Raw genomic sequence first — 144,179 nt, 5'->3', positions numbered from 1 at the left:
AGCATGTGAAGGAGGGTCTGGATATTCCACATAGCATTCGGGGATGGGAGGAAAACGTGCTCTGGTTTAATGGCATTTCTTTAAACCAATCAGAATTGTCATGGGTGGAGCTAAACTCCGCACAGATCCGCTGCAAAATAGTCGTGCGACAGAAAACTCTGATTGGACAGATAGTCTAGCTAGCTGTCTGGATTTACCCTGCAGAGATCTGAGGAGCAGTTAACCATAGTCCTCACAAATCTACCAGATTTAAAATTCCAACACAAAAAAAATGGTAGGAAACGGAAAATGCATGCATCCGGCGGAATTTCCTGCAGCGCCAGAGCAATCCCGGAAGTGGAACGCGAAGGATATAGGCTACATGCACACTGAATATGACAACATTCCAAATGATTGATTGATACAGGTCATGTAAACAGCATATTCCGATGGATATTCCGAATAAGGCCTTTTTACAAATATAGCATTTTCAGATTAAGACATGTGGGATATGCCGGTATTATTCGGGTTTTAGGAGTATTCTTTGGACAGCGAATTCCGTTTGCGACAGTTAACGGCCAGTCTATTGCCACTTTTACATCTGTTTACGGCTTACGGTCAGCTTTGTGCATTGCTATGGTTGCTGTAAACAAACCAACTAGCCAACAGTTTGCCAGAATGCGGTAGAGATGCATGCCCAAAAGAAAAGCTGTCTTCTCTGGTTGAAGGAGAAACACGCCTACTTTTAAACATTATCAAATCGTTGGATATCACCAGGTTTTTGGATATGAGAACATTGCAACCTTTTCAAGACGGTGGTTGACCTATTACCGAACTTTCGCCCCTGGTTTTCCACTCGCCGTTTGTTACACAGAACCATCTGAGAAGCTGTCATTGGAAACTGTGGAGAAGGGCAGGCATTTAAAAAAAAAAACATACCTGGCAGGTGATTGGATGAACCATCTGTCAGCCAACAGTTGGGGCTGTCACGCAAATTTGCGTTTCCTTGGATGGTGAAGAAATGTCCTGCCCTACTCTGCCTCGGATTGGTTAGATTGGTGAGGTTTAGGCATGAGCAGTGAGATTGGTTAGCGTTGGGCTAAGAATACCAGGCTAAGCTAATCAGAGGCAGAGTAAGGCAGAGTAGGGCTGGACTTTTCTTCGCCATCATAGGGAGCCTAAATCTGCGGCCGTCACACAACTAAAGGACGTTGATTGGTTCGGTAAGCTGGTAGTTCAGATGCATTAGGTTGGACCCTGACATGTGATACATGATCCCGCGATTCTCGCGTGACATTGCAATAATCCAGCTCGCCAATAACTTTGTGCCAGCTAGAAATAATTTGTGTCTGTTAAATAGCTTTTTATGCACTTGAGCGACTCACATTTAACCTCACCACGCCTTTAGGCTATGAGAAAAATAAATAAACATAAGATTAATGAATTTATAAGAAGAAAAACCTCATCACAAACTAGTTTAGAGTTTAAAGTGGGAAACATATAAAAGTAGTTTTAACGGTAGATATTCCTTTTTCTTAAAGCATTGATACATCTAATGATAAACCCATATTTAATCACATGCTGTTCTTACGTTATAACGCTGAAACACGAGTCTCTCGCCAGCAGAGGTATAAGTGGCTTAACCTCAGGACAGGCCAAGTTTAATTTGAGTTGAGAGGTTAAGTGGCTGAAATTAGAGCTCAGCAGATAATCTGTTCAAAACGTATTCCTGTGAAGGGAAATGTAAGGCGGTGTTCTGTGACCTTTAAAGATCTGAGGGGCCGTACTCTTTCTGCTGAAATACCACCACAAGATGAGTAGAAAGCAAAAGCACACCACTTGCTTTGTCTCCTTTTATTTCATTTTTCATTCCATTTCCAAAAAAAGAAATTTGCCGCACTTGTCACCTCTGCATTGGTTTATTTGGCTGGTCGACATTTCGGTCACGGAACACGTAGTAGTAAAGTGAGATCACGGTTACATGATGATCCACAGCATGTCCATTATCAAAACTCAAAATACCAAATAAAATCAACCATAGCATGTTTTTTAAATGCCACCACAAGGGATTTCAAATCTGATGAGAGAACTGAAAAAAACATGACTCGTTAAGAAACTCTAGTGAGTTCATATAAATCTGGATAATAGAATGTAGCTGGAGGCAGAGTCTGATTTAAAATAGTGTTGCCATTCCATCATTTTTAATGGCATCTTCTTGTCCTTGGAACACAGACACAAGGAGACGAAGGAAACAAGATAAAATAAACCTCTTCAGTTATGAGACAAATAAAAAGATGGAGGATAATTTCACAAAGTGAGACTTCTCCACACGTGTCAGCGAACAATGACAACACACCGTCACCAGGGAATTTCAACTAATCTAAAATTCCTCCTTAAATGCCTCTATTAGGCCCCAAGGTATTGGAGCTGTAATCCAGGCTTTATTGTGATTCCTTTATTGTGAAAGGTCAACCGCCAGAGGCCAACAGTCCCGCTGCAAGCGTCACTTTCAAAAGCATGTTTCAGACGAGACGTGCACTTCAGAGTGACAGCAGCGGCACGCCCCGAGCATTCACCCGCGTAGTTCATTAGCTTAATATCAGTGGACATCTGTTTAACGGGCGGGCTGTTACTACATCTTACCTAATCAGAGTGTTCCTCTGGGAAATCATCCTGATGAGTTAGAGACGCCATCAAACAGCAGCAAACCTGCCATCCACAGCGGCGCTCCATCATCGGCGTAATTAGGATCTCAGTGAAAAAGAGCCACGTGCTGACATCTTCCTTATTATTTTATTTTTATGAGTGGGAGGAAGATACACAGCTAATATAATGCTCCTGTTCATTTCATTTGAGGCTTTCAGTTGATGCTCTTAGGCAGCGTTCAGACAGCCCGCGTCGGCCGTCAGACAAAAACACGGGTCTCCGATTACCGGCCCTGGACGATTATCAGGCCTGCTAGTGATTGAATTGGACCAGCTTTCATACACAAGGAGTGTTTCTACTTGGTTTACTTTGCAAACTCAATTTGGCAGTTCTTCAAACAAAGCAAAAATAAGTTATGTCTCTGCAACCTTGAACACTATGAGCAGAATATTGATATCCTGGCCACATCAGGACAGCGATACCCAAAGCACAGCTATATTGTTGCCTCCTGTTTGAACACTCTGCACTGGCGTGTGACAGTTTACTGCTGTCAAACTACACACCAAAGCGTTTAATAAAATTCAGTCAAAGGAAAGGAGCCGAGACAGTCTGAGAGTCTTTGGTGGACTGTAAAAGGAGGAATTATGATGAAAACCCACTTCATGGCAATTCCAGGTGCCTTTAAATCTCCATAGACATACTGCAAGTGTTAAATCCATTAGCAGCCCACGAAGAGTGGGACGAAAAACCCCCAAAAGATATGTTTGCATCCAGGTTTGTTTTGGCTGTTGGCAGTGAGACAGTACAGTCCAACGTGTAAAACACGTCAGCCATGAATTAGGAATGTGTGACCGAAGACGCTGCACTGCACAAACTTATTTGCTTTTCCCTCATGTTCAAGTCAACTTCTAATAAATAAAAACTGCAATATCAGTCTGGTGTTTTTCAAACATGAAGATGATTGAATAAAATGTTAAGTGGCTCCAACTCTGTTCCCTACATATGCTGGGATGGTTCCATCATGTTATCCCACAGTACTCTGGAGCTCTGGAGAGGCTTTCACAAGCCTCGCACAGATTATAAATCCTACAGAGCTTCTCAGGGCCGCCGTCCAAGGAAAACACTCCAAGCACACATGGCGTGAAAACTGATCTGCTCCAGTTCATGTGAACACATTGTACAGCTTGCACGGTAAGAATCGTGAACTAGACTGGCATGTTCAAAAAAGTAAATATTCTTAAATAAAGTGTACACTTCCTGTCCTTGTGAGAAGTCAAAACACTAGAGCAGTGATATGAAGCACCAAAATGAGAATCTCACCGATTACACTTTGGATTTCTAATTGGCTGTACTTCAGTGAAAGCTCATTCAGGAAGACTTCTATGCTTCCCATTTATCTTTCTCTCCCAACCTTATCATCTGCATTGTCATGCAAAGCCTTCATGCTTCTTGCGTTCAGCGCGGATGGCGCGGTGCGGAAGGCAAAATGACGCAAACGTTGCCTGTGCGACTGTGCGCGGAGGGTCTGATTGCCGAGCCGCGCACCTCCAAGATTTTGTAATAGTGTTGCAATAGAAGAAGAGGTGAATAGAGAAGCCTGAAACAGCTTTTACTCTTCCAGTTACACCTACCAGATTTTGCCTCAATCTTTTTTCCTCAGAAAAGTTGTTTAGCCCGGTGGCAAGTGTTGTTTTTGGACAACGGTCCGGCTTGGGCCAGTCACAGACTGATGGCAGCATTAAAAGAGCCCAAAAGTTTCTGTGATGGCATAATCATCGAAGGAATCGCGCAATTGACAATTTAAAAAAGCTTTAAGACAGACTCCATAGGGCCCTACATTAAGTCAGGGCTAAAAGCTAACTGGTGATTTGAAAATATGACTACGTCTAAGTTTCCAACCAAGCCGCCCCACTGTAACTGTAGTTAAAAATACATTTAAAAAAATTATTCCCAGTGGCTTTGGCCTGGTGGGGGGCAACTTAGGCCCGGTGGGCTACCAGGCTTGCAATGCACTAGGGAAACCCTGATCTATGTAAGCTATCGCTGTCGTTTCAGGCAAAATCGATGCAACCCTCCTCCACCCCATTCATCTCCAGACCACCACCAGTGTCCAGACTCCATCGGGGGGATATTCTTATACATCCATGGTCTCTCTATCCCTTATAATTTAACATTGCGATGGAGTCTAATCACCGAAGACTCTTAACATATCAACCTATCATGGACCATGTTCATTAAACTTATTTCACTTTTAAATGAATGAAATAGTAGGTGGGTTGAAGACATGAGTTGGTACTCTCTATGAAACACTGGCATGGGCATGTACTGCAGTTGTACTCTGGATGCTTACAGCTGAACTCATTAGACTAGATTAGTGTAGTGCAAGACAGGAGGCTGGTAGTTTCATGTCAGCTTTAAAATTCCGGGCCCTATTTTAACGATCTGAAACGCAAATATCAAACGTGAAACACAAGTAGCTTTGTGGGCGGATCTCGGGCGCTGTTGCTATTATAACGGCGGGATAAATGAGCCGACGCAAATCTAAAATGAGTCTGAAGTACCTAGGTGTGGTTTGGGCGTAACGTGCAATAAACCAATCAGAGCGTCATCTCACATTCCCTTTAAGAGCAGGCATGCTTGTTCCATGGCGGACTGCTATTATAACAGCGGATTTGCTTGGCGCACGGCAGTGGGAGCTGTCCGGGATGCGGCAAAGTAATAAATGCCCGTCTCGGCTGGGTCGGGCGCATCTCCTCAAGTCTGGAGAGGATTGCTGCAGCCATGGAGCGTGGGCCTCCAAACGCACCACCTGCTCCTGTTGTGCCCCTTCCTCCTCCCCCCACTCCATCTCCGTCCACCCGCTCCATCAGGAGCACATCGCGCATTGCCACTCCCGGATCAGATTCCGCCGGAGTGTCCAATCCCGCCGTAGTTCAACATCACGTCTCCTTAAGTCCTCTAATATTTCCTCATTTATGTCATCGACACATCCATGATTCATGGAAATGTTGTGTAAAACACAACAAGCCACAAAGAATGCTGCGACTTTTTGAGGACTGTACTGTAAAGTGCCTCCTGATCTATCCAAACACCTGAAGCGCATTTTCAGTAATATTTTTCTCTTCCACGCTACATTATGGCCAAGCGTGCGCCCTTAATAGCATCAGAATAACGCGTCACTGACTTTAGACCAGGATTTTCCTGGTCAGTGGCAGAATTGTTTTCTGAAACTGTACAATAGCACCAGGGAACGTTTGCGCCTGAACACGCCTCCTCTTTTCGCTGAACCGCCCCCGGTGGGCGCAAATACATTCCCTATATTACCGACGTGCGTCTGTGGACGGAAAAGTCCGCTGTGTGTCGGGTGCAAAATAGGAATGATACATACGTCGGTTTACAAAGATTATTGCGCAGAGTGCAAGATAGGGCCCTCCGATCCAACATCTGCTCAAGACGTTTTATCTTGCACTGACGAAGTTTAATGCTGCTCGAAAAAGAACGGTCAAACATCTAGCCAATTCATCAATTTTCAATCTAACGAAATGTATCGACAAACATTTAAGGGGAGACACAAAACAACACATAATTTTTCAATTCTGAGGTTTTGGGCTATTTTGCTTCCATAACATGTCTCCTTTCAGACTGGTGGGAAAAAACAACAACATCCATAATACATATTTAAGTGTTTATTGTACTACACTGTATCTGTGATTGTAGATTTCTCCTAAATTTACCAAAAGTTAGCATTAGATGATGCCTCGTTTGCATATTTAAACATAAAAATTGTATTGTCTTGTATAAAAAAATAATTGTCTTAATGTAAGTAATCAATTGGGAAAGGTTAATGGTGATATATGTTAGTGACAATGTTTTACCCCATACAAACTGTATGAACTTTTACAATCCATATCTCTAAAGGTTTTGTTCTCAGACTCTGAGCCAGAAATCCCCACTACAGTAGCACATATGCCAAGCTTTGTAGTTTAATTCCTATCTATATTCTGAAGGTTTTTACAGAATGGTTTGTTCATATATTATTCATATATATTAAACATATACATCATTCATGATTTATTCTACATTTTATACCTAAAACGTAGAGGAAATGGATTTTGTCATGGCTGTTGACATACTTTTCTGATTTATGGAGTGATACAAAGAGATAACCCAAACTCTCTCTGTAAAAACATTTGACTCTAATATGTCAATAAAATGAAACATGAATTTAGAACCTGGCTTTATCCAATGTTCACATTTCTGTTCTGGAAATGTATTCCAATTAGTGCATATTTAGCAAGATAATGTCCCATTTGCATTTTTAAACATAACATTTTGGATATATATGAAAAAAATGTCTTGATGTAGGTAATCAACTAGGTAAGTTTAATGCTGATATCTAATTGGTTAAAATAGTTTCCCTATTTACCTGGAGTGTCTCCCATTAAGTCCTCTATTAAAGGGGCCTTGTTGAGTTATCTTGTGTTTCTATTTACTTACTGTTTCAAGTCATATTCACCAAACTTGTCATGAAGTTTAGCCTGATGAATGTCAGCAGCTGTTCATATGCAGTACATGTAAGTACTCTGACAACACAGCTATTATTGACACCACTAACTCCAACAACTGCATCAGTAAGGAAATTCACAGTTTCGCAGGTTGGTGTGAGAACTACTACCTGAACTTAAATCTAAGCCAAACCATAGAAATGCTGGTGGATATCCAGAGGGACCCACCCACTGCCCTGACTCTGGGGGTAAATGACCAGACAATGGAGCACATTGAGGAGTTTCAACACATTCTCACTCCCAGAGCGTCAAATAGCAACACTTGGTCAGGTGCTTTTGGCGTTTGATACTGACGCAAAAAGTCTCCTTTAGCATCAAGCCCCATCATTTTTCGACGTGCTTGGCCGAGACTCCTGGCGTCACTTTTTGGCGCTTTTGATCGGTACGTACGGTTAACAGACATGTGGCACAAGAACGGGACAGTTCGGTTTAGAAAAAGATGGTGGGTGGGGTTACAAATTGTACATTTCAGTGACACGTAGGACAAGAACGGACATGAACCCCGGTCTCCTGGGTGAGAGTCCTGTGTCGTTTGACCCGTCAAACCCCAGCCTGCCTCTTTATGCAGATTTTCGGTCTTTCCTACTACTCTCTACCGTTGTCTCCCTTAACACTACGTCATCTTACAGCGCCGCGGTCGAGCTGCTGCTCTGCCCGGGTGCGTTCCATACAGACGCTGAGGGGTGATTTTTGCGTCGTATATCTGACGCTGAGAGACACTGACCAAGCGTCAGTATATTTTGAGTTGGGATCTAGAATGGGTTGGGAGTTTACTTACCATGGAACTACCCTCAACACAACCTCATGCCCTCCGGATGCTGATATAGATCCCTGATCCTCAGAACATACCATCTGTCTACTGAACTCTTAACTTCCCCCATCCCCGCCCCATATTTTGGACCCCAGGGAGACTGTGGTCGTCTAGGCATCAGCTAATTGGGATCCTTATAATAAACTAAACTATATACCTGTCCTCTTCTGATATTATGTCCAAGTCATTTATATCAAGGAAGGTAGAGTAAATAATAGAGACACCTCCATGTATAATGTGATATAATGTTCAACAGCTGCACAAAGTGCAGCCTCCAAAAACTGAACATTAGCAACTTCATGAAGGATTTATTGTAGCACTGTTAGTTTTAACTAGGTGCACCTGATAAACTAGCATCTGAGTGTATATTTCATATGTTTATTATGAAATATAAAACTACATATGTAAGTCTTTAATTCAGAGATCTATCAAATGTAACAATAATAACCTAAATGACCATTCTACAACCAAAACCATTTGGAAAGCCATACATAACATGGGTGAAAATGTGCTGATCAATATTCATATTTCATTGATATTTGATTGCCTTTGAGATCTCACATATAAAAATGACAGCAAAAGCACCGAACATATGATCTGCAGTAAAAACAAGCAGAATAGACTCATCGTTTTATAAATGAGTCTCCTGGCTCTGAGCACTTTTCACAGTGACACTTTGCAGTTTGGGGGAGATCCAAAGCAATCCCCAGAGGAAATGAGTGTTTTTGCAGGCGTTTTATTAGAATGTCAAAAGTAAGTGGATGGTGGGAGTGAAATTGGAAAGTGCCATGCAACTGCTGTCCAATTAAAGCTTCTTGATGGTCCAGTCATCATTCATCAATTTCAACAGTGTATATCTTCCACTGGTGCTAAAGAGGAGGCAATGGGTTTTTAGAGATTTCTCTTGTGAGTCTTTGCTTTTTTTTTTTTTTTGGGGCTCACCACCGCAATACGGGAAGTGAGTGTTTTCTGTGGGGATACATGGAATGCCAGAAGAAAAGAACAAACCCCGACTTGAAAAGCCCTCACACCAAGACAACCCATGGAAGAATTCAGAGCTCTACTTTTCCAAGGAGGAGGGTGAGAAGAGGGCTAATCTTTCAGGCAACACCACCCCCTGCTCAGCTGGAAAGGAATGCACCCTTTCACAAGCTGAATTGAGGGCATGCCTGGCATGGAAATAATAGGGGAAGAAGTCACAATTTCCCAGATTCTGGGGCTGGGGTGTGGGTAAGGGGGAGCTTAAACTGGAGCAGCTCAAGTCTTTTTTAACACCTTTCCAATAAGAAGATGTGGTACACTTCCATGGCATGTTAGAGATGTTGGTTACTCCAGCCTGGTTCTTTGGAGAGGACACAATTTGGGACTTGGTTTTTGTAGCACATGTACACACAGTGAGGTTGTTCTTCTTGTAAGGGCTGTGCATTTTTTTAGGTGAACTTGTAAACCATAAAGTAAAAGAAATTAGGGACACAGACAATTGTATTAAATCAATCTCTGTTTAAACATTAACCTTAAAGTATACACAAGACGCAGATTCAGACGCAGGGCCTAGGGGCCAGGCCATATTTTTAACCAAGGTCCACCTGCGGCTGTGCGAAGTTTATTATGGGGAATTCCTAAAAATATATTGAATATATCTATACATATTCTTTGTAAATCTAAACAATCATTCCCTGAAAGAATCAAGCAGGCCTGCCTTATTGTATGATCCAAATTTACATTAAAAACTTGCCATTTCAGTGTGCTTGCTAGCTCGAAGGTTGTTGTTGTTTATCGTAGAAGAGATTTGAGAATTCAACAAACAAAAAGCCTGACATCCGGCGCGTTTTTGACCTTGGTATTATAAAACCCAGTGTACGACCCTTTAGCGTCTGTATGGAACGCACCGGGCAGAGCAGTCGCTGTAAGATGACGTAGTATTAAGAGTGGCAACGGTAGTGAGTAGTATGAACTATCTAAACAGGTTGGGGTGGTGCATCGAAAAAATTATGCCAATAGGCTACCCAGAGCGAGATGCTAAAGGAGACTTATTGCGTCAGTAACTAACGCCAAAGGCACCTGAACAAGCGTTGGTTTTTTGACGCGCTGGGAGTGACAATACATGTATATATTGTTTGATTTCATGTGTATTTCGTTGAGTCAATATGAAACTATCATTTACACTTTTAGACATGTCCTGTTAGGTTCTGTGTATTCTGTCTTTGCCAGAGTGCATGTGTAGCCTGGGAAATGAAACCCACATCTGCATTTCTGTGGTTTTGTAAGAAGTGAGCTCTGCCAGTCTGACTGTGCCACACATGGCCCTGTCCCTTCTGGAAACACTGCTGGTGCTCAGCATTCTTTGTGGCTGATTCCACACTAAATTTGCTTGGTTTTCCAACACAGACAAAATGTGTAGAACACATACAGTGATAACAGAGCCATATATTTACTCTGTATGAAAAAACCCTGTATTCAGTGACATGGAGCTTTACCAATAAGTTCATGTTGCCTATTCAAATTATGAGCTCATCCAGTTCTATTCTCGTGCTTTCTTCAATCATAAGGCAACACGCGGTAGGAAACTTGAATCTTACCTCTGTAATTACCCAGGAAGTTTTTACTCTGCAAATAGACAAAAAAGAAGGCATAATCATAGTATTATTATACTATATGTAGAGAGCTATCCTCTTTTCCAACCAGTGTTTGGCTTCTTTTTGTGCCACATTGACAGTTGCCACATATTTTCCATTTGCAAGTCAGCAAACAATTGCATCTTAGTTGAAAAGCTATTTCAGGTTTAAAAAGGATATGAAGTAAAGAAAGTGTATTAGCAGAACATCAAAAGCTGCATATTCTAGTTGTTGTAGGGTTGTTGTAGCAACTTCACTCACACACTTTAGAATCTGAAGTAAAGCAATTGCAGAATAAGTACAAACATTTCTACTTGTTCCACTTGATTTGTCCCTTCTTTCTGGTGGCAGAGAGAGTGTACCATATCTGTCTTAAAACTTAGCCAACATGAGGGTGATGGCAGTAGTGCACCAAGAGCTGCAGTGGCCATTTCCTGCACACTCAGCATCTTGGCTAAATAGCTGTTCCTCCTGCTCTTTGCACTGCCTTTTAAAAGCTCTTGGTGCATATCTGCTTCACATCAGGATGTGGGGATCTAATTACAGTTACCAAGTGAAGGATGAGGAACAGCAGAGGAACACAACAGTTTTCTTTCCACTGCCACCCCTCACCCCCCACCAAACCACTGTTGCCAGGTTTTGCCATTGAAAAGAGTAGGCATTTTTTGCACTAACCACAAGGAACTCCAGCTCATGTCCCTTCAGCGTTCAACAGTTTTTTATGAAACAGAGCTGACACAGGCCAGGAGCATGAGGTCATTCCTGTTTTAAATCCATTAATCTGCTTTGCCAAATTGTTTTGGAGAATACTTTGTCTTGATTCCATTTTTTTTTTCCCAATCCAGAACAACCGGTTTAAATTACTTCAATCTGGTTTATATCGACGACGTTTTATTTACGGGATTGTTCCGGTGCAGCCGAAGGTTCAGCTGGATGTCCCTCATTTTGAGCCAGATGTCCGTCACCTTCCCCATTCTTTCTGTTGGCATTCTAAACTCCGGTGAATTTCTGAGGACTATGGTCAACTTCTCCTCAGATCTCTGCAGGTTAAATCCAGACAGCTAGCTAGACTATCTGTCCAATCTGAGTTTTCTGTTGCACGACTAAAACTACTTTTGAACGTACACATGTTCCACCAAAACAAGTTCCTTCCTGAGACTATTTTGCAGAGGCGCCGTTGCTCCTTTTGGAGCTTAGCGCGGCCCAAGACAATTGTGATTGATTTAAAGAAATGCCAATAAACCAGAGCATGTTTTTCTCCCATCCCGGAATGCTGTGTGGACTAGCCAGACCTTCCTCCGCAGCACTGTGGAGGAAGGTCTGGCAATGTGAAACTAACTTCAAACTAGCATGTAATTCAGCCTAACGTGTGAGTCTGAGATGCAATGAGCTGTGACTAAGCATGCGCGTCAATCCATCAACGGTCGGAGAGAGAGTCTTATCCTTCAGTATAGTCTTTACATTTTCCCGTATGGTGTCATACAGCGGCGTGTGGGTCTTCCGTAGGCAGTCAGACGAGGTTGTACAGGTGATGTTGTTCCACTTGTTTCTGGTGCCTCTGCTACCTCATTCGGGTGGTTGTAGAGAAAGGTAACCGTTTCAGCCAAGTCTTTATTAGTCACCCGGATGTCCACATTTACCAGCCAGCAAAAACTCCACTGGATGACTCGCGTCAGAAGGGTTGAAAATCTGTGACTTTCCTTCTTTAGTGTTTAGCTTAGGACAGCGCCATGAAACCAACATTGGCTTATGTGCGTCATCCCCCCAGCTCTGCCCTTTAGTCCAAATATGGCCATTTCTGGCTCCAAAATGTCGAGATGGCGAAAATCCAAACTCCTGGCTTCAAAACTGCAGTCCACAAACCAATGGGTGATGTTACAAGTGCTATTTCCTTTATTTTTACAGTCTATGGTTCAAACAAAGGTCATAGTTTTGAACGTTAAGTTACTAATTACTTTATTTTAGTTTTGACTTTTCAATTTCATTTTAGTTTAAGTTCAGTTTTTCAGAAAGGTTTAGTTTTAGTTTTTATATATTTAGTTTTACATGTCTCAGAAATATGTAGCTTAAAGCTATAGTGCGTAGTTTCTGTCGCCCCCATGAGGAATTCTAAGTAATGACAACAACACTGTCGGTGCGTCCACATGATACAAGCCTTCCGTGATTGTGCTTCACCCCCACCCCTCCTCCATACAGTTGCTAGTAGCCAAGGAGGACACGGAAGATTAAAAAAACATGATGCGTGGCCGGGTTGGCACAGTTGGTAGAGCAGGCGCACATTTACATAGAAAAAAAAAGAAGAGGTCATTATCTTCACTCGAGCTTCTGCGCACAAAAGTCACCGAATGACACAATCTTCTGAACAAAGCCATACTGAGAAATCCAGAGAGAGTTGTGTGTAAATGATAATTAGCTTTGTAGCAACTCATTTGGCAACGGCTTGAATGTAACAGACGTTCATTAATATCAAAAAGTTATGCACTAAAGTTTTGATATACATACAAAATTCATGGTTAGAAAATGCCCTCAATGTTTAAAACACTTGGTTAAAGTTAGGTGGTTATAGTGTTGAAAAACAAGTATTAATTGGATTGTATCCCCCACCTCAACCTCTACACCCTTACTTTGTGCTTCTCTACATAAATATTACATTACTTCAAACACTGGCGCTGAATGCTGACACCAGACATAAATGCTGAGCTACAGGACTGTCCATGGGTTACTTCCTGTTCATGGAGCTTCCCATTCTCTCTGTGCATTGCATTGTGCAAGAAAAAAGTGTACATCAATAGTCCACTCATGCTGACTTTTTACAGTATACTTGATTTTTCTATGTGAACACAGTCACTCAAAAGGATTCATCCTCAGGAAGCATGAATATACAGAGCGCATTCCATGAAAGTCAGACTGTTACTTTATGAGCTACTTCACCTCTATGCAGTGTGCAAGTGTTAGGAATGATCCTATAAAATATAGAATATAATAACTCATCAACATTGCCACATGGGTGGACATGCATTCCTTTGTGCATACGTGCTTGTGTGCATACTCTTGCAAACAATACCTCTTGTGTGATGAGCTGTACCAGCTGAAGGGGGGGGGGGTTGGTCACACATGCACAGTAGATGCTTATCTCACCCATGAGCTGTGACAGGAACATGACACACAGATAGCTGAATCCACTGGGAGTTTTGCGGGTTCAAGACTCTACTATTCCCTATTAGTTTTACTGGATGGTTCAAAAACATTTAAATTGAGATTGTGTAACTACAATAAAAAAATAACACATCCGTCCCCTCACAAATGGAAAGTTGAATCCAAAGCAATACAATGCTCCCTTGATCAATTCAATATACTCAGGGGTGGTGCTTCTTCTGCTTTTGACAAGCTTTTGCTGGCTAATGTTGGGTAATGTTGGCAAACTACATAGAGAGATATCGCTGTTTACCATTACTGAGACAATTTGCATGAAGTATCTTGAATCTTTAATTTGCATTCTCTTAACAGAAAAAGCCATCAAAACTTTCACTTTAAGTGAAGCATGGTGGACAGGCCTTCTCTCACACTTTGGAGGCAAAACATGCTGACCTGTGACATCATAGTGCAACTCTTCCCCTGACCTCCAAGGGGTCAACCTGCATTCACGACACAATGTGACTGTCAATACTCATTCACCGGCCTGAGGAGAGGAGCGCCACCTAATCAGCGCCGCCGTCACTGAGCGATGTCATTAGGAACGGCTGGCTGAGCTTCTATGGTGGATCCAGCACTGAGCACATCAGCGCCCTGCTGCCGCTGCTGCGCTGTGACATCTGTGAACGCCGGGCCCTGAGAGCTCTCAACGTGTTAGCGCTCGACTGCATGCTGCCACGCTGGCTGGACCATTTTGTTCTGTAGCAGCAATATTGGGGCCAGCAATCTCGCTGCACCTTTCCATTACAGACTGAGACAGAAAAACGTAGTCGGACACGTGAAGAGTCCACCATTAGGGATTCACGTCTTAGCGCTATAGCGCATAGTTTCTGTAGCCCCCATGAGGAATTCTAAGTAATGACAACAAAACTCGGCGTGTCCACACAATTAGCTTTGTAGCAACTCATTTGGCAATGGCTTGAATGTAACGGACATTCATTAATATCAAAAAGTTACGCACTTAATCTTTAAAGTGCTCATATTATGCTTTTTCCCCTTTCCTTTATTGTGTTATATATTTTTTGTGCATGTTATAGGTTTACAAAGTGAAAAAGCCCAAAGTCCCCCCCAAAGGGACTTCCCATCTTCAACAGAAAACACTGTTCCCAAACTGCTCCAAACAGCTCTATTGTAGTCCAGCCTTTACTTCAGAGACCAACGTGGTCACTTTGGAACACACGTTATAATGCTCGCCTAGCTGCTAGCATGGCACGCCCTCATACTCTGCTTCTGACTGGCTAGTAGTCCTTAACTAGGTACTGTCAGGGCACGCCCTCATACTCTGCTTCTGACTGGCTAGTAGTCCTTACCTGAAAATGAGCATAATATGAGCACTTTAAGCAATGTGATAAAGCAATATAAGCATGTTAGAGGTGCAGGCATACACAAATAAAACACGTACAAAATTCCCAAAGACAAAATGAAACAAATATATTTAGGCAACTATTCAAGCAACAGGTGTTTTTTGAATGCCTCTCAAAGTGAATTATGTCCTTTTAATACTTTTTCAGCACTTTCAACTACTTCTGCAAGTAAAATTACAAGTCTATACACAAAATTACAAGTCTATACGTACATTTAAAAGGTTGAAGAAGTCGCCTGTCTTTAACAATATGTACCTGTTAAAGCTGCCGGGCATACAGTATGCTTCACGTGATAGTTCAAACTTCTTCTCAGCACATACACTTAACACTTCAAGCAAAACTTAAAACAGCTTTCAGCGCTCAAACTTCTGTGAAGCTGACACTTCCACAGACTTCCACAGAATTTGACCCATTTACAGAAAGTTTCTATATCAGAAATGTGGGTTTCTTTCAACCACATTGTGAAAAGAAATAACATGTATGGTTCCGTACAATGCTCTTCACAAGTAAATTAAATGATCAGCTCACTACTTTCATTGAATTTCGGTGTTTTAGTCAATTTTATAGCATCTGAATTTTTTTTTTCAGCAAAAACATCAGAAAAAGTGACAAAAGTGCCAAAAAAGACGACCAAAACATTGAAAAAAGTTTATATTTTTACAGTCGACGGGAAGACAACACGAGGGTTAAGTCTGTGGAAGTGTCAGCCTCACTACTTTCAGGATGTCCACACACACTTCCAGTTCCTTTTGTCTCCGACACTTCTACTGACTTTTCCATTGAAGCTCTTTCAGCATTAACACGTAAACTGAGACTTCAGCTGCTTTCAGGACTTCTTTTTTTAACAAAATAATCTTAACTCAAGGTCCACTCAATTGTTGTGGTTTTTTTTAGGAGCTTTCGACTGCATCTCGCGGCCTTCATCAATATTTGGAATTGTTCAGCTGTCATGGAGAATGTTTGTTTATCTACATAAAAACTAACTACATAAAAAGTAGCAGTGATTTTGGGGCGAGCTATCTGGCTGCACTTTTACTGTACATCACAGAATGAGAATACAAAAACGTAGTCAGACATATGTGATGGGAGGAGTCCACCGTTAGGGATTCATGCCTTTATGCAGATGAAGCAACGTGACGAAGAAAGAAATACGAGCATGTCTGCGGTGCAGGCAATAGTGCTTAAAGTGCAGCTTTAAAATGAGCATTAAAATTTCAACAATGCAGCGAATGGCTCTCTACTTGTGCAAGGGAGTCATTTGCAGTCAGAATATAGCCTCCGCTGACGCACCTTAACATAGTTAATAATGGTCTCTGCTTGTACTGTATGGTTGAACTCGCTTTTCTATATATATATTCTATATAGGAGTGTAATTTATCTCTCTGCTAGAGCACACGGCTAAAGCAAAAGCCATCAGTTAAAGCTCATTTAATCAATGCGGTTGTTAATGTAGTTAGGATAAATGTGCAGTCATTCCTTAGATTTTCTATCATGCAAAATGCCTACTGACCATTATGATTATCACTAGTCTCACATTGCCAGACCTTCCACGCTGCATGGGTAGTCCACACAGCATTCTGGGATGGGAGAAAAACGTTTCAAGCATATTGAAATATGTTTCAAGCAAATTGTCCAAAAATAGCATGGATAACGTTGTATGGAAGCCGTACAACGTTGTTCACAGGTAAATTTAATGATTACCTTCATCAGATTTTTGGTGTTGTATTCAATTGTATTAACGGTATTGTATTAAGGTTACGGTTAGGTGCCTTGGAGGCAGCGGTCGTGGGAACTGCCTGGAAGGAGCCGTTGGGGGCAAAAAACACCATCAAGCTTCAAAAGGGTTGTTCTTAGTGTCTTCATTAATCATCGGTGTGTTTTGGGCGTGACATGCAATAAACCAATCAGAGATCATCTCCCATTCCCTTTAAAAGCCAGGCGCGTTTGGACCTTGGAGCATTGCTGTTATGGAGGATTTGCTGAGCAGGAAGGAGAGATTATCAGGAGAAGAAACTGATCTGCTTGTGCGTGAAGTGAAAGCACGCGAGCAGATCATATTATAATACTTCTGCATGTTTGTGTGCTGCTGCGCTTCCTGTGTGTGTGTGTGTGTGTGTGTGTGTGTGTGTGTGTGTGTGTGTGTAACAAGCATAGTGTGCACGCGCTGTGCAAAAGTCTAAGCTAATTAAACATAATGTTCCTAGAATCCTTTTTTTCTCGTGTCCCGACTGGACCAATTTGGGGATTTTTAAGTTCCTCTGGCCGCAGTTCCTGTAACTCTTTCAGCTCCTACTTCAGGGCAGGGTCTTTTTGCCTTTTCCCTTTTCTGCATAGGAACCCTTAGTGACCTAGCAACGTCTGAAACACAAATAGTACATATTCTTCACTGTCTGTTGCAATTTGCCTACGTACGCTAACTCATAAGACAAACATCACACATTCAACCAGCTAATTGTTAATGCTGCGCTGCACCGGGTGCTAGATAGGACCCTTAGACTTTTCAATTTACCAACTTCCACACACAAACTATACTGCTTCCTTTATATTTTGTATTCAATAAAATGCAGAAGTCAACATGTTCAACATGGTTAAGCCAAAAGGCACACATATTGGTTCTGCAAGTTCTCACCATGGAGCACGACAAAACAATAGCTACTAGTTTAAAAAATATATATATTTTGATCTACTGTATTAAAACGTAACTCTTGCCAAAATGCATCCTAGGGTCTTTTTGTGAATGTACCTGAGTCAAACCTTCGTTTAAAAGCATATTTAGGACGGAAACGCCACTTTTATGATTTACTGTATTTTCATTTTGGGTCAAATGGCCTTTTGAATGGGAGTGCTAGGGGCACTACTATGATCGCATCAAAATCGCTATTTTTCAAACACTAGGAAGGCTCGACACAACATGAAACTTTGCTCGAAGTATCACCAGGGGCTCTACACATGGACTCAGCACTGAGAACATTGTTTGTGTACACAGAGTTTACTAAAAAGAAAGGTTTTGAGCAACTCACGTTAGCAGTTGTTGTTTACGCTAGCCGCCATTTTCTCAGTCAAAAATAGTCGATCTCTGAATGCGAATGAACGGACTCCAGAGGAGGAAATGTCATTCTTATATGAGGCTCCTTTTTCAACTACAAGGTCAATATTGTTTTTCACTAACGACAAAACAATAAATCATCCGTGCATTTATATGGAACTAAGCTTTAGGAGCTTTCCGTCTTTACTCTCCTCCCTCGACTATTTTTGACTTGCGAGATGGACGGTGAGTGGAAAACCAACAGCTACAGTGAGCTGTTCAAAACCTTTTTTAGTAAACTCTGGGTACACAAACAACGTTGTCAACGCTGAGTTCATGTGTAGAGCCCCTGGTGATACTTGGAGCAAAGTCTCATGTTCTGTCGAGCCTTTTTAGTGTTTTAAAAATAGTGATTTTAAAGCGATTATAGTAGTGCCCCTAGCTCTCCCATTCAAAAGGCCATTTGACCGAAAAACGAAAATACGGTAAATCTTAAAAGTGGCGTTTCCGTCTTAAACAAAAGTTTGACTCGCAGAAAGACCCTAGGTTGCATTTTGGCGAGAGTTACGCTTTAATCCTCAGGACTTGCAGTTTTTCAATGGTTCCCCTCAAAGAGATGCATTCAACCCCTTTTAGTGCTAACACTTCAACTGCCACTTTATCTCCTTTCAGTACTTTGACTCTTTTTTACGTCAGCTCCACTTCAGCTTTTAATGCTTACACTTCCACTGATACTTGAAACTCCCTCAGGACTTCCACTCAGCTGAAACTCCAACTAACATCCTTTGGGTTTTACACTTAAACTGGCACTAACTTGCTTCAGGCCTTCCGCTTCAACAGACACCTCCAGCTCCTTTCATCACCGCTACACTGACATTGACTCCGTTTAGGACTTCCATTTTTGACTGCCATTTAAGCGTGTTTTAAACAGCATTTTTCTTAGCAGCAAACACACATTTTCTTCAGAAAGTTCATCTTTTTCTTTTGTATTTATGTGTTCATTTCATACACAGGTCACTCGTCAGTGGAAGCTATATGCTATCCTGGCTCCGTCCTCCTACATACTTCCGCTCAATTTTCATTTCCTTCAGTACTCCGTCTGGGTTTGCGGTATATTCTTGGGTTTTCTCCAGTCAAATTTTTACGGGTCCAATCAGCGAACAGAGTGAGGGGCTGAGAACGATGACGTTGAGGTTCGGTAACCTTCGGTGAGTTCTGTAATGGCAGCGGAGAAAGATGGGGTCCGTTGTGGCAAAGCTGCCGAATATCCACAAGTTAAAGCCAGAGCAATAACAATCTTTGCTGAGTTGTGTCGTGGCCGTGATGTCGTGGCCCTCCTCCCCACGGGGTTCGGGAAAAGTTAGATTTTTCAGCTCGCTCCGTTAGTGGTGAAGGAGTGAGCTAAGGCTAACGCTAGCGATGCTAAGCCAATAGTTGTTGTCGTCTTCCCTCTTGTTAGCCTGGTCCTACCAGACAATACGTAGGAGGGCGGAGCCAGGCTACCAGAGTGGCTCAGGGCAGATCCAATAGTTTTAAACTTCAACAGAGTACCCGCCTTCAAGGAAGTTAACACTGGTCAATGGAGAGTGGCCAGACTCTCTGTACAAATGAAATGGACCAGAGTCTGGTAGGACCAGGCTAGTGGACCAGAGTCTGGTAGGACCAGGCTAGTGTACCAGAGTCTAGTAGGACCAGGCTAGTGTACCAGGTCTAGTGGACCAGAGTCTGGTAGGACCAGGCTAGTGTACCAGAGTCTGGTAGGACCAGGCTAGTGTACCAGAGTCTAGTAGGACCAGGCTAATGTACCAGAGTCTGGTAGGACCAGGCTAGTGTACCAGAGTCTGGTAGGACCAGGCTAGTGTACCAGAGTCTAATAGGACCAGGCTAATGTACCAGAGTCTGGTAGGACCAGGCTAGTGTACCAGAGTCTGGTAGGACCAGGCTAATGTACCAGAGTCTAGTAGGATTAGGCTAGTGTACCAGAGTCTGGTAGGACCAGGCTACCAGAGTGTACCAGGCTAGTAGTCTGGTACCAGGACCCAGGCTAATGTACCAGAGTCTGGTAGGACCAGGCTAGTGTACCAGAGTCTGGGACCAGGCTAGTGTACCAGGTCTAGTGTACCATGCTAGAGTCTGGTAGGACCAGGCTAATGTACCAGAGTCTGGTAGGACCAGGCTAGGTACCAGAGTCTAGGGACCAGGCTGTACCAGAGTCTGGTAGGACCAGGCTAGTGTACCAGAGTCTGGTAGGACCAGGCTAGTGTACCAGAGTCTAATAGGACCAGGCTAATGTACCAGAGTCTGGTAGGACCAGGCTAGTGTACCAGAGTCTGGTAGGACCAGGCTAATGTACCAGAGTCTAGTAGGATTAGGCTAGTGTACCAGAGTCTGGTAGGACCAGGCTAGTGTACCAGAGTCTAGTAGGACCAGGCTAATGTACCAGAGTCTGGTAGGACCAGGCCAGCTATATGCATACAGCTTCTGATAATGCAGAGTAGGCATCTAAAAATGGAAACAGTACATGAATGCAATTACATCTAAGTTTTTGAGTGCAGCATAACACAAAAATACTAGTCCAAACAAAACAACTCCCCCTTACAAATTCAAAACGAAACAAATGTAATTAAGCAACTGGTTTACATTAAATGTACAATAAAAAGTAACCTTTACTACTGTGACCTACTTTTAAGTTTCATGTTAAGCTGAATTGATAAGCGACAGGTGTTTTTTTAATGATGCCCCTCAAAGTGATTTATGTCCTTTTAATACTTTTTCAACCCAACTACTTCTGCTTTCATTCTTAAACTTCAGTCAACACTTAAACTGGTTCTACTAGTTTTCACACAAAATTACAAGTCTATATGTACATTTAAAAGGTTGAAGAAGACTCCGGTCTTTAGCAATATGTACCTGTAAGCTGCCGGGCATTCAGTATGCTTCACGTGATATTTCAAACTTCTTCAGCACATACACTTCACACTTCACGCGATACTAAAAAGAGCTTTCAGCGCTCATACTTTGGCTGACACTTCCACAGACATGTCTGAATAATGTCAGCTTGATCAGTTTGTTTCTGTTTACTAAAGTCAAGTGCCCATACCAGACACATTAAAAACATGGATGTTCTCTATCACACTGACATTCACTTTTTCTAAAACTGACCCCAAACCGTTCAGTCTCCTCAATAAAGTCTCTTACATATTACAGCTTTCTTACATATTATTAAATCAACATTGTCTGTAAAACTTAAAGGTTAACTACCGTTATTTCTTTTTTTTTTTCAACCTAGACCCTATTTTCCAATTGTTTCTGTGTCTAAGTGACTGATGGGAACAACAATCTTTGACATTGGTCCAGTATTTACCTTCACAAAAGTGCTTGTTTTGCCGCTGACAGGCTCAGATTAATATTCTAAGTGTCTGACAACATTATGGAAAGGATTTCTAAGGAGGTCGACCTTTCTGTTAAAGAGTAAGATCCTTTTTTAAATATAAAAACATCCGCCAAATTGCGTTCACTAAAGCCACCAGACTCCATGGTCATTTTAGCATCGTAAAGTACACTTCATTTAAAGTCGACAGAAACAAAATAAAACTATGAAAAGCCGTTTTGGGTCGTCTTTCCACTTTTCTAACCATCACAACCATTTTTGGTTGAACTAAACACATAGTTTACCAATTTACATGTTAAAATATGTTGGCTAAAAGTATAGCTTTTTTAAATGGAGTCTGGTGAGTTTAGCGCTAGCGACCTCAGAGCTGTTTCTGGTTAAACAGAAAGGTCTTGAAAGAGGTTTTAAAAGGTATATCTCTGTAGGGATCCTTTCCATAATGTTGTCAGACACTTACCGGCAATTTCCACTGGATGCGGAACGTCTGCGGAACGTCTCCGGAACATCGACGGAGTCATTAGGTTTCCATTAAAGTCAATCTGTGTATTTCCACAGACTGCGGAACGTCTGCGTCCCGACTCCGTCCCAGTTCCGTCAGTCCGCAGCCCTCCGCAGCAGATACGCAGAGCTTCTATTTTTGACGGACGACGGAGAGCTCCGCAGCAATTCAGCACACGGCAGATAGTGCGGGACAGGAAGTCGAGCACAGAAACAAAATAAATATCCGGTTAATTTTCAAAATAAAATACACCGTGCTCACGGCGGATCATATTTCCTGCACTACACCTTGAAAACACAGCACAGAGTCGTTTCCCCTCTACTCCTCTGGATGGAAACTAACTGTTGTTGGTTTTGTGGTTCTATTCTACGTGAATTCGTGACTACAGCTGTCAGTCACAGCTGCAGCCCTTCCGCAACAAATCCGGACCTGGTGGGTATTGACGGACGGCGGAGCACGCAGTAGACACGCAGCGGAGCCGGTCCGCAGCCGTTATGCATCCAGTGGAAATCCCCGGTTAGGCTATGTTTAGACGGAAACGATCTGAAGAGAAAACGCAAAAGTGGCGTTGTGTTCTCAGTTTTTATTCCTATAGAACCTTCCTTCTAATTCTCTCCCTAGTAGCGCAAAGTGAACAACAAAAGCTGACAATGTTGTCTGAACAGACGAGGAGCTGGGGTTATTGCTCCAAACAATGCACACACACGGCACGCACACAGACACACACGCGACACACACACACACACACACACACACACACTCTTGCACAGTGCGTTTTTAGACGGGAACGCGACATCGTTTTTAAGATTTCCACTCTGGAGGGTGGTTTCACTTTTTTGCTTTTTTTAAAACCCAAAAAAAATGAAAGGCACATCTGATAAAATATTTTGTCGTTTTCACCCGACCAAGCATATTCATGTAAACAGGGCCTTAAAAAAATAATCGGAGCCTGTCAGCGGCAAAAACAGAACTTTTAGTGGATGCTAACTGACCGTTTACAGCATTCACGCTCAATACTGGACCAATGTCAGAGATTGTTGTTCCTATCAGTCACTTACACAACATAGGAAAATAGGATCTAAGTTGAAAAAAAACAAAACAATAGTTACACTTTAAACAGAAGCAAATTATTGTTCCAATATAGAATTACCTCTTGATTATTGTACCTTTACCTACTCCATATTTTATAAAACCTATGCATTGTACATCAAAAAAACGTACTTTTACAATTGTGACCTACTTTTAAGTTTCATGTTTAGCTGAATTGAGTCTGAAAGTACAAACATGAGCATTTAGAGGAAGTGCTTTCACTGCATTTAACTTCCTTGTTTTTGCACAACATGATGAGTAGTCAAGACATATATAGACAACTCTCTATAAAATAACTTTTTAGCTCCCAACTTCCCTTCCTTTTAAGCTTTATATAACCACACATGCAATATGAACACGGGTGCCCATTCCTGCTTCCCGTACATCACTTAAATGTAGAATTTGAAGTTTCCACTTTAACATTAACAGCTGTTGACTGAAGTGAACTGTGGGAGATGGAGTAGACATTGCTGGTTTGTAGCTTAAAGAACAGCAGGCAGACTGCTGTGGCCGGCCGGGCTGCTCTCCAGCTGTGTGCACTGTAATGAGCAGCAATTACTCTGTATGACAAGTTAACATCGAGTCCCCTGCCACCGCTGCTGCACTGTGTCCGTTTAGCCTGAGAAAGCAGCATGTGAGTCAGACACTTCTTATCAGAGCTTAGTTAATCAGTGAACCGATCCTAAACAGCTGTGCTGCTCGACGTTCTTGGCTCCTGGCCTTAAAACACACTTTGGTTTGGGGATTTGATTCTTCACATGCAAGCTAGTTTACGTAGTTGTTTTCCTATTGCAAATATTTGTAATTTTAAAGTGGTAATGTGTCTTTTCAGCATTTGTGGAAAAAGTATTCAGATCCTTTACTTCAGCAAAAGTACTAGTACCACATTGTAAAGATACTCTGTTACAAGTAAAAGTCCTGCATGGAAAATGTTACTTAAGTATAAGTATGTAAGTACCATCAGGAAGAAGTACTTAAAGTCTTAAAAGTAAAAGTAGTCAATGCAGAAAAATCCTCCTTTTTTAGAAAGTGGAAACGATCCCAACAGTTCTATCAATCAACTATGTGATTAATGGTCTAATCATTTCAGCTGTAGTAGGCCTGTATATTGTTGGTTAGTTCAATTTTTAATAAAATACTGTATTTTATAAACTACATGTGTTTTGTGTGCAGAAATCTTAATGTGTAAAGTAACTAGTAACTAAGGCTGTAACAGATGAATGTAGTGGAGTAAAAAGTACAATTTTTCTCTCTGAAATGTCACGGAGTAGAAGTAGAAAGTAGAAAGTAAAAAGAAAAGACTCAAGTACAAGTACCTGTACCTCAACATTTGGACTTAATTATAGTACTTGAGTAAATGTACTTAAGTTACATTCTGCCACGTCTTTTCTGAATTATTCTGCAATTAACCGTATTAACACTATTATGACAATGTTTTTCCTTAGAATGTGTGAGCTAAAAGCTGTTGCTAAACACAATTTCTGAGTTTTGGAGGAAATCTTGGAGGAAGTCCACTTTAAGCCTGTGGCCTCTTGACCCCTCCTGGTTCATCTGTTTCATTTGTGTTAGACATCTTTACGTTGTTTGTATGAGTGCAAAATAAATTCAAATTGGGAAAACACAAACCTGACTCTGAATCAGCACATGAAGGCTTTGATGAACTGACTAATAGTGTTAATTCCAATGGACCGTCTACCCTGTATCTAGCCTGGCTGACACCAGACCCTTCTCAGTTGTATCTGAGAGTGGGTCTGGGGAAGGTTCATTCACAGCCCATTTCCAAAGGGGCGTCACCAACGGACGCCGCTCAAATGCCTGTGATGATAGTCGTTCAACCAATCAGAGCAACGATCTGGGTGACGTAGCAGCGAGAGCGGCATCAACGGGGTTGCTGCGCTTCGGTGGCCGTCATGTTGAATATAAACAAAAAGCTGCTCGCTGTCGCTGAGCTATTATCATCGTGTAAAGCCCGCCTCAACGGTTGTGATTGGTGCCTCGATTTGGAAAAATTGGAAATGGGTTTGAATGGGCTCTTGGCCAGACGTACTTGCAGAGCAAATCTCAAATTTGCTGGAAGTTTGTCAGGGTTTTCCCAGGGTAACCTGCATCAGTAGTATACTCAAAAATAGTTTAGTGTGTTCAGTGAATTTGACACCAACAAGGGTTACCTGATCATTGGCGCAGTGTTGACCAGTGTCTCTAATGACTGAACTTTGAACACTGGCTTTGTGTTTTTGTCATCGTTGGTAGTGTTAATATTTTACACGGTAAGAGTTTGTTCAAGGACACGGTCAACGTTAACTCATTCAAAAGTGATGATTTAACACTTTCACAGAGGTTACCAAATAACCCCTGAGTCAGTGTTCATTTTAACTCTGAGGGTGCAAAATGTGCGATATTAAAATTGATGCAATTAGGAATGCCCCGAAACTAAAGTTATGAAATAATTGAAGTAAAGTAGGACTAGATTTTCCTCTGAATTGTAGTGAAGTATAAAGAAGCATCAAATCAAAATGTTCAAGTATAGTACAACTACCTCACTGTAAATGTACTTTTTTTTCAAAAGCCCCAGTACTTTTGTGCTACTAACTGAATCGCTGTGGTTTGGAGTTTAGTTTCACATTTGTGTGATGCTTATAGCAAAGAGTTACAACTGATGTGGAGTCTGTATTTGGTCCTGAAATAGGCATTGTTAATTAACTGGGTGTAGTCTTCCAAGCAAAGGTTCTGGAAGGCTTTTCAGTTTTTGTACAAATCCTTCTGAGAAGTAAAACCCCTTCCCTGGGAGCTTTCTTAGCTTTCTTTCAAGTTGTGGCTTTTTGTTATTTTGGGCACTCTTCCAAACCCCGTTATTAGCCTTTATTCTAGGGTAATAAAACCCGGTCCTCCGGTTTAACTTCAGCCACCGTGTCCTCATTATTCAACTAGCTAGCAAGCTGTGCAGCGGAGCCGTGAGCGCTACGATATATTATATTCATAATATTGTTTTCGTGAATTTCAATTACCTAAAACTAAGAATCGTTTTCCTTAGCTTAGAATGAGCCCTTCATGTTGACATAGTGAGCGGGTCCTCGTCCACGGAGCCCGCCATGTTGCACCGCCATGTTTCTACAGTAGGCCAGAACGGACAAAGCAAACGCTGGCTCTAGAGAGGGGGGTATTCCAATGGTGGACTGGGCGCCCTTCCAGTGGAGAAAACACAATGCAGTCTCCCATATTGGTACAACTAAATCATACACACTGGTCCTTCAAAGCCCTCCACAACCTTCAGGATTTTTCCTGCATAGAGGAATTTTTGGCGTTTACTGTCCAGAGTCTGGCTATACCGGACTCTCGATGATGATTTTAACGGTAGTATTTAAATATCAATATTATTTTTTTAAGCAGTTTTGTTAATTGGGGTTTCATATACTAATAGGCATTTTTGTTTATCAAATTGTCAGAAAAAAAACAGGCAAATGCATAGATTTCTGTCAAATAAAGTAACTTTACTGAAACCGATCATACTTACTGTCGTGCGTAGTCCACCCCCCCAAAGGCCAATTTTGAGTTTTCCTTGTTTACCTTGATTTTATTGACCTAAATGTTTTTAACTAGTCACCTTGATTTTTACTATTGCTACATTTCTTGTGCTTTTATTGTTTTTTTATTCATGTTCCTAAGGTGTCCTTGGGTGTCTTGAAAGGCGCCAACAAATGTATTATTATTATTATTATTTTACTTGAGGAACACACATAGCCATTACGGTTTCTAATTTAATGCAAATTTTACCAAATCTAATCTTCATTCTTTAGACTTACTGTAGGTATGTGATAAAGGTATTCTGTTCCCTCGTTATTCCTTCTTAATGGTAATTCTGCCACCATACACAGCACTGAACCTATAGTACAGACTTTATATTACAGTGATGCACATTCCCTTAAGCAGAAAGACAGGAATTGCTCTGCTGCTCACTCTCTTCCACACCCTATACTTTCTGTGGACAAACACCGCTGAGGAATACGAGCACTTTGTGCTGACATTTGCTGTTTGCTCAACTTGGAACAGCAGCCATGAGACGCCATAACTCAGCTTAACCACCATGTTGAGTTTAATGGAGAGGCCACACAGCAAAGTGCTGTTGGCAGTATGATAACATCAAGTGTTATGGTTTCAGTCAGCTGATTGCAACATCCCCATCCCAACATAAAGCCGAGCCACTGAGCTTTATGGGCTTCAGGGAGTCTTTATCTTTAGTAAAACATTTCTTTAAAAACATGATCAGCCTCATTTGCTGCACGTCCTGCATGAACGATGGTTTTAACGCTTTCATCAAAGGAAAACATATAAGCTAAAAAGCTGAAGAGAAATATAACAAAGTGGTACGCTAAGTGAAGCAATACTAGACCCAACAAGAAGTGAAAGTGGTATGGTCACAGTTTACAGTACATGAAACTGGAGTCTGTTTCAGTCACCCACAACTTCTTCTGTGTCAATGGCAGCCTTTTTACATTTGTAAAAATGTAAAAAGTGTGCTATGCACCTAGAATATTGAGTCAGCTTCTCTTAACCTTTGAATAGTTCTATTTTAATAATTGACTAAAACCATTTCTTGCAGCTCGGACTGATAAGTATTTATCAATTTTACATTAACTTCCTTTAATCCATTCATCCATTATCCAGTGTAACGGTGTATCCTTTACCAAGTCGCGGGGCCTTGGGCAAAACCCAGCTGACACTGGGCAAGAGGCGGGTACACCCTGGACAGGTCACTAGAGTTGGGAACCAAAACCCAGATCCAAATAAGAACGGATTCCAAAATGCTAAAAAATAAAGTTTGGTTCTGCCTATTGGTTTCATTACAACTACACATGGTGCTCTTTCTGGACTGGACAACTCTGTGCAAAGCATAACTTAATTTATCATTCATACCATGTTTTACAACTCGGATTTGACTTTTTAAAGACAAAGTAATCAAAGTAAAAAGAGGAAGTGGGGGACAGTTTGGCTTTAGAATTCCATATGCAGTATTACACTCTAGTTTAGTCGATGCAAAATTCCAGTGTACAAGCATTCCTGGCATACAGGTTTCCACCTACCACAACTTCCCCTTGTTGTTGTGAAGCCTCCTCTGATAGTTTTTTTTTTGACTTGCCAGTTACTGTTGTAGACCTGACTGTGAGGAGTTTCACCAAAAAAGTGTAATACCTTTTCTATAGTCTATATCGATGACGTTTCATTTACGGGATAGTTCCGATGCTGCCAAAGGTTCTGTTGGATGTCTGTTATTTTTGGCCGGATGTCCCTCACCTTCCGATTTCTTTGAGTTGGCATTCTAAATTCTGGTCGATTCGGGAAAGTCAGCTAGAACCAACAACCAAATTATATTTATCCTTTTTTTAAATCATCATCACACACTCAACAGCAATTTTCATTCCAAAGGCACCGTTGCTTCGTCCGCACTTAGCGCGGCCCAAGACGATTGTGATCGGTTTAAAGAAATTCCAAAAAACCAGAGCATGTTTTTCTTTCATCCTGGAATGCAGTGTGGGCTAACCAGACCTTCCTCCGCAGCACTGTGGCGATAGGTCTGCCAATACGAGACTACTTTTCCTACAACAGCTGTATTCATGCTGTTATCACAATAATACGATGGATGGTCTTTTGCCCTTTAACAGTTTAGTTTAAATACATCTCTTGCTAAAATGGCAGCTGTGTGACAAATTTTTGTTTATATGAACAAAGCAGCGGTAAAAATCAGTCAATGAAAACCATGTAAACGGTTCAAGTGGCTTAATCAGATATCCAGACCTCCATCCTGAATCAGAGCAGAACTGAGGCTCCCATCTGTCAAACTACCAAAACAACATGGTGAAGTGACCGCCTGCACGCCATGGATATTTCTTCCTTGCCACTGGACACCGTAATAACCTCAGGTCAGCACTATAAAGAGGCTTGTACTGTATAACCAGTTGGGCATGAGCTGGATATGCTGAAAAACAAAGAATCAAAAAAACGGAGAATCAACTATTGGTGACACTTGTAGTGACCAAGACACATTCAGACTCAGGCACCAGGGTATGTTGTAGCTGACCGTTTTAAAATCTACGACACCCTGCAAACCTTATTAAACTTTAAAGACTGAGAAAAATCTATCTGGATATTTCTTTAATTAACAAGATGACAAATTAATGTAAATTATTCTAATATAACGAAATGATATACCGTGCTGTCAGTGTTTAATTAAAATACATGCAGAAACAGCCACTTGATTAATACAAAGCCCCAACAAATGAATGTTGTTTGTAACGTCAGTCAATTTAGTCACTAAAATAGTCATAAAAATTACAAATAATGTAAGTTTGTTAGAAAATGGGAACCTTTCACATAACAAACCTTCACTGTCAATATTAATGGATGATCTGGCAAACTGCTAAGAATGAGTCAACAGTACAAAGCAAAATTCCAAAGCTAAGGATGATTTTGTGCAGTACAGCGATTTAAACCTTTGCAGGTGTTACAAAGGTGCTATTGTCTTGTGTTAACCCTTTGCAAAAAGGTTTTGTCTGACAGTATTCGTCGGGTCTTTTGGGGGAACAACTGCAAATGTGGACAACCTTCAGTGCACTATGGGCTTCTATGTTGCATGTTGCTGGGTCAGGCTGTTTTCACAAAGGGGACCTCTGCCTGTCAGGTATAAAAAGGAAGGCTTCAAACAGGTAGACAAGCAGTTCAGCTCCAAGTGCAGCAGCAGCAACAACATCTGGCAAAGATGACCTCCGGCAACATGATGAACAAGATTGTCTTCTACGAGGAGAGGAACTTCCAGGGCCGCTCTTACGAGTGCATGAGCGACTGCCCCGACATGTCCTCCTACATGAGCCACTGCCACTCCTGCAGAGTGGAGAGGGGCTGCTTCATGGTCTACGACCGCACCAACTTCATGGGCAACCAGTTCTTCATGAGGAGGGGCGAGTACGCCGACTACATGAGCATGATGGGCATGAGCGACTGCATCAGGTCCTGCCGCATGATCCCCATGCACAGAGGCTCCTACAGGATGAGGATCTACGAGAGGGACAACTTCCAGGGTCAGATGCACGAGATGATGGAGGACTGCGACAACATCATGGACCGCTACAGCATGTCCAACTTCATGTCCTGCAACGTGATGGAGGGCCACTGGCTTATGTACGAGCAGCCCCACTTCAGAGGAAGGATGTGGTACATGAGGCCCGGAGAGTACAGGAACTTCATGAACATGGGCATGAGCGGCATGAGGTTCATGAGCATGAAGCGCATCATGGATTCCTGCTACTAGACAATGAGTTATGATGGTGCAGCGATTGGTTTCGAAACAAATACTCAAAACTGAGTGACCAAGCAACTCATCTGTAGCAATATGCACTGGATGATTGACAACCAGTGAACTGCACATACATACATCTTTGACTGCGGGCTGGCTGATGAAGAGAATAAAAACAGCAAACAAAAGATAACCCTAATAAAGTCTGCTTTATTAATAAAAATTCAATCTTAATTCCATTCTTTGTTCTTCTTTTTCTTCTAATTAGTTTCTTCTTTCTTCCTACATTTTCTGAAAGGTACTGTACCTCAAAAACCTTCCTACTTACTTTCCAATACCCTTGCCTTGCAAGGCAAATTAAAATAAGGTTGTCATAAACAATTGTTTATCTACGGCTGGGTAACAATTACTATAGTTCAGTTTGATGAAGTATTGAAAAATGGACTTTCATTCGATATTCCACATATCGATTCTTATGCAGGTAATCTTGTCAGTGTAGGGTGTCCCCACTAACACTGCTTCTGAATGTGGATTGACTTTACATTTGAGAAAACCTGTATTTTAAGTTCAGTTCTGATGACACCAGCGAGAGATAATAATGAAAAAACACAGTTTTAGCGGCGGTTTTGGGAGTCTTGCCCCTTTCTTTTTTCTCTCCTATACTTGGCTCTCTGTCTGTGCGTTCGGGCAAGGCTGTTCCACTTGACAACGTGTGTCAAACATGAGCAGTCATACAATCAGACAGACAGACTGCGGCCTGTGAAACTGTCTGATGGTTTCTGATGGAGATTCTTGCCCGGTCGGAAAGGTCGCCATATTCCCATATTCCTGCAAATACTTTGGTGAGTTCATGTTTATCATGATCATTAGGTCTTATTTTTGTATTTTTAGCCATTGTTCCTAAATTGAAACAAAGCGTGTGTAGTAGATGACAAAACAAGGATTTAATTGAAAAGTATTAGTATCGGTACCAGTATTTTGGGACAATACCCAGCCCTAGCTTCATACGATCATGACACTAAGCTGAGGCAAAGAGGTTCTAATGAATAGGTAGCTGTTTTCTTTATGCCTGCCTATCTTCCTTCACAAAACTACCAATTGATGTGCCTGGGGTCTGGTCCAGTCAAACTCTGAGAAGAAGTGAAGAGCTCTTTAACTGGCTGATAGTGCTAAATAATCAGAAAGGAAGGTTAGAAAATACAGATTTATAAATACAGGTTATAAATGACTCAGATGAACCACAAGTACATTTTTAACTGGGTTACCTCCCCAAAATTGCAAAGGGATATTCGCCAATTATATCTAATTCAACAGAACCCACTGGAAAGTTCACTGGCTACGCAGCCCTGTGCATTAATCCTAAAGTTAAGTCCCTGTATGTATGGGAAATCAGGCTGCCATGTTGCAGGTCAAGGTGTGTCTGTTTTTTTGACCTTGTCTGCTCTTTTTCCCACATTAGCAGGTAAAACAGCTCTCATTCCTCCCTGTCAGACCTAATTAGAGTTGACCCGAACAAAAAACAGTCATTAGTCAGGCAGCCTCATACAGGCAGGCAGCTGGGATACAATAAAGCCAATGGCTCCACTGGGGCACTGCTGCCTAGTTTTTCATAGCATTACTATATTAATAACCTTCATATTATTAGCTATGACTAAGTGATTTGTAATTCTAATAGCCCAATTAATGTCCCAATAACTGTCGGACTGTGAGTTAGGATGCTTTTCAATAATAGCTTAATATTTAAGCTAACTTAAAGTTGTAAAACAAAAAGCCCTGCTAGAAGCAGCCACTAGCAATGGTGGTAGATGAGAAAAACGTTTACCAATAGCAATGGGAGGCATCTTATAGACACCTGCCATCATCATCATCCATTTAATTCAATTCTATTCTATTGTATATATAGTGTCAAATCATAACAGAAGTTATCTTAGGACACTTTACAGATGGAGTAGGTCTAGACCACACTATGATTTACAAAGACCCAACAATTCCCCCCAAGAGCATGCATTTGGTGTGACAGTGGCGAGGAAAAACTTCCTTTTAACATGCAGAAATCTTGGACAGAACCTGGCTCTTAGTGGGCCATCTGACGGGACTGGTTGGGGGCATCCTTTGGGACCTGATACACCACAGCAGACAGTCGGTTGGACATTGGGCACTGTTGTGCCATGTGTTTCCAACTGTAAACACACTTTTGCAGCTTGGCACTGTACTAGTCAGCCTGTATCAGTGGTTGAGTCAGTATGTTGAACGGCATAAGAGGCAGTCATTGGCAGCCTCTTTTTCCAACAACACCAGTGCAAAGAAATGTGAAACTAAAAGCTGCACAAATCAAAATTTTTGTGTTAACACCTGATCAAGTATAATTCCATAGGGGTCACCCATAGTGATGAACCCAGAGAGAAGTATGTAAACCAATATTGAAGTTGCATTCGTCAGGTGGCCAAAAAACACAACTCCAAATAAATGCTAATCTTGCTACCTGTAGGGCTTAGGGTTATCTTCTGCTTTCTGCTCCAAAGTGGTGATTTTACATCTCACAGCAACTTAATACAATATAGTCTCTGGTTTTTGTTTGATATCTAATGACGGCAAAAATTATGTTAAAGTAGTTGTATTACTGAGTTGCCTGTTAGTGAAAATATGTTGGGCTTTTATGTGAAGGGTAAAAACAGAAGCAGTAGCGTTATGCACTGCTGTTGTCAAAAAGGTAGTTAATCAAAGTGTGTCTTGATTCACGCTGGTTCAGCTTACGAAGCCTCAGAAGTCTTTTTTGTGACCCTCGGCTACAGTAATTAGCACGCACTAGCTCAGAGCAGCTAACGTGTTTATTATGTAAAGGTCGCTGAACGTCACACCGAACCCCCTTCACAAAAAGTAAAATATTCGTAATTAGACAAAAGTCTGCTAACACGTCATAGCCAACTTTAAAACCATAATATAGTAAAACACTTGTGATGTGTGGCTTGTTCTGGTGGTTTGATCCTAAGTAGCCAAACAAATGAAGCTTAGCAAAAGGTCAGTCAGGAAGACTCTCTTTACACTCTTACTCATTCACAATAACTGTTTCCTGCTCTCTGGCTTTTTCAACTAGATTTTGCCACAATCTGCCTAAGCCTATCATATCGTCGCTGTTAAACTTTAAATCTGTTCTCCTCTCTGCTGTCATTTCAGTATGCGACCCTCCTCCCCCCATTCACCTCCAGTGTCCAGTCATTTATTTTTCATTCTATTGAAGTCTCTCCTGATTGAAATTATTAAAGCAGTTTAAACAGTACCAATAACAACTTTGCAACTTTTTATTAAATTCAATTAAATTGTATTATTAGCATGTGATTAGATATTTAAGTGAAATCCACAACAAGAAAATCATTGGCTGGTTTGTTTTGTTTGCCATCCTTTTTTATGATTAGCAATGTTGACAGACTAAGTAATTTTCTCTCACTCAAGCACAGAATGTACATTTACATTGGTGGTCAGATGGCTCAGGTCTTTGTGTCGCTGTGATGCATAATAATATAACTTTTAAAACGTAACAGTAAAAAAGCAACATCGAGCGGTGCATTGGTAAAAAACTAAAAGGCTAAAATGGGGCTGCTTAGGGCCCACAGATCCAATAGCTGGGTCTAAAAGATGAAAAATAAGCTGTATGATAGTCAGAAATCATCCATCTTCTTTTCATTATGCTGTACAACATTAGGCTTTGTAAAGCTGAGACACTTGTCAGTAACTACTCCAAAACAGGGAAGACCAAAGACAACAAAATCCTGTTCACAGCCCACAGCAGGGGTGGAGGGACAAATAGGAGTTCACCCACAAAAAACCCTGTTTAGAGGACTTTCTAATGCTGAGTGTCTCTGTCTCTGTCTCTTGTGTGCCCCCTGCTTTCTTCTGTGCCTCTGGTGCCTTGTGGAGAGATCACAAGAAGAGAAAGGAAAGGGGCAAAATATCCCTATTCACATCCTTTCATGAAGAGAAGGCAGCCATCTGCCAAAATGCCTCCTCACAAACATAACTTTGCACCATTGAAGGCTGTGCTGTGCAGGCTCTATACCATGCTTGAGCCATTACTGCTGGCACATCAAGTTCTTCAATTGATTTATTTCCCCTTTTCACTTTTACACATACTTCTCTCAACACAGTCTGACACGTCTGCCTGGTAGGAAAAGATTATGTTTAGGGGTTAGCTACTAGGAGACAACAACAAATGTGTTGTCTGATTTGAAAAGAAATTGTTTTTGACACTGCCTTCTGTAATCTTGGGCGGTGATCCAATGTGACAAGCTCCTGTTTGGTCAAAATCATCCATCTGGAAAAAGATGTGAGCAGGCTAATCCTAAACCAAACAATGAGCTCATAAATATGGAACCAGTGTCTATCTAAGCCGGTTAATTTGAACAGTGCCACAGGTCGACAACTACATGAGACTTCCTCTATAAAGGGTACAACTTGGCAAAACACAGAGAGCTGAGAGTTACTGAGTAAGTTTAAGGACTCTGCGGGCCACATTTTAGACGTCTGGGCTCTGGCAACAGTGGCATTAAGGTCGGTCAGAAAACTGTTTAAAACTGCTTTAGTGAATCACATCAAGACAAGGCTGCAACCGTTTAAAAAACAGCACAGGGTGAAGGAGGCCAACCTTTTCTTCGACACAAACAGCACCACTATGCAATCTCAACCAGAGTGGTCAACAAAACTCTTGACTACAGCAACAGTAACGTAAAATTGCAATCCCATGAATGACTGTTGTCATTGGTAGTCATAGGAATATGTGGACAATGGTGGGAAAGGATTAGACACTTTAGGGGCTTCTGGGTGGTTCATTGTGTGATGAAGCGGCGTGTTCGGCCCCCAGCCTGTGCTCACATCAACTCACACATCAGTCTGTGATCATGGCACAACTGGTGCCCAACAGCTGGACTACAATTGGCAAGTCTAGATGTATTATAAGGCATAGAGATGCTGGGAACTGGGGGGGGGGGGGCGGGGGTTGGGGGATCAGTCTACCACTGAAAGTATGCAGAGGAGAGAATTAGAAGAGAAAAGGGGGGAAGACTGCTTCAAACTAAAAGCTTGTCAGACCGTTAAAAAAGCGGAAGCCCCATCCCCAAGTACTTAATAGTTTTGGCAATCATGCCTATTGGTAATAATAACATGATACTCACCATATAATTTGCTCTGATCTCGGCATGCGGTGACGACAGAAACACGAGCAGTAATACAATCAGACAGACAGATTTAGGCTATGTCCATACTTGTACTTTTTCGTTTTTAATTGCATATCTTTTGCTACATTTACGCCTGGCTCTGGCATTTCCAACACCCTAAAACAGAGACATTTGAACACCATGCTGACCCCATTTTAGTTTGAAAACGTATTTATTTTTCGAGGGATTTGTGGGAATTCCTGTGTCCAGTAGGGCTGGGTATCGTTCAAAAATATTTAATACCGGTACCAATACCAATACCGTGACTTTGATACCTGTTGCTAAATTCTACTTTTTCGAAAACAACTATATATACTGTATAATAGATTTTCTCTGACTTTCGATACTCGATACTTTAGATGCAATTCAGTCTGTGCCTAAAAAGTACTGAATTCGGTACGCAGCCCTATTGTCCAGTGGCCGTAACAGCCTTACTGTACATTGTGTTTACATCGGCATGCCCATGTCCTGATCTCGCAAGCTCCAGTTTTCCACTCTCAGATCAGTCTGGCATCTTGAGATAGAGAAAATTTGGAGCCGTTCGCCAAACGACCGGGCCAATCAGCGTTGGTTTTGAGGTGGGTTAGGTGGTGATAGACAGATGGTTTATCCAATCAGCTAACCAGTATTATCAGCCAGCGGTAGCCCTAATTCTGTTAGCCGCTGCTAATGCTTTTTTTCTCTTGGATCCTTCTTTTGGAATATGGTCCGGGAACTTGAAATGGTGTCTTTTATTCCTAAATTCTCGTTACACAAACGGCAAATATCCTTTACCGACATGTTGCTTGCTTGCTGAGCTAACAAGCTATGCTTTGCCTGCAGCAGCAGGGGCGGGCTTGTGGTTGTATTTTCATACGCTTCGTGGATCTGATTGGTTGATTTGGCCCGTCTATCACCAACATAGGTGATAGACAGATGGTTCATCCAATCAGCTAACCAGTATTTCCGCCCCTTCCCAAAAGTTCTCCAACGGAAAGTTCCCAGATGGCTATGCCAAGCAAATGCGAAGCAATCCATCTGGCGGAGTTAGGTTACATGCCCAGTGCATGTTAATGGTCTGTGATATGCGTTTTAAGGTGTGTTACTATGAACAAAGATTAGTTCTGAAACGCTGCAAAAACTAGGGCTGTAATGATATGCGATATGAAACCGAAATCGCAACACTCAAATCCATGAATCTGTGTTGCGCTGTGAGAAGGCAGAATCGTGACACACTTCTTCCAACTCCCAGAGTTATCCTTCCCATCCAGACCCAATGCTACCACATCTTTAAATTACTATTAGTATTAGGTCGTAAAGACGGCTTTGGAGGTGTAACGTTACGAATGGTGCTGTTCTGACTCGGGTGCCTATCCCCTTCAGAAACTGCCGGGTTTGGATTGCTGTAATGATAGTGGCTGGCTGGCTGGGGGCTGACTGTGGATGTGTCCCCGGGCCGGGGCTGTTGTCAGCTCTCATCCCGACTGAAGCCTTGCAGCGCCGGGAGAGTGAGGCAGACAGACAGGGGTGTGCTAGTTGGCTAAATTACCATTAGATTAGTTTATCTATACAGTTAACGTTACTGAGGAATTCGTGGGTTAGCCCAGAGTTGTTAACCGTGGTCAAAACAATCATACTAAAAATAACTGAGTGTGTTGAACAATGTTGTAATCTTATGTTACCCACCAAGAATTAGCTAACGTTATAGACCAAACATTAGCATTAGCTACTTGTAAATAAGCACCAAAGCACTTTTCCTCTTCGGTCCCCCTACAGATTGGAAGCAGAATTGTCCATTACAGTTACCATTATTCTTACTGTATGTCTCATTGGACCTACAGGTCTGCTACCCGATCTGGCAAACTTGCATAGTGCGGTTATAGCCAATAGAGGGCCGCAAAGTGAATGCAGAAGTGCCGTTCACCCTGTTGATGAACCACTGAAACGATTTTGGAAACATTCTTTTAAGGTACAAAAGAATCTTTAGTGTTGGATCGATCGATATTGAAATCAATCAATATCAATAAATAAGGTCTCTGTTGTATTACTGTGTTGAAAAGTGGAATGTAATCAATCACAAAACGATGCCGTGTGGCAGAAAAAAGGTGTATTACGTTACCAACCCCCCAAAAGAATCAAGGTTTGTATCGAATCGTGGGTCAAAAATCGTGATAGGAACCGAATTGTGGGTTTGGTGTATCATTACAGCCCTAGCATAAAACCTTGTGAGGACGGAGATCGTTTTTTGGGTTGTTTTTTTAATGCCATTTTAAAATGAAAACAGAGTAGTGTGTATATATCTTTAGACAATCCAGCAAGATGGTCAGCCTGTGTACAAACTGTTTGATGGTTTGACTGCTTGCGTTTTTGCCATGTTGGACTTTGTTGTAGAAATGTTGCCGTATGCCTAGACTTCTGCGAATACTTTGGTGAGTACATTGTGACTATGATCGACAGGTCTTTTGTTTGTAGTTTTAGTCATCATTCCTAAATTGTAAGAAACTGGAATCATCTTACTAGTTCATTCTTTTGTAGTAGATGACAAAAATCTTAAAGGACCTTGCTTAGGGCCTTGGGCTGAAATTGAGTCTTCAGGATCAGTTCCAGAGGTTGCACTGAAAACGGAGTAGGTACGACTCAACTAAAGGCATTTAGTTCACTGGGGGGAGATTTGTACTCAACACATTATGTTTTCTGAAGTCTTTGTTTTGCAGACCTTTATTTCTGTGGTTGCCATGGAATAAGCCTTGACAGACTGGAAAAGCTTGTTTAGGGCAGATAAAGGTGGCTCAGATGGCATATCAGACCATTGACCCCAAGGCCAAGGATAGGGTATGTGTGTGTGTGTGTGTGTGTGTGTGTGTGTGTGTGTGTGTGTGTGTGTGTGTGTGTGTGTGTGTGGTGGGGGTCTTTCATATTGACTCATTGTGATTTCCCTAGTAAATGTTCATGGGAAAAAACAGGTGTGAAATGTTACAGGGATAAAATAATTCAGTATTACAAGAGTGAGAAGAATCTTATTTCACATGCTGACTGAAGCCGACAGCTGCACTTGGTTGTCAGCCGGTACAAGCAGACTGTATCACAATAACATCACATTAACAACTCTTTATTACTGCAATTTGTGGGTAAATATTTTGACCATTCCGTATTCAGCCACTTAATTTCTTTCAAAGACACAATCTGGAATCCGTTTGATCATAAAAATGAGATTAGTAAAACTATTATTGAGTTGGGACATTACCCATGATGAAATAAACTTGTCTCATTCATCCATGAGAGTCATCCATGTGTTTGTGTTAATGGATCATTTTCAGATATCTAGCCAAACTGTAATTAGCACAAGTTCAGTGAGCCAATTTATTTGAAATGGATTATCATGTGAATGTAGAATACACACAGAGGCGCCACGGCTCTGACCTCCTCTTTCCCCACATTAATATGCTAAACTCAGCACAGCAGGGACATTAATGTGTCCTATACATTGCTATAATGCAGAGAGTGCATTTCCTTTATGTCCTAGTCATAAGAGTATGTCATGTGAGATCAGCAGTGGCCTCAAGTTGACTGCTCTAACTATCTTGCAGGCTTTGCTTCATTGATTCTTTTTCAATTATTACTAAGAAACTTGAGTTTCATTACCACGCCCTCTGGATGGAGTAGGGTTGATCCAGATTTGCATGAAGTGCAGAACAGAGATACTTACACTCACCTAAGGGATTATTAGGAACACCTGTTAATTTCTCATTAATGCAATTATCTAATCAACCAATCACATGGCAGCTGCTTCAATGCATTTAGGGGTGTGGTCCTGGTCAAGACAATCTCCTGAACTCCAAACTGAATGTCAGAATGGGAAAGAAAGGTGATCTAAGCAACTTTGAGCGTGGCATGGTTGTTGGTGCCAGACGGGCTGGTCTGAGTATTTCACAATCTGTTAATTGAGTGTATATGGCTGTGCTCAGAATAAAAGTAGCCCTGCGTAAATAAACCCAGCCTTCTCATTCATTAGAATGGGGCCAGTCCGGACTTCATGGATCATATTCCATTGTCTCACCTGTACCTTAAAACGAAATGCCCCCACTCAAGTAGCCCCCTGCACTGGTTAAACCCAGGCTACTTGTGTAAACAAAAGTCTACAAAACAGCTTCTGGATTATATCTGGATATACGACACATTAAATTAAGTGCACATGGGGGCTCAGGCTACAGTTCTATAGCAGATATAATAAATCCTAAATAAGTAATCATATAGTTATTGGTGGAACATGTGTTGCCACTTTGGATGGGGCATTTTAAATGAATTTGCAAAAGTGTCAGAAAAGCTTAGACGTTCTCCTTGAAGCACTGTATTTCTTTATATTTTAGCAAAAGTGTTTGGAACTATATTGAGTGGACTATTGTGTGTGTATACTGCTGTTAGAGGAGTTTCTGTGGTTTATTTTCTATCTAATTTGTCTATTTGTAGCCAATAAGACTTTAAAAGATTTCATCCAAAAGCAATTCAAATAGATCCTCCATGAAATCAAAAGACAGAGGAACCAGTCTCTTCTGTGGCAGTACAATCAAAGTGAGCATCGTGTTCAAATATTGAAGCCCTATGTTCATGCACTGTACAGTACAGACTGGGGTCATGATTTAGTCTGAAGATGCAGACAGTGAAGTCTGATAGGAAACATGAATTCATCTATCATCCTGTTTAAGTATTCAGGTAGTCTCAAATTGCCACAACCCTCTCCACAGCGCTGCCGAGGAGGGTCTGGCTAGTCCACGCAGTATTCCTGGTTGGGAGAAAAACATGCTCTGGTTTATTGTCATTTCTTTAAACCAATTACAATTGTCTTGGTGGTGCTAAGCACCGGACGGAGCCACGGTGCCTCTGCAAAATATTTGCTCTGGAATTAAAATGGCTGTCAAGTGTGAGATGAGAATTTTCTCCAAAAGATAAATAAATATAATTTGATTGTCAGTTGTTGCTCGGAGGATGTTTCAAGAATCGACCGGAGTTTAGAACGCCAACACAAAGAAAGCGGAAGGTGAGTGACATCCGGCCAAAACTGAAGGGCACCGAAACTATCCTTTAAAAGAAACAATGTCGATATGGACTCCTTTTTAAGGGACTTGAGACCAGTTGAAGGAATGTAGGACTCACATATATGTAGAGTTTTCAATCCTGGACTTGTAGCATGTAGATTTGACTGTCAACGCTTGTATTTGTCCAGTAAGCACAACAGTTTTAAAACTAAGCTAACCGTTTCTATGGTTTACTGAATATGAGGGTGAACATTAGGCCGGGTGGGATCTGCCTGTCCGGGGAGGCTGCCTGGCAGCCAATGTGTGGCTATTAGCCATGTTACAAACTGCCCCAGCAGGTACCCAGAGACAGACAGACAGAGTGCTGATTGTCGCTGGTGTTATCTGAGCCGAGTGGTGGCAGTTGGCAGGGTAGGTTTCACCCAGCGTAAATGTGAAGTGACAGTGTGTTATTGTGATAAAATCGACCGGAGCCAGTCTTATTCCAGGCAGTTCTGTTGGCAAGAGCCAAGGACATGGATACGGGCCAACTTTGTAATGTGAGCTGAACCCACACTGCCCACCCCCCTTTGTGTTGCAGCTAGCAGTGCAACCTGTTTCTGTCGCTGTTCATTTCCAATTCCTACCTTTTGAATAAAGATCTGACTCAATTCCAGTGAAATATCAAAAAAACACGTTGACCTGTTTTACCATTAAGTAATGTTCCTGAGTGTGGTTTGGCTTGAACATCAACAAAAGAAATGATTGCCTGGCGAAGAATGATGGAGAAAGGGCACAGCACACTTGACAGTGCAACTCAACACGTGGGGGTGTAGCAGTGAATTATGGGAGCATATGGCACAGGATGGGAGGAGCAATGGGAGTCACCAGTGTGGCTTAAAGGAGACACAGACAAGAAACCTTGATCACTTCTATCGCTGGCGACTACAAGATAAAAAGTCTACTTCAAAACTGGGGAAATAAAACACCATGGAGACATTACATCTTCATGTGTGAATTTGGCAATGCACTCATCAATGTGCAGGGCAGCGAATAGGGAGTGAGAGTGAAGGGGGTGAGGGGAGATAAGGGGGTACAGCCCCAACATTCACTACTCTGCAGGTCAGGGAGCCCTACACACCTCTCCCTTTCGCCAGCCGCTGCTGCATCGGCAGGGGCATTGTGGAGCTGTTGCCATGGTGATGTGGGTCAGAGCGCGGATGTGCAAAGCGCGGGGTGGATTTGGCGCTGGCAGCGGCCTGCAAACAGCCCGGGCTGGAGCCGGCAGTAAACTCCTGCTGAATCTAGGTCACCAGGATCCTCCAGAGCAGACACAGGCTGAGGCACAAGTTACTGTAGAGGGGGTACGAGGGTGGTGGCCGGGGGGGTGCTAGGGTTGGGGAATACCGGCTCACACATAACTGGATGGCTGTAACAAACTAGGGCTGCGAGATGTGAGGAAAATATGCAATATGCAATAACGTTGAATATTGCGATTAACAAAATGACTTGCGATAAATAAACAGGTATTAAAGAGTACTCAGTTCTGACTTTCTGCTGCTTTCAGTATTCTACTAAAATACAACACATTGCTTGTTGAATTCAAAACTAATGAAAGCAAATCATTTTCTAACATTATTTTATTGAACAAATTGAACACTGAATTTCAACACAAAGAATCTCCAAGTTTCTATCTCGATGTGTTGCAGCCGTTTTGCAATGTGTTTATTGTGCCAACATGTTCTTATTGATTTCTCTGTGTCTACTTTTCCTTTCATCATTGCATCCAAACACAATGCAAAGCTAATCTTTCTCTGGCTTCATTTTGTCTGAATTTGACCGTGGCATGTTTTGGCAGGTTGTGTATTTTACCTTCAAACAGCCAACGGACATTTTGGGATATGTATTGCAACAACACACACTGACTCCACTTATGTGGGTGTCTGTGAGACAGCTCCTACCGGGTATTGTTTAACTTCTTAGGAACTCATGTTGTTTCTTTGACTTGTTTCCTTGTCCTCTCTTTAAGCGAAGTCAAATTACTCTGGATACAATAAGGCGTGCGGTATACTCGCCGCAGCCGACTTGTTGCGCGCCAGTGTGACGTCATGGGAGCGCTGTAACTATTTATACTTGCGTGTGGTGGTCGTGACACTAGTTGCAGTCTTCTCCTGAACAGAGGGGCTTTGCTCTTTCTACGGACTAGAAGAAGAAGAAAAAGGTAAATGACGGCAGAACTGGCAGCAGCACTGACGTCAATGCTTGGATTTGATTGGATGACCTCTGGTCGCGCACAATAAATCCTGGCGCGCCAGTGAGATCTACGTCATTTTGGCATCATGCTGGCGTGCGACAGGTCGGCTGCGGTGACTGTAAAAAAGGCTCGACACCTCAACAAACTATATAGTTTGTAGTTGGACAGCGTCTCCTGCGGATCACTGATAGTGTCATGTTGAAATAGTTTAAAACCTGTATGGACATGTCTTCACCTCAAAACTATGGAAGTCAGAAATGTATAAACTAAACACGCATGACTTTTGGAAAGAGATAATTGTGTGAATAAAGAAAAAAATATATAGATGCAATAGATAAATTGATCAAATGTGAAATAATTACATTTGATTTCAGTCAGTCCACTTTGGCCCGGACTGAAAAGTAAAATATTGTCCAACTATTCGTGGTCCCCAGAGGATGGGTCTCTTCATCTAGCGCCATCATGAGTTGACATTTTAGGTTTTTGGTTCAGAGGAAAATGTCTTAACAACGGTGAGATGGATTGGCATACAATTCCCCTCAGGATGAAAAGTACCAACGTTGGTGATCCTCTGAATTTTTACCAAGTATAATCTTCAGGTCAAAACTTGAATCTTTTCAATACTTTGGTTTATGACAAACACCTGCAAAACTAATGACTTTCCCATGAGCCTCAGCTGTGTTTATGCTTATTAGCAAATAGGGCCGGGACTATATGCTTTTGTCCTGATGCGATTCTTTCCCGATACATGGATGCTGATTGGATTTGTGTTCCGATTTCCATTTATTGTGATTCTAGAAGTATTGCGATTCGATAGTATTGAGTATTGTGATTTTCTTTTCCTTCTTGAACAAAAACAAAAAGTTGAATAATACACTTCTAGAGACAACGTATCATGAGACATTTCTAAACAATGATTGTTTTCTAAAAGTCAGTCAATCTGACATTTATTTCCTTTGTAAAGAAAAACAACATGGATTTTCTTCTTTTTCAGCTTTCACTCTATTTTGCTGGAAACAGATATGATGGCGGTACCATATAAACAGAAAATATTTAGGTGAATCATTAGTTTAAAAAAAAATCACAATTCTACGGAAAAGAATCGATTCTTAAATCATTGCAAAAAAAAAAAAATCACAATACATATGATTTAATTTTTTTTTTTTTTTACCCCCCTATTAGCAAAGGCTGTCGTGCTAACATTTTTTTGATAAGCCAGAGCCACTTGGCCAGCCATGCCAAAACACTTATTTATAAACTTCAATATTTAATGGAAAATAATCTCTAACTGAAATATATGGAATGCTATTTTATTCAATATTAAATAAATGAATAAATACATAAATAAATAAAAAACTGTAAATATTCATATACAAATGAATCAATTAGTTAAATAAATATATTAAAAGGTTTTACTTTTAATTATTTCATGGTACTTTTATTTCATAAGTCCACATTTATTTATTTCAAGTCCACATTTATTTATTGCAAGTCCACATTTATTTATTTGCATGGACTTTTATTTCCTAATGCCACATTTATTTATTTCCCTCTCTATTTATTTCCACTTCTTATATGCAAATCAGAATATACGTATACGTACGAATATATATATATATATATATATATATATATATATATATATATATATATATATATAAAAAGCCCTTAGAAGCCCAGTATTTCTCCATATTGAAACTATATTGAGTGGACCAGGGTGTGTATTGCTGCAGGAGTGTCTAAGGAGTTTCTAAGGGGTTTCTGTGGATGACTTTCTATGTGTCTTGTCTATTTCAATCCGAGAAGACAAGGATTTCAAAGAGTTTATCCAAAGGCAATTAAAACAGATCCTCCATAAAATCAAAAACCTGAGAAGTCCCTGGCGTTGTCTGAAGATGCAGACAGTGAAGTCTTTCCAACCACTCTGAGACACAACACATATCTTCATCTCCCGTGTGAGCAAAAACCTCGCCAATCCTTGGTGAATCTTTGACAATGAAGGAAACAATTCCTCCCATTCTTTCTGCAGCGCCACAGACAGACAAAAGCCCCCGAGGAGAGATGGATTGCTATCCCTTCCTTTTGAGCATCACCCGGTCAAAGGGAAATGCTAATGATGTTCGGGAATAAAATGGGGAAGCAGTGGAACTGCCAGGGTGAAGCAATTGTCATTCTGATTCACAACGTCGACAGGAGAAATAATTGACTAACTTCTTCACTGGGAAGCAGGAGTCACTCAGCAAGTTTAATAAAAGTGCATTAATGCTGCCACTCTGGCCTTAATATCTTCTGTTTTCCAAAAACAACAAAAGATACAAGTGGAGTTATACTTCCCTTTCGGTTAAATTACTTCGTTAAATTGTCAAATCGTTGCTTTGTTTTTGTTCAGAAGCAGAGAGATGCACCGTTTCAACAAGGCCTTCCATGTGATTGTAGGCCTTCCTGAAGCAATGCTACAATCCATAAATCATGAATCCATAAATCATGTTATGTCATGTTTAATATTCTCCGCATCGCTGCAAGCTTTGCGTCATACTTATTGTTTAGCGTGAAAGCTAACATCTGGGCCTTTCCAAAGAGGGCTTCTGTGTGATCCTAGGCAGACACTTTGTAATCCAGCATGGAACTGCACTCTTAAAGCTTTAGTGTGTAACTTTTTGATATTAATGAAAACCAGTTATATTCAAGGCATTGCTAAATGAGTTGCTACAATCAGCTCCACACAACTCTCTCTGTATTTCTCACACTGGTGTGGTCTACGTGATATGCAGGTATACGCAGTATACCCACTAGGAAAGCTCCAGGATTTCCATATTTCCACACTTAAAAATGCCCAATGACATGCAACAACATACTTTCCATTATATTTTTGATATATTTTGAACTGTCATCTGTGTTTTCCTTCTTCACATAGGCTAAATAAAGGTATTTCCACCGTAAATTGGTGCATAAAAGTGTATCAGAATACATGAAATGAAGTCGTTGATGCTCCAAACTTCCTTGGGGGAGGACACCCAGAATTACCACACACACACACACACACACACACACACACACACACACACACACACACACACATTCTGGCCCACAACAATACATTACACTATGTTCAGAAGATTGTGTGACTTTTGCTCGAGGAAACTCGAGCATTATCTGCAGTGACATTCCAAACCAGAGTAAAAAAACACTAAAACCCTAATAAACCAATAGCAACATTTAGCAAAAGCTTATCCATTCTACATGTGCTTTGAAAAATGGTCATGATGTGAAGTGCACGTGATTTGCCGTAAATAGACTAAACATGCAAAACCACTGATAAGTCATCGCTCACTACAGCAGTGTGATTTGCTTATCATTGAACAAAGCAACAGGTGATGAAGTTCAATATTTGAATATGTCAAGCCCGTTGAAAAAAGGCTGACTACTGTTGCCATGGTTACAGCAAACAAATCTACTAAACCAAACAGCATTGAATATTGCTACATAACAGCATGTTACGCAATAGATTTTGTTGGATAAAGTACATCAAAGCCAAAATGAGAGAATGTGGGATGGAGGTTGTGTTTAATGGGGATGGATGAGCAGCTGTCAGAGCCTCAGGCAGTTTCTCTTGTTTTAAATTGCATTTTCTCCTCCAAAGACGCTGCTGACGCAAACACCAAATACTCTCAGCCAACACTGTTGTCACTTGTAACTGAATCCCCCATTTACACAGGATGACTGTGTAACCAGTGATGGCCATATCACTGGGGAAACCTGGAGACCTTTTATTCTCAACGAGAAAAGAGACGCACAACATTTGTTGAGATGAAGCGGCGATTCTCCTCACACACCGCCTCTCATCAAAACGTCTTTGAGATACAGATTCATTGGATATGATGCAACTACAAATTGTTCTATTTAAAGGCAAATGTCTATGAAAGCTTGAAAAATAGAAAGAAGGGGGATGTGCGAAAATGGGTAGTACGTCAGTATAGGCTTTGTCCATCACGATTCTTTCACAGGCATCCGGAAGCTCTCAATAACTCAATGAAAGCTGCATCATAGATTTCAGAAGATGATTACATGTCTTTTATTAACCCTTGTGTTGACTTTAGGTCAAATTGACCCATTTTCAATTTTTGTTTTATATCATAAAATAAAAACGTTGGAAAAAAAAGTGTTTTTTTTCCAAGGTTGACAGGAAGACAACACAAGGGTTAAAGTATGTTTTATAAAATGGGCAGAGAAAAGGTTGAAACATCATAGAATTAGGGATGTCACAATACCATATATCTCGTAGTCGGTACTGATACCACCAAAAGTAAACCATACTCGATACCTAAGTAGATACCACGCTGTGTAAATGAAGAACAGAATTAATTCCTTCATTTAAACATTTGAACAGTATAAAACAACTGTGGCGACTACGGATGGCATGATACCAGAAATGTAGTTGTCCATACCAATTCCAGTAAAATTTCTTGATTCTTGATGCCCAATTCGATACCACTGTAAAAATAAAATACAACCCATGTCCTCCTTTATAACAAAGATAACCCTTGGGGGGGATTGGGACAGTGTCATATCAATCTTTTTTCAGGGTCAGTTTTTTTTGTTAGTTTCAACTTTCTGGTACTTTTTTGGTAGTCTATATCGACGAGGTTTCACTTCCGGGATTGTTCAGGTGCCACTGGAAATTCAGCCGGGTGTACCTAATTTCGGCCGGATGTCCGTTACCTTCCTCTTCCTTTGTGTTGGTGTTCTAACTTCTGGTGGATTTGTGAGGACTATGGTTAACTGCTCCTCAGATCTCTGCAGGGTAAATCCAGACAGCTAGCTAGACTATCTGTCCAATCTGAGTTTTCGGTTGCACGACTAAAACTACTTTTGAGCGTACACATGTTCCACCAAAATAAGTTCCTTCCTGATTGTGATTGGTTTAAAGAAAGGCCAAAAAACAGAGCACATTTTTCTCCCATCCTGGAATGCTGTGTGGACTAGCCAGACCTTCCTCCGCAGCGCTTTGGAGGAAGGTCTGGCAATGCAAGACTACTGTTTTGGTGTAGAGTGGAGGGGTCAAGGGGAGCGTGATTTACATGTAATCTGGAGAAAATGTCAGCGTTTGGACCCACGGCCTGCTGCTTTGAAGCCTGGCATCACCACACAGCCAGCTTCCGGTAGCGTCTTCCACGCATACTGTAACATCCATTGAGCCTGGAACTGTGATGCGTCTCTGCTCTCCTGTTCTCTTCTATCATACTTTAATGAAAACAAAATAAAACTCCACTTAGTCTAAATCCACACATCCTCGAGAAACAGGAGCTGCTGGAAGCTTGGTGACACAGTATTTCCTCAAAAGGCTAACTGGTGAGCTAACCGCTAACATGCTAGGTCGTTACTTAGCCCAACTCCGTCAAGTTGCCTTTAAACAACTCCAGATCCTTCGCATTTACACGTCGCATGTTCTGTGTTTCATTTAAAAGAAATACATTTTGGTTTAAGCAGCCAGGATACCGTTTTTAGAAGGATTTACTGATCATCTACCGCTAGCACAATGGTGCTGAAAACTAGCTGATATCTGAATGTAGGCTAATTAACAAGAGCAATGTAGGAGAAAATAAAAGTTTACTTGCAAAACGTAATGTGCAAAATCATTGTTTTTCTCGATTACATTGTTTTTGTGATTATTAGGGGCGGAAAACGTAATCGCGATTAACATTTGATTAATTGCACAACCCTAGTCTCGCAGTAATGTTACTACAGACGGTTGCCTTTAAACAAGGCAGTGAATCGGCTTTCCTTTATCTAAAGCTTTTCCATCCATGGTGTCGAATCCAAGTTGCTTCCAAAGATTACCTCTCAGATGATTAGTTGGCATGTTTATCCAGGGTGAATATGACCACAGTGCTGCCAGTTTTGGGTATTGAAATAAAAATGTAAACACAGTTACATCTTGCTGCCAGGTGCTATTGCCCGGTCCAGCTTTAATCAACAAGTTACTGCATTATCTTGTCAAATATTATAAGACATTAAGACATTTGATTTTGTGCTATTTGGTCTTGTGTTTGGCCCAGTAAAACTGCAAAAGTATAACCACAAAGTTGATAACTGATACAATCAGGTCAACAACCTTTATAATTCTTTCTGTGCGAGTGACTGGGAGAACTTTCCTGAACAAACTGAATGACTCTCAGCTCAGCAGCCATGGTAATTAGTAATGGTCCCTAATTCATAGCTGCTCCTTTTGTATCCCTCTCCAACATTGCTCACGTGCCCACTGATTCCTTTATCCCTCCAGAGAACTGTGACCACATCCTTGCCATTCTTTCCATGAAAACTCAAACTTCAGCAATTAGCGGACTGTGAGTTACACTATGCAGAGGGCTTGGGAACATAACATTCGTAGACCTCGAAAGACCTTTCAAAAGAAGACAACAATGCCTTTCCAGCATTCCACTGAGAATATGTACATATGCCCCAGAGCAAGAAGGGGGGAGATCTCACATTCCCAGTCTACAGGGATCACAATTAGCCCCTGATGGAGTACAACAGAAAGAAGTCTATGAGGTCTTGTCGAGGATGTAAAAGCCCAATTGAGATTAACTGTTTAATTCCAATTCAATTCAGTTCTGATGATCTGTAGCACACAGGGCACATGTTCAACCTGTTTCCCATAAACCAGACGCAGAAAAAAATATCTCCAGACGTGGGATTAAATCCAGGCATGAGTAGCAGTGCATGTGTGTCGCATAAAGAAGAATTTCCTTTCCATCCGTCAAAGGGAATTACAAGCGTGACGGGACATAATGTGCTCATTGTGCTCTCCACCATCAGTTCTGATCTACAGCGATGGGGGGTGCCATAGTGGGCTTTACAAAAGCTACCACAGGTTTGCAGTTGCTTGAGCTAAACACACCAAATATTGGTACAGTGCACTGATGTATGTTTGTCCCCAGTGGGAGGGAAATCTGGGGAGAATTTGATTTAGGGTGTGACTGCAAATCCATCAAACAGAATGTAGGGAGAAAGAAAGGGGCTAAAGCAAAACATTTTGATACTGTGTTCAGGCGGACTGACACTGACCTTCTCAATCCAGATACACATTCAAATAAACCGATTCACCAAACATAACAATATTAATAAAAATGTAATTTGCATTAACATTTCTCACACATGAAGTGTTGTAGCTGGTCTACGTTTTACATCGTTGTAAATTACTGTGAATATCTTTGGGTTATTTATTAGGAAATTGTGATGGCCATTTTTCACTACTTTCTGTCTCTATACACTAAACGATCAACAAAAAAAGAAATCCATAGATTTATCGACAATGAAAAAAACCTTTAGTTGCAGATATGGCAATATAATTTTTTGGGCTTCAAAGCAGCAGAGGAGCATATTGATTTCTGTCTGTGGAAGACAATCATTTCCTCTGGTGCATGTACTATTCTACTTAATCTTGGCTTTGCATCCATTATTTATGTTATTGACAGGTGCTCTGCTGGTGAGCCCTGGACATCCCTACATTACATCCAGGCTTTTCAAAATGTGTTGAACAGAGTATGACTATACTGTAGCCTATTATTCGATTCTATTTGGTCACTATGTATTTCTACATAGAAATTGACTAAGTTTTTGTTTTGTTTTTTTAACACAAATCAAGAGAACACTGTGGATCACTAACCAGGCATGATTATTTGTTTTAGAAAAATTGGCATTTGCCTATCCATGTGTTAGCGCTGAGATGTTGAAAGTAATTGTTTCCGTTCCCACTGACTTGCATCAGCATTGCCGACAGGAAGCTGCTGCCAATTTACACCATTCTTTGATCTTGGTGTGCATATATGAGGGACAGGAGCAGCGTTGTCCTGTAGTTCATGGGAAGAATATAGCAAAAGTTGGGGTTGGGTGCTGAAAAGGGATTCAAGCATCCACTGGATATTATATATTTATTTAAGAGGCGAGGTCAGTGACAAACCTGCAAGTTTCATACCCGTCAAACAGTGCTATTTGGAGCAGTTTGTGAACAGTGTTTTCTGTTGGAGATGGTAATGTCATGATGTCATCGTGGCAGCCTGGGCTGATTGCTGTGCAGCTGGCAGGTGGCTCCAGGTGAAGCTCATTCCCTCATCAACCTCCTGCAGTACTTAAGGCTGGCTCTGTGATCCACTTGTCGCCAGATCGTACAGTCTACAAGCGTGGTTGCAGCCTGCCCGCCCGCCCGCACGCACGCACGCACGCCCGCCCGCACGCACGCACGCACGCACGCACCGCACGCACGCACGCACGCACGCACGCACATTAAAACGTTTACCTTTACTTTTTGTGTTGCCCGTCTGCTTTTGGGTCCCTCCTCCTGTGTCGTTCCATAACATAACGATCTGGCCAAACAGAATGGACCCAGCAGATCCCAAATCTAACCCTCAATGTTTTTCGCTCCACCAGGCGGTGGCCTCTCAAGGCATCCTGCTAGGCCAACACTCTCAATTGCTACAAGGAATCATGGAATCCCTTCAACAGCTCTCAACCAACACATCTCGTGTGGAGGAACATTCCCCTCAGCTTCCAGCTCAGCCTCCGTCAATTCTCTCACCTTCCCAAGCTGTACCCGTGAGTAATTTTCAACCCCGTGAACCTTTTGTGCCTGCTCCTGACCGCTATAGTGGAGAGTTAGGAGAATGTAAATCTTTCCTGTTTCAATGTTCACTAGTGTTCGGTCAACAGCCTCTAACTTATGCTCTTGACGCAACAAAGATAGCTTATGTACTCGGGCTGCTTTCTGGGAGGGCAAGAAACTGGGGGGTAGCGTTTTGGAACAGTCCTTTGACAATTAACGGCACTTATCAACAATTTGTGGCCGAAATTACCTCAGTTTTTGATCACCCTGTTACTAGCAGTGATACCAGCAACCGTCTGTTAAGCCTTCGTCAGGAAACCCTCAGTGCAGCTGACTATTCTGTCGAGTTTAGAACATTCGCGGCAGAAGTGGGATAGGATGACCGGGCTCTACAAAGCATTTTCTTTAAGGGTCTCAATGAGAGTGTCAAGGACAATTTGGTGGGCAGGGCTGAATCACGTACTCTACCAGACTTAATCACCTTAGCCATCCGTATTGACAACCGGTTGAGAGAGAGACGTAGGGAGAGAGCAGCCAGTTTACCCCCCTTTGCCTACCCGTTTGTACCCAGTCCAGCTTCTCGGGTTGCTTCCTGTTCATCTTCTGCCTTCTGCCTCCGTGTTACCCAAGGAGGAACCCATGCAGCTGGGACGCAATTGGCTAAACCCCGTTGAGAGAAACCGGCGGTTCAAAGAGAGACTGTGTCTATATTGTGGGGAGAATGATCACCAACTGGCCTCCTGTCCTTCCTGCCCAAACCGTTTAAACACTCGAGCTCACCAGCCAAGGACGGGGTCCTGGTGAGTCAAGCAGTGGTTCCCAATATCCCTGTAGATGCATTAACATAAAGGCAGTATTAAGTGTTAACGGTAAAGAAATCCCTCTCCAAGCTCTAGTTGATTCAGGTTCTGACACTAACATTGTGGATTCAGGGTTAGTCGATAATCACCAGATTCCCCTAGCCACACTTGAGACACCCCTAGTGGTCAGAACACTCAATGGGGAGATTTTAGCTTGAGTGTTACATGAAACATTTCCTGTGCCCTTGTTAGCTGGCAACCATCACGAGCAACTCAGCTTCCACGTTTTGCCCTCCACTAATGCCCCCATAGTTTTGGATCTCCCCTGGTTACGGCTCCACAATCCTATTATAGACTGGTCTGCCGGTAAAATCACCAGTTGGAGCCCTTTTTTGTCATTCCACTTGTCTCAAGTCGGCCCAAATCCCATGCATTAACGAACTCAGATCTCAACCACCAGAACTTACCGATTTGTCAACTGTTCCGCCTATCTATCATGACCTGGCAGAGACCTTCAGTAAGGAAAAGGCCTTGTCCCTACCACCTCATCGACCTTATGACTGCTCCATCGACCTCCTGCCCGGGGCTCCGCTTCGCACTAGTAGGTTGTACAACCTCTCTGCACCTGAACGCAAAGCGATGGAGCAGTACATTGGTGAGTCCCTCAAGTGTGGTATTATTCGCTCCTCCTCGTCTCCTGTGGGTGCTGGATTTTTCTTTGTGTCAAAGAAGGATAAGACTCTCAGACCTTGTATTGATTTCCGTGGCTTAAATAACATAACTGTAAAGAACAAATATCCCCTGCCTCTGCTTAGTTCTGCTTTTGAGCCTCTAGTGGGAGCCACTGTTTTCACCAAACTGGACCTAAGGAAGGCTTACCACCTGGTCAGAATCAAGGAGGGAGACGAATGGAAGACGGCCTTTAACACCCCCCTTGGCCACTTTGAATATCTGGTCATGCCATTCGGACTCACCAATGCTCCTGCTGTGTTCCTGGTCAATGATGTCCTTCGTGATCTGCTCAACCGGTCAGTCTTTGTTTACCTTGACGACATACTAATCTTCTCCAAGAACATGGAGGACCATGTCCAGCATGTTCGACAAGTTTTGATGAGACTGCTGGAAAACAAACTGTACGTCAAGGCTGAGAAATGTGAGTTCCACTCTTCTTCTGTTTCCTTCCTGGGATATATTGTGGAGAGCGGGCAGGCGGATCCGAGTAAGGTACAGGCTGTAACTGAGTGGCCGGAACCCACCACCAGGAAACAGTTACAGCGGTTCTTAGGTTTTGCTAACTTCTACCGCCGTTTTATTTGGAACTACAGTTCAGTGGTAGCTCCCATGTCAAAACTAACCTCTCCCTCTGTTCCCTTTGTGTGGTCTGCAGCGGGTGCCAAGGCTTTCAAGGAGCTCAAGGACATTTTCTCCTCTGCACCCATCCTCGTCCAGCCCGATTCCTCCAGCCAGTCCGTGGTGGAGGTGGACGCTTCGGACGTTGGGGTTGGAGCTGTCCTCTCCCAACGTTCAGCGAGTTGCACCCCTGTGCATTCTTCTCCAAGAAACTATCGCCTGCTGAAAGGAACTATGACGTTGGGAATCGGGAATTGCTAGCTGTGAAACTGGCTTTGGAGGAGTGGAGACACTGGCTGGAGGGGGCCGTTGTTCTGTTCCTGGTTTGGACCGATCATAAAAACCTTGCATATATTCAGACGGCTAAGCGCCTGAATTCCCACCAGGCCCGGTGGGCCTTGTTTTTTGGTCGATTCCACTTCACCCTCACCTACCGTCCCGGCAGTAAGAATGTCAAGCCCGATGCCCTCTCGAGACAGTTCTGCTCGGTTCAGGAAGAACCCCTCACTCACGACACCATCGTTCCTGCTACCTGCTTGGTGGCGTCCCTGACCTGGGAGGTGGAATCTCGGGTAAGACGAGCACTTTGAACTAACCACCGGGGCGTGTGTTTGTTCCCGATTCTGTCCGCTCCCAGGTCCTCCAGTGGAGTCACGCCTCCAAGTTTTCCTGCCATCCTGGAGTGGCTCGCACTCTCTCTCTCTGATCCGGAGACACTGCTGGTGGACCACCATGGCGGTGGACGTCCGGGAGTTTGTCGGGGCCTGTACCGTCTGCGCCAGGGGCAAGGCGTCTCATCGGCCACTGACCGGTCTTCTCCATGCCCTTCCTCTACCTGGTCGACCCTGGTCACATATTGCTCTGGACTTTGTTACGGGACTACCATCTTCCAGAGGTAACAACACGATTCTGACTATTGTTGATCGTTTTTCTAAGGCTCTCCCTAAACTGCCATCAGCTGTCGAGACGGCTGACCTCGTGGTGAACCATGTCTTCAGACTCCACGGCATTCCCATGGATGTCGTTTCCGACCGCGGTCCTCAGTTCATCTCTCTGCGATGCGTGTGTGCCCGCAATCCTTCTGCCTGGAGTTCACAACTTGCATGGATTGAATATGCTCACAATTCTCTTCCCTGCTCTGCTACTGGTCTGTCTCCGTTTGAGGTTTCTCTGGGCTACTCTCCTCCTCTCTTTCCTGTTCAGGAGATTGCGGTTCCCTCCGTCCAACATCACTACCGCCGGATGCGGCGGATATGGAGGGAGACTCGGCAGGCCCTTCTCCGGACACGGGAACACAACCAGCGGGTGGCCGACCGTCATCGCATCCCTGCTCCCGTTTACAGACCCGGTCAGCAGGTATGGCTTAGTTCCAAAGACATTCACCTCAGTGGTTCCTCTACGAAGTTGGCTCCTCGCTTCATTGGTCCGTGTGAGGTTGAGAAGGTAGTTAACCCCTGTGCTGTTCGTCTCAAGCTTCCACCTGCCCTCAGGATCCATCCCACCTTCCACGTTTCCCGGCTGAAACCGGTTTCCTCCAGCGCTCTGTGCCCTCCTGCCGTCGTCCCACCACCCCCCCGGGTCATTGATGGGCACCCTGCCTATACAGTTCGGCGGATTATGGATGTACGTCGCCGGGGTAGGGGTTTCCAGTTTCCTGGGCTCTATTCTCAATCACTCTCTGCTCAGTGACTTTTACCGGGCCCATCCTGGGAAGCCTGGTGGTACGCCTGGGGGTGGTCGTTGAGGGGGGTACTGTCATGATGTCATCATGGCAGCCTGAGCTGATTGCTGTGGGCGTGGCTCAGCTGGCAGGTGGCTCCAGGTGAAGCTCATTTCCTCATCAACCTCCTGCAGTACTTAAGGCTGGCTCTGTGATCCACTCGTCGCCAGATTGTACAGTCTACAAGCGTGGTTGCAGCCTGCCTTGCTCGTTCGTTTGCCTGCCTGCCTGCCTGCTTGCTCCTCGCACCTGCCCTTCTCTCTCTGTGGATTGGACTCAATTGTTTGGACTCTGGAGGAGGCCTACCACATGGTCACCCCCACCACGTCACGGGGCACACTCTGGAGAGCGCAAAGCACCCACCACTCACCACTGGATTCCCTCAACACAACTTCCCCTCTTTTGCCAGCCGCACATTTATTAGTATATATTTCACGCATTAAAACATTTACCTTTACTTTTTGTGTTGCCCGTCTGCTTTTGGGTCCCTCCTCCTGTGTTGTTCCATAACAAGTAAGTCCCTTTGGGGTGGACCTTGGGCTTTTTCACTTTTTAAACCTATAACATGCACAAAAAAAGATGTATAACACAATAAAGGAAAGGGAAATGAGCAATTTTTGAAGGAGAAACAAATAATGCATACAAAATTGTACTTGTTTACAGTAGGATATTTGTAGTTGTGGAACTCCAGTAAGTAGGCTGGCAACGCTGTTTTATTCACTTTAAACATTGGATGAAGTGATTCTATTTTCTAATACAGATGATGATGAACTGAGAACTGAGCCTCCTAGAAAGCAAGCAAGCTAACTAACTAGCCAGCCAGCCGGCCACTAAATTAGTGAAATTCAACAGCTTAATGTTTCATTCACACACTCTTGTCACAGCGTAGAAAAGCACAGCGCTATCGCCAGATGAGTGACACTTTGTTCGGCTCATTTTCTGTAACCAGTGTGTATTGTGAAAGCACAATGGGTGGAATTAGCAAGCTAGCTAACTAACTATGCACAAGCTACCAAACAAGCTAAGTAACTTTATAACTGCTAACATAGCAGACTGGTGAAAACTTTTATTTCCGGTCATTGACCGGAAAAAAAACTATGGAGACCGAAAGTTCTAATGGTCTCCGATCAGAATGACTGGTGGAAAAAATTCGCTCTGCCCAATATGAATTGTGTTAAAATAGGCTATAGTGATTTTCCTAACTTTTATTTTATTAAAATGATGAACAATCATATTTTCTCATTTAGAAAGGACTTTAGACTGTAGCTTATGCGATGAAGGAAAAACTACATGTTGCATTCTCACTCTGATTGAATAAAAAAAGAGTAGCGTAGATTTACAACAAACAGCAACAAGCAAGCGGGAAAGTCAAAGCCCAAGCCCAGGGGTCCGTTTCAGAAAGTAGGTTTAGTGAAAACTGAGTTTGTTAACCCTGAGATGAGAGGAACTCCAGCCCGTTTCAGAAAGAGAGGTAATTAACCTCAGAGCCAGTTACTATGATAACGGACTCAAAGTAATGGGTTTCTTTGTGAAGGATTTTTGGTGCTGATGATGATCAAGTCAGATTTATTGTAATTGAGTTTGAGGAAGTTGGTTTACATCCAGGTTTGAATATCCGTGAGGCTCGGTGCCCAGTCTGATGTAGAGATGTTTCCAGCACAAAGGCTCTGCAAGTTCTTGTGACGTGGTGGTCATGGCACCTCTGAATTTTTGGAACACGGCACACACTGCGCTTTCAGTTCAACATGGTCATCTGGGAAGACTGGCCAAGCAGTTTCTCCTGTAAGATTCTTCACGTACAGACCGCAAAGAGTCAAACAGCCCACACTGGGAAATAATAAGCATTTTGCTGGAGAGTTTGTCAAAGTTAAAAAAACGGCCTCATGGAAAGAGTGTTCTTAACAGTGTTAGAGGCAGACAGTCGTTTCGATTTGGAGATCGACGACAGTCACGTTAATGATTCAAGTAGATAAATGTAGGGTTTGCCGTGAATGTGCTTACTGCTGTTGCCAGGCAGCCTGCTTTCTTTAACTTCTGCTCTCTACTTCCTTTCTACGAGTCCTTGCTTTTTCACAGATTATTATATTTATTCGATCTCTCAAGTCCCACCAGACTTCTGTTTACCGTTAACGTAAATGGGAAAAAACCAAGCAGTGGACCAACCTGGTTTGTATTGTTTTAGTACTTACACAATTATTTGAAATATTTTTTATATACAATACACAGCGGGGTTTTGATATTTTTAGGGGAGGGACAACCCTGAAACCCCCCCCCTATGCAGGCAGACAGCATTTCCTATGAAGAGGCGCTGCAGCAGCCAAAAAGGAACAGATGTTAAATGAGCAAATGAGACACTCTAAGCTCTTCACCATTGACTTTCTGATGAAGAATAAGTTGGCTACTGTCAGTGTGGCTGCTCTACACTTTTGCTGTGTAGAATCTCCTTGAACATAGCTGGTAGTATTAGACGTGTCAATATTAGAAAAGCCCTAACCCTAATAATCTGCCAACAGTCTTGTTATCCCATCATTTTTACAGGACCAAACGGGACTTACAACATCGAATACGTTTACATGCCCACTAATATACCAATATTATTCAAAATATGACAATATTCTGAATTTAATACAGGTCATGTAAACGGCGTATTGTGTTTGGATATTTCAAATAAGGCCTTTTTAAAAATTTTGCATTTTGTGATTGAGACGTATTATTTAGGTTTTAGGAGCATTCTTTGAACATGTATACAGCACATTTGGAATATGCATCTCAATCAGGGATTTTACCACAGTTTGCGACAGTTTGCGGCCTGTTTATAGCTTACGGTCAGCTCTGTGTGTTGCTATGGTTGTTGTACACAAACCAACTAGCAAACCATCCAAGTGAGTCCGGCTGTGGTAGAGATGCATGCTCAAAAGAAAAGAAACACAGCTACTTTTAAACATTATGAAAGACTTGGATATCAACAGCTTTTTGGATGTGAGCAAAAATCGCAACGCCAACCTTTTCAAGGAAGGTGGGTGAAGGAATGAAAGAGGGACGCTGTGTTCCCATGGTCCAACACAATCCAACATGGTCCAAGTCCGCCACAGGTGGAAAACTTAAAAAAAAATTCTGTTGTGCATGGCTGCATGTAAAAGGGAATATAAGAGGAATTCTATTAGCCATGTAAACAGCTTAGTTGGAATATTGTATTTTTTGGAATAAGTGCAAAAAACTGCATATTATGCGCATGTAAACGCAGTCATTGTGCTGTGAATGTGTTGTTGGCTCAGCTGAATTACTGCCACAATCACTGCTGGTGTAAAAATACCAGGTGCAGTAGGGCAGTGCTGTGGCCTGGAGCAGAAATCAAGGAACTGCTGCCCCCAACACCCAAAACAACCCCTCCAAGGTTAGCACGCTGCCAGCTGGCCAGCAGCCACAGAGTCTTTCCTTCCCTCTCAGAGCCCCCAGCAGGCCTCTCTGTGATTGTCAGCAACTGATGAAGAAACAAGTACACGGACCTGGTCGGGAGCTCTGACACCCCCTGCTCTGACCTACCTGGATCAGATCAATCCTTGAAAAATTCATTGATCAGTATATTTGGCAACTATAAAAATCCACGACATTATACTGGCACATGACGCCATCGCGCGGGACTCCGCAGATGGTGCACACGCTACGAGACGTTTATGCTCAAAGCATTGTTCGTTGCAGTACTCTCCGAAACACCAGGGGGCGTACGGACAAAATAATCTGTGAAAAAGCAAGGACTCGTAGAAAGGAAGTAGAGAGCAGAAGTTAAAGAAAGCAGGCTGCCTGGCAACAGCAGTAAGCACATTCACGTTCACATTTATCTACTCGAATCATTAACGTGACTGTCGTCGATCTCCAAATTGAAACGACTGCCTCTAACACTGTTAAGAACACTCTTTCCATGAGGCCGTTTTTTTAACTTTGACAAACTCTCCAGCAAAATGCTTATTTCCCAGTGTGGTGTCTCTCTCTGACCACATATTTAAGGCTGTTTGACCCTCTGCGGTCTGTACGTGAAGAATCTTACAGACGTTTGTACAGGAGAAACTGCTCGGAACTTTGATTCACGCCTTCATCACTTCCAGAATCAACTACTGCAACAGCATCCTCTATGCTTCATCAAAAGCCTTCATTAAACTTCAATACGTCCAAAGGTCGGCTGCCCACCTCCTCACCCACACCCGTTCCTGTGATCACATCACTCCCGTCCTTCAGAACCTCCATTGACTCCCTCTTCCCTAACTCATCCAGTTTAAAGTCCTCCTCCTCACCCACAAAGCCCTCCATAACCAGGCTCCTTCCTACCTCACAGACCCTGCTCCACCGCCACAATTCCCTTCCTCTTTTTCTGTGTGCCCATTCTCACACACAATTACAATAATGATTCTTTAAAATGAATCATGCACAAGTTAAGTTGATGTGTCCACACAAAGGCAACTACACAATGACAATGACTTGAGCCCCACCACCCTCCCCCCACATCATCATGAAAACTTCCCTTTGAGTTCATAATTTTTTATCATTAAATTTGCTGTTCTCTGCCATGAGGAAAAAGTTACATTCACTTTTCAGCTCCAACTATGTATATATGCACAAATGCTTCAAATTATTATTTAACAAAAAAAGAGACTCTTTCCAAGGATCATATATGCAGTATTTGTAGCTTAGCAGTGGACCATTGCTCACTCCAGCTGTGTTTTCACTGTAAACAGCTGCAGGCATTGGTAATCTAACAACAGCATTCTTTTTAGCCTGTAGCTTCACCTAATTTGTATTTACTCTCACATTCCAGTCGTACGTAGCTCAACTTCACCAGTCTGAGACCACAAGCACCAAAACACAACATAGCTAAGTAGAGAGCACACTTTTATGTTTAACTTGAATTATATACTGTATTCATACTGCATATCAAAAGTGTCCCTATCAAGACTTCCCCCCATCTGACTCAGATGTGATTACAATATACCAGCTCATGTGAACCAGGAAGAGCTTGAAGTTCTCAGTATTATACTGTAACACATCACGTCATCCAAAGCTAATAGTGGGTTATTGGGGTCTCAGAGATATTGGCAGATCGACCCAAGAGCTGCAGCAGTTCGAAGAGGCCCGAGCCTAACTTGATTTGACCAAATATAATTTGGATCTGGCCTGTCTTTGGTCTTGGATACTAGGAATCGCATGGAGTAAAACCACTGCTTCTTCACATTTGAAAAGAACTAATTGATGTGGTTTGTTAATCTTATTAGGATGCCCCCGGGACACCGCCCTCTGGCAAGTGTACCTAACTTAAAGGAGACCTTGGGGAGGACCCCAGACCCACTGATTAAATAACCCATCTAGCCTGGGAATGGCGTGGTGTACTGCTGGAGGATATCTAGGATATAACAAGGCGTTCTTTGCTGCTAACACAAACCGGACCGGGTGAGCAGCAGAAAATGAATGGATGGATGTTGGTTCAAACTGGAAAGAACTAAAAGTGAAAACCCCAAAACACACATGAACGATTCTCCAGAGAATTCACATAAAACCAGCAATTTAGAATAGAAGTTGCTTTATTGTTATATGATATCCCTACACAGGCGGCTGTGGTCCAAATCAGTCCCAGACAAATGCAATGCATTAGTAAGTCTAATGATAATTGTAATGATAACAGTGAAGGATGTTTAGATAGAAATCAAATGAACCATGGGAGCAGGCCCATCTCATAACATTTCTAAATGATGGCCTGACGCTGTAGGAATGCCTTGTAGTTGAAATGGCCGATGCTTAGGGGGCTTCACAGTTGTGATCTTGGTCCAGTTCCTGTGCCCCTTAAATTCCTGCTTTCAATGCTGCTGATCTGACGCAGCACACACAGCGGCAGTCCTGTTTACTGAAGCCAGGGGTCAGAGATTCTCGCCACGCGTTTGTCATTAATTTGGAGCAACTGGCCGAAACGACGATCAAAGGAGCGGCTGCACACATGTAAACACTGTCCAGGCCTTTGAGGAGAGGAGCTGTGTGGCTGCATCGGCACACCTCAAAGACCTCATATCACATCAAGGATTGGAGATCAGGATTTCACACGCTCTAAAACTGACAGCCAATACTGATTTCCATAATCCTTTTTGTGTTGTTTCATCTCTAGGTCTTACATGTAGTTAAAGCTAGGCTATATGATCATTACACAGTGATTCTGGAACACCCGATGCCTCAGGTGTTCATGCCCGACCTTGGAAAAAGTAGTCTGACAAAAGAATCTGAGCTTAATGTTCACTTACTGTTGTTTTCAGCTGCACCTCACAGTCTTCCTCAACAGATTGAATGTGCTCAGTTGTACAGGAGTTTCACACTTTTTATTGTGATGACAAATGAGCTATCACCATGACAACTGAGCTATCTCTATCCTCTGAAGAAGACTACAAGAGGCTGCTATACTTGTAAATCCTGGAAAAAGCTAGTTAATAGAACCGGAGTTAAGATGTCTTTGTCAAACCGAGATTGCCTTTTTTTCCACTCTGGAAAAAGAGAATCACATCGAGGGCCAGACATGTAGAGTTTATTGACTTTTATTTCGGCGAAAGAGTCATAAGTGCCAAGAATGTCGGAAAAAAATTGACAAAGTCGTTGAAAAAAGTAACAGAAATGCCGAAAAAAGCGACAAAAATGTCAAAAATAGCGCCATATTTTTTTTTAAAAGCGTCATGTTGAAAAAAAATCCCCAAAATGTGGGAAATAGCTGTAATAATGTCGGGGGGAAAGAAATCGATAAGAATTTTGGAAAAAGCGACAAAAACTAGGAGCGCCAATATTTATTGCGAACCTAAATTGATATGCGGGCTAGTTTAAAGTTTACGAGGGGCCGGATTTGGTCTACACCATGGCCCCTCTTGTACCCTAATGCAGCCAGACATATTTGGTATCTGTAAAATGTGTTATCCCTACCCAAACACAGAATAATGTTTAGCGGCTTTAAATAGTGCTTGGCCGAACAAGATGAGTTTGCAGAGATGGACACATTGACGCTGGTGTGTCCTTGAGAGTTTAAAAGTTGAAGCAACCTGTGGTTCCTTGTACAGTTTGAATAAAGGACGGCCTTTATAGCAAAAAATTTCCCAAACAGAGCAGATTCCACAAACTGGCAAAGCCATGTTACACCAATACTAATATTTCCCTGAGGAAACAGATAAGTTGATACAGTATGTGCTTCATCTCTAAGGACGACATGAAAACATCATCACCATCCCATCTAATGAGTCAGCACCAAAAAGAGATTTAGAAGGATTCATCTGTTTAACCAAGCTGTCCTGTCACAGCAGCATTAAAGGAAGAGGAGTGGGATGAATAAATAGAATCTCACGTTGATTAAGTCTTGCCTAGAATACACCTTTTTTTGCTTGACAGAACTCGACAAGCAATTACAGCATGCACACCGATAAGCACCAAACTGGAGAGCGCAAAGCCGCTGCACAAACTCGCGCTGCCATCTTGCCGACCATCATCCAAAGAGATCAGAGAAGAAATCAGAAGAATGTGCCCTGTTCTTACAAACCGAGAAAAACTGACAAAATACTGGAGTTGTTGCAATACGGCATAAAATGCTGGTATCGGAGAGTACGCAACTCTATGCACCGATCCGAGTATAGTTTAGTCATGTTCTTTGTCTGTTATGAGTGACTGTCAAACGAGATGATAAAAGAAAGTTCTAATATTATATGGCATTTATTCTCTGTATGTATTTGTCCACAAAGGGTAACCTGAGGCAGGCCCTACAACAATGATAGAAATATCACATCCAAACAAGGTTAGCTGCTAAAAATATATACAGGCTATGTATTTAATTTGTTTTAACTCACTGGTATCTGTTCAGTACTTAGTATTGGCTGATTCTGAAGTTCAGGTTTCGGAATTGAAAAAATGGTATCGGAACCCTACAACATACAGGACTGAAAGACTTATTTTAGCAGTGTACGAGCTCGGCATGTGGTGCGCTGGCAGACTAAACATCCCCTCTGCGAGACACATGCTGCTTCTGCTGCATCTGTCAGCCAGTGGCATCCCTGTGGCTGCAGCCTGTGCTGAGGCAGCAATCTGCACAGACAAAAGTCTTATCAACACGCACAAACAACAGTCTGACCTAACCGAACAGACACACAGCGCCATTCACTCTCCGTCTCTGGCCGTAGGCCGGCTTCAAATCAAACCCTTTTAAAAAGGGGAATGATTAATCGTCACGCAACATTGTCAAAACACCATTCTGCATTTTTCAGATCAGCCTTGGGTTCACACTCTCTAACTGTTGGCCGGCTTTTAATCGGTTCTTCCAAACCAAAATGCCTTCAGTTGCTGAACGACAACGCACAGATTTTCACAGATCACATTCACACACGGTGACCTGCTGTTGGGATGATAATACCGTGTGACAAAGGTGGAGGAGGCTGAGCACTGTAGATGAAAATGGAGTAGGTGTTCAGCCTGAGGATGGGCTGAAGGAATGTGGCCGTGCCCACTCTGTGACCGCGAGGGACTTTTTCCTTCACTAATTAGAAACACTTAACAACGGTGTTGGAATGCGGGGCAAATATTACTTCCAGGTGACAGTCGGTGGTGTACAAGCTCACACACACACACACACACACACACACACACACACACATTCATGCATATATATCTGTGATATTTGGATGCAGTGTCTACTACAGATGTGGTTGCTCCCACTCGCACATGTAGGGAGAGTTGGCCTTTGTATGATCAGACAGCTTGGTAAAGAAAAATTGCTGCTTATTAAGACTTGGGTCTTTTTTTTGTCATTTTCACGTCCACCCTTATTTTCTCTCTCAAATAAGCTTGCCTAACCTGGGGATTTGCTTCAATTTAATGGTTAATGTCTTTGTGAGATAGACTGTATCTGAATACTTTTGATTATCATTATGATTTTATCTGCTGACTGTAAACACCAACTGACCCAGACTGGAACAGAGCTGGTCTAACGGCCAAATCATAGCCAGCATCAGTCCTGATGTGTCCCTGCCTACGAGACTTGAACTCATGTCTGTAGGTGGTGAAGCAGTTCTGAGTGTGAGAAATAAACAAACCGACGGTCAGGTTATTTTTTACAGTGTACAGATGTGGTTGCATTCACAGACAGATGTGGGGAAAGCTGGCTTGGTTTGGCACAGTGTTCAGAGGCTGCTCGTTAACTGGTTGTTCACGAGTGAACGGCCCCAGCAGAGAGGTAGAGCAGGAAGACAAAACCCCCCTGTTTCTTATCAGATCCCCCCCCCCTTGGCAAAACAGCCCCTGTTTTGTTCGAACATGTGCTATATGCAAATAAAAGCCCGCCGTGCGGAGCGTGAAGTCAGTGGCAGTGAAGTCACCGCTAGCGATAAGCCCAGCGTGGTGGTTGACATGCGGGGTGCCTGAATGGCCATCTGTGTGGGTACAGAGGCACACCCAAAACAGAAGGAGATATTCCCTGAATAGGGAGGGGGGGGCCTGAGCAGAGGAAGAAACAAAGCGACGGGAGCAGGAACCGGGGCCAGATCCACAGTGGGGAGTGGAGACCTGCAATTATGCAAGCCAGCGGAAGCACCTGACTCTCCCTCTCGCACAAAACTCAGCCTTATGAAAAAGACGATCGCGTTTCCGCAGCCTTTGTGTGGGCCTGAGTGTTCGGTTCCTATACCTTTTGTATAGGAAGCACGCAGACAAATCTCCAGTCTTAGCTGCCAGGTTGAGTCAGGCTATTCCCACAAGGCACAATAGGCCCCCAGCTAATAGCGATCCTGTAATGGCAGCAGAGAAGCTGTGGACTAACATTTACGGTTGGCCAGATTGAGTTTTTAAAGAGCCTCTTTCTCTCTTTCTGTCCTTCCTTCCATTCAGACAGGTCAGTGGGCTCCTCCCCGGTGTTTTGTGCAATGCCATTCACAGCGCTCCATCCCTCAGTGCCTCCAACTCTGTCCCCTGTCCGCTGCTCACTCAGACAACACTGAACATGGGCACACGGACACCCCCTTAGCAAGGAACAGTTTTGAGGGTGAGGCTTTTGGCCTGTGAAAAGGGAAAATTAAACATTTATCCATGTCAACATTGTTAGGGAAAGCAATACAATGACCACCGATCTTCTTCCAACCTTGTCTGCTAAACATTATGTTCACGTCCAACTAATTAGCATAACAAACTACTTTTTGTAGGACACATCATGTACATTTATATTCCTGTACTATTTTTTTTTTTTTATTAAGTGCTTACTTGTGTTCAATTTTAGGACTTTTGTATTTGTAATTGCTCATTACATACAGTATATTTTTTTCCTTCTTCTCTTCCTTAGGTGATATTCCTTCTATAAGCCCCTAGGGGTTTTCTTAATCTCACCTGCACAATCTTTATTTTTTTATTATTTTTATTTTACTGTGTCACTGTTGCCTTGATTTTATTGTGCAACATAAACAAATTCAATGCATTTATATTAGGGCTGTCAGCATTAACGCGTTAATCACGATGCGATTAAGGGCCAAGCATAACGCGTTCATGTTTTTTTTTAATCGCATTAATCGCATGCCGCCATTTATTAATTATTTCCCACCAAAACAAGTTCCTTCCTGAGATTATTTTGCAGAAGTTTCTCATCCATGTTTTTAGGACAGAGTGAGCACCAGTATCATGTTTATGCCATCACGGGACTTGGGTCACCTCATATTTCCTTCAATTTGATGAGATCACTTGTCTCAGATTTCACAGGAGAACACACCCTCGGGCATGTGTCTAATCAAACAAGGCGGGTTGTGTCAACACATTATTTGCATGGTAGAGTGACGTGGCAGTGGTGGAAGAAGTATTCAGATCCTTTACTTAAGTTAAAGTACTAATACCACACTGTAAAAAAAAGTCCTGCATTGAAAATGGTACTTAAGTAAAAGTATGTTAATACCATCAGGAAAATGTAAAAGTGCTCAGTGCAGACAAATGCTCCCATTGTAGAAAGTGTAAAGGATCCAACCAGTTGTGTGTTTAATGGTCTAATCATCTCATCTGGACTTGTAGTCCGTTATATTGTTAGCTAGTTTACTTTAGAATCAAACATTAGATTTTATAAACTACATGTGTTTTTGTGTGCAGAAATCTTAATGTGTAAAGTAACTAGTAACTAAAGCTGTAACAGATGAATGTAGTGGAGTAAAAAGTACAATATTTCTCTCTGAAATGTAGCGGAGTAGAAGTAGAAAGTGGCATGAGAAGAAAAGACTCAAGTAAAGTACAAGTACCTCAACATTTGGACTTAAGTACAGTACTGGAGTAAATGTACTTAGTTACATTCCATCGCTGGACAGTGGAGTCTATGGTCAGAGATGTAGCACAAATAGGCTTTTCTTTTGTTACTCAGTAGTTACTCTGTGGTGTCTCTGAGCTGACTTGTGATTTCTTTGAGATATTTGTCCAACAGAAACAACAATTCCCAAAGAAGGCATGTGTACCTGTAAACAGAGCTGGTTAGCCGTGTTTGATCAAAGCCGGGCAGCTTGCTGTGAGCACAACATAACTGCTGGGCATTCTGGTACATTGAGCCAACTGCTTCTTTCCAGTGGCCGTTATAACTCGTGTTATTTCAACAAAGAAAATCCCGCCGCGGCCCAAAAAGGATTTTTCCCATAGGCCACCATTGTAAAAGAGACGCCTGTAAAACTGCAAATGAAGTCGGTTATGACTCCTTTTTTAAATTTTTAATCCACGGCCTTTTTATATTTATAAAAAAACTTCCCTTGAGCCGAGAAAAGCGATTTAAAAACCTGTGACGTCTCCACAATGTAAAGTCTACGGGCCAGCCGGAGAAACTATTCTGCGCATATTCAGCGGGCTGCATATCACATAAAGTAAGTAAATTCGGAAGATTAGAAACTTTTTTGCCGTATGCTTCAGGCGAGCAACTCCATTGGACTGAATGGGCGCCATTATGGGCTCCGGTATGACAAATCAGGGAAGGACCCGTCAAGACTGATAAGACCCAAACAGAAGAGTAATCGGCTAAATTCACTGTCAAAAGTAAGTTTCTGCCACTGCCTGTATAATATTGGCCTGTAGATGTTATGAATAAAATCTTTCGTCATGGTGTATGTTTTTTTATTTTGAGATATATTCATTTCTTTTAAAGAAATCAAAAAAAATCAAACAGTTCATGGGGAAAATAACCAGATGTATGGCCAGGGTTCCCCCAACAGGACTAATCCACTGGGAATTATTTTTGAATGTGTGTTTTAGAGGATTTGTAAACTACAGTTGGGCAGTTCGGTTGGAAACTTAGACGTAATCATATTTTCAGTTAGCTTTTAGCACTAACTAAAAATGTAATGTAGGGCCGTATGAAATCTGTCCTATTGCTTTTTTAAATTCTCAATTTGGCGATTCCGTCTGTGATTCTGTTATTATCACAGAAACTATTGGGCTCTACATTAATGCTGCCGTCAGTCTGTGACTGGCCGCAGCCGGAACGTACTCGAAAAACGACACGTGGCCACCGGACTTAACAACTTTTCTGGGGAAAAACACTGACGTCAGGATTATGTCATATCTCGCGAGCGCAATAAAACATGTTCACGGGCAAATTATCATGTCACACGCCCAGATATTACTCTCCGTGTACCAATTAGGGTTGGGTACCAAACCCCGGTTACACTACTACGCAACGTAGGAATCAGACCGGATTAAAACGCAAAATTCGGTTCCTTATTTCGGTTCCACTTAATGTGTCGACTGAAATATTTTCCCTCTGTCACTCCAAAACGGACGGAAAAATATCACCCTTTCTGTGTAGCTACCGTAAATGTAGGCTACTTTTAAAAATGCCATATTTTCCCTCTGGGCTCATTTTTCAGTTTTTTAAGAATCTGTTTAGGAATCCGAATCGTTTTGAAAGTACTGGTTCGGCATCGGAATTGTAAAAATCCAAACGATACCCAACCATAGTACCAATTCAACAATCGAGAGAGTACAGGCAGCTGCGAGCGTGAGACGAAACATAGGGAGAAGGAAAGAATGGCACCTGCGTGTATAAAACTAAGCAGCACGCGAACAGAGCAGCCACCACGTGATTGAGCGTGTCTGCTGGGCGTGCATCCACGCTCTCGCAGGTCAACTCTGCTCTCAAAGTGGATTTCTGCTCGGCCCGAATGAAACTGACTTTTGACACTTTGGGGTCGGAAACCAAGGGAGGCACTGGCCCTCCTCTGATTGGTCTCTTTCAAGGCGATCTCACCCACAGACACACCCACCTCCTTAGTTTACCTTGACTGACCGCAATCGTTGAGGAACATCCCACCACTGTGTGTGGACTATTGAAGATCACTGAGAGTGAAACTGCCAAACAAGCTGCCAAAAACGCGTCTGCTTTCTGCCCTCTGGGGATGTTTTTACCAGCTGGAAGTAGAAACTCTGTCCATCAAAATGTTTCGAACTGACAGTAGCAATTATCGTGGAACAATAAGAGCAAAAGGAGGAACACTGATAAAGAACAATCAAATGCAACAGCCAACAAATACCTTAATTTAGAAATAGGAGGTTTGATATGGGCCTATGATTCAATCCCTTATTTTTGGCAGTTTGCAGATTATCTGTATCAGCGTTTTTATTTGCCTGATAACCAATAAAGTTAATGAATGGCTCGGCTCCAGCTCTGTCTCTGTCCCTCTGATTTGGTGACTTCATGTTCCCCCACAACACTGTCTGACTTTCTTTTACCGGGGATTATGTTGAACGTTTCTAATGTATTAAAGGTCCTGTAGGTAGGGGTTGTGAAGATCCAGGACTTTCTGCTAAAGCCCAAAACGGTCTCCTAAGCCCCTCCCCCCACAAGGGAGAATGAATGCGTGTGCATGAGCAGTGATTGACACGCTGTTAGACACTATTGACTATATACTATAGACTATTTTACAAAATCGGAATGAAATCCTGAGAGTCTTGCTTTTTGTCTTTCTCCCGTCTTGACTTTCAGACACAATCAAACGTGTTTGATGATATCCTAGGTTTTAAGTCTGGGTAGTGAAGTTAAATCACGTGAACATTGTCAACAACCAATGGGAGCGCTCCCTAAAATAAATGGACCAGCAGGCCCCGTGTCTCTGGTCTGAGACCAGTGGAGGATATCAGAAGTCTCTTTCCCGGTGCTGGCTGAGTGTTACTGAGCAGCCTCCAGCTGAGCTTGAAGACGTAGATGTGACGTGAGCAACGTGTCTGAAAGTGTGAAGTCTTCTGGTAGCTGTGAGAGAGAAATCTCAATCATTCCCAATCTTACAGAGACGGAGAGCGTAGGTATATGTAAGGAGATAACATAGACACAGGCTAATTATTTCTAACTAAAATGCTAGTTAACATTAGTAATTAAACTTAAACAGATAATGGAAGTCCAAACTGCCTGTGAGCTTCTCCTGTACTATACGGTAATTCCTCTACTGCGTGACAGTAAGTCTCGTGGTTATGACCCAATCGTTAGCCTATTTTTACAAAAGCGTCTGCTACGGAGCCATAACGTGAGCTACAAGGTAATGGAGCCTTTTATACATTGTCGTGTTTCTTTAGAAAATGGACAAATAGAGTCTTTAAACGCTTCAGATGTAAAGTTATTTGCTGTCAAAGTGATGTCAGAATGAATGGCAGTCAATGTAATGCTAACGGCAGGTGATGGCTTGTTAGCATCAAAATGGCGCCATAGGAGGTACGCGTTGTGGAGACACTTACCCCCTTTGGCTAGAGCCAGTGTTGTTTATGGTTTCTATGGCGCCGCGCTAAGCTAAATGCTAAAGAGGGAAAGTTTCAACCATTCTGAAGCAAGTCGTCAAACGGGAGTTTTACCGGCAGATAAACACAGACCTCTGGGTACTGGAGACATTCATCTGCATGTACGACAGAACAGAAAATCTGCTGACTTTCCCTTAGGTTACCAGCTAACACTAGCAGTAGCTAGCTAATTTGGTTACATTTCTCAAAAAGAATCTAGTTATAGTCTTGCAATGTATGACCCTGTAAGATCCCCAGTCTTTACATATTATTATAGTCTTTAATATTAGAGGTGAGATTGTCTTTAGATGTGAGAAGTGTCAGACTGCAGTCTGTTCAGAGTCTGTTCAAAGTCTTCTAGTCCACGGTAGGCATAAGTCGGACGAAGACCCTGAGATGTAGTTGAAAGTTGGGGGTTGTGGTTTTTGGTCAACCTTTATTTTTTTAAAGTTTTAAATCCACAGTTTGTAGTATTATCAGGGATTTTAGTTACATACGCAGGGCATTAACACAAATGAATCGGAAGTGTTGTAGTTTGCATCCCCGGGTGAGAGTGGCTTGGCGCTGCTGTTTTGCATTGCACTGAAACTGCTCGGGGAAGCCCGGCTCAGTCTGTGCTGTCCCTCTCTCTGCTGAGGACAGTTGACTCCGCCTGTGGGACGGATTTGCATTGCAAATGTGTGCTGAGGGTCCTGTTTGAACACTCCCAACCTTCCCCATGGGGAACATCACATCGTAGTCAACACGACTGCACCGGGCACGCTCCCCCATCCCCTGCCCCCAACCCCTTTACCCCCCCACACACACACACACACACACACACTTTTAAAATGTATTTAAGTCCACTTGAAGGGAATAATTTACAGAGACATAAAAGACATAAAATCATGGGCCATTGGCATACAGCAGGTCTTACTACTATTAACCATATCCCTCCGTTCTCATGGATATAAGCGTGCGCACACACACACACACACACACACACACACACACACAGAGTTAAGAAAGAGGTTGTGATCGTTTTTTAATAGAAACTGAAGAGGTTTCCAATTATTATTCTTTTTAAATCTTTCTTCAGTTTGTTTTTGTAAAGTCTGAATGATTTTAATGATCCTCTTAATGTAAGTGATACTTGGAAAAAGTGCAGGCAGATGATGGAAAACATGCCCAGGTGAATGGTTAGAGGAGCGTCAGTACAAGGGATTGTGTCATCATCAGGTAATCCAGGTACAACTGGGTAAATAGAACGTTCATTCTATTTGAAAATAAGAAAGCATTCAAATACATCGAAAAATCCTGATGAGTGCAGATTTTTTATTTCAAAATATGGCTTATGAAGCAGAAAATGTGTGGCCACAACAAGTTCATGCTACAATCGCCGGTGATGCATTCAAGGCCAATGAAAAAAATTGTATATACAAGCTCAGACTGGGAGTAAGGATCATGACAACTTTCAGATGAATTACTTCAAACTGATCTAATGGAATGCTGCTTTTTGATGTCAAAACGCAGAATGAAAGATTTCACCACACAGGCCATTTGTGTTCCCAAATGTGAACAGCAACCTGCCATGTTCGCACCGCATTGGTTTGATTGCGTGTAGTCTCTCGCATGGCCAGACCTTCCTCTACAGCGCTGCAGAGGAGGGTCTGGCTAGTCCACACAGCATTCTGGGATGGGAGAAAAATGTACTCTGGTTTATTGGCATATCTTTAAACCAATCACATTCTTTTTGGGCGGTGCGCACGGAGCCACGGTGCCTCTGCTAAATAGCCTCGGGAAGGAACTTGTTTTGGTGGAACGTGTGTACATTCAGGTTGTTGTAGTCATGCAAACATTTCTCTCTGAAATGTAGCGGAGTAGAAGCAGAAAGTGGAATTACTTTACGTAGTACTGGAGCAAATGTATGTACTTAGAGTCCACCACTGTACAAAAATATATATCTAATATTAATAATTAAAAAAAACATATTTTGATTGATGTATTTTCATTTCAGAGCCCCTCAAGCCCTGGACAATGTGTTAAAATGTTAATTTCAGCTTGTGGCGCACAAGATCCATATCTTTGCTACACATCTCCAGGAGGACTTGTGATGAGTTGCATTTCATATGTGATCATTGTGGTTGGGTATTTTTTTAGTTAAATGCTAAACAAAATGAACACGTGGTTTGGTAAAATGACATTCCAGTGATTTAGTTCAATGTTGCCTTTTTTTTCTTTTAAACGTATCATCCCAGCTTACCATGAACGCAGCGCTACAATCTATTGTTCACTCCCTTTCCAAAACCCCGCCCACGCTCCGAGCGGCGCCCGTGATTGGCTGAATCCGAGTGCGGTGCCGTCATCGCTCGGAGCGCCCATTCATCTCTTCACTTGGGCGTTGGACTCCGCATCTTATTAGCAACAAGGGGAATTTCTCCATTTTGCAGCCTGTCTACAGCGACACGGCCACCAATCTGGGATTTTATTACTTCTCCCTACCTGTCAGCTTTTTCCTGCTATTATTTGAGAAAAAAAAAAAAAACCTTCTCTAACTGGACTTTGCTTTCCCCCCTGTGAACTTTTTTTTTTCCTCTGTGCAGACAGAGGGAGACATCAGCGAAGAGCTTTGCGTTTCAACAAAGAGGCTTGTGAGTCTTTGTTCGGGTGTTTTTCTCTTGTGGAATCGGTTGAGTTTCTTTGTTGGAGCGAAAAAAAAAGCATGGGAGCGCAACTGTCCAAGACACCTGGAAAGGCTGAAACCGCGGCGGAGAAGCCCGGAGAGGCTGCTGCTTCACCCACCAAGACCAACGGACAGGTAAATGATATTTTATCACCCAGCTCTTCCATCCATCCGTCTGTCCGTCCGGGGAGAATGTGGCCGCTCTGCCGGCGCAACCCGTGCGTAATTGTGGATAGATTGAATGGAGATGCGCGGTGCGAGTTGAAACTAAATGGAAACACTTTTTTTGTTTTGTTTTTAAATTCTGATTCGATTATAGTTGACGAGCAACAGTTGAGCATTTGATATATGCCCATTGTTTCATGTAAACTGTATGTTGAGCGGATATTGAAAGAAATACGCGTTTATTTTAGGAAGCCACTTTGATTGGATTCTTTGTTGATAAAAAAAATAAATAAATCACTTTTGTTGCATTGTAGGATTTGAATGAAATCGCGTGTTAAATGGCTGAGTGGTAAAATGCACTCCAGAAAATGATATTCAGGATAATAATGGAAGTCGCCTCTCGATCGTAATTTGGGGGAGGAGGGGAGGGAGAGTTTCTGAATAAGACAACATGCACGACACCGACAAAAGGCTGTGTGTGCGCTTGGAGCGCCACTCCTTTTGTTCCAGATGCTCGAATAGAAAGTGGAGATAGCAGCCTGCTATCACTCCGGAGGGGAGCCAGCGGCGCCCCCGGAGAGAGAGAGAGAGAGAGAGAGAGAAGAGAGAGAGAAAAACAGGCAGGCTGCCGCTGCTGTTCTCCGTCGCTCCTTTTTCACAGTTTGGATTTTTGGAAAATAATACGCAATTCAGAACCCTCCCCCGTTTTAGAGGTTCTACTTTCTTAGGAGATGTATCTGAACTGTGCTCTCCGTGATCTGCCGGACTAATGAGCATCTGCTGTTTTAATGAGCAGCTGCTTTGCTGTTGCAGCGACCCGGCACCGACCCCTTGCGATCCGGTAGAGGCACTGCGACCTCTCTCTCTCTCTCTCTCTCTCTCTCTCTCTGAATATGAATATGAATATGAATAGAATCCAGGACGTGTAGTCTAGTGCAGGGGTCTTCAACGCTGTTTACACCAAGCACGGAGCAGGGGCCCCCCTACTACATATATTGTGTCTAGAATTATATTAAGCTCGGCCTACAATAACGTGTAGGGCGGCCTAAAGCCTTTATACAGACTTTTTTTTTGTTGCATTGAATACTAAGCTATTAAAATAATAATTGTTGGCATACTTGTACAGTGGATCCTTGGGATTAAGTGAATATGTGTGAATCACCTGACCTATAGGCCAGCCTATCAGCAGTGGGGATTTATATTTGCTAATAATATGTTGGATTCATGTTAAGACATTTAAAAAAAAAATTGAAAAAGAATTAACAGTAATTTGGAAGCCCCCCTGCAGTAACTCTGAGGACCCCCCCCTGTTGAATATCTCTTTCCATAGCCCAGATTATTTCCAAATGAAGACTCTAAAAGCTTGAAAGTAGAAGGCTGAAGTGAGAGTGTGCTTTTGTCCCGGCTGATAGGACGGTGTGTGCTGCCCCCCGGTGTCTGAAACCATGGCAGCTCTACTGCATGGCATTATTAACAGCAGCCACTGTTTCTCTCTTTAGGAAAACGGCCATGTCAAAGTGAACGGGGACGCGTCTCCTGCGGCCGCCGAAAACGGCAAAGAGGAGGTGCAGGCCAACGGCAGCGCCGCGGCCGAGGAGAGCCCCGAGGAGGAGGCCAAACCGGCCGAGGCAGCCCCCGCCGAGAAGGAAGCTGCGGATGGGGAAGCGGTAGAGGCGGCGTCCCCTGCTCCTGCTGAGGGAGAGGAGGCGGCGGCGAAGACGGAGGACGGCGCCACGCCTTCCGCCAGCAACGAAACCCCCAAGAAGAAGAAGAAGCGCTTCTCCTTCAAGAAGTCGTTCAAGCTCAGCGGCTTCTCTTTCAAGAAGACCAAAAAGGAGACTGGCGAGGGAGCGGAGAACGAGGAGGAGGCGGCGGCGCCCACAGAGGAGGCCAAGGCCGAGAGCGCTGAGGGAGCCGAGGCTGCGAGCGAGGAGGCCAAGCCCGCCGCCGAGGGGGAGGCCGCGCCCGCTGCCGAGCCCGCCAAGGACCAGGTAGAGGCCGAGCCAGAGGCGGCTGCGGCGCCCGCAGAGAAACCCGCCGAGGAGGCCAAGGAGGCGGCGCCCGCCGAGGAGCCGAAGGCCGAGGAGCCGAAGGCCGAGGAGAAGCCGGCTGAGGAGGCGCCCAAAACAGAGGAGGCCCCCCCGGCCTCGCAGGAAGCTGCGGCGTCGGCCGAGGCTCCGGCGGCTTCGGCCGAATAACCCCGTAAAAGGAATTTGGAGAGGGGGAAAAAAAAGGAGAAAAGAAGATAATCAAAGAACATTTCCCTGTTTGTATGTTGGAGTGACGCCAGGCTGATCCTGGCTTTGAAGAACTTGTCTACAACCAGGGATATTTTAAAGCTTTTTCTTTTGTTTGTTTTTTAATTTTCGGTTTCCATTCCCCCCTTACACAAAACCCATCTCGGTCCATTGTTACTTGCATTCCAACGGGCTGGGGGAGGTGGGTGGCTTCAATATGTACAACCGATTAAATACATCCACACTCTGCCATATATTTTTTCATCAGTATTAAAAAAAAAGTTTTTTTTCCTTTTGAATTTTTATACAAAATGTAAACAAAATGGTATGGACATGCCCATGGTATGAAGGAGACAGGGGGTGGGGGGGGGGTTGAGCTGTAAATGAAGGGGGGTTGGGGCTGGATGTGCCATGGACTATTGTGAAAAAGAATAGTCAGAAAGTAAACCTATGAGACCAACGATCGCTATACGCCACGCGGTTCACAACACTAAGTCATTTTTACGATTTTTAGGACGACAAGAAATCCCAGAGTTAGGTTCTTTAGAAAAGCTTTTCACTTCTCATTAGCTGTACCAGTCGGTGATTCAGTAGACATACGAGTTGTATAGGCTTTATTGTTTATTGTTGGTTTTATGACTTTAATACAAATGTAAGTATGTATAGGCAGGGTGTTTTTAACTGTAATTATTGTACAAAATGAAATCTTGATCTCAAGAAGCACATGACGTTTGCAGCTCTTTTTTTTTTTTTTTCCCACCCGCTCAGATTTGTAAAATAACACGCAGCACACACAAAAAAAGTCATCCTGGAAAGACCTTCTTAAGCAATTTTGAACTCCAAATCAAGCTGTGATAAGTGGAATGGTTAACTGTTTATATACTGTGGTATGTTTTTTGATTACAGCAGGCAAATGCTTTTTTTTTCCCAGTGGTCTTTGACAAAAATGAATCTATCAGATGCAAATGTTTGTGTAGCATCTTTTTTCTCTCTCTCTCTCTCTCTCTCTCTCTCTCTCTCTCTCTCTCTCTCTTTTTTTTGTAAATACTGGAGAAGCTTTGACCAGTTTGACTTAGAGATGGAATGTAACTTTGCTTACAAAAAAATTGCTATTAAACTCCTCTGCTTAAGGTGTTCTAAATTTTCTGTGAGCACACTAAAAGCAAAAATAAATGTGAATAAAATTTGAGGCTCCATCTGTCATTATTTGTGTATTCCACACTGTAGGCCAGGGGTCTTCAGTGTTTCTTTAAGCCAAGGACCCCTTATCTGGCCCCCTACTACATATTTTATAAAATGAAAATCTTTGGGGTGGCCTCTAGCTCACCCAGTAAGAGCGTGCTCCAATACAAAACTTTGTTTAAATGCTTGAAGTAATTATTTAATTAAACTGAAACGTGAAACATAATACACAGTTAAACTAAAATAGCTTCCTGGAGTTTTAACGTGCTATCAGTTTGTTTGCAAGTGCTGCAGACTGCCTACAGAGCTGTGGCGGAGCCAAGGTAGCACACATTTTTAATAAATTAAAAAAATTTACTTTAAAAAAACTCTTTTAGGATGTGCAATGCCTGATAGGGTATTGGTGCAATATATGTGTATGTATATATATATATATATATATATATATATATATATATATATACACACATATGCTATGTTATATTTGATATGGTATTATGCAATTGGGCATTGTGCAATACAGAAGTTATTAGGGCTGCTCTCTCTTAGTCAATTAGTCGACTAATCGGTCGTTTTGGTCTTAGTCAACGTAGATTTCTTTAGCTGATTAGTCATGTTTGATGCTTTTTTCATACTGAATGACTTATTTCAAAGAAACGTACAAGCATATCTCTGATAAACACAAGAATTAAAGTGGTGCTTTTGCATGACTCTTTGCGGAGAAACTCAGATTTACAGATCTGTCGATTAAATCATCTAATCAATAAGTCGATACAATTGAACGAATGTTAGTTGACTAAGAATTTCTTCAAACGAGCGCAGCCTTAGAAGTTATTGACTACACCATGAGTTAACGGGAAATGGGTAATCATTATCAAAATGAAGTGCAATACGAGGGGGAGGATGTGTTGTGGTTTCTGTTCTGTTCTTCTGTGATTGTGAGGAAACGTAGCCCCCCCCCTACCTATTGTGTGTATTGTGTGAGGTTTATTAGATGTTCATTGAAGCATTGGATGAGATCATTTATGATTATGTTTCTCTGTAGGTTAACTGTATGTTCATTGTGTTTTTATGCGCGATGTGTCACCATTTCCTTTCTCTCGAATGCCCAAGATGAATTTCTCCAGTAGGAGATAATAAAGGCTTATCTTATCTTATCTTATCTTATCTATGGGCTGAACGTGCACATCTGCACACTCAGAGTTTACCAAAGGTCAAGTGTGACGTGCGACTGCTCCAGGGTCAGGAAGATAACACGTTGAAACAGGAAATGCACACTTGAAATCGTGCCTTTAACAGGCTTTACTGGTGGCTGATGTTCGTCCTCTGTTGCTTTCAGGCTGGCTTAGCAACAATCTCTGCATGTGTAAACAAATACATAACAAACATTATTAAGCTAGTGGCTAAAATGAAAGGTGGCTATGGCTTTCCCCCAGTGCAAGTCCGGTGGAAAAAGGAAATGACATTTTTTTAAACTACAGTTACAGTATGTGGGGCAGCTTAGTTGGACATTTAGGCGTAAGCTAGTCACATTCTCAAACAGTTAGCTTTTAGCACTGACTTAATGTAGGGCCCTATGGAGTCGGTCTTCTAGCTTTTTTAAATTCTTAATTTCGCAATACCGTGCATTATTTGTTATCACTTAAAATGTTGGGCTCTACATTAATGCTGCCATCAGTCTGGGACTACTGGACACTTTCCACTAACAGTAACAACTTTTCTGGGGGAGAACCTGATACATATTTGATACCCAGTCTATGGTTGCTACCTGTGTCACTAGTTAGCGTACCTGTCAGTTAGCGCTGTAGCGTTCCCTCTGGGCTTATCATGCAAAGGTCCCTACCAGTCTCCGTTCAAAACCGGGACAGTTCAGCGTTTCTTTCATAGCTACAGAGGGAACATTCCTGATACAGTCTGATGTACGGACATTTGAAAAATAATCAGGACATACTTTTCAATTCGGCATGCTTTAAACACACGAAGACGACGTAACTTGGAAACAATGTCAACTTCCCTCATCGAGTCCCCGTTATTCTCTGAGGTCTGCTTCCATCAAACCGGAGACCGTGCACTACGGGGGCGAGGAGCGTTCTAAGCGATACATGGCATTTTATTACATTGCACTTTTCCTCATTGGGCTTTCTGTGCCCCGAATTCAACAGAACAACACATTGATATTGTAATTATCTTATATTGTGCTTTGCAATATATATACACTTGTTAAAAAACTGTGGAGTAGCAAACTTCTTCATGGCGGCGTGCTTCCTACCTGTCCCTATCTTTTGGGTTAGAACGCCCCCATGCGGCTGCATATTATCATTACACAGACTTTAAAAGTGCAAGCACCAGAAATCCAATAATACACATTTCAAGGAAATAGTATAAAAGTTTAATTGACAAATACAAAAATCTTACAGTTTAAACATGACATAATTGTAGGTTCATCTACATGTTTACCCACAGTTTCCTAAAAACAAGTAAGTTGAGGTTTTCTTCAGAAGATAAAGCACATTGGAATATAATGCTTCTGGCAGTGATTCAGTGAAGAGTTGGATCCCTGAGGGAGGACAACACCGGTGAGAGAGAGAGAGAGAGAGAGAGAGAGAGAGAGAGAGAGAGAGAGAGTGTGTGTGTGTGTGTGTGTGTGTTGAGAGATAAGTGTGGATAAGAAGAAGAATTTCAGGCACTGCTGGTCTGCACACTGCCAAAGGAAAATCAGAGTTGATCTCAGCTGGAGATTAATTCTCAACATGTATGTGGAAAAGCTGCACTGCAATACGTAGAATAAGTAGAAACAGCCAAATTAAACATTTGAAATGTAAATGCTACTTCAAAGCAGATGATCTTCATGAAGTGACCATAATACTTGCTCTATTCGTTCACTTTGGGTTGATAGTTGGCTATTTATTTATAGTAACTATTTACTACTTCATTTCAGCTCCTCTGGTTTGTTTCCAAGCCAAACACACACCAAACTGCCCAAATGTCTTTCCCGGAAAACAGACCAATCTGTAAATCACCAAAATCAATAACCCCTAAAGTTTTCCACTGACTTTGCTTAAATTCAGGTGCTCTGGTTTGTTTCTCACAGTTACTTTCGTTTCCAAGCCAAACTGCCCAAATTTCTTGCTGAAAACAGGCCAATCTGTCACAAGTGACTTTTTATGCATGACGCAAGTATCTTATTAACAATGTTTACCATCTTAGATTAGCACATTAGCATGCCTACATTCACTAAATAGCACCAAAACAAAAATTGCCAAAGCCTGCTAAGTTGCACAAACAGCTGACTTCAGACTTGACTCAGACTCAAGCTTCAAGACTCGTCAACAACCTGTTTTCATGCAATTATTGCTTTTTAAATCTAAATGTATTCATATATTTCTATTTTCTTTTATTGGCGCATATACGTTAGGAAAACGTATGTTGAGCTGTAGCCTATGTCCCCTGCCCTTTGCCATAATGTGCAACGTAACTCATGCTATATGCCTTATGTGCGCGCACTCACATATACAAAAAAAATGCATTGCCGAAAGGGCGACCAAGTCCTCCCGGAGTTGTGCCTTTTGTCATTAGTTTTGCTTTCAATAACTTGGTAAACAGTGGCAGTAAGCCAACAGCTACATGCAAGTTGTGTGGCACCAAGATAAATGATGCCGGATCAACAACGTTGAACTTCATCAGGCATCTAAAAACGCACCCAGATAGATCAGTCACTCACACACTAATGTGAAAGAGACGTTACATTTAGCATATATTGTCACAGGTGCTGTAACAAGCTAACCATCGCAAAGTGTTGTGCTAATGCTGGGAACAGGCAAATTGTATCTTTATAGTTGTATCCATATTAGGGTGACCATATTTTGATTTCCAAAAAAGAGGACCCTCGGCCCGGCCTCGAGACAAATCCAGACAGGCTTCTCAGAGGTTAATGAATATGCTTTATTATGCCTCAATGGTGCAAAAATAACTTCTGTAATAAAATAAAATAAAATCTGTAACAACCTGTAACAAAATAATAGCTCTCTTTTAAAATAAATAAATAAATAATATGAAATAATGTTCTAAATATGACCTCTTCTGTGTTAAAAAATCCAGCTTCAACAAAATATCTCTTAATACTTTTTCAATGTAATGAGATAAATAATAAAGACACTGAAACATATGTGCCAGCTTTGCACACGGTGCACTCCACCTCCCCCTTGTATGGTATGCGGGACATTTGTTTAGCTGTTCAACTGTGAAGCTGCACTAGCTGCACTAGTCTTGTTTTATGGTTGTGTGCGGGCTCCATGCAGAGCTTTCGCCGTAGCCTACATACAGTGAGGAAAATAAGTATTTGAACACCCTGCTATTTTGCAAGTTCTCCCACTTGGAAATCATGGAGGGGTCTGAAATTGTCATATTGTGAAAAAAAATCCAGAAATCACAATATATGATTTTTTAACTATTTATTTGTATGATACAGCTGCAAATAAGTATTTGAACACCTGTCTATCAGCTAGAATTCTGACCCTCAAAGACCTGTTAGTCTGCCTTTAAAATGTCCACCTCCACTCCATTTATTATCCTAAATTAGATGCACCTGTTTGAGGTCGTTAGCTGCATAAAGACACCTGTCCACCCCATACAATCAGTAAGAATCCAACTACTAACATGGCCAAGACCAAAGAGCTGTCCAAAGACACTAGAGACAAAATTGTACACCTCCACAAGGCTGGAAAGGGCTACGGGGAAATTGCCAAGCAGCTTGGTGAAAAAAGGTCCACTGTTGGAGCAATCATTAGAAAATGGAAGAAGCTAAACATGACTGTCAATCTCCCTCGGACTGGGGCTCCATGCAAGATCTCACCTCGTGGGGTCTCAATGATCCTGAGAAAGGTGAGAAATCAGCCCAGAACTACACGGGAGGAGCTGGTCAATGACCTGAAAAGAGCTGGGACCACCGTTTCCAAGGTTACTGTTGGTAATACACTAAGACGTCATGGTTTGAAATCATGCATGGCACGGAAGGTTCTCCTGCTTAAACCAGCACATGTCAAGGCCCGTCTTAAGTTTGCCAATGACCATTTGGATGATCCAGAGGAGTCATGGGAGAAAGTCATGTGGTCAGATGAGACCAAAATAGAACTTTTTGGTCATAATTCCACTAACCGTGTTTGGAGGAAGAAGAATAATGAGTACCATCCCAAGAACACCATCCCTACTGTGAAGCATGGGGGTGGTAGCATCATGCTTCGGGGTTTTTTTTTCTGCACATGGGACAGGGCGACTGCACTGTATTAAGGAGAGGATGACCGGGGCCATGTATTGCGAGATTTTGGGGAACAACCTCCTTCCCTCAGTTAGAGCATTGAAGATGGGTCGAGGCTGGGTCTTCCAACATGACAATGAGCCGAAGCACACAGCCAGGATAACCAAGGAGTGGCTCTGTAAGAAGCACATCAAGGTTCTGGCGTGGCCTAGCCAGTCTCCAGACCTAAACCCAATAGAGAATCTTGGCTGTTTCTCAGCGACAGCCCAGAAACCTGACTGATCTACAGAAGATCTGTGTGGAGGAGTGGGCCAAAATCCCTCCTGCAGTGTGTGCAAACCTGGTGAAAAACTACAGGAAACGTTTGACCTCTGTACTTGCAAACAAAGGCTACTGTACCAAATATTAACATTGATTTTCTCAGGTGTTCAAATACTTATTTGCAGCTGTATCATACAAATAAATAGTTAAAAAATCATACATTGTGATTTCTGGATTTTTTTTTTAGATTATGTCTCTCACAGTGGACATGCACCTACAATGACAATTTCAGACCCCTCCATGATTTCTAAGTGGGAGAACTTGCAAAATAGCAGGGTGTTCAAATACTTATTTTCCGCACTGTAAGTGGCCTGGTGTTTATACTTGTGCGCTGGTGTGTGCATCGAGCTGGCGTGTGTGTGTGTGTGTGTGTGTGTGTGTGTGTGTGTGTGTGTGTGTGTGTGTGTGTGTGTGTGTGTGTGTGTGTGTGTGTGTGTGTGTGTGTGTGTGTGGGGAGTGGGTGATAGAGCGAGGGAGAAGTGAGGGTGACGGCGAGCGAGTACGACTCTAGAGTCCTATTGAGAGAAACAAAGTGTCTCCCCTGTGTTTTCTGACCACGGTGGGAAATCTTTAGCAGGAAACGCTTCGGCAGTTTGTGTGCCATGCTGCTCCGCTGTCTGCTCTGATTCCTGTCTGCTCTGGTCCCCATCTACTCTGGTCCCCGTCTACTCTGGTCCCCGTCTGCTTTGGTCCCCGTCTGCTCTGGTCCTCGTCTACTCTGGTCCCTGTCTGCTCTGGTCCCCGTCTGCTCTGGTCCCCGTCTGCTCTGGTGCCCGTCTGCTCTTGTCCCAGTCTGCTCTGGTCCCTCTCTGCTCTGGTCCCAGTCTGCTCTGGTCCCCGTCTACTCTGGTCCCCGTCTGCTCTGGTCCCCTTCTGCTCTGGTCCCCGTCTACTCTGGTTCCCGTCTGCTTTTTTTTTAATTACTTTATTTTATTATTTATTTTTTATTTAATTACTAACGGCGTTCTAACTGCTGCAGACAAAGGACTTGTCTCCATACTTGTTTTATTAGATCTTAGTGCTGCATTTGACACTATTGACCATACAATCCTGTTACAGAGATTAGAACACTTAGTCGGAATTAAAGGAATTGCACTAAGCTGGTTTAAGTCTTATTTCTCTGATCGATCTCAATTTGTTAATGTTAATGATAAATCCTCTAAGTACGCGAAAGTTAAACATGGCGTTCCACAAGGCTCAGTGCTTGGACCAATTTTATTCTCCTTATATATGCTTCCTCTTGGTAATATCATTAGGAAACACTCTAACTATCACTGCTATGCGGACGACACCCAATTATACTTATCAATCAAACCAGACGAAACAAGTCAGTTAGCTAAACTTCAAACATGTATTAAAGATATAAAATCCTGGATGACCTATAATTTTCTGATATTAAACTGTAACAAAACTCGTAACATTGCCAAAATTAGGAATATCCTGTCTCAAAACGATGCTGAAAAACTAGTCCATGCATTCGTTACTTCCAGGCTGGACTATTGTAATTCCCTACTGTCTGGTTGCTCAAATAAGTCCCTTAAGACTTTCCAGCTGATCCAGAATGCTGCAGCACGTGTTCTGACAAGAACTAAGAAAAGAGATCATATTTCTCCTGTTTTAGCTACTCTGCATTGGCTTCCTGTGAAATTCAGGATTGACTTTAAAGTCCTTCTCCTGACCTACAAAGCCCTAAATGGTCAAGCACCATCCTATCTAGAACAGCTCTTAGTACCTTATTGTCCCACTAGTGCACTGCGCTCCCAGAATGCAGAGTTACTGGTGGTTCCTAGAGTCTCCAAAAGTAGAATGGGAGCCAGAGCCTTCAGCTACCAGGCTCCTTTCCTGTGGAACCAGCTCCCAGTCTGGGTTCGGGGGGCAGACACCATCACCTCATTTAAGAATAAACTGAAAACTCTCCTCTTTGATAAAGCTTATACAGTAGTTAAGAAGTGAGGAGTTGCAGCGTCCGCCTAACCCGGCCCACCTGCTTCTCTTCGTAGTCATCAGATTTATTGATCATATAATCAATAATATAGTGAGAGTAGAGGGAGGCAGGCCAGTACAGCCTCTCATCAATGTTTTCATTCGTTTCCTTTTGTATGCATCTTGTCCCAGAACTGCTTGTTACTAACCTAGCTCTGGGGAGTTTCCTCCCCGGAGTCCTTATGTTTCTTCTTCCCTTCAAACGCCCGGCCGCGTCCCACTTCGTCTGCTACACCCACCCGTGCTCTGCAGCGCCACGTTCCATCCCGCAACGTCCTGCTGTGACATGAACTACAACGACTACCTTCAAAGTCACTGTTCCACTATCTTTAATGCGACTATTATTGCCATCACACCCCCAACCGGCCCCGTCAGACACCGCCTACCAAGAGTCTGGGTCTGCCGAGGTTTCTTCCTAAAAGGGAGTTTTTCCTCGCCACTGTCACAATAGCCACTGCTAATGCTTGCTCTTGAGGGAATTACTGTAATTGTTGGGGCTTTGTAAATTATAGAGTGTGGTCTAGACCTACTCTATCTGTAAAGTGTCTCAAGATAACTCTGTTATGATTTGATACTATAAATAAAATTGAATTGAATTTGAATTGAATTGAATTGAATTGAATTGAACTTACGTAGGCTACGGCGAAAGCTCTGCGTGGAGCCTCCGCAGAACCATAAAACGACCTTTACTGTCGTTGGGGCTGGGCCCCAATCTGAGCAAGGAAAAACCCTGTCCCACTGGGGCGTCTCAGCTGCGTATCGTAGGCTCCGCGGCCCACGCTAGCAATCGCGGCCATTCAAGTCAATGCTTGATCATCAGCCTCGCACTACACGGTGCGTCCCAGTAGCGGGCGTGAAACGGCTCTCCGTTCCGCTAAAGATACCAAGCGATAAATGTCTATTTAGCCGCGGGGTGTTTACCAAGTTTACCAAAAGACACTCCCCCCCCCTTTTGGATATCGTAAAATGGTAATATGACATAAGTGTTGTCTTTTCCTGGTTTTAAAAGCTGCATTACAGTAAAGTGATGCCATGTTCTGAACTTACCAGACTGTTTAACTGTTCTATTATTTGCCTTTACCCCTTAGTCATTATATTCACATTACTGATGATTAATATCAAAAATCTCATTGTGTTAATATTTTGTGAAAGCCCGAATTGTCCACCCTAAAATATTGCCGCAATATCGTTATATTATTATCATATCATTATAATATTTGATTTTCTCCATATCACCCAGCCCTACATGGACACAGGAATATTTGGGACATCCATTACTGAAGTGCTGTGACGGCAGCCTGTTACTTCACATTTATTCTTATTCTTCTTACTCTTCTGTTTAGTTTAAAAAGATTTATGAGTTTTTCAAATGAAAAGACTAAATGCACCTACCGATACTGCTTAACTACTTCCCACACCAGATGCTCTGTCTTTGCTATATCAGAAACGTATGGCTTGAAGCCAGTGCTGAGTGTGTTTGGGTTACTCAGTATGTTTTCTCATACTAAATAGGTATAAAATCTCCCACCTGCTGAAGAAGGCTGTGAGATATTGTTAAAAGCTCTGGAAAAAAGCTGGTAAGTGGCCCAAAAGTTAAAGCTATAGTGCGTAGTTTTGCGCATCCACATGATACAAGCCTTCCGTGATCGCGAACACACCCCCCACGCAGTTGCTAGTAACCAAGGAGGACACAGAGGATTAAAAAAACATGACGGACTCTTCAGAAGAGGTCATTATCTTCACTTGACGCCCCAATCTTCTGAACATAGCCATACTGAGAAATCCAGAGAGAGTTGTGTGGAGCTGATAGTAATAATTAGCTTTGTAGCGACTCATTTGGCAACACACTAAAGCTTTAAGATTTTATTGTCAGAATACCATTTCACGACGGTAGCCAGAAAGAAAAGCACTAGATTTAAAACTCATATATAATGTTTACAAAGTCCTCAGTAATAGTTAATAATCATTCTTAATACTTTTAAAATGCACTGCAGCGTTGTTATAAAAAAACGATGACTTGATCTTGTCCGTGTGCTCCCGTGTGTTCTGGTTGGTCATGTTGGAGGGACTGATGTGCAGCTTGAAGCCGGGCCCAAAGTACTCAAAGTAGACATGGTATGGCAGCTCTGCAATGCAAACATCAAATGAGAAAAGTAAGCAAACAAAGCCAAGATGGACAGAGCTGCAGGAGATTTATATCCCGCAGATAAAAAGTGTCAAATTATCAGCCGTTTGGAATGAAAAGGCAGCGATAATCAAGTGCCGACCAAGCGTGTTTACTATAAACGCTAAAGGAGACTTTTAGCGTCAATAAGAACGAGAAAGGCTCCTGACCAAACGTCCTTATTTTACGAGTTTGGTGTGAGAATTAACACACCTGTTAATATGATTTACTAATAGCCTACACTGATCCTCACTGAGGGCGAGGACGGACTGAAATGAGTGAGGAGTTCACTTAATGCCCTGGAATTCCATTCAGAAAACTGCTGGCCCGTTGGACAGACTGTGATTACATCCCCTCTCTTTATATTACACACACTCAGCGGGGGGAGACTGTCTGCTGAGTCAGCACTCGGCAAGGAAAGGTAGCAATCAGGCTGTCCCTTCACAGAGGTGAAGTCATAAAACATTTGCTCACTACTGACCCCCAGATCCCCCCCCCCACCCCAACAGAGGGAAGTCAAGCAGGAAAGGTGCTGCAGACATTTAAACTCTTTTCATTTCCAGTTCCAGTTGGTGTGGGGTAAGAGATTAGCTCTAGGTAACAGACACAGTAAGAGGTCCAGACATGGTTGTTGAGGGCTACAACTAGCCTGTGAAGGAACGTTGAAGTAGGGGTGGCATCAGGAAGGTTTGCTGGAAGGCTCAGAGCCAAAAAGTTGAAACCTTCTGCTCTGGTCCATCGCGTATGTCTATTATAGCTCAAAGAGATACATTTAAATCCAGCTTTAGGGCTGGGTTAAAATAATCAATTATACAATTAAATAAATAAATAACAAGAAGGTCTAAGTAAAAGGTAAAACGTACCGTTGGGTACCGGAACCGAATTTGAGGTACCAGTAACGAAAAAAAGTGAACGGTACTCAACCGTAGTTGAGTCGGCCGCTCGGCTAGATAACTCTCAAAAGCTGACGAACATCTTTTAAACTGACCACTGTCGGTCTAAAATAAAGACCTATTTCTCACTTGAAATGTTTTTAGAAACGTGTTTCAGTGAACTATTTTTGTAAAATAAGACATGCTATTCCAAACGAGCCGTCATTATGGTCGGTTTGGAAATCTGGGAGAAGACAGCGCCACGTGATGCGTTCGTCCAATCAGCTGCAACCATCACGGTTGTAACCAACAGATATAAATACTCGTTTGTACCTGCAGCCATTCTACTTCTTAATTCTATAAAGAACCATAGAGAACTTATTGACATACTATTTATTGATTGTTTACTGTTTTTTATTGTTTTTAACTATGCCTGCAAGGTAGACTATCTCTGTATTGTGTGTATGATTGTGTGATTTGTACTATACTATCTGCTGCACAACAAATTGCCCCATTGGGGGACAAATAAAGTGACTTGAACTTGAACCCAGTAAGAGTTTGATAGCAACCTGCGGCCCTTTGCTGCGTGTCATCGCCTCTCTTTCTCTCCCCCCTTTCCTGTCTATGCTCTGTCACTATCGAATAAAGGCAAAAGCCCCAAAAATAATCTAGAAAAAAAAGAACAGCCTTTAGTCTCACAACCTTTACATAGTTTATATACACTGGACTAATGTGCAATAAAAGTCAAAGTCAAGTCATGTGATCTTCTGAGCAAACGTGACAAAATTCTGTTTCATGATGGATGTCTGGATCAGATCTTGAAAATGTCAAAAACATTCGCCACCGAATGTAATTGTCCTTTCCATCAAATTTTAAAATATTTATATACATGTTTGCATTTATTTTGTTAACCCTCCTGTTGTCCTCAGTGTCAAATTTGACCCATTTTCAAAAGGTTTCTATTTCAGTTCTGTAAAGTTATTGTTTCTTTCAACCAAATTGTCAAAAATAATAACGTGGCTGTTCCATACAACGCTCTTCACAAGTTAACATCAGTTCACTATTTTCATTGAATGTGGGTGTTTTATTCAATTTTATAGTATTTGGAGAAAAACAAATTGATGGAATGTTGAAAAAACAAAAAGCGCAGAAAAAAAATCGACAAAGAAATCATAAAATACTTGAAAAAATGAACCTTGACATTTTTTTTTTTATTTCCAATTTTGACCCAGAAAAAAAAACGTTGCATGGTCAATGAGAAGACAACACAAGGTTTAAGTACACAGTACACAGCCAATGAAGTAAACATTTGCCTCTTTATTATCATAAAACATTGTATTTTGTTCTTAAATGCACATAAAATTGTCAATTACCATCAACAGTCATACCTCTAAGAACCATAGCTAATGTCAGCAATGAATTGCAAATGATGATTACTTAAAAAACATTGCAATTATTACAGAATTGTTACAGGCCTAGTTATCTTATTCACTAATATCCCCCCTTATTTCTTCCATTTCATTCCCATCTACTATATATATATAAACTTCCCACACAATCAACTTGTGTTAAATATCTAAGTGAGGACAAAGGCCGAGGCTCACCCTGAGTTCTCCGGTTCATCGTGGTGTACGTGGTGGAGAAGGCCTCCTCTACACCGTCACCATGGTGGATGTCATATCAATGTACAGCACCCTCTGGTGGTACCTGAACACAACACACAACACAAACAGAGCTGGGATAGGTGCACACAATCCACTGGATTTTATCAGGGTTTCTGCAGGTTTGACTGAGTCAAATTTAAGACTTTTTAAGACCATTATGAATGAAATTTAAGTTACGAGTTATGAGTTAAATTCTTAAGTTATGAGCAAGTCTTAATGCTTAATTCGGATTTTTTGCTTAGATCGGATTTTTTGTTTGACTGTTCACATGACCTAAAATGTGGCCTATATCAGATTCCAATGTGAACTGTTTGCAGTTTCGAACTGACCCGCATGCGCAAAAGAACACTAACAATGACATCAGACGCAGCACGCTGTTGCACTAAAGTTAGGGAGGTTATGGAATAAGTAAGCATTTTCACTTTTATTTCAAAATGTTTGCGTAATGGCAGCCGTAACATTAATGAGCAGGTGCTGAGGAGGAGAAGAATGAAGAGAAAGAGAGCCAAATTGGCTAGTTTGGCCTTTTGCAGGGTTATGGCTGCAAATTCCCTCCAGAGGTCTGTGTGGATGCAGAGACGAAGCCAGGAGTGGTGGGACCACGTTGGGAATAGCTTCACACTTTATTCAAAACTTTCTGTCAGTTTTTAATGTTACTGTCTGTGTCTCGGGCTAACTCCCGCCGGCTCATAATTGTGACAAATGTCGATGTAGATTGATGTAAAAGTCGCATCAAATCCACCTTGGTTGTTCACACCGCGGCCGCATTGAAAACAATCAGACCTGGGTCTGATTCAGGACCACATATGGAAGTGGTCTAAATCTGATATGAAAAAAATCAGATCTGGGCAAGATTTGAGTGTTCACACTACTTTTGAAGAAGTCTGACCTGGTCACTTGACCCCAACAAAATCTGATTTGTTTTCACTTCACAGGTGTGCTTTGTCAGGGTTAATTAGTGGAATTATTTCCCTTATTAATAAAAAAATAGTGGCTCAAAGAGTTTGTGGCCGGGGTGGGAGGGGTCAGCCACCATCTTTCCAGCACGCTTCAGAGTCCTGGTGGCGTAAAGGTCCTGGAGCGGTGGCAGATTGCATCACCTTCTCAGCTGACTGAATGACACGCTGCAGTCTGACCTTGTCCTTGGCAGTGGCAGCAGCGTACCAGATGGTGATGGAGGATGTGAGGATGGACTCAATGATTGCTGTGTAGAAGTGCACCATCATTGTCTTTGGCAGGCTGAATTTATTCAGCTGCCGCAGGAAGTACATCCTCTGTTGTGCTTTCTTGACGAGGGAGCTGATGTTCAGCTCCCACTTGAGGTCTTGGGAGATGATAGTTCCCAAGAAGTGGAAAGACTTCACAGTGTCAATTGTGGAGCCACAGAGGGTGATGGGGGCAGGTGAGGCTGGGTTCCTCCTGAAGTCCACAACCATCTCCACTGTCTTTGGAGCGTTGAGCTCAAGGTTGTTTTGGTTGCACCAGGTCACCAGGTGGTCAGCCTCCCACTTGTAGGCGGACTCGTCACCATCAGAGATGAGTCCGATGAGGGAGGTGTCGTCCGCGTGATTGGAGGTGCAACTGTTTGTGTCAAGGGGATTGTCGCTTCTGGCAATGGGTTGTTCAGCTAGATAAGTCTCCAGTTGGGGTGTAGCTGCACTAATTGTAGCACTGCTGTGGATCGGGGTGTTCTCCTGTTGAATCCATAGACAGTGAATCATTCCGAATCTTGTGGATGAAGTGGATCATGGATAAATGTTACTTTATATGAATTCACTTGCCACATACCGAAGTATTTCCAATCCATCAAAACATTGCTGATAAATATTTTGTTCCGATGCTTTTATGGACTCTCTATGGGCTTCTCCCTTGACTGTATGCCTCCACATCCCCCCGATTGCCTGCATACTTCTCCTGACTGTACGGTAATTTCTCTATTGTGCGACAGAAAGTCGCGTGGTGATGACACAATCGTTAGCCTATTTTTACAAAAACGGCTGCTACGGAGCCATAACATGAGATACAAGGTAATTGAGCCTTTTATACATGGTCGTGTTTCTTTATAAACATAATCAATGGAAAAATAGAGTCTTTAAACGCTTCAGCTGTAAATTTATTTGCTGTCAAAGTGACATCAAAATGAATGGGAGTTATTGGAATGCTAGCAGAAGGTAATGGCTTGTTTGCCTCAGAATCTCCCCATAGGAGGTACGCTTTCCGGATGGTTGTTTACCCCCTTGGTAGAATCTCGTCAAACATGTCAGAAAGCGAGGGAGTGTGCCTCATCACTTGTACGCCATCGTTTCTCTGGCACACGTTGCTTTGGAGGCATATATTTTTGGCACATATTTTCAGCCGTTTTTCTCTCGCGGCAAGTTTTCAGCGGCCGAAATGTGCATCCCTAGTACTGAAGATAGTAACTAACATAATATACAGTTGCAATACACAGTAAATACATAAAACAATTACAGAAACTAGCACTAGGAAAGTGTTTATTTAAAATGTGTCTGAATAATCCTATAATGGATGGCACGAAAATAAACCATTCATTCATTTATACAGAATGTTAAACAACTCAAAGTGCACATGTACATTCAGTATACATGGACTCATAAAAAAGACATTTAAAGTGATTAAATGGAATCAGGCTGTCCAATTTCAGTAGAATATGCAGGTACTCAAATGCAGTTTGGCCTAATTCTGTCCTAACATACGGAATATTTAGGATCAACGTGCCACCAGTACGTGTGCCATAGTGACACAATTCAAATTCAGCAAGCTTGTCAAATATACAGAGATATTTCGTAAGCAAGGCTTTGAAAATAAATAAAATGTAGTTTTGCTCCCTTCTTAGAGCCAAAGAAGTCCAGTCTACATTTTGATAAAGAAGACAATGGTGGGTACTGAGTCCATCCATTACCAGATATAAATCTAAGGGCAGAGTGATGAACTGCATCAAGTGGCTTTAATGTAGAGGAAGCTGCATGCATATACATGATATCCCCGTAATTTTTTTTTTCAAGAGAAACAACCCACAAATCAGGGATTTGAGACTTTACGCCCGCTCCGATAAAATGTTTTTGTGTGCTTGCTTTCAGGGCTGTCAGCTTTAGGGTGTAGCTCTCAAGACAGTTTCCCCTTCTTTCTGGGGCTTTGTTGGCAGAAATGATTCTGTATATTTTTAAAAAACCCAGAGATCAAAAGCATGGTTCTGAAATGGTTGCGCACACGGTGTGTCCAGCATCGCTGCGGCAAACACTACTTTAGCTCCTCTCTACTTTGCTCTGAACACTATAAATGATGACCTTGTTATAATGATGTTGCACTCATTTGTATAACTAATGACTCGTTGTAAAATGTGACACGTTCTATTAAAAAATGTTTCATGATTAAGAATTATAGGAGTATAGTAGTAAAAATGTGGTTTAATAGACTGTATTGTAGTGTGTCGTCTTTGCTAAAAATGCCAGTATGTCTAATATGGTCATGGCTTTGACATCTTCACTGTGCATAGGATGTTATGTAATACACATCGATAAAGGTACAAGGACAGCGCTCCATTTGGTTATTGTGGAATTAAAAAGTATCAAATTGGACTGCTGTCCTAGTACCTTAATCTGTGATTATTAAAGGTCCCATGGCATGAAAATTTTAAAAAGAAACACATCAAAGCAATTATATCAAATCACACATCAAATATGATGACTATTGTCAATAAAATCATTAAATATATTATCATAGATGCTAATTTGTCATCATAGCTATTAATCATTTGCTATCACTAATATTTCCATTATTGCTGATGTTCTTACACATCATGATTAATGCTATTTACTCATTTATTCTAATTTACCTACATTAAATTAAAGAAGCCTGGACATTGCTACTTCCTTCCATTAAAATGTTATTTTATCACTATTATCTATTCTCTTCTCCTTAGTGGTGCTTCAGTTGTTTTCAGTTCATTTCGGAGCATATGAAGAAACATGTAGTTAGATTTTCAAAATCAGAAATCCACTATGTAATGTGTGTTCTGCCTGTGTGTCTGTTTCACTATTGTACAGTTAGGCAAATCTTCTGTTGCTGTCCCAGCAATGTTGTTTTTGTGCATGTCCACCAAAATGTATGTCTATGCTAATGTTGTTCTTTGTTATCTGCTCTGACAGTTCAGCTGTGTGTGCATGTGTGTTGATCTTAACTAACACTTTTTGTTTTTGATGTTGTCGTTTAGCATTAGTATAATTAACTTCTGTTGTAGGGCTTTTCCTGCATAGAGGAATTTTTGGCTCTTACAGTGACAAACTGTTTTATTTCAATATTAACAGCGGATGGAAAATATTGTGCGTTTGCAACTTACAATGACTTACAAAGATACATAAAAGCGTTAAGTGTATGCACTACACAATATTTACCCTATTATACTTTATCGACAGGAACTGATAGGTCAAACAGCAAACAGCCACCCACAAATAGCATCAGGCTGTCTTTGAGATTTCACATGAACAATGGTTAAAGTTACTCAGGCTACCGAAGAATACCATAATTCCTCTGTTCAATTAGGCCTAAGCGATGCACCCCAAGAGTCCATCCTTAACAAACAGCCATGTATATATGGGCTCTTCCAGTCTCTCCACTGCTGGCTGTTCCAGTTTAACAGGAGAGAGGAGCAAGAGGGGCTAGGATGGTGACTGGCCTCTGACGAGCTGTTGTTGGAACCTAACAGTTATGATCAAGACTATTCTGTGAGGCCTGAAGCTTCCCCTGAGGCCAAAGAGCAGCCTGTAGGGAAGTCACCAGCCTGTGACCCCTCACTCCTAACAAAGGAGTCTCCAAAATGGAGGTTTTACCTCCAAGACATGAGGAAAATGGCAGACTGGGGGAGGGCTTGAGAACTGCAACGACGAATTCTCACACCTTCGTTGAGTTCGGGATTTCTGATTGGCCGCGGCTCCTTGAACGCACCACTCGCCGCCAGCAGGCGGCGGAGGGGAGATAAAAGTAGCCGGAGGTCACAGCCCGGGGCTCTTCGTGGTTTTATTGCCGTAAGAAGACACATCGTTCAGCGATTACATTTCGACACCGCCCCCTCCACTTTCACTCACTCTCTCACACACACACACACACACACAGACGCCACACAGACACAGAGGTGTCCATGCTACATGCTTTTTTGTTTTTGCTTTGTTTTTGATTGTGATATTGTAAAAGGGTATATAAGTTTATTATTGAAGGATTGCTGATTGGCTACTGATAATTGTGACGTTAATAAATCTTATTATACTTAAATAGCAGTTGCTTGTGATTATTTGTGTACTGTGTAATTGCTGGCTGGACGGGTCTGTGCTCGAAATCACCCCTTCCTTTAAATCCTTTTAAAGGATTTTAACAGAAATGAGACTGTTCCACAGTTTGATTATTGGTCCCTGACTTACAGGGTGGTGCCCCGTTTTGATTGTTTGTCATTATTAATAACCATATTCATAACTTTATTAATATTGATAAAACATATTTGATAATTTGCTAATGATCAAATCTGTACCCTACGAGAGTATCCTACACTGTTACCACCACCATTTTCAGCCAGAGAGGACATTATTTCTTCAGCTTCTTCTTGCGCTAACGGGGTTTGCAGCAGGTCAATCGGTCGTTCTATTAATGTCATCGCTACACAATTTCTTAGTAAAGCCAAAATTAATTAAACTGCCTTGATTTCTTTTTGCCATGGTTATATGATGCTAACTGCAGAATAGATTTCAAGGACTTTGTGCACCGATTAATGGCCTCCAACGTTTATATTTTTTCTACAAATCTTGGAGTTAACATGTACTAAACATGAGTTGAATTTGCACCGCAGGGCTGCCACGCCTTGATGCTCATAACAAGAATAGCATGTATAGTTATCTTTATTGAAGTAAATAAGGTTCAAATTGCCGTCATGCATGAATGAACAACGTCAACATGACACATTGTCAATATTTTTAGAGACCCCCCAAAATTTCTCAAATCACGTTTTCAGGGGAGCCCATGTCTTATTAAGGGGAGCCGAGCTCCCCCTAGCTCCCCCGTAGTTCGCACCCTGGTGATAATACAAAGTGACACTCTTTAGCACTGCACCATTGTAAATTAATAGGAAAGCCAGCTCAGCACATACTGAGACTAATTATATGTCCTCATTGCCCTGAACTGCTGAGTATAAAAATAAGTGTTTCCTCTGTGGAGGGCATGGGTATACTTTGACAGTCAGGACTGTTTCCTCTACTGGGAGATGCTGCTCATCTGGACCAAAAGAGGCGTGAACACTCCACTCAATAAACGCTCCACATCAATTAAAGGCATATGTGCATGAAATATGCGTGAAATAGTTGCACATTTCACTCTGGGTTTTCACAAATGTAACTTTGACTCTTTGCGTGGAAAGTTTGTCATCATTCTCTTTTATTCTTGCAGCAACTCGATGTGCTAACAAAGCCTGGCCAATGGTGACAATGGCTCTAGCAATGATGATAATGAGTGTTGGGATTACACTGTTACTCACATCTAGCTAATTACAACATATTCCACGTTAACGTTACTTTATCTTTCGTTAGTTTTTTTTACACTCTGACTTGCTCTACGTAAGGTGCAAGGTGTAGGCTATAAAGTTAGCTTTGTGCTTTTTTTAAACCGTTAACACACAGGGTGACACTAGTGAGCATAGTGGCCATTCAAGCAGTGCCATTAATGTTAGCAGCAAGCTTGTTTTGTTAGTTAGCTTGTGTTAAACCATGGTCAGGACTACTTCACCAATGCCCAATATCTTTTATACACTGCCTTTTATATATCTGCCTCACTGACTATTATTTTCCTTGTAGGAAGAACTTAATAAGGTTGTATTGACTTGAAACAATCACAGAGTCCGTCAAGTCCACAACTCCCGATCACCTCATGGACGTCCCTCCATATTGCATGCAGTCCCTCAACTGGACGGAGGCAGAGATTGTTTGCACCATGTGGACCTGGAGAAGGTTCAAGTCTGCCTTGAAGAGTGTGTGTTCAAGGACTTCCCATGTGATGAAGATGTGTTCCATATCTGTGTGGACCTAATGTCAGAGTATAATCTGAAATTAACAAATTATATTTTTGAAACAGTTAACCTATATACCGAACTCAGACAGCTGATAAACAATGAACTCGCTCTAGATAACTCGATCTTTCCTGGGCCTGTGTCAAATTTTATATTTCAGAACATGTTTGTGTCCTGTTACATTCGAGGACAAATTGAAACTGGCATACTGATTGCAACTGTCAAAATTATAATATACTGTTACTGTGTTTTCACTTGTGATGAATGCAGATATAATAGTAGCTATTTCACACATCAAAGATGTACTAAATACTGTATGTTCAATTCTTTCTAGCAGAATATATGTACATGCAACAAATTACTTTGTTTGTCCTTACACTGACTATTTGTAAGAACTGATTAAAAATGCAAGATCCACACATGTATTAACTGAGTTTTTTATTCACATATTTAAACAATCACATCATACAAAACTGCATATGATTTAATTTTAAATGCAATGTAATCTAGCCTGGTTGTTCTGTGTGCGTTATGGAGGTTAGATGAATAGCAAATGTTTTTAAATTTGAACACACAAGTTGTAAAAAGTTCAATGTATCAAATAGAACACAGACAGTTTCCTCCATTTTTCTCTCAAAAGCCCTATTCACACGGGATAAGTATTATCTAGGGACCTCGTGTGAATTATAAATTACCCACCCACGTCTGATTTTCATCTAGCGCATTCGAACGGGATAAGCGAAGCCTGTGATTTTACTCGAATTTACTGACATTAAGCAGCAGTAGAAACATGGGTGTGGGGTAGCTCTGCTACGTGTGTTTGTGTGTGGTCAGATCTCGAGGACACACACACACACAATCTCAACCGGGTAGTCAGTCATCGTCCAAACTGCGACCTCTCCTTTTTCTTTCTCTCACTTTTTTCTCCGGGTGGTGTCAAGCAGGGTCCGGTTAGATAGATAAAACACAACATTTCACCAGGTTCAAATCTATTAGCTTAACCTTTACGCTTGATTTATCTGTAACATTAACCTCTAACTATGAAGTGAGCCCACTCGCTTGATTGTGCATTATTTTTGAAAAGCTATTGCTTGGAGATGTCTTGTCGTATGATACAAACATAAAAAATATACTTACCGCATGCTGCTATACATGTCATCCATTGCCATCTAATCATTCTTTTTGTCTTCGCACTTGTGGTGGTTTTCATCTTTCTCTTTCTGCAAATTGTATATGATGTATAGCGACATGACCCAGCACCCAAAACACTGTCAACACTTCAACGCACCCTCCATTCTTCGCGAAAGATGGATAAAAAGGCACAAAAGAAGGAAATAGGTACCTTGAAAAAACAAAAAAAGCCCTGCCAAATCCTGGACAAATCAGAGATGCCAATTCGCACGGGACTAATATTATCACAGGACATCCATTTTTGGCGAAATATGGTAGGTCATTTGCGGGGGAATTATTACTTTACAAATTACAGACCTGACCGATTCGCACGGGATTAAGATCATAGACAACCTCCGCAATTATTATAAATGACTGGAGGTCACCAGGTAATACTTATCCCGTGCGAATAGGGCTAAAGCCCAAATTAATCAATACATGGCATGCATTTAATAACCATAACAGCAAGCTGTCTAAAGCCCTACTCGCTCTGTGGTGTGTGTATGTGTGTTTGTCCCCACTGTGTGTTGGGTGTTTGACTACTCTCCTGGAAGTAGGTCAAGGGGCGTGGCTGGGGATCTACCTCTCTGCGCAAATGCTGGCAATCCCACTGACACTTACCTGCACAGCTGCTTCCAATTCCACTCAGCAAACCTGCAGTATATATTCCTGGGCTTGGTTCTCCTCATTGCCAGATTGTTGCACCTACCAGTGTGGTAGCGAGACCTTCTGCCGTGGTGTGCCTTGCTACCAGCTCAATCCACTCGTTTGGATTACTGCATGATAGTTGCGGACATTCCTCTGCCTACCTGCTTCAGCCTCTATCCAGCCCAGAGCCGACCTACCCTGCATTTGCTTTCCTTGGACACTCAAAGAACTGAATATTCATTAAATATAATTTTTGTTAATCATACTCCTAGTCCGTTTGCTGGGTCAGAACCATAGCCTAACCATATATCTTTTTGTGCACCCCACAAAGGGACTTACCTTCTTCAACAGAAAACACTGTTCACAAACTGCTCCAAACAGCTCTATTGTAGTCCAGTCTTTACTTCAGAGACAAACGTCACTTTGTAACACACGTCATAATGCTTGTGTAACAGAGTTATTTAGTGATTCCACTTGCCAGGGTTTAATCATCCAATACCAAGAGGTTTTCTTGGCATTCTGTATTGTGGTTGGTCAGTGGGCGTCTCCTCTGTAGATATATGCCCTGGTACGTGATTTAGCAGTGCCAGTGCACGAGGAGTGTGCCCGTGGTAGGTTGGATTGCACCCAGTCATAAGCACATTTTAATTGTTTCTTTTAATAATATTTCATTTACACACTATTTTGATATGATGATGCATAAACACTTCAGTAGAATGTAGCGACGGCTATGTATACCTAAAGTACTGTATGAAATACTTCTCTCGGGCAATGTACAGAAAGTGCTGAGGTCATGCTAGTTAGCTTAGCCGGCTAATTAGCGTAGCATGCTAGGTCGCTAATTTGCTTTTGTCCATCTGTAATTAGAATGACTGGGTGTGTACGCTGTGTCCTACGTGGCTGACCAGGATATAATTCTTTGTTTACCAGGTACATATTGTATTGTTTTGTTCACATATTTGTTCAATTTAATGTTGTGTTGCGATATTATATACGCCATTGTACATGATTTAAAAAAAGAAAGGGCCAGTGCACGAGGAGTGTGCCCGTGAATGACTGGGTGTGTACGCTGTGTCCTACGTGGCTGACCAGGATATAATTCTTTGTTTACCAGAATAAATCCGACAAGATTGAGAAGCAAGTGTGAAGTCTTCAATTATACACAACGCAGAGATCACATCGGTTACAATGGTGCCGTGACCGTGCTTCTGGAATCATCGCATTGCAGAGGATTCGCCTGTTCCGGAAGTCGGCTGGTGTTGCGTAGTAGGGAGTGAGTCGGCTCACCCGAGCGCATTTATCTGCCGGTAGCGCAGTACCATCATTTGCCACATGGGGGCGATATTGTTTTATTTACCAGTGGTTTAATGACTGTTTTCGTACCTTGTTTGTTAAAATAGAGCTGTGCTAAAGCTCTTTTGTTGATCTCTTACCTTTCTGGGAAAAAAAAAAAAAAAAAAAAATAAATAAATAAATTAGAGATTGAAGGGCTAATGGAAAGGGGAATAACTTTTCTTTTACATTTAATGTAATTTGGGAATCTAAAGTATGATGTGATCATATACATATTTAAAAAAAAAAAAAAAAAAAAAAAGACATGTCTTCTGTTAGAAGAGTATAGTGTTTTTATACAAAAGAAAGTTGTGGAAAGGGTGTTTTATTTTGTTTTTGACTTGCAAATAATATAAAATTTTTCTTTGTGCCATATTATGGCGGGTTTAAATGGTTTTGGAAGGGGAAGAGGGACATTTTTGTGTACTCCAGTATCGTCCACTGTTAAGGGTACAGCCAGATTTCTGTCTGAGCCTATCACATCTACACCCATGCCTGATCTTGAGAATATGTCAGTTGGCAATGATACTTACTATGTCCCTTCACGTTCAGTGGGAGCTGGTGCGACCAGCACTGAGAATGAGGGGGCTTCTGTGAACCTGATAGCAGGCATAGCACAGCAGATTGGGTTCGCCATTGGTGAGAGCATTACCTCTCATATAGAGTCCAAGTTGCACAGCGGAGTGGGGCCTGATGCTGCAGGGCATACAAACAGCTTAAGTGGGGCAGGCCCTTCTCTGGTGAACTTAGTGGTGAAGTCTGACATTAAAGAGCCAGTGTGCTTTAAGGGTGATGATTCAGATATGTGCACTGTTCATGAATGGGAGACGGTTCTTACAACATACTTTCGAAAAACGGGACTCCAGTTACTGAGCAAGCTGAGGAAGTGATGAGCAGACTCAGGGGAGGGCACGGGAGGTAGTGAGAGTAGTGATGCGTAGTAACCCTTCACTCGATCTTTGTAATGGTCCAGCCCCTGTCTTTGATACACTAAAGCAGCATTTCAGTGACACGGTTTTCTCCACCATGCCATTAGCTGATTTTTATGCTACTTTACCAGCCCCCGGCGAATGCCCTTTTGAGTATTGGTTGAGACTGAACAGGGCAATGGAGATGGCAGAAGACTGTTTAAAGAGACAAAACAAGATGATTGATAATCCGTCCTGTGAGCTCCCTGCCATGTTCATCAGACATTGTCCCGACCCCGAACTGTCTCTCATATTCAGGTGTAAAGCTTCACAGCTTTGGACAGCAGCTGAGGTTCATGAAAAGCTGGTTGAACATAAGAAGGATCAGAGGTACTCACCTTATTCAAAGACAGCCCCTGCCATCACCTCGCTACGACAAGAGGTCAGTTCGACAGCTCATCCCACAGTTCCTGCTGGTGTGCTTCACAATGAGGCCAGCCTAGCCCCCAGTTCAAATCAGGCGACTCAGGGGTCCGCTGGGCAGCTGGAGCACATCATTGCTAGGTTGGAGCGTCTTCTTGAGCAGAGACCGCAGCAGGCCCAGTTTCAGGGCAGGTCAAACCCTCATTTCCAGAGAGGCCGAAGGAACAGAGCCAGGCCTTTATTGGACTGTGAGGTGTGTGGGGATGTTGGCCATGATACCCGATTTCACTGTAGGGCCGACCATCTCTGCTTTCTGTGTTTTGCGCCTGATCACACAAGTGCAATATGCCCTAAGTCAACGGCCGTAAAGCCAGCTGGCATGGTGCCCACAGGACCAGCCACCCCACGTCAGGAAAACTAGAAGGCCAGCATTTGGAGGGGGTGAGTGTTGAGCCTGTTATTGATCCCCCAGTAATGAGAGACGACATTGAGTCGGTTTACGAGAGTGTGTGTGAAGAGTTAAAATTAAAGAGTCAAGTAATAATACAGAACACACAAAAACTGCACCCTCACGATGATCTCTTCTATGAAAAAGTATTACTTGATGGCAAAGTTGAAGTGAGGGCAATGCTGGACAGCGGATCGATGGCTTGTTCTTTAAGCTCCAAGATGTGGAACAGACTGTTGGAGAAGAGACTGTTAAAGAATCCTTCATTGGCACCTTCAGACGTAATTTTGATTGGGTGCGGTGGGTCAAGGACGAAGCCTCTAGGAGTGTGTGAGCTGGAGATGGAGGTGTACGGCTGTCGTGTGGCCGTCCCCACACTCGTCGTTGAAAACCAGGGGGATGACCTCATTGCTGGCAGTAACCTCTTGAGATATTTGATTCGCCAGTTGAAGATGTCCAGTAACTTGTGCGATGACATGTCCGCCTCTGAACACAGTGAAGCTGAGAAACACCAGCTTTTGAGTCTGATCGCTAACGTGGAGACGTGGGCCGGCAGTGATGTTCCTGACAAAGTTGGGACTGTAAGAATAAAAAGAGCTGTGACACTGGAGCCTCAAAGTGAGCACTTGGTCTGGGGCAGGCTGCAGAGTGTGGGAAATCTCTCAGTTGGCAGTGCTGTCATTGTAGAGCCCACCACCGCAAGGTCAAGACACAGGTCAGTTCTGGTTGGAAAGACAGTGGCCCTGCTGCACAGTGATGGATGGCTTCCCCTGAAGGTGATAAACCCCCTAGAGAAACATGTGATACTAAGACGTAATGCCAAGATAGCAGACGTATATCCCTGCATGGCATTGGAGGACTTTGACTGCTTTGATGTGAGTGACACCTCACAGCATGGTGTGCAGCAGCAGACACAGGAGACAGCTGACATATTGACTGCAAGGCGGGTTGTGTCAAGCCTGACGTCTGATGCTTCTACCATAGCTAACGGCTGTCCCAGAAATGGCGGATCCAACGGACATGGAAGCAGTCCCAGCTCTGTCTTGCATGACTTAGGATTGGCAGACATAGATGTAGATTCATGTGATGTGTCTGCCTCCTGTAGAGAGACACTTGTTCACCTGTTGGTCCAGTACCAATCCATCTTCTCAAAGGATAAGTTGGACTGTGGAAAGGCTACAGGCTGCCTTCATAGGATTCGACTCAGTGACGAAAAGCCTTTTCGAATGCCATACCGACGCATTCCACCGAACCAATATGAAAAGCTCAGGCTGGCTTTGGATGAAATGGAGGAACGGGAGATCATACGGAAGTCCAGCAGTGACTATGCTTCACCCTTGGTCCTTGTCTGGAAGAAGTCTGGCTTGCCTAGCTGCTAGCATGGCACGCCCTCATACTCTGCTTCTGACTGGCTAGTAGTCCTTACCTAGGTACTGTGCATGTGCAACTCCCAACAAAGATGGAACAGAAGTGAGATGTCTCACTCTGTAGCTAAAACAGAGAGCTCAACACACAGGGTGAAAAGAGGAGCTGCAGCAATATGCAGTACAACAAAAAATATGGTATTTTCTGAAAAGTAAACCACATAAACCTATTCTGGTACAACCTCTAAATACAATTATGAACCGGAAAATGAGCACTTTAAATTACTTACATTCTCTACATTGAAACATACCACTTACAAAACAAAACTGGCGAAAAATAGAATGTTAAAGCTGTGGTATTCATTAAGGTCAAACAATGTAGCTGTAGTACTTCCATCACAAAGTAAGCCAAAAATCTGAAAAACCTACAAAGCCTAAACATCAACCTCTGATGGCAGTCCAGTTTCTGTTGGCTGAAGTCTTTGCATTTTAGACAATGCCCATTACCCCCACATTGCTTTAAAAGACTCGAAAATCTGGGTAGTTGTCATAACTGACCACAGGTACGAGCAACAGGTCTTCTCTGAAATCCCTGAACTTATGTAAAGCTGACAGTGATGGTCTTTCCTGTAAACAAGTCTGATCCAGTGCAAAATCTGAGGAAAGAGGAGAGGTGCTGAGTGTGTGACTATGTACTTACATACTTGACAATCTGTTTCTCCAGGACATTCTGGGTACTGGGTTAAGTAATTGATCTTATAATTTTTTGTGATGTTGATTGTAGCTCTTCATAGACTGCTGCAACCCCTTTCAGCTCTGATCTAACAGGTGCAAGCGTGTTGCTCCACTGTTCAATCACAAAAGCGGGCTCTTGAATCAGTTTTTGGTGAGCAAGCTCCTTCAAGATTTGCTCAATGTTATTTGCTGTTGGAAGCCTCCGGCAGTTGTGATTAGCCATGATTTCCAACAATTCTTCTTGGTCAACAACTTCAAAATCTGAACGACGAGTCAAAGGTTTCTCGCTCAGACTCTGACACATACTTGAAAAAGCTGTCCACTACATCACTCTCAACAAAGCCCAAAACAGCCTGGTCCAGAAGTACAGGTGCCAGTTTTAGAGGAATGTACTTCCCTTTTTGCCAGCCAAGTGTGATTATTCAACCTACACTTTCCCATTCTTGTTTCCCAAAATCATGACGTAGGTATGGCACTTTGAAGCCATTTCCCATCATGCACTGCTCATAAGTCATTCCAAAATTCTGACAGTACATCCCTCAAAACACCTCCATCATCCACAGCCTTTTCAAGCTTTCCATCAGGAAGAATAACTTGAAAGTAAATGTCCTCCATGATGCTTTCCTCGGAAAACACTTCAATAAGTTCTCTAAGAATCTATCCACGATGAAAGACAATTATTTTCTTCACTCCTTTTCTCGGACTGGCTTGTTACTGCAACAAATCCATGGAAGGAGGCATGGGGTGTTCAAAAGACAGTTCCTGAGACAAAGGCAAGGTATCATCGAGTACTCCATCCCAGAAATGCTTTCTGTGTGGAAAGTCACAATACCACTATCTTCAGAAGTATTTACATGAAATAATGTTTCCTGTTCTGGCAAACTAGATGCATCAGTTGGGTCAACTGTGGTGTAAAGAAGTGAAACACTCTCACTTCTTGCATTTGCAAATACTGTATCGCTTCCAACAAAAATGACATTTGAAGTATTTATTTCCAACGTGTCGGTTGCAGAAGTGTCTGGAAAGTAGCGGTAGATATTAGGTCCGTCATGTGTCTTTTCACCTTCTTGTGCCATTGCATCACTATTCTCTTCCTCCAGATTTATGTCACTGACAATGTCTCTCTTCTTAGTTGTTAAATAGAAACCTAAGATAGGTAACTTCGTCTTTTTATACAGTTCCCCGACTGTGACCCTATCCTCTAATGAGTTCTGCTGAAAGTCAGTTAAATCAATGTCAAAATCAGTAAGGCTTCCCTCCGCATTTTCAAGTTCTGTTTTTTACTGTCCTTCGGGACACACTCTTTTCTGGTTCCCCCACCCTTTTTGGTGCGTACCTGCACAAATGCCTCTTCTCTGAAATGCATCCATCCCATCTCAATTTTTCTCTGATTCTTTTGAGCATTCTTTGGAGGGGTTGTACGCTCTCTCTCGGGCATATGATCACATTTGTTTCTCGAGAGCTTTCCTCTGAGTCGCTCAAAGATCTTTGACTTGCGACTGCAAGGTTCTTTTTCCTTCCGTCTGCAGTATCCAAAAACAGCCAGTAGATCACCATAGGATGGAAGATACTCTTTGAGTTGGTCATCTATCATGAGGTGTATGACACTGGCATCAATCTAAAATGAAGAAATATTTATTAAATTCTAAGGTCATGCATTAATAATAAAAATAAACAACTACATATACAGCATCAGATATTTACAAAGCTCTTACAAATTTTGTTTTTTAATGGTTATGTGTGATTTGTCAAAATTAAACTTTTTCTTATATTAACCACCTTATTTTGTTACATTTGCTGAATGTCCTCCTCAGGCACATGCCGTGACCTTAAGTAGTCACTTAGCTCATCCATCTTGTGACAGTTCAAAAATCCTCTGCACCTATGTTGATTGAAGCGTTTAGTACTAAATAAATAGGATTTATTTCAGAACTATGGAGCAAAAAGAGATTTGTACAAAAGTGTTATTTGTCCTTTCTTTAATATTCTATGGTAAAATTAGCTATAATACTGACTCAAGACCTTACATGAAATACATTTGTCGTTTGTTGATTTATCTCCAACACTAAACATGCATTTTCACATCAGATATTTTGTTATAACATTAAAGCTAATAGGTACTTATTAGCTTTACTTGTATATTGGTTGTATTTAAAAACTGAATCTAGTAACTGAAACAAACACCCAAGATGTAAAGGAGCTACAATTCTTAAGTGTAGTATTTAGTTTTTATAACATCACTGATACTGCAATGATGATAAGAACAATACAATGCAAATGAAAAGGCAACAGTTAACTATTATGTGTAATTTGTGTTAAAATAGATTACTGTCAAACTACTGTAACATAGTTTAGTGAGATTAGATGTCTAACTGTCCGTTTTACATATATCATATGCCATGACCAAAAAGTGTAATTTACTGTACAAAACATGGTAACATTAGATTAAGTTGGTGCTTATTAATGTGAGGAATAGAAGGAGAGTTAAATGCTATACGTGACTTAAAGTTAGTTGAGTTAGAACCAAACAGTCTTGAGACCAATTAACATAACAGATTCACTGTCTGTTGTTTTTGCTAACACGACGTAACATTAACGTTACTCCTGACCGCATTATCAAGTGCCTGTACGTGCTTCTAGATTTGGCAAGTAACGTTAGCCGAAATATCAATGCAGTAATGAATGCTATCCATGCTAGCTGTGCCCCCTTTTCATACGCATATGAGGCGCTTGTAACTGAAAATAACAGTATGGCACATATAACATTACTGTCTAAAATAGGTAACGTTATTGCATTAACATGTGCTTAAGAAAAGGTAGCTAAATTGGAAAGTGACAGAGGACAACTTAGTGCACATGTACAGTAACAACACGTTAACGTTATCAGCATAACTTTTCAAATCAATATAACGTTAGGTCTTTACAGCACTAACTTTACGTTACATGTAGGCATACATAATTATGACTTTGTATCAGTCATAATTCAGCCTTGGTGCAGAATTACAGCCACTAGAGCCAGTCCCACGATGAGCTTTCCTTAGGATGTGTGATGGTCGGGTCGGCTGGCTGTGAGTTTTCTGTTTTGTTTACTATTCTCTATTTTGTTTCCCGGTTAGTTTTCTCTCCTCCTGTGTCAGTCAGTTCTCTGGCACCCCCGTCTCCGCCCCCCCTCCCCCGAACCCATGCAATTGGGCCACGGCCGTCTTTCCCCAGAAGAATGAGCGCATTCCACCTTCCCAGCTAAAACCAGTTTCCATTAGCGCTCTGAGCCCTCCTACTGTTGCCCCACCACCCACCTGAGTCGTGGAGGGACATCCTGCCTACACAGTATGGAAAATTATGGACGTTCAATGCAGAGGAAGAGGGTTCCAATTCCTGGATGACTGGGAGGGGTATGGTCCTGAGGAGAGGAGCTGGATTTCCTGAGCCCTCATCCTCGATCCATCTCTTCTCAGTGACTTTTACCGGGCCCATCCTGAGAAGCCCGGTAGACCGCCTGGAGGCGGTTGTTGAGGGGGGGTACTGTCTTGATGCCGTCATTGCAGCCCCTTCCTCTCTGTTTGTGTGCATTGTTTGTTTCCCTGTTTGTGATCCCTCATGTTTCTCCCTCCTGCTGTGTCTGTGAGTTGTGGGCGTGGCTTATTTTGCAGACTGCACCATGTGAAGTTCATGCCCTAATCATCCCCAACGGTACTTAAGGCCGGCTCTGTGGTCCACTCGGCGCCAGATTGTTCAGTCTACTAGCGTGGTACGGTTGTAGATCCTGACTCCCCGTGTAATTCTTTTTCCTGGTGTCCTAGCTTGTTTAGCTAATGTGATCTGTGTTTTCTCCTGTTTCAGTCTGCCTTGCTTGCTTGTGCTCACGCATCCTGTTACTCCTGCCTGCCTCTCTCTGGATTCAAGGAAGTTTGCCACGGGTTGGAATTGTTTGTTGGACTCTGTGGCGTCGACCATGTGGTAATGGCGTCCTCCAAACAAGAGACTGATTCACTGGGCACGCTCTGGAGAGTGCACTGCACCCACCACTCACCACTGGATTCCCTGGACACGACACCCCCTTGTCCCTTGCTCTATTCACTTTATTAAATCACTTAAACGTATTTCCTGTGTGACATCTGCTTTGGGGTCCAACCTCCAGTGCCATTCCGTAACATACTTGACAACATGTTTTCAGGTAGTGTCACTAAGTCCAAGATTAAAACACCTCAGAGAGAAGTAAGAGTAGTGTCAAGACAAGTTAGGAGGTTAAGTTTAAGGAGTTTCTGAACATGAGCACCCAAAAGAAGATCAATGTGTGGATGCACTTTGACCAGGAGAGCAAAACTCAGGCTAAATGAAAGCACTGCAAAAACCTGATTTCAAATCATGGAGGAGCCACATCCAACATGAGGAGGCACTTAAAAATGAAGCATGTCACTGCACTGCTTGAAGACACACAAGAAGGAGCAACAGCAGCAGAAGCAACAACAACGGAGGCAGCTGCAACTACATCTGCAACAGCATCTGCCAGCACTGGGGTACCAGCTACAACATCACAAGTTGTAAGAAGGCGGCCAACACAATCTACAATGGGGGCATTTGTAAGACGGCCATTTCAACCACTGCAGCAGAGCAAAGTAGATGAAGCCCTTATCAAGATGATTGCCACTGACCTTCAGCCATTTTCAATTGTAGATGACAGAGCATACACACAGGCACTGGACCCTTCATACGTCCTACCCAGCACAGGCACGGTTTCTAACAGGTTGCTGCCTAATCTCTATGATAAAGTCAGAGCAGACCTTAAAGACAAAATCAAGACTGCTCCTGCTGTTTGTCTAACAACGGATTGCTGGACCTCCAGCACAACAACCAGTCACATGTCAGTGAAATGATTTTGAACTGAAGTCCAATTTATTGGATGGCTTTATAGTGACAGAAAACCACACAGCATAACATCTGGCACACAGGTTGGATACTGTGACCCAAGTGTGGGGTACAAAGGACAAGATTGCTTCTTGTGTCACAGACAATGCAAGCAACACCCTTAAGGCTGTGAGGGAGGTGCTGAGGTGGAACCACGTCAGTTGTTTCGCACATGTAATTAATCTGGTGGTCAGGAATGCACTTCAGCAGCCTGACATAGTTGATACCATTCAGAAGGTGAAGTCTGTTGTGGAGTATGTGCGCAGAAGCACAGTGGCTTCTGCAAAGCTGCACGAGGTCCAGCAGCAGATGGGACAGGCTACATTGCGACCAAAGCAAGATGTGGTGACTCGCTGGAACACATTTTACATGCGCCAGCGTATGTTGAAAATTAAAGAGCCCCTGGTCTCCACACTGGCATTGGTTAACCCACAGCTGCCAGCACTAACTCTGGCTGAGTGGAGGAGGCCTGTGATGTGCTCCAGCCCTTTTCAGGAGGTCACAGTGGAAATGAGCTCAGAGAGGTATGTAAAATGCACTGTACACATATACAAGAGGTTTTGATAGCTATACTTTTAGTATTTTGCTGACACTTTTGTCCAAAGTGACTTACAGAATATTAACATTACAATAGTAAAAGTAGCATTGCCAGTTTAAAAGCCTACATTAAGCATAATAGTAATAACAATATCAATACAAATATCAGAAAAGTTTTAAACTAATCATAAAAACCATAACTCTAAGATAATTACTTAAAGTAATTTTACTATACATACAGTGTGATTGTCTTTAATAGAAGACCTTTTATTGTTGACAAAACTTGTAAATACTGTCTTTTGCTCAGCAAACACTGACCATGGTTTATTATTTGTTTTCTCACAGCTATGTGACGGGCTCAAAAGCAATTTTGATTGCCCGTGGGCTTCAGCGAATTATTGCTCACAGGCAGAAAAACCCTCTCAAGACTGAGCCAGAGAGAAGGCTGGTCAGCACTTTAGCTTTTGAACTAGAAAAGCGATTTTCAAACAATGAACAAGTTCATTTCTTGGCCGAGGAAACGTTTTTGGACCTACGGTTGAAGAAACATGCTTTCGTAAATGACAGGAACGCAGACAACACCATGTCAAGAGTGGTGGGGGCAACAGCTAAGGCGGCAGCACCAACATCGGCCACAGAGAAGAGTGAGGAATGCACAGCTGCCAAAGGTCTACCCGCCATCCACCTTACCACCTTCTACAGAGGAACTGTTGAATCTGTCATAACATATGGCCTCACCTCCTGGTTTGGCAGCTGTAAGTCCCTGGAGAAACACCAACTGAACAGGATTGTAAAGACAGCCAGCAAGATCATCAGTGCCCCTCTCCCCACCCTGCTGGAGACGTACAACCAGCGGTGCACTCGCAGGGTCATCAACATCATCCCACAGCCTTTTCTCCCTCCTTCCGTCTGGGAAAAGATACAGGAGCCTCCGCTCCAGAACCAGCAGGATGCTGAACAGCTACTTTCCACAGGCGGTTAGGATTTTAAATGGACTGTGCCCCCTGCCGCTGCCATGTTTCCCTACTGTGCAGCTACCTGCCTGAACTGCACTTTGTTTGGACTAAACGCATGACTGCATTGCACTTGCACTTTACATACTGTGCTGCTATTCTGCACAAGCTGCTACTCTCCACTGCACTTTAATATTCTGTACCCAAGCTTCTCTTATATGTCTATATGCTGTATTTTATGTGTTTTAATCCTATTTATTTACTTGTTTTATACTGACACTAGCTGGGGGAACAATATTTAATTTTTGTATGTGCGGAAGTACATGACAAATGACAAAGTAAATCTTGATCTTGAATCTTGATCTTGCAGCAAGCTCTGAATGTCAGTCAGTGCCTCAAGTTTGGGCTGACTTTCAAGACAGGGTGACCAGTTTACGCCCAGACAATCAGAACCATATAACTGAGGCCATGCTTGAGGTAAAAGGATTTTTGTGTAAACAACTTATCCCCGCACAACTGACCCATTGCAATGGTGGAAAGCCAGAGCACTGGTTGTTAATAACATGAGCACAGTCATGCAGACTATACTCTGCATTGTTGCCACCTCTGTGCCCTTAGAGAGGGTCTTTTCTAAAACGGGGCAAATCCTTTCACAGAGGAGGTGCAACCTCAGCACTATGAAAGTCAGCCAGTTGGCATTTTTAAATGCCAACATATAATAATAATAATAATAATAATAATAATAATAATAATAATAATAATAATAATAATAATAATAATAATAATGAAGCACTACTTTTAATGTAAATAGTTATTCATAGTTTTTTCAATGTATTTTATTTAGGGCTGGGCAACGATTAAAAGTTTTAATCGTGATTAATCGCATGATTTCCCTGATTAATCGCGATTAATCACATTGTTATACGCAAAATCCAATAATGAATTCAAAAGTAGTGTATAGCGCAATTTTTTATTTTAAATGTTCTGCCATAACATTTGTTCTGCAAACACTTTTATAATATACACTGTTTATACAGTAGCAGTTAAATAAAATATTTAGTGTAAATCTCAACTTAAACAATGTAATCAAGGCAAATACAAAATTAAAACTTATTGCCACTGCCAGGGCATTAATGTTATCCTGTTTGTTATATATAAAATGCTCACAAAATCCTGAGCCACAATCATAACATTAAAACGGGCAATTTCTGAGATAACAGCAGAATTTCTTTTTTTCTTTTATCAGGGAGTAGCATAACCAGTCTATGTTCAGTACCAAATGTCCCTGTTATAACCAGTCTATGTTCAGTACCAAATGTCCCTGTTATAACCAGTCTATGTTCAGTACCAAATGTCCCTGTTAGAGTGAGGTGAAGCACAAACGTTTCAGCATAATGTCTCTCCTCTGTTTTTATTACAATCAGAGCACATGAATGCAGCGCCCACTGTTCATCAATATAATGTACTGTAACTCTGAGTTACCCAGTGATGTCCAGTGGTCCCCAGTGAGAGTAACACGTAAAGTTGTCACTTTTGCGGTCCTCTCCTTTTCATACAACTCGTATTCTTCTTGTGACGGTGCAGCTTGTAAAATCTCATACCTGCCGTCATTTGTTGCAACTATCAGAATGTTTCTCAGACAGACGTCCTCCACAACACTAATGGGCCTGCAGTCTGTAGCTATCCACTTCGCTATGGTATTTGTTAGCTTCTCTTGCCTTTGTTTATCTATACTTCTCCCACATGCTGCATCTAACGTAGTCTGCCGACGCCTTGCGCCACTGTTTGTTTCGTTGAATGATTTGCTGGTATCAACAGTGTGTATTGTATGTAGGTGATATTTCAGACTGGAAGTACTCCGGCGATAAGAAAATTCTACTTTGCAGTGGTTACAAATAACTTTGGTTCTGATGACTGCGCTGTCTGGAAGAACTTTTAAAATGAAAATGGCCATGTAAAAGTTCTGTACCCTTCTCCATATTTGTTGGTTTGTTTATACGCTTTTCCTTTCCATTTCCTCTAAGCTAGGCAGCAGTCAGCACAGACTTTTTCAAAATAAAAGCCTGTGAGCAACAGACTTTTACAATAATAAAAGAAATAATAAAAATAATGCGCAATAAAATTATCGGCGTTAATTAATTAATGAGTTAGCGCGATAATGCATTAACTTGCCCCGCCCCAATTTTATTGTTGTATTATTGTTCTAGTAATTTGCATTTTTGTTGATTTTTTTTTTTTATTTGTAAATTTATTTTTGTATGCTTGGTCAATCTTTAATTGATTTGCATGTTTTGCATTTTTTGTATTCTCGGTCACTTTCTAATTTATTTACACATTTTCCATTTTTTCCCATCTATTAGTATGACATTGCCTATGCGTGGCTAAATGTTTCTTTTTTTCATGTGTGCCACTTTAAAATAAATGCTTGTTACCACACTGGTAGCCCAAGTCTTGGTCCGTCATCGTTAATATTAACTCCACTTTCATCTAAGGGGAACACTGCAGAAAACTCTGCTGTCATTGTAAAACCAGTAACATGGCCGACTCAAAAATACCAGAACTTCCTACTATGTTAGTGGTTAGAGACAATGGGCTAGGACTGAGTTTCCTAGGCGATTTAAAAATACAGACGAAAGTGACTCGCGCAACCCGGATCAGTTTAATGAGTGCCTCGGAATAACCCAAATCCTTAAAATAACTCAAGTTTGCCAGCCCTACAAAAAAGTTGGTCTGAATTTGCTGTCATAGATGGAGAGTAGGATAGACGTCACGGCATTGGAACCAAACACACGACCGAGCAATGAGTTGTTGAATGGAAGGCGCGAGTCGGGGCGGCCACTTACTGTACGTTATCAAAATAAAGTGGCTCCGAACTGCTCCACAGCAGAGAGCAGGAGAAAAGGACTGGGTAAAGGACTTTTTACCATACGATAAGACATTTTTTTTAACATATGAGCTACAGACAGATGCACTATAGAGTATTCCGTATTTATAGAAACAAAGTATCAAAATATGCTTGCTACAATTATGTTGAAAATAACTGTTAGGCTACTTCTTTCCAAGTTGCTCCGACAAAAGGACACAACACTAGGAGTTAGCAGTAGCATCTTCTGTTACGTTGTTTTCACTATTAGTTAACACTAAATGGCCATCTGTGGAAGAAGTATTCAGATCATTTACTTAAGTAAAAGTACTAATTCCACAGTGTAAGGCATCACACTTCTATCCCATCTTTGTTGGGAGGCGCACATGCGCAGTAGCTAGGTAGGGATCACATCAGCTAGCTGTTTGTTTCTACAACTTCAGTTAGTACAAGGCAGGATTAGCTGGGAGACTTCTTCTAAACAAGGGCACACTTCCAATTTTGCGTGCAATACCTGCAGAACAGGGACATGGAAGTAGTTCTTTTGTAGATTATGGTGAACTAGTGTGTGTTGTAGCAGTGTTTTGCCATTGAGCTGCATGCTATGCTATTTTGAACAGCTCCCCCGGAGGCTGAAGGCAGGAATCATTCAGAAACCGTATCTCACTCAAAACAGCATGGGTGTTTTTTTTCCAAGTTTGTATGTGTGTGGAAGCACCAGAGACACAAAATAACACCCCATTTTTTTTCATAATATGTGCACTTTAAGTCAAAGTATGTAAGTAAGTATCATCAGGAAAATGTACTTAAGTATTCAAATTAAAAGTACTTAAAAGTAAAGAAATTTTTTTAGAAAACATTTTAGAAACTGGACACGATCCACACTGTTCTGTGTTGAATTGTCTAAACATCATATTTTATAAAATACATGTTTTGTGTGCAGAAATCTTAATGTGTCAAGTAACTAAAGCTGTCAGATTAATGTAGTGAAGTAAAAAGTAAGGCAAGGCAGCTTTATTTGTATAGCACATTTCAGCAACGGCAATTCAAAGTGCTTTACATAAAAACGATTAAAAACTAAAAACAGATAAAATGCGAGAATAAAAGTTACAGTGCAATATAAGAAATTAAACATTAAAGAACAGTTAAAAACAGTTAAAAATATAAAAGCAGATAAAATACAAGATTTTAGGCTGCTAGTATGGGAAAATGTATAAGCCGTTGCTCTATACACGTAATCCACCCGCAATCCTTGCCGTTCCCAGAACGGGCCGGTCCCACCCGTCTTACTTTTTAATTATTTTTATATGCTTATATAGATTGTCATACAGTTTCAACAATGCACCTTCAGTATAAGAAATAAACAATTATTTAAAGAAAGTCAACATCAAAAAGAAAGGTCTTCAGCCTTGATTTAAAAGAACAGAGTTGTGGCGGACCTGCAGTTTTCTGGGAGTTTGTTCCAGATATGTTGAGCACAAAAACTGAACGCTGCTTCCCCGTTTAGTTCTGACTCTGGGGACATAAAGCAGACCTGTCCCAGATGACCTGAGAGGTCTGGGTGAGTCATAGTGTAGTAGCAAATCAGAAATGTATTTTGTCCTTAAACCTTTTAGTTATTTATAAACCAGCAAAGGTATATTGAAATCTGTCTGATTTTTTTAGGGAGACATGTAAAGGCACCGTTACAGTAGTCAAGTCTAATGAATATAAAAGCATGGACATTTTTCAAAATCCTGCTGAGACATAAGTCCCTTAACCCTTGATATATTCTTAAGGTGATAATAGGCTGACTTTGTCTTATGTGGCTGTTGAATTTCAGGTCTGAGTCCATGACTACACCAAGATTTCTTGCTTTGTCTGTTGTTTTTAACATTGTCGTTTGAAGTTGAGCGTTGACTTTTAATCGTTCCTCTTTTGCTGCAAAAACAACCACCTCCGTTTTTTCTTCATTTAATTTAAGAAAGTTCTGGCACATCCAGTCGTTAATTTGTTCAATGCACTTAGTCAGTTTTTGCATTGGACTATAGTTCCCTGGCGATAAGGTTATGTCAATTTGTGTGTCATCCGCATAACTATGGTGATTTATTTTGTTGTTTCCCATAAACTGAGCCAGATGAAGCATGTAGATGTTAAACAGAAGACGCCCCAGAACAGAGCCTTGGGGAACTCCGAACATCATATTTGTATGCTCAGATGCATAATAACCTATAGCTACAAAGTAATCCCTATTCTTTAAGTAGGATTCAAACCAGTTTAGTACTGAGCCAGAAAGGCCAACCCAGTTTTCCAATCGGTCTAGTAATATGTCATGATCGACCGTGTTAAATGCAGCCCTGTGATCAAGTAATACTAAGTCTGAAATTTTGTCTGTGTTTAAGTGGATGTCATTAAAGACTTTAACAAGAGCCGTCTCAGTGCTGTGGTGTGGTCGAGTATAAGTAGAAAGTGGCATGAAAAGACTCTCTCACACTCTCTCTCTCACACACACACACACACACACACACACACACACACACTCACTCACACACACATCAGATAATCCATGTTAGATAGATAGATACTCTAATTATCCCAAGGTATCTATCTATCTATCTAACATGGATTATCTGTGTGTGTGTGTGTGTGTGCGCTACATGGGTTGTTATGTGGGTTGAAGTAGCCTGTTCGATCTCTATTAGGCTATTAATATGGTGTTTTGTAATATTAATAAATATGAGATGAAATCTACTCTATTTGAGGGCAAGTTTGTTTTAGCCTATTTTGATTTTGGGCCTAAGGGTTTGGGCATTTGGCACATTGTTGGGTAAGACAGGTTACTAATGTGATTGCTTCTTTAAATTAATGCTTTTTCAATGACTGAATTCATTGAAATAAAATGATTTTTTCAGAATTTCTTTGATTTGAATGTTTTTTGGTAATTCATCATGTAGGTCTTAAATTTCAATCTTTATGGTCTTAAAATGTCTTAAAAAGGTCTTAAATTTGACTTACTAAAACCTGCAAGAACCCTGTTTAAAAAAAGGATCTTACTCTTTAACAGAAAGGTCGACCTCCTTAAAAATTCTTTCCATACTGTTGTCAGATACTTAGAATATTAATCTGAGTCTGTCAGTGGCAAAACAAGCACTTTAGTGAAGGTAAATACAAGCTGCACAATTGCCTTAATAACTTACACTGTAGCTTGTTTCTCTGCTGCCAACTGCAGCGATCTCTCTTAATACTGAACCGGTGTCAAAGATTGTTGTTCCCGTCAGTCACTTAGACACAGGAACATAGGGTTGAAAAAAAACGGTAATTACCTTTTAATGTTGAACTATTCCTTTTAATGGCAAAAGTGAACCAAAATGAACACTAAATCAGCTGACAAATGTTTACACATTCTTTTAATTGATCCTTTTTTAACAACACACTTATGATACAGAATGAATATTTGCACAGAAACAGACACATTTTGCTAATCATCATAGAATAAACAGTTGGTTTGACAACAATCAGCAGAGGACAACTTTTTTTTTCCACTATGGCTTTTTTTTGCCAGGTGTTTGGCAAACCAATGAAAAAGCAGTAGGGGGAGGAGGAACCAACATACTTAGAATAAAAACACAAGCTTGGGTCTTAAATGCTTTTAGGGTTTTGGACATGGTTTGAGTCAAGCTTGAAACATTAGATCCTATTCCCCAGACTGGGTGTTGTGTTGAGAATTAAAAGAGGTTACCTTCTTATAGATTAATTACAGCATTGATTAATAAATGTGGTGAAGACTGATAAAAACAGAAGACAACTAATACAACAGTCTACAATGTAATGGCATCTTGATTGCTCATGCAGTTTTCATCAAATAAACAAGATGATGGGGGAACAAATGAACAATTATGTTGTTTTATCAAATGTCATGTTGTCATCTTTTAAGGTGTTTTATCATGAGAAAAGCATCACACTTAAAGCTTATCTTAACAGCATGGATGTCAGTGTTTGATAGTCTTTTAAAGAGCAACAAAAATAATCTCTTCAGGTAATCACACAGTTCAGTGCTGTTTTTTTTTACCTCTTCATGGTGACAGACGGAATTCATTTGCAAGATCAAGTGTTTTGAACTGAATCTTTTAGTCGAATCATCAAACTATTTTTTTTTATTTTCACACACGTAAAAGCACTTACATCAAGTCCCTTTTATATTTGGTCATACTGTCATTCTTGTAATAAACTCAAAGTGCTATTCATACTTTTATGAGGTCTCATAGCTTGGCATTTTAGAAAAAAACACCAATCCAAGGAATGTCATTGGAGGAGTCCAATCATCATGGCCAGTTGAATGTCCTGCCTGTGATCTGGTAAAACTTCTGATTGAAGGGGTGAAAGAACCTCTGCAATTTAGTCACCACCAACGGGTCCACGTCAGGATGGATGCGGCCCTTGCTGCCTGCCAGGCACTTGTTGAAGACAATGTTAAATCGCAGACAGTAAAATCCCCTGGTGGCGTTGAAGTACAGGTTGTACTGGCTGATTCTCGAGGGAAGGTTGAGGAAGCGCTCGACGAGCTGTAGCTCCGGCAGCGGGTCGGCGATGAGGCGGTCCCCGTCCACGATGTGGAACTGCTCCACGGGAAAGTACTTCAGCCAGCGCTCCAAGTGTTTGGTGTAGATGCTGGTCCGCACCGCTTTGTACTTTGTGTTCACCTCACAGGTGTTGGAGTCAATGGCCAGCTTCTCAAACTTGTGGTAGGTCTTGTTTTTGCGCTCCTTGCCCTCCAGCACTTGCGTGTAGTCGGACACGGCTCGGGTGGTGGGCTCACGCACGATGATCAGCAGCTTGATGGAGGAGTTCATCTTGAAGATGCGTTCAGGGACCTCCTCTGTGATGAAGTAGGCAGGGCTCTTCTCAATGGTGATCTGATGAGGGAAGGAGAAGGGCATTTTCTCCCTGTACCAGTCGATGCCCCGGGCGTAGTTTTGGTCATTATCAAAGAAGTGGATCTCCTGCGAGGCCTTGACCACGGCAGGGTGCAGGTTGAGCATCTCCAGCAGGGCGCGGGTGCCCCCCTTGCGCACCCCAATGATGATGGCCCGGGGCAGCTGCTGGACCAGGTTGTGCAGGCGTATTTGCTCCTTCGTGGCATTGCCCTTGCGTAGTTCATGGAGCAGGCCACGCTTAAACTGCAGGGTGCGGAGAGGAATTTGCTCTGGCTCAGGAGGGGGCACTCTGCTCTCAATGGGGCAAATGGGCTGTAGCCTGAAAGAGACAAAAGCAAAAAAAGACATCCTCAGTTTCGATTACTAATATTATATATAATACTTATAATTTGCAGCTTGTAAGAGCCATTTTTTGGTTTTGTTTGTTTGGTTTCAACCTCCCTACACTTGGGGCAGTAGTTCGTTGTCAATTATAAACAAGAGGTATTTGCCCTAAGGGGTTGCATCGAATGCAGAAGCAAAGTGTTTTTTGACCGTGCTGTAGATGTTGGTTGGGTTTTTGTATGTTTAAGATTATTTTTGCAGCAACCGCCTCTGGTCGGATTTAAACGTGTCCGCTGCTACGGACTCGGCATACATTGGGTGCACAATTTACTGGGTGAGCTAGAGGTTGCCCCAACTGGCTATATTTTGTTTTATTATGAACTATAAGAAATGTATTGTGTTATTAGAAATCATTTTACATTTTGGTCATTTACTACGCGTCTAAAACAATTTGAGTCTGGAACCGTAGTTGCATCCATTTGAAAGGCAAACGGTTCATGCCAATAACACAGCATGAATACATCATGGTAGGACTGTAACGATATGCGACATGAAACCGAAATCGCGACACTCAGATCCACAAACCTGTGTTGCGCTGTGAGAAGGCAGAATCGCGATATACCCCTTCCAACTCGCAGAGTTATCCTTCCCGTCCAGACCCAATGCTACCACATCTTTAAATTACTATTAGTATTAGTAGTTTTGGTGCCTTATCCCCCTTTTTGTCGGGTAAATTTAGTTAACTGTAAAGATGGCTAAACGCTAACGGAGGTGTAACGTTACGAATGGCTGCTGTTCTGACTTGGGTGCCTGGGTCTGTTTCCCGACGGTTCAGTTAACTGCCGTTAGCGTCCTTAGCACCGGTGTTACGTGCTGACCGGGTTTGGATTGCTGTAATGATAGTGGCTGGTTGGCTGGGGGCTGACTGTGGATGTGTCCCCGGGCCGGGGCTGTTGTCAGCTCTCATCCCGACTGAAGCCTTGCAGGGCCGGGAGAGTGAGGCAGACAACGAATCGTGGGTCAAAAATTGTGATACAAACCGAATCGTGGGTAGCGGGTATCCTTACAGCCCTACATCATGCCATCTGTTTTATCTGATATGGACACTGCAAAAAGACTCCATCTTATGAAGAAAGGTTTGTCTATTATTAAAGCCAGAAAGTGTTTTATTCTTAAAACAAAAATCTGAAATATCTGCTGTGCAATTACATTATTTCAACCAAAGAAATGAGTGTATCATGAAACAATACACAAAAAGAAGATTGCTGCACTAGAGTCAAGCAAAATAACACTGATCAGAGCAAATTGATATATATTGGGATTTTACAGGTGCAAGACTTGTTTCAGAATTCTTTTGGGGGATTTATTACTAGACAAAAGTGACTTGAAATCCCTCATTCACTCATTCACAACTCCTTATAGACAACACTCAGTGTGTAAATGTCAGGATCCGTCTGCGGACTGCCTTTGTGCCACTCTTGTGGCCTTTTTGTGTATTTTGTTGTGTTCTGTTGTTACCTGTCTGTCATCTGTCTTTGTCTCCGCCCATCCCCTTATATGGTCTGCACTTCCTCTCGTTAATTACCCTCCAGTTCTGTTCTCACCTGTTCCCAATTGTCTCGTTAGTTTCCCTCCGTTTCTACTCTCACCTGTTGCTCGTTACTGTCTTGTCCAATCCCCTGTCTTTCTATTCATTGGTCTGTGTATTTCTACACCCCTGTGTTCCTTTGTCTCTTGTCGGTTCGTCTCTCCCTGTGTGTCTTGTGAGAGTTCTGTTCGTTTGTAGTTGTGAGTTTGTAGTTGTTGAGTCAAAATAAAGTGTTTGTTCTGCACTTGCATTTGGGTCCACCTGCTGAAACCGTGACAGTAATGCTATAGCGAGCAGTTTATTAATCTTTTGGAGACTTATTGATTCAATGCAGTTTTCCATCATTGCTGACAGAAGTTGACTCATACAACATCAGTCTTGTTCATCGTAGATGTACATCATCCATCCATCCATCCATCTTCGTCCGCTTATCCGGTGTCGGGTCGCGGGGGGAGCAGCTCCAGCAGGGGACCCCAAACTTCCCTTTCCCGAGCAACATTAACCAGCTCCGACTGGGGGATCCCGAGGCGTTCCCAGGCCAGGTTGGAGATATAATCCCTCCACCTAGTCCTGGGTCTTCCCCGAGGCCTCCTCCCAGCTGTACATCATTCATTCATCTATTTTTATTTCTGTGTCATGTCAAACATTCAGCCCACATGGGATAACAAGACAGCGCTCACTGATTCTTGAAACATGTCCCACTAAGAAAAGTGCCAATTCTGTTGGAAATGAATAACATTTTCATGAATAAAAAGAATCAAGGTTATAATCAGGGGGTTATTATTATTATTATTATTATTATTTTTAATGTTTATTTGATGGCCCATTGCCTACAAAATCAGTTGTCCTCACATAGGAGATAATCATTTCAACTTGATTAAAAAAAACAAATCAATAATTGATGTGTATAATATTGTTACCACATGAAAAAGTACGTTGTGATATGTTTTAAAAACTACAGTGAGTTTTTAACAATATTTACTAAAATGTGTCACATATTCGTCACCACCGTCAGATATTTATAAAAAGCAATAAAATCAGGCAACTAAAAGGTCAACTATGTTCCTGAGGACCCCATTTTCAAACCTTCAGCTCTGCTGCATGCTTCAAGATCACTCAAGCTTCCTTAAGTTTGCTATTTTCTCTTGAACTTGTTCATATTTTTGGACACTGCTACTGCTACACCATAACATGTGAACACTATCTTTTGTATAAAAAATATTATATTAGATTATGACAAATGTATACTTTTTAAGAAGAGGTCTGAAGTAGCTAGCAATAGGGGGGAAACAAGATGGCTAATGTGAACAACTCATGCATATCATGTGAAAGAGTAGGTTTTTGTCACCACTGTCAGGTTTTCGTGGATATCTTCACGGCTGTGGTTCGGCCTCGAGGCTGCGGCATGCTCAGGATTGTTATTTTTTTGGACCCAATAGTTAAATTAAGTTGTTAAGCAAGAAGCCATCTTGTGTGGTATACATTTTGGAATTGTATGTTGTTATGAGGCCACTGTCACCAGATTAGTGTCACCACCCTCAGTTCTAAAGTCGCCACCGTCAGAGGGAATTTTATTTGTTTTAAATGAATATGCTTACAATATGTTTCTTCAGTGTTGTAGTAAGTAAAAGTCTCTTTTAATACAAATGTTTGTTAAATAAAAAAACATTACTTTTTTTCTATTTAGTCTTAAAGTAAACGTATGATGTTAGATCTTTTAAAGGAGTACACGTGAAAGTATAAAAAATAAACAAAAGTGAATATTCAACTATAATAACATATTAGACCAAATAAATAAAACATAACTTTGCTTTTTATTGTGTCGGACGGTGTTGATAAAAACAAAGTAAAAACTGGAAACGTCTATTTTTTTTAAAAAAAATACAAAATGAGGAGGTTGCACCAGTACATTGCTGAACAACCAATACTTTAGTCTATAATGATATACCTTCAGATTTTGTAATTTAACTAACTTTTTATTTTCAAAATTAAAACATTTTTTATCCAAATTCCCAACAATCAGTGCGCTATTTAACATACATCGTGCATAAACATGAATCTCCACAGATATATCACCAGTGCAAACAACATCTCTGTGTCCCTGATTAACTGACAGTTATTCGTTGTCGCTACAGTCCTCATTTATTATCCTATTATTTTACACTCCTGGTTAGTGTTCAAAAAAATCTCCGCACCATGTCTGCTGCATTACCGCCTTGCACTGCAGTGTCTTTTGTCACACAGGGGAACTATGATTTGCTTACCCAGACTGCTGCATATCTGATGTAGTTACAGGCATATCTGATACATTGCCATGTTAAAACTACAGATGAACGAATGTTTGACAATAATGCCCCATGTCGATTAGTAGTTTTGATAAGGGACGTCGTTAGGCCTATTTTAGCGGGGCTGAAGCTACTCCAAAATGTTTCTAAGCCCCCCTAAATAATAATAAAAACAACAATAACAATTCGATTTATCCTCATTTAGATGCAACAAATGATATATATATCTACAAAAAAAAAAGCTGAAAAGTCGGAAGTTAGACAGAAGTACAGAGAGTCGTTGTGCTTTCAAGGTGATGCACCGTCTCGTTGCATTGGTGTGAACTAGCAGCTTTCAGAGCGTTGCAGACCGGAGCGTTGCAAGTAACTGGGGGATTCATCTCATCTCGTCACTACTCTTTGGTCTGAACTCGCTATGCACCCCCCTCCCACATACATACACCGATACACACGCTAATTGTGAAAGGAAGATTGATTACACATAGTGATACAGAGTGAAATTGTAAGTTGTTTTTAATGACCTGCTTACCTTTTGCTACGTTTTCTTGAGGTAAAGGAAAGGGGATATTTTTAGCAAGCTAGTCACAACTCTTTATTCATTGCCAATAATATAGCCTATCTCTGTAGTAGGCATATTCTAAAACAATATCAATCCCCATAGAATGTTATTGTCACTGAAAACTAAAATCATAGGGGCCCTGTTAATGCCATTGTACCGTTGTATCCTTCAATTCATTGAGCAGATGAGATGGATATTGGAAGATATTTCGGCAGAGAGAAAGAGAAGCAGGAGATTGGCAGAGCAGTTGATTCTGAGGGAGCTGGTGTGATTGAGGTCAGTAGTGGTCTATAGGTCTAGGGATTGTTTTGTAACAATAAGTGCAGTGATGCCTATTTTTTTCATTTTCTTGTACTGCTATTTGTCATATTTGTTTAACTTACCAACTTATTAGCGGTCTGGCCTCTGTCTGTTTTTGGACATTTTGGATGTTGTTTCATGTGACCAATTTGCATTTCGAAATCATGAAATTAGCATCAGGGTTTTTTTATCTTAAAGCATAAGACGGAAGGAACAGAGTAGAAATGGAAGAAGAGGATATGTCTGTCACTTTTTACATATTGGTTTCTTGACTGATTGTTGACATAAGTGTAGCTCTAATTCAGTAACAAAAGATGTGAGTGCAAAGATTTTGCAAACGCAAGTTACAAATATCCTGGGGGCTGAGTCTTTCAATCCTAGTGACGTCCCTGGTTTTAATGGTTGAATATGTGGAGTGAGATTGGTTAGGGTAAAAATACCAGAGTAATACAGTAAAAATGCTGCCTCATTCAGGAGAACTGGCAAAACACACCTGTGGCTGCTGATACTGTAAACACATCATTCAACATTGTTTTGTCTTATACAACTTCATGAAGTGGAGGACTGCCTGCATTGAATCACTAATTCACTCAGCCTCTGTTATAGTAATCAGTTTTAGAGAGTGATAAGGTTGTATTGTGACAGTGATAGTCTCGCATTGCCAGACCTTCTTCCACAGCGCTGCGGAGAAGGGTCTGACAAGTCCACACAGCATTCTGGGATGGGAGAAAAACGTGCTCTGGTTTATTGGCATTTCTTTAAACCAATCACAATCATCTTGGGCGGTGCTAAGAACCGGACAGAGCCCCAGTGCCTCTGCTAAATAGTCCCAGGAAGGAACTTGTTTTGGTGGAACATGTGTACGTTCAAAAGTAGTTTTAGTCGTGGAACAGAAAACTCAGATTGGACAGATAGTCTAGCTAGCTGTCTGGATTTACCCTGCAGAGATCTGAGGAGCAGTTAACCATAGTCCTCACAAATCCACCGGAGTTTAGAACGCCAATACAAAGAAAGAGGAAGAGGACGGACATCCGGACGAAAATTAGGGACATCCGGCAGAATTTCCGGCAGCACCTAAACAGTCCCGGAAATGAAACGTCGTTGATATAGACTAAGACAGTGATAGCTTACCTATCCAAGGTCCCAACCCTGGCCACGAGATAGAGGACACTTCCGATAGCAAGGCTGCCCAGAACGAAGAGCTTCTGTCTCAGCAATGCCTGCTGTTTGAATAGCATGGCCCTCCATCAATCTTCAGGACTGCGTCTTCAGCCTGCGGAGAGCAGAGTACATAAACCACTAATCACCAGGGGGAAGAGAGACGGCCTAATGTTTATTAACACACACTCAATCAAGGCTTACAAGTGATTAAGCCACACTCACACGCGCCTGAAAAGTGCTGCAGTGCCATTAGAGGAAATGTTCACCCACCAACCGCCACTTTGTTACAAAGTACATTTATATATTTATTTCTGCCAACTCGAGAATCAGATTTGATCTAATGCATATGCGTGTTGTGAGGGCCCTGCTTTGAGACAGGAATGTTTAATATGAAGTATGGCCGCAAGGAAAATGACTCTCAATGTGCCATTTGGAAGTTCTTGCACAAGTTAAAGCTGCACTAATCAATATTTCTAAATGAAGAATGGATCAAATTTGTGTTCTGAAGGGAGTCACTCAAGTGAAAATCTGCAGTTTGCCATTTTCAGCTAATTGTTTGGGTTTTACGTAACTAACTTTAGTCTTGCTTTGCCAGACCTTCCTCCACAGCACGCCGTAGGAGGGTCTGGCTAGTCCACACAGCATTCCTGGAAAACATGCTCATTGGGATTTCTTTTAACCAATCACAATTGTCATGGGCGGCGCTAAGCTCCACATGGAGCCGCTGCAAAAATAGTCTCGGGAAGGAACTTGTTTTGGTGGAACATGCAATCGTGCAACAGCAAACTCTGATTGGACAGATAGTCTAGCTAGCTGTCTGGATTTACCCTGCAGAGATCTGAGGAGCAGTTAGAAAGCCAACACAAAGAAAGAGGAAGGTAACGGACATGCATCCGGTGGAATTTCCTGCAGCAACAGAGCAATCCCGGAAGTGGAACGTCAAAGATATAGACTACTGTAACTTTACTGTTTGGTTCAGTGTCATCACTTTTATCAACCTTTCCAGAAGCAGCAGGCAGCTACTTCCAGAAAAACAACTGATAAACCTACTGTACACTACCTGCTCAGGACCAAATGGCAGACAAGCAATGAACTGGTGAACACAGTGGGACATTTAGCAGCTAGAGAGCAGATATTTTTCTCAGGAATAGGTGGTGACAAAACTGAGCGAGAGGAGATTTTTGTCAGGTCTCCAGAAACATGACTCCAGATGATAGCTGCTGTGTCTGCTGGATTAGCAGGCTGCTGACACATTCAGCACAACAACAATGATTAAACCTGGACTCATTGAGTTTATGTCACTTGGGGGAAGCACAACACAAAATTGACATATACAGTATGTAAATAGTTCCCTATTTACACATATAGAGGATACGGAGCAACATTGGTATTCTTTTAAAGTCTGATCAATGTATATTATTAAACCTCCTTTTCAGAATGTTTAGGTCTTTGCCAACTCTTGCAACACAGTCTCACTCCCTACTCGTCAAATGTATGACGCATGGTCAAGGACCCTGGCGTCAAGTTTCAACGAAATAGGGGTACCTTGGCGTTATTTTTCGACGAGGGGGTCCGTCAGATAGACATTCATGTTATTACCTCACCGTCGGATATCGACGAAAGAAAAAAACACGCCCCCCGCCCCTTTACTCGAAATCTGTGACAGTTATTGGTATTTTTAGCCCAATAACCGCTGTTTTAATCAACATTATTCACGAGATATAATCATGGTTTATATGTATTTCTTTTTATGTTATTATTTCGGTATATTTCGGCCAGATAAGCTGGATTGCTTTTTTGTTGATTTATATTTTTTAAACTATAATGCTACATCTATCAACATTTATTTAGATGTTATCATGGTATTCATTTCTTTACTTTAATAATATTATTTCGGTCTTATTACCGGTGAAATATTACAGTATATATGCTGTAATACAGAACATTACGATATGATCCGAGCAGGAAGCATTCAAAGCCGATAGGCCTATCCCCCAATGCAATGCGGCCATTCATTTCAAAGAATCGGGCAGCGATCAGCTGGTCTTTAACGCCAGGTTCGCTTCAATATACATATATACAGTCAGTGGTCAGTATCACTTCAATATACATATATACAGTCAGTGGTCAGTATCACTTCAATATACATATATACAGTCAGTGGTCAGTATCACTTCAATATACATATATACAGTCAGTGATCAGTATCACTTCAATATACATATATACAGTCAGTGGTCAGTATCACTTCAATATACATATATACAGTCAGTGGTCAGTATCACTTCAATATACATATATACAGTCAGTGGTCAGTATCACTTCAATATACATATATACAGTCAGTGGTCAGTATCACTTCAATATACATATATACAGTCAGTGGTCAGTATCACTTCAATATACATATATACAGTCAGTGGTCAGTATCACTTCAATATACATATATACAGTCAGTGGTCAGTATCACTACAATATACATATATACAGTCAGTGGTCAGTATCACTTCAATATACATATATACAGTCAGTGGTCAGTATCACTTCAATATACATATATACAGTCAGTGGTCAGTATTACTTCAATATACATATATACAGTCAGTGGTCAGTATCACTTCAATATACATATATACAGTCAGTGGTCAGTATCACTTCAATATACATATATACAGTCAGTGGTCAGTATCACTTCAATATACATATATACAGTCAGTGGTCAGTATCACTTCAATATACATATATACAGTCAGTGATTGTGTCACCAGCAACAACACGATGCTCAGTTTTGTTCCAGTAAGTTATGAACCATAATAACGTTTAAACGAATCCGCGGAAAACTCCGGAAGTGACGTAGTACGTCCCGCTCGGCGGATACGAAGATAAAAATATATAATATTCGTAATATTGATGTTTTTTTCTAACGTTGTATTTGAGGAGTTAAACAATAAAGATAGTTATAATAATAAAATACAGTTTCATGTATTTGTCTCATATATTGTGTGCTCGGCCGGCCGGCGGGCGGCATCAATCTGAAATGGAATCAAGCCATTTCACGGCAGACAGCAGAAAGAGGAGCCGAACGAGTCCCCCCACCCACCCCGGAAGAACTACAAGTGCTCAAGCTTTGTAACAGCTTCTGTGGCGTTTCTTATGGGGTTGTAGTTTTAAAGTATATTGGTATATTCTCATAAGTAGAAGTTGGCAGTGTATAATTTTGGATACACCCTGGGGTTTTTTGGGATGGAGAACACACTGGTGTCATCAGATTTTAAAAATCGAATCGTTAAATAGGTGAAAATAGCTTATTACCATATTTGACAGTGCTTACAGTAGGTAATTTGGTGACCATATCTATATGATAGCTGAGGTCCAGAGCTTTCTATAACAGCTGGTTTTATGTGTGTAGAACCTTCTGTTGCTAAATGACAGGCCTTCATACATGTACTGGGTTCAAGGTTCAGAGGTCAATATTTCAAAGCAGGAGTAATGTATCCTCTTCAGACTGACATATGTTCCTCTCCAGGTTGAGACCTTTCCAACGATGTGTTTGCTATAGTCCTACAACAACGTTTTAATTTTTACACATCATGGAGACCACTTAGCAGGAGATACTTTATTGTCCCCAGAGGGATATTTGCCTTGAGTTCAAATGCTTCACAAATAACACTTGACATATTGTTTTATCATACAGCTGACATACTTAAAATAAAAAACAACATGAACTAAGTGATATAGTCTAGACTGAAGCACATCACACAGCAACAATCTATTGCTCATCTTTCACAAACAGTGACAAGAGCAACATAACCATGCTTCATATCATGAAGCTATTGCACACCCTCAATCTCAAGCAACATTATTTAAAGTTTTAATTGAGGTAGGTCCGAATTAGGCCTATATCATCATCAACGTTTTTATAGTTTAGAAATGTTAAGTTTACCCATATCTTCTGCCAGAGGATAAGAGCTCATACTTGGCATGGAGAATAAAGATAGAGCAGACCATATTCTGTGTGCTTGCCTGGAGAGACTGGTTTCTATTCCTCTACACAACCTTCATGAGAGTCATAATAAAATTCTCTGTAATGCAGCCTTGTATAACATAAACCATCTGATTCACCGTGGGTGTCTGCTCTAAATGATAACACACACTTTCAACACGGGCCTTCCAGCCAAAGGCATGTTGTCCATATGAACACCATTGGGCCTATAGGAGCAGAGCCGATGGATTGGTTCATCATTTATGACCTCTGATATCCTCTGACCCAGCTCTATCTCCAGAGTTACCTCAACTTCAGTTTCAAAGGGGGGGGGGTCAGCTTTTCTTAGACATGAGTAGGGGGGGGCACCAAGGAAAAAAGGTTGGGAACCACTGCTCTGACCCATGTCATGACCCTTTTCTCAGCTTGTGAAATGGTTGAATGAGATGTGTGAGTTTTGTCTTTGTGCAGTAGTGCTGAGGTAGAAGTGTGCCAAAAATGCCATATATATACAAATGTTGTATATGTATACATACCCAAACAAAGCTATATACATCTTACTCAGTGAACAAAAACCTCGGTAACAATCTGCTTATCCTTTTAATTTCCTGAAAATGCTTCTTAAAACTAGTCCCTTCTTAATTTTGAACAGGTAGTCTCAGTAAAGGCTACAAAGGTTAGGATGGCTACAAGCTGTAACCACGGTGATTGATATGAGGATCATCTTCTGAATATAATAATGAATATGTTAGGCCTACCATAAATTGATATTTCAAAAAAGTAATTTATTTAAAACAACTATAATGCAGTGTAATTTTAAATCACTAAGTCCCACACATAAATATACTCATGTTTTACCCCTTTAGTCTTTGCTATTAATATTCATCAACTGCAAAATTAGAGAATTGCGTTTTTAAATAACTATGTATGGAAAATAAAATAAAAAATGCTTCTCTTTGTATATAGTTTATTGTTTTTCACAACAGTACAATTCAAAACAAATGCAAATTAGTCAAACAAGCCATTAGGCTGTATTTCTAAACACTCAACTGTAGGTTTTTTATATAGTATATATAAGGCAAATCAAAGTGCTAAATATAAAACACAATTTTTTCATTATTAGTATTTTATTGTGTAAATTCTCACGTACAAAGTGGAACATTCTTTCACAGACGAGATGTGGAATTTCCACGTCACTTCCGCGGATTCGTTTAAACGTAGACAAATACATGAAACTGTATTTTAATATTATAACTATCTTTATTGTTTAACTCCTCAAATACAACATTAGAAAAAAACATTAATATTACGAATGTTAGGCCTATATATTTTTATCTTCGTATCCGCGAAAGGGACGTACTACGTCACTTCGGAGTTTTCCGCGGTTTCGTTTAAACGTTATTATGGTTCATAACTTACTGGAACAAAACTGAGCAACGTGTTGTTGCTGGTGACACAATCACTGACTGTATATATGTATACTGTAGTTATACTGACCACTGACTGTATATATGTATATTGAAGTGATACTGACCACTGACTGTATATATGTATATTGAAGTGATACTGACCACTGACTGTATATATGTATATTGAAGTGATACTGACCACTGACTGTATATATGTATATTGAAGTGATACTGACCACCTGGTATATTGTTAAACCACTGACCAGCTGATGTATATTGAAGCGAACCTGGCGTTAAAGACCAGCTGATCGCTGGCGGTTCTTTTGAAATGAATGGCCGCATTGCATTGTGGGATAGGCCTATCGGCTTTGAATGCTTCCTGCTCGGATCATATCGTAATGTTCTGTATTACAGCATATACTGTAATATTTCACCGGTAATAAGACCGAAATAATATTATTAAAGTAAAGAAATGAATACAATGATAACATCTAAATAAATGTTGATAGATGTAGCATTATAGTTTAAAAAATATAAATCAACAAAAAAGCAATCCAGTTTCCCTGGCCGAAATATACCGAAATAATAACATAAAAATAAATACATATAAACCATGATACTATCTCGTGAATAATGTTGATTAAAACAGCGGTTATTGGGCTAAAAATACCAATAACTGTCACAGATTTCGAGTAAAGGGGCGGGGGGCGTGTTTTTTTCTTTCGTCGATATCCGACGGTGAGGGAATAACATGAATGTCTATCTGACGGACCCCCTCGTCGAAAAATAACGTCAAGGTACCCCTATTTCGTTGAAACTTGACGCCAGGGTCCTTGACCATGCGTCATACATTTGACGAGTAGGGAGTGAGACTGTGTTGACTCTTGAGAAAAACAATGTGGGTCTTTAGTAAAATTGGGCATCAATAATCAGTTCCAACTTGGAATCGTTTAAAAAATTACCATTCCAATGGAATTGTTCGGATAAAAACTTGTTCTGAATCCGATCATCCGTTTCAAATTTAACATGCGCAATTTTTGGTTTCTGTAGCGGCCGCTGTACTTCCAGGCGCTTGTTGTGTTGCCATGGAGCACAGCAAGCGACACTCTAAAGTGTGGCTTTATTTTACGTTTTTTACGTCCTCATCTGTGAAATAAGCATGTGACCCGTTTCAACTCAACTCCACCCCTCAAAGATATGGAATCGAGAATCGATAAGAACCGGAATCAAAAGGAAGAATTGGAATTGAAATCAGAATTGTTAAAATCTAAATGATGCCCAACCCTACTCTTTAGCTTCTCCCCTTTGTTTACCAGCTAGTCGTTGACTTTATCTCTGCCAGTAGGTGCTGTGTTAGGAATGGGTTTAACAGAGCTTTTGGATTGAACCCCCTAGATGGCGCTCTTGGTTTTAAGTGTATTCTCAACTCTTTGTTGAACAGAGAGCGCCATCTAGTGAGCTCAGAAAATAAAGACAGTGGTTCACGAAGCTTCATTTGGCCATCACTACTAAATGCTGTGGAGGAGAACAGCAGCGCTGTAATAATCCTCTCTGGGTTCATCACTACAAGCAACACATTTCACGTTAGAAATATTTATTTGATTTATTGATTGAATAGAAATTTTGATTAGTGCAGCTTTAATGTTATACTATTTTAGAATAGAAACTTGATTCCAAACAGTATCACAATCTCAATACAGAAAAAAATTGACCCGTTTTCAAAACTTCTAATCAGAAATATGGGTTTCTTTTTCACCAAATTACCCAAAAATGACGTACAATTGCAAGTACTTGATCACTACTTTCATTGAATTTGGGGTATTTAATTTTATAGTGTTTGCAAAAATTGAAATGGTTTTCAAAACAGTCTCCTGACTAAACTTTTATTTATCCATCAACATTGGTTCCTCTAATATTAGTCCAAATAAATAATTTAATTTCAAAAATGTGGTATAATTTTGAGATTTATTGACCATGAATTCCAAAAATAAGTGTAAAACTAGAGGTAATAAGTTGGTGTTAGTGAAGAATAGCGTCGGAAAAAAGTCACAAACATTGAAAAAAGCGCCAAAAGTGCCGAAAAAAAAAGTGAAAATGTGCCAAAAATATAAAAAAAGGTTCAAAAAAAGTGTTAAATGTTTAATTTTGACCCGGAAGGGCAACAAGTGCATGGTCGACCAGAAGACAACACAAGGGTTAATGTATAGAATATAAAAAGCTTTTGTCAGACAAATTACAGTGTCTGAACTCATTATTTGATATGAGACCCAATCCTCATCCTGAAAGCCTTCTCGTTTTCTTCTTCTCCTCAATAAAAGGATGGACTTCAAAATCTTCATCTTTTTATTCAACACATTTAGTAAACCGGTACAGAAAGTGTACACATTATCACATTATGTTGATCTTTATGGCTCTTTTGGCCTTTAAAGAAAATGAAAGAATTCATCTCTTTGTCCAAGAGAGGGCACTGCATCCTCTCATTCTAATGCAGATTTTTTTTTTTTTTTTTTTTTTGCAGATCGATATCTGAGACCTTCCTGCATCTGCAAGCGTACCACAGTGTAACTGGGGTAAATCACATTATGGAATAACAGATCCATACAGAAGTCGTAGCACTATTCCGAAAGGGCCAACTGCACTCTAATCCAGCCTTTAAAACTGCCTCCCATTACCAACAAAGCAGATCCTCCAGAGCTACTCATAAACAAGTAGAGCGAGCTTTTGACCCCAGTGTGACTGGAAAACATTTCACTCATATTGCCTCGTGGTGACTTCTGAAGGGAGACCATCAGAGCAATTGCAATTTCATCCGTCTGACAAAGCAGAAGAATAAAGCCAGTTAGCCAGGGGCCAGCCTGTGTTTGTGGACTCCCATTTAGAAAAGAAATGTTTTTCATCACAGCCTGTATCTCTGAAAAAAGTGGAAGCTATAAATTAAATTGTTTCCAATGGAAATAAAGTCTGTTCAGTATCTTTTTACGCCCTGGCAGAACAATGTGTGTCATTTATTTTAAGAACATTTGCAAAGCACAAACTGTGGCACTATAAAACATGATGAAATTAGATTATGTTACACAATGTTTACGTTTTAAGAATTAAACCTATATATCCTGTGTAACTTTTTAAAGAAAAATAACACTTAGGCTGCATTGGCCACCCATGGTCTGGCAAAAACGCAGGTCTTTCCATTCATTTTGAATGGGGGCAATGTGTTCAGGCTATGGTGGGCTTTGCCGCAGGAGGGGCACTCAAGAAAACGCAGTGGTCCGGCGAGAAAGGCAACCCCACATCACGCTGTGGTGGCCAATCATGAAACCGGGGATCAGCCTTGTCAATGTGTTTTGAGCTCTGGTTTGAGGCGGTGTGAGAGTCCCGTACAGGAAACAGGAAACCTCACTGCCTCTATCGCCGCCACAAGAAAGTTTTAAAACACCAAACACAAGCACTCAACTGCCCGGGAGATTGTGTAACAGCTGAATGTTTCCTGCAACAACGAAGCACTCGCTCTGTCTCGCTCCTCTCTTTTCTTTCTCTCTACCCCTGGGAAATAAAGCTGCCTTCAATTGCGGTCGAAAACGTCAGGATCTATAAAAGATCTGACTGAAAACAGTAACTGTGAAATATAAAGTCTACTTGTGCTTCATTCGGGGGTTAAAGTACACAAGAGGACATCACACAAATGGGTTGTTTTATCGACACTCCCCCCGCTGCACAACCCTGTGGCAAATCGGCGGATCGCTAATTTTGGTCTGAATGCACCGTAAACGGTTAAAGTCCAGATTTTTTTTTTTTGCAGGGTATCAACACAGTTTTAGACCTGCAGAGATTCAAAGCAGCTCTCACCAGACCCGGCTCGGTTGCACTAATGAATAGAGAGTGCCATTTGCTGCACATTGTTTATGACTTATTTATAAGCAAAGCAGAGAAATTAATTGTTTGCCCTGTCAAGGAGCTTCGCCAGGCCGTGAGCACAAGAGGAGGTCCCATACAGAATTATCAATTATGGAGCAGTTATTTTCATAATCTGTGCACTGGGCCAAAGCCTTTTGTTTAAGGAGCTAAGATAATTTAGAGTGGCTCTGGCTGTGCATATTTAACTGCACTATACAGCAAAAATGCTATCTCTGTAGAAATTAAGAGGTGCAGTAGGTAAGCCTTATAAAACTACCTTTCTGTCATATTTGCTGAAACTGACCCTATGTTCCAGTAGAACTACATGAAGCAGGTCATTTAAAAACAAATCCAGCTCCTCTGGCTCCACCTACAGCCTGGAGTGGGATTTGCAAAAATCCACCGCTCCCTGTTCAGATACATTAATCAGGGCCAGGGGGGGGGTGTCTAACTGTGTGTCAATCACTGCTCATGCACACACATTCATTCTCCCTTGTGGGGGGGAGGGGCTTAGGAGACCGTTTTGGGTTTTAGCAGAAAGGGGGGAGGGACTGAGAAGTTGTCGATGTTCAAATTCTTTGGCTAAGTTCTGGATCTTCACCATCCTACCTACTTTAACGTACAGCCAACTTAAAAGAAACACTTGACTGATTTACTTGGATGGGAAGAGACCACATTAGTTTTGATGCATACAACCACAGAACACACATTGTTACCATTAACAGGGTGCGATATGTGAAAAAAATAAGGGGGGGGGGGGTTTGACCATGCACAACAAAACATGCAATCCCTCTTCCAATACCACCATGGATATAGAGCCACTGGGCCAGCCATGCCAAAACACTTATTTATGAACTTCAATATCGAACGGAAAATCTCTAAATGAAAAAGCACAACGTGGTGTCAACATAAAAGCAACGCTTTCAAGCTGGAGAGCGAAGTTCATTTTGTGGCAAAAACTAAATGCTTTCACCCCGGAAACGCTCGTTCGTTCCTCTGGAGTGTTTTAATCCAAACCACCATCTTTTTCATAAACTTAACGAGTCATTTCGGTGCCTAAACTTAACTGTCAGCGCCGCATGACACTCAATTTTTCTGTCTAAAATCCACCACCACGGCCCCTGAAAGCACAGTCATCTGGCAGTGCCTGTACCCGGCTCACAGTCACCTGTTGAAGCAATGTATTGTAAGCAATGTAGGCAATAAATATGTTGCTTTTTCCAAAAATTAAACCAAACTATTGTATATTATTGCTCTTCAATAAAACAAAAGTATTTCTTATCCAATTATTCGATTAATCGATGGAATAATCGGTAGAATACTGGATTACTAAAATACTCGATAGCCGCAGCCCTTTAATATATTGTCTATTGGTGAAGTAGCATTGATCACTTTGAGGGGGGACATGCATTTTGTCCCCACCGGGGATAAAAAATAATTCAGCAGAGGCAGGGATATGTAGACCAGAAATGGGGAAATCTTGTGCATTCCCCCATAGAAAATGGCACCCTAATCTGCAGTGCTGATAAAATGTCTCATGCCGCTCTCTTCTGGAATGACACCTCTGCTACGGTGAGATCACTCCTGAAAGTTATTTATGTTGTCTATAAAGCAGATTCTCATAAGGTGTGACCTAAAAAAAAAAAAAAAAAAAACTCTGCCGAAGGCTTCAAGACAGAGAAATGTTTTGATGGAACAACCAGAGGGTAGCAGCATCGCTGGGAGAAAGAAGACAAAATGGTGACATGATGCAGTGAGTGCAGATTTCCTCAGCAAGGGGAACAACATTTGTCTGGAGATGCTTTAGTTTGAAGTGCGCTGTCAGTAACAATCTTGTGTGTGTGTGTGTGGGAGGGGTCTGATGAGAAAAATCACAGCGCTTGAAAAGTTTCTTACTGTGGGGAGAAGAGTTTTCTGCTACAAATACAGTTCAAAAGACTGCCAAGTGAGCTGACATGACTGTGGGGGATTTGCAAGAGAGTTACTATGGAGCCGAGTTCACAGCAATTAGCTGGCTGTACAGTTTATAGACCGAATGACTGTTACGTCGCACTAACACAACAATCACGTTGCGCTAACGCAACAATCACTTAGGTTCAACGGTTGTTTTAGTCGTGCAACAGAAAAGTCAGATTGGACAGTCTCGCTAGCTGTCTGGAACGCCAACGCCAACATAAAGAAAGAGGAAAGTGACGGACACGTGGACGAAATGAGGGACATCCAGGGGAGTTTCCGGCGGCCTCAGAATTATCCTGCAAATGAAACGTGGATATAGACTAGGCATTGCCAGACACACAGCGCTGGAGTACGCTCTATCTATATGGGGATAAGGGACAAAAGGGCTCTGGCTTGTTTCTATATCTTTAAACCAATAGAAATCGTCCTGGGTGGCGCTAAGCCCTGGATGCAGCGACCGTGCCCTTGCAAAATAGTTAGTATAAGGGGATTGGGGAAGCCTGACATTAAGTGGCCAGATGCCAGGACGATTTTGATTGCTTGATCTCAGCAATGTGAATCTGGTGGGCCAGACTACAGCTGAGCCATCATCCATCCTCTCCCTTCACTACACGCAAAAATAAAAGCAGGTCATTTAAAAAATAAAGGTAGTTGGACAACCTCCCCTCCCCCAACACCACCACCCACACACACACAGTTTTGACCGACATGTGTCATTAGTGATCAATCATACATTCGCTCACAGCCTTCTGAACTAATGGGCTGAGAACGGGAGCGGCAGAAACACCCTCAGTGATCAGGGGAATGCTGACTGGCCTTTTTTGTGGGTAATTAAAAACACTGAAAAGCATTGCTGTTTACAGGCCTGATAACAACGATAATTCAAATCCTGGATCGTGGAATATATGAATTTGATAAAGGATTACGGTGACACTGCACAAAAACCTGTTTGGTTATTAAAACACTTGCTGTGCTGTGCTAATATTCTGCCCTGCTCTGTTCTCATTTTTAGATGAGTACATGAGAGCACTGGTAAAAAAAAAATGGACAACCGCAGTTGAGTTCTCATTAGTTTCCCTCCTATTCTGTTCATTCATTGTGGTACTGAATACACTGTTGTTGGATGGATGGCAAATGGACTGCATTAATACAGTTTCTCTAGCTAACTGGACAAAGTGCTTTGCAATTTATGTCTCTCATTCACCCATTCACACAGACAGAGACACACACTCACACACACTGATGGGGGTGGACCCTCCATGAAAGTGTAACAGGTGTGATCTTGCGTTGTGTTATGGAGAGACACCACAGGCTAGTATTGCCAGTTGAGTAGTTTTTATTCTGGTAACAGACAAACCGTGCAGTCACCGTACTGTTCTTGAACATACATCAACGGCAATGACACTAGATGTATGGAAACGCGCACACACACACACACACACACACACACACACACACACACACACACATATACAATTTAGCAGATGGCTATTTTAGCTAGCAACATAGCCTACATGTTGCTGTTCTTAGAACAGAAATTAAATCGACAACTTTGTCCGTATTTAACTTCCTCTAGTTACATACAATATAATGAACAAAAATAAACTATCTTAAAATAATCTGCAGTCTTATAAACATGACTTATAACATGACTTATTACACGGGTTAGTGGGTAAGATAACTGGGAAGAATGTAACGTGCGTCATTCCCTTAAAAACAACCGCGCACATATTGTAAAGGGGCAGAACACTACACCAAAGTACACAAATATGGGGACTCAGTCAGGAGGACAGCAGCAGTGGCAGCAGCTAGGGGGTGTGACAGGAAAACCATTGGGGGACTCGTGCCATGTAACACCCAGATCTCTCAACTCCATCCATGGCAACAGTCTGTTAAACATAGCAACGGTCTGTTATACAGAATTAGCAGACCAATCGGAGCGGACTGGGCTTTTTGGGAAGGCGGGCCAATGGCTCAGAGTATTTCAGACAACAGGAGCTCGCAGCAACTGGCAGTGTGAGAAACATATGTTTTTTGAACATTGAAGTATTCAACCAAGCTGTGTGATAAAATAGTATAACACTGATGGAGAGAAGGTAAAGGAGTACAAATGATAAATGTCTCATGATCGCCATTGCCCAGAACTTGTTGTCTACAACGTTATCATGGCCGATAGACATATTGGATAAAGTGATGCATAAAATAAAAATAACTTTCCTTTAACTATTTGAATTGCTCAATATTTAGGGGACAGTCCACAGTCTACTTCACACAGCCTTTAGAATTGTTATCCTCTGACAGAACTGGCACACGCTCCAAAGACTGTCTCTGCGATCAAAGATGAAGTCATCCGCTCATCAAAGGCCTTTACATGTAAGAAAAAAAATGAAGTTAATAATATGCATTGGGCTCTTTGTTTAGTGAAAAGAAATTCTCCAAAGTTTTGCTGGAGACAGAAAGCAGCGGCCTGTAGCAGGAAGAGAAGGAAGACTGAGAGAGGCTAGAGCTCTGATGAATAATTCACCACTATGGGCTTTATTGTTGTTATTGATCTTTGCTTATGCACCAGGGAATGATTGTGCGGTTCAGCTTAGAGCTCCGCCCTGCGCTGACCTCCCCACCACTCCTCCAAACCAGGCGTCCATTTTGTAATATTACATCTACATTATTTATCACCCGTCGCTGCAGATCCCTTTGTCTCCAACTCTACTGGCATCCTCTTATCCTCTACCACCGTGTAGTTTACTGGGAGCATGCACATGTATTCATTTATAGCTGAGCGATATGGAGAAAATCAAATATCACAATATTTTTGTATTATATTGTTGTATTGTGTGATATTGAGGCGATAGTGTAGGGTTGACTCATACAGTCTATGGGTTGACTATTGGCGCTTTCACAAAATATTAACGCAATGATAAATAATCACCAATAATGTGGATACAATGACTAAGTGGGCAAATACAAATAATAAAACAGCTAGTAAGTCTGGAAAGTTCAGAAAATGACATGATATAACGCTATCCAAAATCTAGGATGATATCTAGCCTCATATATTGATTTAGATATAATATTGATACACTGCACAGCCCTACATGTGCATCTTTTTATGTCTGCCCATATATTTCAGATCGTCGGGTCGTTCAAGATGAGCTGCGCCTCCCCTGTAAAGTGGACGGAGACAAAAAGCTGCAGCCAAGTGGGACAGTTTCTAGCCGTTTTAAGCGGTCTTCAGTCTGAACAGGAAGTCACAGATACACTCACATCCTGTTGGATCAGATTTATGAAAATGTTATCACACCCATATATCTTCTTTGTTTTTATCATGACGGAGTAGCCTGTTAAAATGCTCTACAGGCAATCTAATGTTATTATACAACAGACTGTAGATGATCTGTAATCTGAACGGATTTAGTCTCTATGACGACTAAACATTACCATCAGTCTAGTCTATCCACACTGTTCCACTCCCGGGATTGCTCCGGTGCCGCCGAAAATTCCTCAGAATGTCCCTCTTTTCGGCCAGATGTCCGTCCCCTTCCTCTTCCTTTCGTGTTGGCATTCTAACCTCCGGTGGATTTGTGAGGACTATGGTTACCTGCTCCTCAGATCTCTGCAGGGTAAATCCAGACAGCTAGCTATCAGAGTTTTCTGTTGCACGACTAAAACTACTTTTGAACGTACACATGTTCCACCAAAACAAGTTTCTTCCTGAGACTATTTTGCAGCGGCACTGGAGCTCCATTTGGCGCTTAACCCCGCCCAAGGCAATTGTGTTTGGTTTAAAGACCTGCCATCTCCCACGCCGAAAAACTGTGTGGACTAGCCAGACCCTCCTCCTCTACGCTGTGGAGGAAGGTCTGGCAATGCGAGACTAGGAGGGGATGGATAAAAACTCACACAGCAATTTGGGGTTCAGTGTCTTGCCCAAGGACACTTCAACATGTAGATGGCAGGAGCCAGGGATCGAACCCCCGACCTTCCGATTGGAGGTGAAGGTTTTGAGTGGCAGCCACATGATCAGATGTCCCTCTTGGACACAATCTGAAACAATATCTGCCAAAGACTGCCAGGGACAGATCACGCATGCAAACGGATTTGTCTTGGTGTAAATACACATGATGCTGTGTCAAGTGTGTTTATGCATACTGCTCAAACGTGGCCTATTTTGGGAACGTTTTTATTCCCTTTTGGCATACACAAAGCAGAAAGTCGACAAGAGAAGATCATGGTGACGGTAGAATGTTTGAAGTGATATGTACTCAGCTGTATGTTCTAATTCCTCTTAAAAAGATATAGCTTGTCATTCATCTGAACCTTTCAAAGGAGTGTCTTTGTGTTTGTCTTTGTGTGTGTGTGTGTGTGTGTGTGTGTGTGTGTGTGTGTCTGTGTTTAGGACTTGAGTGTTAAAATAGAAGTAAGTGCACTCTACACACAGGGCCTTAAGATAAGAAAGTACAAACTGTGCAACTTAAAGTGTATGATTGTTGTCTTTTTTTTCATGCTTTAACACGCCGACTTATTGGGAATTTCTTATTCACCGTAACCCCCAGAGTAAGACAAGTCCATACAGTGGGTGTAGTCAGGGCTACGTTGGTTACGTACGAGATCGCGTTGTGTTTCTTTTCATTACAGTTGCCCGTTCAGAAGTCAGAGACAATGTAACGTAAGTTTGTTTAGCCATTGTCTCACTGCAGTGAGTGTTAACCGTTTGACCCTGTGATGTGAAGCTGATCTAGTTTATCTGGATGTTTGACCCTGTGATGTGAAGCTGATCTAGTTTATCTGGATGTTTGACCCTGTGATGTGAAGCTGATCTAGTTTATCTGGATGTTGCTAGCTTCCTAACTTTCCTGTAGCTACATCACACATATTACTAGCTAGTGTGTGATACGTTTTTCGTTACTGTGCTAGAGAGGATGTTAGAGAGGATTTTACTTGCACAGTGTGATAATTGTACATTTTATTTCAGTATTTGTTAATGTTATTTTTAATATAATATATTTAATAGTTGTTAATTCCTTTGGCTACAGCCTTGGCTAAACATTTGAAATAATATAAACAATGTGATATTCAAACTTTTGACTGCTTTCTTTAATAACTACATAATACAATACTTACTTTCAGTACTTTCAGTAAATTTTTAAAATAAACTACTTGCAATACTTAAGTACAAACAATTTTGAATACTTTAGTACTACTACTTAAGTGGGTTGCTTAAAGAGCACTTCTACTTCTACTCAAGTCACTTTTTTGATAGAGCCTCTAGTACTTTATACACCTCTGGAGACAAGTTACAAAGACAAAAACAAAACAACATCACAGAAAACAAGAGACAGCATCATAAGAAAAATGGAAAGACACTAAAACTGAATTGGAAAAATTATTTGACAAATAAATTTAGTATAATAAGGATGCAAAACAAAGTACAATTATGTACAGCAAGTACAAGTAGAAGTTTGAACGTTTAAAACCAGACTTCTAAATTGGTCAAAAGGCACAAGTGAGTTGAGTTCAAGGCAGTGCTGTACTTTGTTCCAGGAGTCGGGTGTTCTAAAGTTAAAAGCAGTTTTCAGACCGATCTCGTGGGAAGACATGACAAGCCAGTCAGCAGAGTAAGGCCCCGTTTACACGAAGGGAAGACGCAGATATTTTCCTGCGGTTTGGCCTCTCATTTACACGAAAACCCTGTTTTTATCACAGAAAACGATTATTTCTAAAAACTCCGGCCAAAGTGGAGATTTTGGAAATCTTCGTTTGCACGTTTGATGTAAACTGAGACAAATGGAGGTTTAGGCAGCCGAGAGAGAGAAAGAGGATGTGATTGGTTGCTGTTGTTGCTATTGTCGGGATTCTGATTGTCTAACGTGGGCTTGAGCTTCCCGTTACACTGCCACCTAAAGGTCTGGCATGCTCTTGACTGCATTGACGGCATATATACAAAGGGGGTAGACATACACACACAGTGATCTGACAACAGACAACGCAGAGAGTAAATACACAAGGGAACGAAGGTGAAACAAGGGACAGGTGACACGAGGGCTCAGGAACAGGTGGAACACATCAGGGTGGGGCAGACAATCACAAAGGCGGGAAAACTCAAGGCAGGAACAAGACACGACATGGAAGAAAACGGACTACAAAGTAAAACAGGAAACTGAAGCATAAAACATACACAAGGATGAAAACAGAGAACACAAGAGACAGGAAACAATAAGGGAACAGGGAATACATTAACACAATAAAAACAGAAAAACTAACAGAAAATCGCAACCATGACAAAGGGATGATGTTAGCTGAATTTTCTTAATTTTATATATTAATAATGGAACACTTATGTTGAATGGAATTGTTATGATTTAGTGACATAGATGCTTAGGCTCAAGTTCTGCAGTACTACTGTATGTACAGTATGTAGCCTACTTTGAGCACTGCTGTCCAGTGCACTCATTTTGGGCTGAATTTTATTTTTAATAAATTTGTATTTTATCTACATAAAACATTTTTTTTTAAACTCATTAAAACATGCAATAATTAAGATCAGTGTATACGATGGAATAGTGGCAACAAAATGTGCCAGAGGCCAACAAATTTGCGCTTTTATGGCCAAACCCTTTCATCCTTTACCAGCCATTTCTATTTTGAGGCTGATGTGATTGTGCGCTTCATGTCACATCTTTCCCTGCAACGCTGTACATGGTGACAACTAACGAGATTAAGTAAGAAGGCCTGTTTTTAGCTTTAGAGAAAGGTGCACTGATTGGATTCATTAGTGGGTGGTGTGTGTGTGTGTGTGTGTGTGTGTGCCTGCCTCTGGGAGAATCCTGAATCACATCAGGTGCCAACACCTGCCTCTAACAGCTGCTAAGCCAACAGGCCTCACCCTCCAGAGGAGTCACTGATGTCCTAACGACCAACCAACCAGCTCCATGTTCTCCTCAGTTTCCTGCAGCTCTGGGTGGAGCAGGAAGCTGTTGGTGCCTGGTTCTGGCCCTTCAGGCGGACTGACAGACAGGCGGGCGGTGTCGCCAGGCCTCTGAGCGCTGCATGTTGCGCCTGCGCTCAATTCCCAGCACTCCCTGCAACAGCTTGCCTCGTGTAGCTTCAGTTCATCTGATTTGCTTCTATTACCCTCACATGCTATTCCCCACACTGAGCACAGCTGCCTCTCCTCTCCAAGTACAGGCAGGAAAAGCATCCTTCCAAACATTAGTTCGTCAGCTGAACGTCTCGCATTGCCAGACCTGGAAGAAGGTCTGGGTAGTCCACACAGCATTCCGGGATGGGACAAAAACGTGCTCTGGTTTATCGGCATTACCAATTAGAGACCGATAAAGGATTTTTAAGGCCAATATCGATACATATATTTGGTGATTTAAAAATCCGATAATCCGATTTATATTTTATTTCCAAAAATCTCTCTTTTACCTATTCTTTTAAAGTTGATCTGAGGACAGCTAGCTCCAGAAGTCAAGATCCACCTTTCAAAACTCACAGATAAACCAAAATCTTCTCCCATCTCTAAATATACACTAACACCTTATCATCCTGCGGAACAGCAACCGTCTCTTTTCCAAGATCCAACAGGAGATAGACAAACATGCTGGATGCTTTTCTTTTGTTCGCACAGATGAAAGAGTAATAAGAAGACCAGATGTTATCAGCAAATAACACACACACACACACACACACACACACACACACACACACACAAACAACACCATCATCCCTTCCTGGCTGAAGCAGGGACAGCCCGTCCACTCAGGAAAAACCTTGTCATCTCATTTCATAGTTGGACTAGCAGAGGCCCTGGGGAGGTGCAGAGGGAAGGTGCACAGGCAAAGGTTAAAGCTGAGTAATGTGTAAGTGATGAGACTCGGAGTCATGAAAACACTGAAGGGACTGCTGAGATATCTCCCCGCCAAACACCCAGCTCACGCCATTCACCTCCTCATTTGTCAGCTCGGCCTCTGATCAGCTTCTCTTTGTTGGCTTGAAATCCAGCGAGCTTGGGCCATCCTTTCTGTGCAACACACTCTCACTCCCATCGCGTCAAAAAGCCACGCTTGGTCAGTGCCTTTGGCGTTTGTTATTGATGCAAAAAGTCTCCTTCATATTCAGACGTGCTTGGTCGGGACTCTTGGGGTGACTTTTTGACGCCGTGGATCAATCAAAGACTCAGCCACGTTTATGTGTATGCCCTTCATAAACCCTATCAACAGCCAAGGAGCGTCTATCCGCTGTGCTCAACTGTATAAAACACTGACACAGATAGGATGTTAGCAGGGGTTTGGCAGCCGGTGTGAACATCCTGGGGATTTGTGAAGGTTGGGGGGAAGGGGAACTAGAGGTGGTTGTAGGTGTACGGGCAGCCCTGCAGCAGCAGTCGACATATGCACCGAGCTAATTAGCCACACAGCGCTTATGCAAAAAGCTTGTAACTGTTTCCAGCCATCAAGCATCTTGTGATTCCCTCTGACAGGCCCTCTAACTTTGTCTAAAGATGCCAGTGGTAGTGTTTAAAATTTCATTCACCAATGGCAGAGGCCTACTGCGGCCTAGTGTCTGAGTAGCCAGCACATTCCGACTTCCATCGCGTCAAAAAGTAACGCTTGATCAAGTGCCTTTGGCGTTTGTTATTGACGCAAAAATTGTCCTTTAGTGTAAGGTGACCAGATTTCTCAGACAAAATCTGGGGACATTTTCAGCTCAGAAGTGTAAATACCTCCAAAACAGGTAATGTTTTTATCTTTGTAAAACTTAAAATGGGGACACTGCCCCAGGGGCATCACTAGACCTAGAGCTGCACTGGGGCACAAGACCCCCTAGGGTGTCCATGGGCATGCTCCCCTGTAAGAAAATTAAGTCTATTTTAACATTTAAATGCATCAATCTGGTGCACTTTGAAACGAAATGCAAAAGGTTCAACTTAATTATTCTTATCTATGGATGGCAATATTTGTGCTGTAGCCTGAACTATTTTGCACTTCAGAATTTTAACCATGCACACACAAGTGGAATAGTTTTTTCTTCATATTTTTGCATTAATGTCACTAGGAAGCATACCAGTACATCGTCCACAGCAATCCCACCAATCAGTCCCAAAACCTCCCAGTTAGAGAGGAAATGCCATAAACATATTCTTTGTAAATCTTTACAATCATTCCCCGAAAGAACCAAGCAGACCTGCCTTGTTGCACGATCCAAAGTTTTTTGAAAACTTTGAACATGTAGCTTGCTAGCTCGCAACATGTTTACTGAAGAGAACAGAGTTTTGAGTCCGGCAACGCACAGAGAGCGGAAGGCGGGAGACTTCCGTGATTATACTGGACATGGACTGTTGTTGATCCAGACTAAGTTTCCAGACACAGAACTCCGAATGAGTTTTATGAATGCTAATGTTGAGTATACACTCCAGCAACAGTAGCCAAAGTTGTTACCTGAGATGGCATTATATTGTACAAATTCATCGGTTTGTCTTCATCCGCAGTGTTCTCTCAAGAACAGGGCAGGTAGGGTACCATTCATCTGCAGGTACTGCCTGGGTTTATTTCAACCAGAGTTAGTGAGTTGTGAGCTTTTTTTTAATTTGTATTCATTAGAATAAAAAAGCTACGATCTGGAGTTCCCTCATAACGGGGAGTAATCAAGGATACATTACTCCCACCCATCCCTGCGTTATGCTCCTCTGCCCCTAATTGGCCAAAATATAATAATACAGCTTTAATTAGCAATTATGTAAAAATCTGAATTACAGATTGTTGATCACTTCATCACACAGCGTGTCCTGTATGTGACATTTTTCCCCCA

General features: G+C 41.8%; 3 protein-coding genes and 1 long non-coding RNA gene across 4 annotated transcripts; 3 read left to right on the top strand and 1 right to left on the bottom strand.

Moving 5' to 3' along the window:
• Positions 1–29,927: 29,927 nt before the first annotated feature.
• Positions 29,928–30,630, top strand: LOC114573370 (gamma-crystallin M2). Its single transcript, XM_028605534.1, has one exon. It carries the CDS (start codon positions 29,928–29,930, stop codon positions 30,474–30,476), a length of 549 nt encoding a protein of 182 aa, XP_028461335.1. The 3' UTR covers positions 30,477–30,630.
• A 41,891-nt stretch (positions 30,631–72,521) lies between these two features.
• Positions 72,522–75,364, top strand: marcksa (myristoylated alanine-rich protein kinase C substrate a). The gene is made up of 2 exons (XM_028605055.1): positions 72,522–72,945; positions 74,475–75,364. Exons 1-2 carry the CDS (start codon positions 72,850–72,852, stop codon positions 75,171–75,173), a joined length of 795 nt encoding a protein of 264 aa, XP_028460856.1. The 5' UTR covers positions 72,522–72,849; the 3' UTR covers positions 75,174–75,364.
• Positions 75,365–98,002: 22,638 nt separating this feature from the next.
• LOC114572700 (uncharacterized) lies at positions 98,003–98,749 on the top strand. The gene is made up of 3 exons (XR_003694801.1): positions 98,003–98,144; positions 98,401–98,463; positions 98,648–98,749. It is a non-coding gene; the product is annotated as an uncharacterized LOC114572700 (long non-coding RNA).
• Positions 98,750–116,302: 17,553 nt separating this feature from the next.
• On the bottom strand, positions 116,303–123,208 carry LOC114573705 (heparan sulfate glucosamine 3-O-sulfotransferase 5). Its single transcript, XM_028606013.1, has 2 exons — positions 123,102–123,208; positions 116,303–117,233 (listed from the first exon to the last, which is right to left on the bottom strand). Exons 1-2 carry the CDS (start codon positions 123,206–123,208, stop codon positions 116,303–116,305), a joined length of 1,038 nt encoding a protein of 345 aa, XP_028461814.1.
• Positions 123,209–144,179: the final 20,971 nt, after the last annotated feature.

This window comes from Perca flavescens, chromosome 18, assembly GCF_004354835.1.
Source record: "Perca flavescens isolate YP-PL-M2 chromosome 18, PFLA_1.0, whole genome shotgun sequence".
Lineage (NCBI taxonomy): Eukaryota > Metazoa > Chordata > Actinopteri > Perciformes > Percidae > Perca > Perca flavescens.
Note: the sequence above shows the minus strand (reverse complement) of the source record. Positions and strands in the feature narration are given on the sequence as shown.

Coding starts and splice junctions, on each gene's coding strand:
- LOC114573705 (XM_028606013.1), bottom strand. CDS start 123,208: ATGCTATTCAAACAGCAGGCATTGCTGAGACAGAAGCTCTTCGTTCTG. Junction 117,234..123,101: donor AGGGTTGGGACCTTGGATAG/GTAAGCTATCAC, acceptor TGTCTCTTTCAG/GCTACAGCCCATTTGCCCCA.
- LOC114573370 (XM_028605534.1), top strand. CDS start 29,928: ATGACCTCCGGCAACATGATGAACAAGATTGTCTTCTACGAGGAGAGG.
- marcksa (XM_028605055.1), top strand. CDS start 72,850: ATGGGAGCGCAACTGTCCAAGACACCTGGAAAGGCTGAAACCGCGGCG. Junction 72,946..74,474: donor CCACCAAGACCAACGGACAG/GTAAATGATATT, acceptor TTCTCTCTTTAG/GAAAACGGCCATGTCAAAGT.